The following is a 142688-nucleotide window of genomic DNA, read 5'->3' as shown; positions in this document are numbered from 1 at the left end:
CTTCCGTTTCCCGGCTTCTCAGACAAAGAGCCTTCAGCTTCCTGAACATCAGTCTCTTCTTCTGCAAAATGGGCACAAGACCCCTTTCCTGAGAAGTGGGTTAGTGAGGCCATTAAGGGCATGGGGACCTAGTTTGAATTCTGGCTCCACTGGGTTGACAGCTGTGTGACTCCAGGCCAGTGACTTCACTTCTCTGAGCTATAGCTTCTCATCTGTAAAATGGGGGAGATGAAACCCAGCTTCATGGAGGTAATCACGAGGATTAGGTGTGAGGGTGCCCATGAAACATGTAGCAGGGTCTCAGCTAAAACAAATGCCCTGTTGAGGGAAGGCAGGAAGGCTGTGACTCAACTGTCCAGCCTGGTCTGCCCCAGCCCCAGAGGAAGGCTGGGAGCTTTGCCTCTGTACCCAAAGGGCAGCCCAGGGGAGGGGCAGTGAGGGGAGAGGTGTTTGTTTGAACAGCCAGAGGCGCTGAGAGGCCCCTGGTGTCCATTAGCTGGTTCCTGCTGAGTTGGAGGGAGTTGGAGGCCAGGAAAGTGATGAGCCATCGCAGCTGTGTGATACTTTCTCAGCTGAAAAGCGGTTTACAACTCGTTATCTTAATATGTCCTCACAATAACCCTGGTAATTGTTAGCCTAGGGATCAGCCTCCTTGTTTCATATGGGGAGATGAGAGCCCAGAGAGGTTAAGTGGCCCAGCCGAGGTCACACAGCACAGCAGCAGCCAAAGAGAGGTAAGGTGGAAGGTGACTGGGATTGGAAAGAATGGTGGCAAGCTGAAGAGGCATGCTTCCTGACTTGCATCTAGCTTAACTCCTGCTTACTGCAGTCTCAGTCTATTGGTCCTGGTTGTTTTGTAGGGGTGGCAAAGAACTTGGACTCTGAAGCCAGATGCCTGGGTTCAAATCCCGGCTCTGCCGCTTCCCAAGTGTGTGCCTTAAGAAAGTCACTTAGCCCCTTTAAAATGAGTTATTCATCTGTCAGATGGGGATAATAATAGCACCTCCACATAGGGCTGTTTTGGGGAGAAGCTCAGTCCACATATGTGTAGCATGTGCCCAGCGCATGGTGAGTTTGCTGTCTTGTGTATAGCTTTGCTGCTGTTAGATGATGTGTACCCCCTAAAGTCACATCACCTGTCCCAGCCTCAGTTTTTTCATCTGCTAAATGGGGCTGCTGACTACTGAGCCATTATTTTAGGCCAGGCACCTGCCAGTCAGAATTTCATTTAATATTCCCAGCAACCAATGAGATTGGTCCTCATTTAGTCCCATTCTCCAGATAAGGAAATGAAGACACAGAGAAGTGAACTGACGTGTCTGTAATTACTTGGCCAGAGACCAGGATGCTCCAACTCCAGCTCAACCCTGAGAGCCCATGGCCTCCCCAGTGTGCCTGCCTGCAGGCCTCTCTCCAGGGAACTCTTTAGGGCTGATACGCTTGCCTGGGTCTTTGGAGTCTGGGGGCTGGTCCCTGCTTTGGATGCCAGAGCAGCAGAGAATCCATCCCCATCCCAAGATGGCGATCTCCCTCTGTGCCCTGCCCTGGCATGGAGTGCCAGTCCTACCTGGGCCTCCTCTTTCCCTGGGCCTGGGGGGAGGCTGAGAGGCCCTAGGCCATGAGAGAAGGCCATTAGCTGGCACTGGAGCCCGAGTGCTGGTAATAACCCTATTTTCATAGGGAGGCAGCTCATGTCTCCCTGTGTTCCAATCTGCTCCCGGAGCTCCCACTCCAGAAGGAAGCAGCAGTGGGTTATGAAAGCAGGAGCGGGTTACATAAGGATGCAGCAGGCTCCAGTGGGATTGGGGGAGCAGAGCAGCCCCCAGCCCCAGCAGAGCAGGGCTAGGCTCCTGCTCCCGCCTTGCCTAGCTGCCCTCCCTGGGACTGAGAACTGCAGGCAGGGCTGGGGCAGGAGTGAGCAGGGCGAGGTGGCAGGACGGAATGAGAGAGCCCTGGTCAGGGAGCTGGGAATCCTGGCTTGGGTCCTAGCTCTCTCATGACTTGAACAAATCCCTTTCCCTCTTTGGGCCTCAGTTTCCCTTTCTGGAAAAAGGAGGGGAAATCTTTAGGGGCCCTCCCAGTTTCGGGGGTGTTATATTTTTCTCACCTTGGAGAGGGTCGTACAAATTTCTAGCTTCTGACTCTTACCCGCTGCCAGCTTGCTTGAGCAGGGCACAGTCCCTCTCTGGGCCCCCGTATCCCTGTTTATCTAACAAACAGAAGGAACCCCATTGTCAGCTTCATGGGTGCCAGATGTGCCTGGACTTTGGGGGGTCTGGATGTGACAAGACAGTGGAACAAGGACATCCCATTTCCTACTCTCTCCTTTGCTCCTTGGTCGAGTTCTAGCAAAGACCAGCTATACCACATCATGATAATAGTAACAGCAAAGACAACTACCGCTGATCAAGTCCTTACTAGGGTTAGACCCTGTGTTAAGCCCCTTTGCAGGCATTGTCTCATCAAATTCTCATAAGAACCCTATGAAGTAGGTACTTTTATTATCTGTTTGACAGATAGGGGCTGAGGCTCAGAGAGGGCAAGTGACCTGCCCAAACTCACACAGCCGGTAAGTGGCCAACTCAGGATTCGATTCCAGGCTCGTTAGACTCCACTTCCTATGACACTGTGAGTCTGAACAGAATTGGTTATTTCCAGAGACCAAAGAAGTGGGTATGACCAGATGGTGTAAACAGCCCTGTTCTGTGGTCTAGGCTCTGAGGAATGTCCGTCCCCCTCACTAGCCACCCCCGGGCCTCTCTGGACTCACCACCCCCCCACCACATTCCCTTTGTGCCACCCACAGTGGCCATGGTGACATCTGGGAAGTGGGCAGCGCAGCCTGCAGGCTGTGTGGGCAGTTGGCACTGAGGGTACTTGAGCTCTCATATTTTTAAACCCAGCTCTGGCCACCTCTGCAGTTGGCTCAGACAGAGCTGAGGGGTTTTCCTTTGGGCCCCGCTGACTCTGAGTGGGAGGGCCCAGGCATCACTGTGTCAGAAGGCACTGTGCCCACGGCAGCCAGGGGGATGCTCACAGCTGGGGTGGGATCTGTGTCCCTCGGACCCTGGGAGCCCCAGGCAGCTCGAGCAAAGCTTATGGGAACCGTGGGTAGGTCTGAGGCTGTGGCTTGGAAGGAGAAAACCAGGAAGGGGAAGCTGAGGTCCTGAGAAGGAAAATATCCAGATTCCACTGCAAGTTAATGGCAGAGCTGGGATTTGAACCCAGAGCTCCTGATACCCAAGCAAGAGTAATTTGGGGGCTCACTGTTCATCCTGGTCCCCAGAAAGTCCTGTTTGTGGACACTCTGCCCCTGGGTAGGGGAATTTTATCTGCCCTGTAGGAAGGCAGGGGAGGAGGAGGAGGACAAGCCATTCATGCCCATGAATGACTCCCTGGGAAAGGAGCCAGAGGAGAGTTTCATAGCCAGGGGAGGTCGGATGATGGCAGGCGAGACATAGGAGTTTGAGGGTGCGGCTGGGGAGTGAAGAATAATTCACTAAACCCCTGTGGCTGCTGTTGCTTCTCCCTTCTGATACTCCACGTATCTGCCAACTTCCCTGCCCTGGCCCCTGGCTCCAGGAGGGTCCCTCATACATTGTGCAGAGCAGGGAAGTGAGGGGCCAGGAGGCCATTTACAGGAGAAACATGACGAAGGTGAAGGGCAAGGAGTGGCAGGAGCTGCCCTCCATGGCTTTGTCACAGCCCCTTTCTGGGGCCTTTGTTTCTTCATTTATCAAATGGGGATAATCATTAGCATTTGCCAAGTACCAATTTTATGCCAGCCCTGGGCTAATCCCTTTTATGTGTGATTTTATTCCATTTTGCGACGACTCATTGCTCAGGTGAGGAAACTGAGGCTCAGAGAGGGTCCGTGGCATGTCCAAGGTCACTCTGCTGGTAAGTGGCAGAACCTGGGTCAGTCTTCAGGGCCCAGGTGCTTAGCCAGTGTCTGCACCGTCCACTCCGGGGTGTCAGGTTGCTCCAGTGAAAGACAAGTAGTGGGAGAAAGGACATTGGAGAGGATGAGCGAGATAGACACCACTGGGGTGTCAGCCCCCTTCTCTGGCCTCCTCCCAGGGAAACGGGGTCCGGACCCATTCCTAGTGCCTCTCCAAATTCCTTTTTGTCCACCACTGCCTATTCCATTCCCTGCACCACTGCCACCAGTGCCAGCCTTCGAAAACACAAACCTGATTATCTCACTCCCCGATTCAGCCCCTTTCCATGGCTCTGCACTGCCCTTGGGAACATCCAAACTGCATAACTTGGCATTCAGCAGGTCCTTTTGTAATCCACCCCTTACCACCTCTCCATGGACCCTCTACTCTGCTTGATACCCAGGCAACAGCGATTTTGGACTCTCCCTCCACAGCACTCCCTGGCCAGATTTTCTTCCCTTTCCCCATGCCTGAGCTCAGACAGTTCCCTCCGCCATTTTCACCTTGTCCTCAAACTCCTATTCATCCCTTAAAACCCACCCAAAGTCGCTTCTTCTGTGAAGCCTTCTGAGCCTGCTCCTGGTGGATTGTCACTCCCTCTTGGTGTTCCCATTGCCTTAAGGGTGGTTCTCATTGCCTTGTTTTGTAGTTAATTGTTTTCGTGGCACTCTCTCCCTGCTCACCTGTGACTACCTGAGTGTCCCCAGAGGAAAGGAGCTATGTGAGCCACTCCGGTGTTCCCAGCTCCAAGGCCAGGCACAGTGGACATTTATTGCTGAATGAGTGAATCGAGAGAGGATCAGAAAGCTACAGAGGATGGTAGATCTGCAAACTTCTCCCTGGGTGAGGCCCAGGCTCAGATTCCAGACAGCTCCATGTATCTCCCACTCACTGAGATTGGATGTCCCGCAGTTGGACAGACCTGAAATTGAGCTATGTGATCCTGGGTAAGTCAGTTAACTTCTGGGTCTGGTACCTCATTTGCGAAATGGGTTAACAAGATGGCCATTAGGAGGATTCAGTAAGATATTGCATGAGAAACTTCTAGAACAGAGCCTTCAGTAAGGTAGGTATTTAGTAAAGCTTTCTTCTGTCATCTTGCTATCATCCCCATCATTATCACCTTCATCACCATCATCATCATCATCATCACCATTGCCATCCTCATTATCATTCCTGGGGTCTCTTTTTTTCTTTCCCAGATACCTGCCCCTCTGCTGGAGATTCTGCATGTCTGAGATACCAGCCATTGCCAGAGACTGGGCTGTGTTCTGTCCTTTCATCGTGCCATTTCATTCTCACCCCAAAATAAAAACACACACAAAAAATCACTTTCTTCCCAAAGAGAATCCTCTCATTCACCATATGGGTTGCTACAATGATCCCCATTTTACAGATAGATGAACTGAGGCCCTGAGCAGTGACGTAACTTGCTAAGATCATACCACAACTGGTAAACAGTGGAAGACAATTCAAACCCTGGTCAGCCCTTTTGGCAATGCTGAGCTGCTTAGGGCTCTGGAGCTCACGGACCTTTAGGGTTCTCCTGATACACCTCCTGCTGCAAACACTCCCCGCAAAGGGTCAGTGTGAGTTTTTAGCTCTTTCCTGAGTCCCCTGGGCCCAGCAGAAAAACACTGAAAGATTTACTGAGAATCTAGGGAGACAAAATGGGACAGGCACAAAGACACCAGGAAGCTGGATAAAGTCTGGTAGGCTCTGAAGCCAGGGTGTTGGCCCTCCCTGGCTTGCTCACTTGGGCACAAACCAGCTCACTCTGGACTCACAGGGCCTGGCCTGGGTCTCCTGCCTGAGGATTTGGTCCACAGGATCCACTTCAGAGAAACTCCACCCCTACTGCCATCCATTTCCAGTCCCCTTCTTCTCCTTGTCTTCCTTCCTTCTGGGAGGGGCATCACTGGCATCTCTGAAGCTGAAATAACAACTCCCATGTTGGCTTTTTTTTTTTTTTTTTTTTTAAATGGAGTCTCACTCTGTCACCTAGGCTGGAGTACAATGGCGTGATTTTGGCTCACTGCAACCTCTGCCTCCTGGGTTCAAGCGATTCTCCTGCCTTAGCCTCCCAAGTAGCTGGGATTCCAGGCACATACCGCCATGCCCGGCCGCCTGGCTAATTTTATTATTATTATATTTTTATATTTTTAGTAGAGACGGGGTTTCACCATGTTGGCCAGGCTGGTCTTGAACTCCTGGCCTCAAGTGATCCACTTGCCTCAGCCTCCCAAAATGCTGGGATTACAAGCATGAGCCACTGCACCTGACCCTGTGTTGGCTTTTTAAGGGGAGGTTTAGTGAGAGGCTCAAAGGAGAGAATTTTGGGTTCATTCATTCTTCAAATCTGTATTGAGTATCTACTGTGTGCTACAACTGTGCTGGGCAGGGGGACCTGGAGATAACCTGAACTCAGTCCCTCCCTGGAGAAGCCTCAGTCCCATGCCTCAGTCCCATTTTTATCTCTAAGAGTAGCCAAGACCCTTCCCACTTCTTTGGCATTAGTTCTGGGAGTGCCCAAGGGCAGGGGACCATCTTTATCCCACGGAGCTGGGCATAGAGGAGCTTTGAGAGAGCATTTGTAGTATCGACCTGAACTGAGCAAAATGAGAATAAAGCACTGCATACACTTCTCTGATTTCAGACATGGGCCTGGGGAACCTCAGCCCTGACCCTTTCCCATGGGTCCAACCCCTCTGTATGCATCCCTTTACTACAAAGCTTCTTATATTCTGTCATTGTCTATACCTTGCTTTCTACCCTGAGGTTGAGTCCCTACTATGTGCCAGGCACAGTGTTGACCAGACACTGCTGTATCCTTATAGAGATTGATGATCACACACACAGACACCTACCCATCCCCTGCAGCTTCCCCCCATCCCCCACCACACACCCTAAGACAGTATTAAAGGTTTATTACTCATACAATGAGGCTCTTAAGAAAGAGCAGAGAAGCTCCCAAGCAGGTAAAAATGGCTTGAGAGACTAGGAAAGGGAGACTGGCTTTCAGTTTTTATAGATGGATTGACTACAAGGATATTATGGAGTTTTAAAAATAGACCTCAAGAATTGGGATGAGTTTTTAATAGACCTCAATGGTTCCTGGCACGTGGGCTGGCCTTTGTGGTTTGAATTTACCGTTAGTGCCAAAAGAAGGGGCTCTCAGGTTTTATTATCTTGCCTAGATGTGGGACAGAAGGGGAAGGGGGAATGGTGGGTGTGGCTAGTGTCAGATATCAAACATCAAACATAGAGCCAGATGGATCACTTGAGGTCAGGGGTTCGAGACCAGCCTGACCAACATAGTGAAACCCCATCTCTTCTAAAAATACAATAATTAGCTGAGTGTGGTGGTGCATGCCTGTAATCCCAGCTACTCAGGAGGATGAGGCAGGAGAATTGCTTGAACCTGGGAGGTGGAGGTTGCAGTGAGCTGAGATGGCCCCATTGCACTCCAGCCTGGGTGACAGAGTGAGACTCTATCTCAAAGAAAAAAATATATAAAACAATACAGCTGACTCCTTATTACATAGTCACGCTCACCCCTGCCCCTCTTCCCTACTGTACCTAAACCTTGGCAACCATTAATCTGTTCCCTGGCTCAATGATTTTATCATTTTGAGAATATTATATAAGTGAATTAATACAGCGTGTGGCCTTTTGAGATGTTTCTCCCCTACTCAGCATGATGTCCTTGAGGTTCATCCAAGTTGTTATATGTACCAATAGTTAGTTACTTTTTATTGCTGAGTGATATTTGGTGTTATGAATGTACCACAGTTTGTTTAATCATTTGCCTATTGAAAGATATTGTGGTTGTTTCCAGTTTTTGGTTATTACAAATAAAGCTCCTATGCTTTTTCTGATGTTATTGTAACTATTCCTGCTTTCTTTTGATCATTGTTTGCATGATACATCATTTTCTAGTCTTTTCTCTCATCTTATCTGTATCATTATATTTGAAGTAAGTTTCTTATAAATAGTATACAGTTAGATCATGTTTTTTAAAATCCACTCTGTCAATCTGTCTTTTAATTGATGTATTTAGATCATTTACATTTAATGTAATCAATATGTTAGGGCTTAAGTCTGTCATTGTACTTTTTGCTGTTTGTTCCTTCTGTGTTTATTTCTGTTTTATTTTTCTTGCCTTCCTATGGTTTGTTTGAGCGTTTTAAAAATAATTCTATTTTGATTCATTTAGAGTATATTTGAGTAGATCTCTTTGTATATAGATCTTTTAAAGTGGTTTTAGTAGGTACTGCATTATACTTACATAACATCACAGTCTACTGATGTTAATAGTTTACCAGTTTGAGTGAAATATAGAAACCTTACCTCCTTTAAATTTCCCTTTCCTCCTCATTTAAAATATAATTGTCTTAATTATTTTCTTTACATACTTTGAGAACCACATCTGACAATTTATTATTTTTGCTTCAATGATCAAATATAACTTAGACCAACCTGGGCAGCATGGTGAAACTCCACCTCTACCAAACAAAAACAAAAGACACAAAAATTAGCTGAGCGTGTTGGCATGCACCTGCAGTCCTAGCTAGTTGGGAGGCTGAGGCAGGAGAATTGGGAGGTTGAGGCTGCAATGAGCCATGATAACGCCACTGTAGTCTACCCTGGGTGACAGAACGAGACCCTGTATATATAAATATAAATATATATAAAAATAAAAATAAAAATAAATATATATAAATATATATATATACACATTTATCTTAGAAAACTCTACAGGGGAAGGTAAATGTATTATATATATAATCTCTATTTTTCTGCTCTTTCTGTTATTCTTCCTTTCTGATGTTCCAAGATTCATTTCTTTACTATTAATATTTCAATAACTTCTTTTAGCCATTCTTTTAGGGTAGATCTGCTGGTGACAAAGTCTCTCATTTTTCCTTTGTCTGATATTGTCTCGACTTTTCCTTGATCCCTGAAGGATAGTCTCATCAGATACAGAATTAAGGGTTGACAGTTTTGTTTTTTTTAATACTTGAAAAGTTTTGTGCTGCTTTCTTCTGGCCACCATGATTTCTGATAAACCATTGTTGCCCAAGCTATTTCTTCCCCCCCTAGATAAGGTGTTTTTTCTCTCACTGCTCTCAATATTTTTTCTTTGGTTTTAGCTTATTGAAGTTTGGTTGTGATGTGTCTTAATGTGAGTTTATTTAGGTTTATCCTATTTGAGTTTTACTTGGCTTCTTTAGTCTGTAGGTTTATGTCTTTGGCAAAATTTGGGAAATTTTCAGTCATTTTTTTCTTTGAATACTTCTTCAGCTCCATCCTCTTTCTCCTTTTGTAGGATTCTGATTACTTGAATGTTGGATCTTTTGGTATAGTTCCATAGGTCCATGAGGCCCATTTGTTTTCAGTCTATCTTCTCTCTTGTTCAGATTGGGTAATTTCTATTGTTCTACCTTCAAATTTATTGCTTATTTCTTCTTTATTCTCCATTTTGCTGCTGAGCCCATTCGTTGTATTTTAAAAAAATTATTTATTATATTTTTCAATTCTAAAATTTTCCATTTGGCTCTTCTTTGTATCTTTTGTTTCCCGAGACTTTCTATTTTTTCACTTGTCTCAAATGTTTTGGAATTGCTTGTTCAATGGTTTTATTTTTTTTTAAATGATGTCTGCTTTAAAATTTGTTAGATAATTCCAACATCTGTGTCTTCTCAGTGTTGGCATCTGTTGATTGTTTTTTCTCATTCAAATTGAGATTTTTCTGGTTTTTGGTATGATGAATGATTTTTAGTTACATCTTGAACATTTTTGGTGTTATGAGATTCTAGATCTTGTTTAAATCTGACACTATGCCCATGGGGGAAGGGAAATGACTTCTCATTACTGCCAGGCAAATGAGAGCTCAGGTTTCCCACTCATCCTCATTTGACACCCCAAGGGGAGAGACATGGCTTGCTACTGTGGGGAAGAGATGGGATTTCAGGCTCTTCACTAGATCTCTATTGACACAGCCCTGGCTGGGAGGGGAGGGGTACCTCATGATTGCTCCCCACATAGTCTCCACTGATACTGGAGCTGGAGAAAGCTTCATGACTATGAGATGGTAGGAAAGGTTATGGTTTCCACTCAGTCTCCTCTAATATCACACCAGTAGGGAGGGTAGGGGGTGCCTCATTACCAATGAGCAGAGGTGGAAGTCCACAATTCTAATGTGGCCTCCACTGACATCAGAATTGGGGTGAGAGATGGGGGTACTACTACCTGGCAGGCATGAAAGCCCTGGCTCTCCATTGAGTCTTCTCTGATACCACTTTGATAGGGGTAGAGGCCTAGGCTCTCTACTTGGCCTTTGCTGAAGGGGTTTTAGATTGGGCCACATTTCTTCCCTTTGATGTTTGGCTAGGGTGGAGTGGTAATCATCTAGAAGTTTTCTATGTACTAGGTTCTTGCTCTTTCTGGTCCTTTGACTAGGGATAACAAAATTTCCTTGGGGCTTTTAAATCTGCTCTCAGTGGCATTTCTAGGTTGCTGGCTTCTCCAGCATTCAGGCTGAGAGCTATGAAATAATCAGAGAACTCAAGGAACTCACCACTGTGTCATCCCTTAGCTTCAAAGGTTCCTAGTCAGTCTTCCTTCTTCTCTCCATCTTTTAGAGTCTACTTATGCTTGTTTTAGACACAATGTCCAAGATTTTTAGCTGTACTTAGCATGAGGAGTCAGGAGACATGAATCTACTCCATCCTGGTTCAGAACCAGATGGTTCTGGAACGTCTCTTGGTTCAGAACCAAGAGAACTTGGTTCTCTATAGTGTTTAACAAAATAGGTAGAGCTAAGCCAAGAGAAACAAGGTTTGGTTAGAAAGTAAAAAGAGATAGATCAGTTGAATATAATTTGGCATCTGTAGGATGAAACAAGAAAGTAAATGTTTGATTGTTTGCAAGGTTTCGATCAGCGAAGCATACTATGGTTGGCATGCCCTTGGTATTAGGGTTATTACCATAAGAGCAAAGCAGCTCAGCACAGCACATCCACCACTGCACATGTGATAATAGTAATAAATAGGAGGCAATGAGTGCACAAGCTTAATTTAGACCTGGAAGAAGACTTCCCTGTGATACCACCTAGAGATAGTATAGACAACCCCAAGGAAGATACCATCCTTGGGGTTGGGTTGGGGGAAGGTCTAAGAGGGATGGGAGAAGGGGAAGGGGGTTTAGGCGTTTGATTGTATAAATCCAAACCTGTATATATGAGAATGTGGAGGAATGCAGGCCTTTTGTTTTTCCTGCAGATCCTGTTCAGGTTCCTGAAGCCACTAAGTAGTTGGTTTATCACTCCATGCCTAACAGAGTGCCTGGCGCATAGTAACTGCTCAATACATATTTGTTGAAAGAAAGAAAGAATGAATGAGTGAATGAATGTTTTTCTGTGTTACATCACTTATTTCAATAGCTGTTATGGACTAGAGATTCCGCAAGAATGAGGAAATGTTGGAGGCTTACCTTTCTGGGGCTCTGGATAAGTAACCTGTAGGGAACCCTCAAGACAGTGGTGCATAAGTTTTCATGCTCAAAGGGGTAGGCTCACCAAGGAGAAAGAAGAGATCTGGGAGTCAACAGTTCATCTACTGACCCATCAACCCATCTATCCATCCACTAACCCACCCATCCACCTACCCATCTGCCCATGCATCCAGGGGTAGGGGCAGATTGTGCAGGTTTTCATGCCCAGAGGGTGGACCCATTGAGAGGGGAGAGAGAGAGATAGAGTCAACAGTTCATTTGTCCATCCATCCACCTACCTATCCAGTCATTCATCCATCCACCCATCCATCCATGTGATGTTGGAGCCAGATTATAGTGGTCATTGAATGGCAACCTCAAGATGTTAGACTGAAAACTATCTTTTGTGACAGCTGCCAAGGAGAGGAGGTTAACTTATATGAACAGTCCAAGTACCTGCTGGAAGCTCACTGGAACTTGAGCAGGCCGAATAAGTGGGGCCTGAGCACTTCAAGAAGTCACCTCTCAGCGCCATCGTGCCAATTTTGGAGAGAGTTGGGGAACAGATGGGACGCAGCTACTCTCATGAGCAAAACACCTGGATTAGGTACTTATTAACCCAGTTTATGCTAACTCTAAGGTACAGGGAGCAGATGGAATGATCTGAATGGGCTGTTTTCAAAAGCCAAAAGTTCTCAAAGAAGAGAGTACCTAGTTAGGCTCTCTGGCATCCTTGTTGGGTTTAGGGCTGGGTAAAAAACCTTTTTGAATGACTACATAATGTGGGAGGCAGTGACTTTCAAATACCCCTTCCTTTGAGTAGAGATTCCAAGTAGCTCTTCAGGGTTACAGTCAAGCCTGGGGCAGTGAGGCGGCCAGGCCTCGTGGAGAAGTCTCCACCTTTCATCTCAGCCACGCGTCTGGCACTTCCCTTCCACCGCCATGCTTGATTTCTCTCTGTGCTCACAGCGTCTGGATCACAGGAGATGCTCCACAATGTTTATAGAATGTATGAATGGGTAAATGTATCCCTTAGTCAACAAATATTTATTGAGTGCCTACTATGTGCCAGGCATTGTTCTAGAAGCTAAGGTAAAATAGTAGATAGGACAAATGCTCTGTCCTCATGGATCTCAGTTTAGTGCTCAAAGTGTTTTAAAAACACAAAAGTGAGTCATACCTCTTATAGTTGATACACTACTGCTGTTGTTTCCTGAGGTCTATGCCAAGTGAAGCTTGCAGGTGCCAATGGGTGATGGTGTCTTAGGGCCAAGACTTGGTGATAGTTTCTGGGAAGGAGGGGTGAAGAGAGGGCAGTACCCACTGAAGAGCCAAGACTGGTGAGGATCCTAGCTGCTGTTTCCTGAGCTCTTGTATATGCCCGTGCATACACAGCGTATGTTTATCTCTCCGTTTTCCAATCACCCTATGAGACAGGCTTTTTTTTTTTTTTGGAGACACAGTCTCACTCTGATGCCAGGCTGGAGTGCAGTGGCACGATCTTGGCTCACTGCAATCTCCACCTCCCAGGTTCAAGCCATTCTCCTGCCTCAGCCTCCAGAGTAGCTGGGATTACAGGCGCGTGCCACCACACCTAGCTACTTTTTGTATTTTTAGTAGAGACAGGGTTTCACCACGTTGGCTACGATGGTCTCAATCTCCTGACCTCATGGTCCGCCCACCTCGACCTCCCAAAGTACTGGGATTACCGGTGTGAGCCACCGCACCCAACCGAGGCAGGCTCTTTTATCTGCTCTGCTTCCCCAAGGATGCACTGAGGACCCAGGAGCTGATGTGACTTACCCAAGGCCATGCGGGGAGGAAGTAGTAGAGCCAGGATTTGAATCCTGGTTTGTTTGGTTCCAAAGCCTGGGTTCTTAACTACTTGGCTCAAGTGCCGGGGAGGGTGGAAAGGGGTGGCAGGAGGGGTCTGCAGGAACTGGAGCCTGGCTTTAGGAGGGCTTTGGAGGGCTGTCCTGCATGCCACCTTGTTCCTAACACCTGCTTGTCCTTGAATGTGGAGCTGCCGTTGATGACTTCAGGCAGACCTACCAAGCCAGGTTCCCTGTTTCCTGCGCACAGAGAAGGCCATTTGGCAATGCAAATCATGTCTGCCCACACCCGCTATGGATCCTATAAGTTTACACAAATCACTGAGTAAAAATCACATATTGCTGTAATTTACAAACACCACCCCGTCATTCATAGCTGCAGAGGGAGATGGTGAGTGCTTGCAGAAAGCTGTCAACAGCTCTTGGACCCGCTGTGTGTGCTGCAGCTCTGGTACGGTGGCAGCCACTCAGTGCTGCTGTGGCCTCCACTGCTTCAGTGGTAGTTGGGGACCTAGTTCTGTGGTGGCTTTGAGGGTTGACCCAGTCCTGGCCAGTTTTCTAAACATGCATTGATTCCTGCCCACATCTGGATGCCACTCCAAAAACCAGAGATGATTGTCATAATAAAACAATAATCACAGCTAACTCTTGCTGAGCACTTTCTATAGCCCCATGGCACAAAGGAATTTACCCTATGAATTCTCACAACCACAAGGAGTGGGTACTTCATCATCCTCATTTTCTGAAGGTGGAAACAGGCTCAGAGAGGTTAAACGACTCACTGAAAATCAATCAGCTAGTAACTGGTGGAAACAATCCTAAACCTAACTGTCTGATTTAAACATCTGGTCTGGCTCTTAGTAAGGATGCTGCCCTGCTCCAGCCCTGCCTCCTCCTCCCGATATTCATCAAAGAGAGCTTATTCGGGGGAGCAGACAGTGGCAGTGGACTCAGAGGATCTGGGAGAACAAACTCAGGTCAGCTTACTGTGTGTTCAAAGGCTTTTGAGCGTGTAACCATTTGTGTGTTCACAGGTGGGTCCTTATATGTGTTTGAGATTTTGCACATGACCACATGCCCAAAGTTGTGTTGTGTGTGTCTTGCCTATGTTTGCATCCTCATGTGTGTGTTTGCAAGCGAGTGGCTGGGTGCCTTTGTGTTCTTGTATATGTGTGTGTTCATGCTAATGTACATTAAGTGCATATCCAATTTTTACTGGGTACTTACTGTGTTCCAGGGACTACTGTAAGTGCTTCACAAGTATCAACTAATTTCATCTTCACAACAATCCTATGAGGAAGTACTATTAATATCCTTATATCATAGATAAGGAAATCAAAGCACAGTGAGGGTGCCAAGTTGCTCAAGCATCCCTTCTGATTACAGAACATGTTTTCTTCCTTTACGTCCACCCTCCCTCATTTTTGGGCCATATGGCTTAGGTATTGATTCCCCACCTCCCCCATACCTGGCTGACCATGGGACCCAGGTGTGGCGAATCAGAGTCACTGTGATTGGCACAAGCAGCTGAACCAAGCAGCTGCTCATGAGAAGTGCCTGAGGGTAGTTCAGAGTCACTCAAAGCATGGTCTGCAGATAGCATCAAATACCTAGGTCCCACCGCTGAGCTCCAGAATCAGAAGCTCCAGAACTGGGACCCAGGAGTCTGTGCTGTCACAAGCCCTCCAGGTGACCCTTGTGTACTTGAGAGCCTGGATCATGAAGCCACACCATCTGGGTTGGGTTGGAATTCTAGCTTCACCACTCATTAGCTATGGACAAGTTATATAAGCTTTCTGTGCTTCAGTCTCCTCATCCATGAAATGTAAATAACAGTAGTCCTGACCTTTTTAAGGATTAAGTGGGTTAAGGCATACAAGTGCCTAGAGCAGTCCCTGGCATATGACTTGTTGCAGCAGGGCTCACTGTCACTGTCACTCTGCAGGGATGAGCATGAGATCCAACCCTGCCCAATGAGCAGTCCTGCGGCTTTTGCTGGTACCATTAGGAACAAAGTGGTTCCTTCTGCTCAGGTAGGGTATAAGCCTGGAGCTGCTGGTGACCGCGTGCCTCCTCAGGGGGAGAGCTCGCCTGAGAATAAAATGACCAAGAAGGAAGTCAAGGGGCAAGGGGTCCCTGAGGACATTTTTGGAGCTCCTGGATCCATGCCTGGAATCACTGGACTTGTCAATTTCATGAGCAAATTCTTTTCCCTTTGGCTTCAGCCACTCTGAGTTGGGCTCCTGACAGTTGCACGTGGACAGCTCCTGCCAGGTGCCTCATCTGACTTAAACAGAGGAGTGACTGCAGGTGAGTCCAAGGCCATCAATGAGTTGAAGCAGTGCTGGAATCCCTAATCCCCAGTCTGTCACCTCTTATTGGCTGTCTTTTCCAGACAAGGCAACCCCAAACAGCATCTCCCAGGCCTCAACAGTCGGTTCTCTGGGGCGGGCATCTGTAGGCTGACCCTGCACATTGAATGTGCCGTTGCGTTTCTTTGTCAGCGTCACCGTTTGCTTGGGAGGGGTGGTAGAGATTCCTCCTGGAGTCCAAGCTCTGCATTATTCAGTCTCATCATGATCAGAGGCACCTTAGGGGCTTTTTGATGAGGCTCCTTGGCCTTTAGAATGTCAAACAGTTCTCTGCCAGGCTCTATCATGGCGATGCCAAGGCACCAAGCCTAGAGATGGGCTGAGGTTGGAGGCTTCGTAGGCAGTGATTCTGTCCGCCTCCTTTCCTGATTTGTGTGTCGTGTGGGGCAGGGTCAGAGACCGTTTTCTACCTTAGTTTCCCCAGCTTGCAGGCCTCTAGTTTCCTGCTTCTGTCTCAGCCCGACCAGGCCGTCTCTGCCTTCTGCCCTCATCCCCCTTGGTCTTGGTCTGCCCTACCTCTTGCCCAGTTTCCCGTGGCTCTCTAGACCCCTCCCTCCACTCCCATGGTCCCCATATTGCCCCATTTCAAGTTCCCACCTTCTCCCCGTCTCCCAAGCTGCCAGCCTCCTTGAGCCTCCTCCATCTGACCTCTCTCCATCTCTCCCAGGCCCTGCAGCTCCCCCACTCATGTCAGTGTCCCTGTAACTCCTGTTCTTCTCTCCCCAGGGTTCTTTGAGTTTCTCTATCCTCTCTGCCTCTCCCTTCCTCCTCTCCCTCAGCCCTGCCTCAGGCAGCCACCCCACACCTGTCTGCCTCTCCTCCCCTCCTCCCCCCACCTCCTCCAGATGGCCCGCTGCCAGTCTGGTACCAGCCGGGTTGCCATGGGAACCACTGAGCGGCTTAGGAAGCTGCCATAGATCTAATCACAGGCTGTGAGGTTTCAAGGAACAGCTCTTTTCGGTGCTGACAGCCGATTAGGCTGATGCTGGGAGGTGGGGGGTAGGGGGAACAGGAGCCAGGGAAGATGTCAGCCCAGGCAGGGCTGGCCCTCGAGGCACCTGGGAGCAGGAGGCCAGATCTGTCCAGCCCATGCTGTCTGTGCCTCACTGGCACTCTCAGACCCTCTGGAATTTTCCTGAAGAGATCATTGATGCTACATGTATTCTCTCCTTGCTTCCCTTTTACTCACATTCATTCATTGGTTTGTTGATTCATTCATTCACTCACCAAACCCTTCCTATTGGTCGTGTGCCTTCGAGGCCTTTCCAGTGCAGTGGGAGAGACAAACCCCTACACAAACTCCTGCCCCCGGTGGGCCCAGTGTTCTGACTGCGGGTATCCAGGGCTGTGGGATCCCCAAGGAACGCAGGAGGCCCGTGCTACCTGGGGAGAGTGAGGGGGCCTGAGGATGCGCTTCACAGGGCAGTTAGATCTGCATCTCCACGAGGGAGGAACAGAAGTTCATTAGCCAAGAAGGGGAAGGCTCTCCCGGACCTGCAAGTTCCACCTCTGAAGGTGACCACAGAATCTGTTTTTGAGTTTCCCTCCCAGGCGATTCAGACACAGACCAAAGAGTGAGGCCATGTGGAGTCACTACGGATGGAGACATTTCTGTGGGGGCTGCAGAGTGCCCCCAGAGCAGACCCTTTCACAGCTGTGCTGAGGACGGCCTGGGGAGTAACCCCACTTCAGGAAACATAGCCCAAAGTTCACAGCAGCCAAGTCCCCTGGGGTTGATGGTTTGTGTTTCTGGAAGGCAGAAGGTGGGGGATTCTCTGGGGGAGTTGTTCCCACCTGCTTACACCTCCTGCACCCCATTTTAGTTGTGTAGCCAGCAGGGCTGTGCCAGAGTTTTGCAGGCCAGAAGGGCCTGCCAGCTTGGTCTAGTCTTAGATGGCTCCCCTGGTACCAGGCTTTTGGTTTTTCTCATCTAAACCAGAGACTGTGTTTGCACATAATTTGCATACATTTGCATATGGTGTCGGTGGGGCCCAGCATAACATGCAGAAAACACATTTTTCTCGCCAGGGTGCTTTGCAGCCTGGATTAGAGCCCAGGTGCGCAGAGACCAGGAGCTATAAAACTCTTCCCTCCTTTGGCCCTTGATGCTCCTCCAACGCACTCCTTCCCGCACTCCTCCCCACGGCGGAGCTTAGACCCCAAGTCAGCGGGTCTGGGAAAGCCATTCCAGTAAGGAAGCCTGGATTGCTGTGGGTCTGCTTCAATTATACTTGCTGTGTGACTTGGGAAGGTCACTTTTAGTGTCTCTGCCTGCCTTTGTGTGAGTCTAGGTTTTACTGAAGATCGGAGGAGGAGGGTACAGAAGCATCACTTCATTCCTTCCTTCCCTCCTTTATTCATTCATCTGATTCTGTTCATTGTGTGCTTATAATGTACCAGGCCCTTGGTTCTAGAAGGAGCCAAACTAGCCATGTTCTCTGCCCTCTGGGGGTTTCAGGGAGACTGGCTTTAGTCAAATGACCACACCAATAAATGTACAATCAGTCTTGATAAGTGCTACACAGAGACGTATGTGGTGCTACGTGGAAGCCCAGAATTGGTCTGGAAGGTCATGGATGACTTCCTAGAGAAAGCATCCTTTCACTGAGATGTTATATAGATAAATAGGGCCAAGAAGAGCTTTCCACTTAGAAGGAACAGCACGTGCAAAGGCCCTGGGGTGGGAAGGAGCAGGATGAGTGTGCAGAGGGAGAGGAAGGCAGTGTGACTGAGTGGAGAGGGGTGTGACGTGAGAATACGCAGGAAGGTGGGGCAGACTCCTCAGGACTTTTCTGGCCCATTAAGGAAGGTTGTCTTTGAGACAGTGGTGCCTTTATTCTGAGAGCAGTGGGAACCACAAGGCGAGGAAGTGACATTAACAGGTGTGGAGAAGGGGTGGAGTGGAAATGAGAACACCGGTCGGGAGGCTGTGGTGGTTGTCCAGGTGACACAAAGCAAGGGCTTGAGTTAGGGTCATGAGAGTGGAGATGGAGAGGAGGGGAAAAAGTCTTGAGATCATCAGGCAGTAACATAAGCAAGGCTTGGTGGGAGATGGAGGACAGGGGTGTGAGGAGGTGTTGACAACGACCTCTAGACTTCTGGACAGACTTCTGGACGAGAAGATGAGCCATTGACTGAAGTGGTGAACGTGGGGTTGGGAGAACCCAGGTTTGGGGGTGAGGAAAGGAACTGAATATGGTTAAGTTTGCATTTCTGTTCAAGCATCCTACTGGTAGCTGGGTAGAAGGGAAGAGGCAGATAGAGGTGCTGTGTCCTTCCACCCCCAGTCCCCCAGCCACAGGAAGGGGGGCTCCCTGCATCCTGCACCTTCCAGAAGCCTCATCTGTCTATAGATTAGTGTTTTAGACTTATTTCTAATCTAAGAGTAAGCAGAACATTGGGGAATGCAATGAGCACCTTCCTTTACTATGTGTACTGCATCCTCCCTATATGGGAGTTGTATTTTCTGAATTCCAAGACAGCACCCACAAAGGATTCTCAGGCTTGTTCCAGGAGTAATGTGCATTATGATTTGCATGCTGTATAGGAACTGGGAAAACCAGAAGGGAAAGGAGGAGAAAGGAAAAAGGGACTTATTTTTAATGAACATCTACTGGATGCCAGACCTTAGGTGAACCTTTTCTCTTTTACTAGCATTACACTGTTTAATTCTCACAAAAGTAAGGTATGTATTATTGAGCCCGTTTTACAGACGAGAACACTGAGGCTCAGAGAGGTTAGATACATTGTCCCAATTGCATAGGTAGTATGGGTCGTGGGTGGAATTTTAACCCGGGCCTGCCTATGTCTAAAGCTCATGTTCTTTTCACCACACTAGTCCTATCTGAAGGTGGAGTTCTCATCTGGGGCCCAGGAAGGATTTGGCTTTCTTCAGGGCCGGGGAGCTGGAGGGCAGAGTCTACTTGGTGTATACACTGCCTGTCTAGCAGGAGCCCAGAGCTGAGCTCTCTCAGTCCAGTTGTCTGCACCTGGCTCCCGCTCCTAATTTAGCAGCTTCAACTCCTCCTTCACCTTTCCGCTGCAGCCACTTTGGTCTTCTCGCTGTCCATGGGAGTGCCAAAGGCTTTCTCACCTCTGCCCCATTGCTTCTGCTGCTGCCCCTCTTAGAATGTCTTGTTCTGCCCAAGCCCTGCCCACCCTCCACATCCCAGCTTCCAGCACACCCCTTCTTGTCCTCTGTGACCAGCTCAGGGGTCTCCTCTGTGAACCCTCCCCGTGATTCTCTGGGCAGAGTTCAGCCCTCCCTCTCCTGGACCAGCAGGGTGCCTAAGAGTCTCCCAAGGCCAGGTTCAAATCCTGACTCTTCCACTTAGGAGCTCAGTGATCTGCGGCAAATTACTTAACCTCTCTGGGTCTCAGTTTGCTGCTCTGTAAAGTGGGGATTGTAATGGCACCGACTTTACAGGCTCATGGTGAGACTAACGTAATGAGATGAGTGAGACGACGCCTGGCAGACTGTGAGGCCTGAATGGGTGATGGACCCAGGTGGCATGCAGCCCACTGTTAGGTGCATATTTTTTTACTCATTTGTCGTCCCCTCCAGGCTGGGAGCTCCTTGAGGATGGAGCCTTTCTTTTATTTCAGTATTCCCAGTGCCTGCCACAAGGCTGATACAGACTAGGTATTTAGTGTGCATTTATTGAATGAATGGACAGGTGCCAGAGTTTTTATTCTATATATTTTGTCTTCTCTTCCCTGTGTTTAGCTTTTCAGAGGTTACAGCTGGGTTTCCTGCTTAGCCGTGCCCTTCACAGAAGCAGACCTACACACAGTAGGTTCCCAATAAAGGTTTGTGGTTTATTTCTGCAGGCGGTCCCTTCCTAAACAAACAGCATCCAGCCTCTGATCCACACGAGCATCCGCCGCCCTCCTGGGTGTAATGGATACATATTTATTATTGCCCACGTGCCTCTCCTCCCCTGCCGAGCACTGTATTAAATGGCTGTTCCTCAGCTCAAGTGCACAAATATTCCTTTCAAAATTATTACATTCACCTTTTGTTGTAGAACATGCCACCATAGAACATCCAACCTCTTGTGGTAGGTGTCTGCCTCTGCTTCCGCCTCAGCAGCAATTACTGAGGCCAGAGACACTATCCAGTGTTCCAAGTGCCTGCCACAGCCCAGCTATTGAAGCTGGACCCAAAGGGGGCCAGTGTGGGACCCTGATTCTGCAGTTCCAACCTGGGGCTGACCTAGTCAAGGCTATCATCGTGACATCATTGTCTTCATCACTGACACCATTGCCAGCATTACCACCATCATACGGCCATAATCACCATCACCACTACCACTATCATCACCTGCATCCACACCATCGCGGCTGCCACCTGCCATCATCCTGCTATAACCACCACCATCACTACAATCATTACCACCATCACTACCCCCACCACCACCACCATCCACCCACCATCACCTGATCATTTACCACCATCCACCGCCCCTTCCACCACCATCACCAGCCACTGCATCCACCACCATCCACCACAATCCATTACCACCACTGGCTACCACCCTCCACCATCATTTATCCCTACCATCACCACCATCCACCACCACCATCCACCACCATTGCCTACCAGCCAGTTACTGCCATCTGCACAGCCACCATCATTACCTCCATTATCAACATTGCCACATCATCATAACCGTCATTTTCACCATCACCACATTCATTCCTATTACAATTAATACTATTAATTACTAACATTTATTGAGAGCTTTATCTGTGATAGATGTAGAACTAAGCCCCTTATGTGTGTGACTTTACTAATCCTCCAAATGACCTTAGAGGCAGGTACATTTTAAATTCTTGTTTTACAGATGAGAAAACTGAAACTCAGAGAGGTTAAGAAACTTGCTCAATATCACACAGTCAGCAAGTTTTTTTTTTTTTTGTAGCTCAAGTCAGCAGACACTTAATGAGTGTTCATTGGCACGTAGGATACGGTACCTCCCATTACCAGGGACACAAAAATGAGTATTTCCTGACTACAGGGATCTTTACAGCTTTCTCAAGGAGATCAGACATATGATTAATACAACGCAGCCTACAGGTGTGTCTTCAAGAGATAAGATAAACTACCCTGAGGGTATGGGGGGAAGATCATTTTTGGTTAAGACCTAGACCTAGGGGCATTCCTATAACATGGACATTTTGAATCTGTCCTAAGCTTTTTGGTCATGTAAGAGCCTTCTTGGCCAGGCATGGTGGGTCATGCCTGTAATCCCAACACTTTGGGAGGGCGAGGCGGGTGGATCACCAGAGGTCAGGAGTTCGAGACCAGCCTGGCCAACATAGCGAAACCCCGTCTCCACTAAAAATACAAAAATTAGCCAGATGTGGTGGTGCACACCTGCAATCCTAGCTACTCGGGAGACTGAGGCAGGAGAATCACTTGAACCCAGGAGGCGAAGGTTGCAGTGAGCCAAGATCGTGCCACCACACTCCAGCCTGGGCGACAGAGTGAGATTCCATCTCAAAAAAAAAAAAAAAAAAAGCCTGCTTGTCTCTCTGAACAACTCAAAGGAAGACTTGGCTGTCTTGGCTGTCTCTCTAACTCCTCCTGCCTACGCCCTAGGCCAAGTGTTCTTGCTGTGCCACGTTTGCCGAGACTGCCATCTTGGTTTCCCGCTGGAAGTTAGTTTAGCAGCCCTTTTACAGATGGAGAAGACTGAGGCTCAGAGAAGGGAAGAAACTTATTGAACGGAGAGAGTAAACTCTTCTTTTTCAGTTCCCTGACAGTGCAGTCATTCTGTGAGGCCCGTTTGGATGCTGAGTTTATCAAGAATGAGAGGGGAAGTGCCCATATTGGGACCTTCTTTCCTCACCAGCTGGTTTATGTGGTATATGGTGGTGGGGGGCCTGGGGGTCTCTGGCCCCCTGTTGCTTCTCCTGTTTTGGTCTCTTCCAAGGGGACCTTAGGACAGCTGAGTGGGCCTGTGCGAGTGGGCTGAGAGCTCTTGTTCATCTTCAAGGGTTCATATTCTCCATGGCTGGCCAGGGAATCCTTTCCTCCCTGAGTGACCCCCCGGCATGGCCTCCAGAGCCTCATCTGAACACCGCATGGACACCACTTCAGTCTGCGTGTTCTCTTGGAGTAGCAGACTGGCCCTTTTCCCGAGAGGCTGGAGCAGGCAAGAGCGAGAGTGGAAGGATTTTGAGATGTTTCCTGAGCAATGAATGCAACCCCACCTTCTGGCATTCTCTCAAGAGACTGCGGAAAAGCCTTCACTGGTCTTTTGATGATCTCTGGGTATGAGACGAATGTTTCTGTGAATGTGACTCACGCTGAGGTTGACTTCAAGGAGGAGGTGAAATGGCCTGGCTCTAAGAGGGTTACATTTGATTCCTTCATTTATTTGCTCTTTCAACAAATAGTTTTTGGCCTCCCACGAAGTGTCAGGCATTGCGCTGGGAAGGGGGGTGGCAGGGGTGAGGACAGAGTAGATGTGGTTTCTGCCCTTATGGGGAAGAAGGGAAGACAGATGTGACTCCAGTAGTTACACGAATGGAAACAATTACACACAGTTTTAAGCTCTACCCCCAAAGAAGCAAGGGCTGCTGAGAGAATGTGGAACAGGACTGGCCAGTAGGCTTTGGGCATCACGATGATAATACTTAAGGAGTGCTAATGGCGCTGGGTGGGCTGGGCTGCAGCTGCAGCACTGGTTGTTAACTTGGTTAGCCGGCTGTAACCTGTGTTGTATCAGTTCTTCAATATTCTATCATCCGCAGGGCCATGTGCTGTTCCCAGCGCTTCACTCGTATATATTTACTCATTTCATCCTTACCCCTATGGGATAAGAACTCTTGTTATTTTACAGATTGGGAAACCGAGGCACCGAAAGATTGAGTACATTTTCCGATAATATACAGCTAATAAGTAGCAGGGTGAGGGTCTGAACGCAGGCTCTCTGGCTTCAGAATCCAGCCTTTCTCCATTCCACTCCTAATGCTTCTGGTGGATGAGTGAGTTTAACGAGGTAAACATGGGGCAGGTGTGGGGTTGGGGTGGGTTTCAAGCCCAGAGCTGTGTAAAATGCCTGGTGGTAGGAAGGGCACAGGACACTCAAGGAAGCAGGTGAGGCAGGTGCAGCTGGCATTAGGGGCCAAGGGGCTAGGGCATGGGGAAAGAGGGCAGGTGGCAAGGACAGGAAATGGACAGGGCAGGATTACGTGGAACCTGGGAGCATTACGGTTCCGGCCAGGATCCCAGCAGGGTGAGCTCCACAGGAGTGGGCACTGTGCCTCTTTTCTTCATTCATGTATACCCAGCTCTGAGCATACTGCCTGGCACATAGGAGATGCCCAATAGTGATCTAGTGAATGACAAAGGAGGGAGCCAACTCCCTTCTCTCCAGCCCTCACCCAGCTCTGGCTTCCCCAGTTCCGACTGTCTATTAAAATTCTAATTGCTGGGGCTCCAGCCCTGGAAAATGCAGTTTAGTAATGCTTGGAGGGCTTGGGGATCTGTATTTTCAGTAAACTCCCAAGATGATTCTGATTTTCCTGGTTGCCCCTGGACACTCCTGGAAGCTGGTGGTTCTGCTTGTAAGGGGCAGCATGGGGGTGGGATGCTGCCCTGCAGACAGTTGCTGGGGGACACACCTTGAGCTCACTGCCCCCCATCTCAATGTTTATCTACAGCACTGTGGAAAGAAACACTCTTGGTGAGCTTTCCAGTGCTGGTTTCCTGGCAGCCCGCTCCTCTTCTGGGATTGTGGTCGTTAGCTCCCGGCTGACCCTGGCCACCTGAAAACCTGGACTGGATCATGGTTGATATGGTGGCTATGGCTGTGTCCCCACTCAAATCTTATCTTGAATTATAACTCCCATAATTCTCACATGTTGTGGGAGGGACCTGGTGGGAGATAATTGAATTATGGGGGCAATTTCCTGTATACCGTTCTCGTGGTAGTGAATAAGTCTTAAGAGAGCTGATGGTCTTCTAAGGGGAAGCCCCTTTTGCTTGTCTCTCATTTCTCTCCTGCCTGCCACCATGTAAGACGTGCCTTTTGCCTTCCGCAGTGATTGTGAGGCCTCCCAAGTCACGTGGAACTGTGAGTCCATTAAACCTCTTTTTCTTTATAGATCACCCAGTCTTGGGTAGTCTTTATCAGCAGCGTGAAAACGGACTAATACAATAGTTGACCTTGAGTTTTAGGCATTCTGTAAACAACCTAGAAATCTGTTGGGAACCGAGAGAGAGAGAAATCAGTTATTCAGTCAATCATCCAACAAACTAATTAGTCAATCTAGAGAAGAGAAGGGGAAGAGGAGTGGGGTGGAGACAAGGGAAGAAAGTAAAATAGAAGAGATGGAGGAGAGAATGAGAATGGAGACGAGGAGTGAGAAGAGAAAGGGGGCGAGAACAGACAGTGAGAGACAGAGAGGGGAGAGACTGCTGAACGTGGGGATGAGGTGGTTCTCGGGGGACAGCCCTGAGCAACAGCATTGTAGGCATTTGACAGAAAGGGCCTAGCTGTCCCAGCTATTCTTGGAGAAGGCCTGAGGGGTCACACATGAGCACAGCTTACAGGTGGTACAAGTGTTGAGAGAGGTGGCCATTCCCCTGATAGCCATAATCTTACAGTTTGTTGTTGTTAAGTTGGGCTCTCAATATGTTGCCCAGGCTGGAGTGCTGTGGTGCCAACATAGCTCATTGCAGCCTTGAACACCCAGGCTCAAGTGATTCTCCCACCTCCACCTCCCAAGTAGCTGGGACTACAGGTGAACATCAACCACACTTGGCTAATTTTTGTATTGTTTTGTAGAGACAGGCTTCTGCTGTGTTGCCCAGGCGGGTCTCAAACTCCTGGCCTCAAGCGATCCTCCTGCCTCAGCCTCCTAAACTGTTGAGATGACAGGTGTGAGCCACTACACCCAGCCATCTTACAGTTTTAAAGCAGGTGAAACTGGCAGAGCTGGAGGTGGCTGGGAAAGGCGGCTGTGCCAGGCCTAGTGGAGCCTGGGGCTCCACTTATCTCATTCAGAACTGAAGACCTGAGCTGTGACGGCACAGGGGCCCTCAGCATCTGGGCCATTAGCAAAGGGACTGGCAGTTGCACAGGCCAGAAAGGAGCCCACCTGTAGGAAAAAGATAAGTCTGATGGGCCAACCTCAGTTTCTCCAACTAGAAAATGAGGGCATGGGACCAGAAGATCATACCCACAGCTACTAACATTAACCTCCTGCTATGTGTCACATTCCTTTCTTGGGCCTTCTGGGAACCCATCCTGAGCTGGCTGGACTCACCATTCCAACCTCAGCCCCTGCTACTCTCCCCACACCCTCCCGCCATCTTTCAACCTCACCAGGCTCAAGTACGCCAAGCCTGTTCCTGCCTCAGGGCCTTTGTACGTGCTGTTCCCTCTGCAGAATGTCTTCCTGTGGTCTTTGCCTAACTGGCTCCTTGCCATCCACCTCTTCAGAGAAGCCCTCCATCATCACCCTGCCTCAAGTAGCTTCCCAGTCACTTGCCTTTACATTACCCAGTTATGTTCTTTGCCACTCCATTCCCCTTCCAGCATGGGTGCTCCATTAAATCAGGAACCTTGTTCCTTCTGGTCTCTGTGGTGTCCCATCCCTACCCCCATGTGAGTGCCTGGCACATATAGACACTTGATACCTGCTTGCTGAATAAATGAATAAGCACAACTTGGTAAGTTGGTGCTTCATTTGTGTTATTTCAAGTAGGTGTCATAAATATTTGCTTTTGTTAGGTATTGAGGGAGATGTTATCATCAGGGTCCTACACAAGAGGAAACTGAGGTTCCCAGAGGTGAGGTCACACAGCTGGGACCTGGACTCAAGGCTCTGCCTCCAAAGCCCTCTCCCCCAGAGGGCCCCACCTTTTGTCAAGCAAAGAGGAGACACCAGCCACCAGGAGCTGGGGATAATCTTTGTGCTTTAGAGATGAGGAGGTGATGGCTGTGGGTGAAGTTGCTCAGCACTGCCACCCTCAGTCCTGTGGTGGTAATGCCTCTAGGCTCGTTCGTGGGGCACACTGCCTGCAACTGTGATTCTCAAGAGACCCAGGGCAGGGCTGGGAGCAAGTGGCGGCTGTGTGGTTCACGCACCACCTGAAGCAGCTGGCTCCTAGAGGTGCCCAGTCAGAACAACACACAGGGATTTCCGGAGAGAGTGCTGTCCTTCAAATCATTCAGGCTCATTTCCCAGACAGGCCCAGCACAATGCCACAGATTTCCCCAGTGGCATAGTGTGCTGCGAAGCCTCCTACCCACAGGACAGGTGCCCCTTGCCTCTGTGGGTAACAGAGAAGTGCCTCATGTGCCCGAAGACTGCAGAAGTCTGCTTCATTGGCCACCTGTCTGTCGGCAGTGGTCTACACCTCTTCAAACCCCTGAGCTGAGGTTTATTGTGGTCAAGGGGCAAGATCATGGCTATTAGAGCCACCTTGATCTGGATTGAAGTCCCAGCTATGCAACTTACTGGCTGAGTGATGCTGGACCTGTCACATAACTCTTCAAGCCTCAGTTTCCCTGTCTGTAAAAGGGAGATACTTATTAAAGTGCTTGGTCCAGAATTAAGTCAACAAGTGGCATATCTGCCATCTGGCATATCAGCCCCTTGCCATCTGGCCACAGTTTCACCTCTGGCCACTCCTGCCCAGTTCCTCTGCCATGCTTTGCACACGCTGTTCTCTGCCTAGATGCTCACCCTGCCTTGCCTGCTGGGCCAAGGTCTCTTCCTTCTACATGGCAGGCACCTCCTCCAGGAAGCCTTCCCAGATACCCTCAGAGCGTTGGTCTATCCTGGGTTCTCTGAGCCTCCATACTGTTAGAGTGATGAGGTCTGTAATGGTCAGTGTGTGTGGATCAGGGTTGTGTCGTTTTCGTCCCAATGTCCCCAGCACAGGACTCAGCAGGAGGTATATCAGTTGAATACATAGATGAAAGAAGCACTCGAAAATAGAAATGAATTAATGAGTAGAGAAAGGAATGAAGAAAGCATGGAGGAAGGAAAAAGACAAAATGAAGGAAAAGGAGAAGAAAGCAAGGGAGTGGGAGAAAACAGAAGGTAAAAAGAAAAGAAATGAGAGAGAAAAGGCAGAGAAGGAAGTGGGCCCTCCTAGGGTCCCTCCCGCCATGCTGATGTCTCAAGTCCCAGCTATGCAACTTACTTACCCCCCTGTCCTGCCTGCTTCTGTCTGCCTGTCACTCCACAGAGGTCCTCAGTTGCCTCCGGCTCCCACAAAATATTCATTGTTCTCTTGCCTGCTCCACTCCGCCTGTCCCTGCTTGTTAGGTGCCAAAATGGTGGAATGATCAGAGGTAAAGCACGTCTGTCACCAGGCATGGTGGGGCTGATTCATCGAAAGATGCTCCTCTCCCCCAGGCTCTGCTGCAGAGGCTGAGTCAGCCCTGGCTGCTTCTCTCCTAAGGTCACAGCTATGTCTTCCCCAGAGGGTCCAGGAAATGTAGCACAGGCTTCGAAAAGGGCACAGCCCCTGGAGCTAGAGAATTTCTTTTTGAGCAATTGGGATCAGAGAACCCTTGGCTTGAATGTGGTGGGGCAGACTCTAAGGATGCTGGAAGGGGCTGGGGGGTGGTTCAGCCTGTGCTGGAGCTAGGGGAGCCTCAGTTCCACTTGGCGTTCTGGAACAACCTCGTGGGCAATTCCTTGAGCATGATCCAGGAAGGCTGGTATCTGGGGATGGACTTGGGCTGGTAGGGGAGTGGGTAGCCTTTCCAGATGGGACTGGAGACAGGGTTGAGAGAGCATGGGGGAGTCAACACTCTGCAGGCCGAGAGGCAGAGGCCAAGATTCAGAAAGGCTGCCAGAGCCCACCCAGCTCCAGTCTGCGATGACAGCCACTGAGAGCCCAGCCAATAGCTACTTTATCTGTGCACCTACTATGTGCCAGATCTCCACCATGTACTCAGGGCTCCTGGGACCTTGTTTCATTCCATCCTCACAGCAGCCTTCTGGCATAGGTGTCATTGTCATCTCCATGTGAGGAAACCACAGCTTGGAGAGGTCAGAAATCCTTAAGCCCATGGCTGTCGAATGTCAGAGTCCCAATCTGAACCAAGAACAGCCAAGCCCTGTTGCCTTCCTGTCCAGCTACCCTTTAGAAACGGCTTACTAATGTTTCTAGAATATAATAATACACGCTAGCTGTAGAAATGTAGAGAAGTAGAGTTCAAAAAAGAAAATGGACTTTACCCCAAACCCAGCATTGTTTCCTCTATGCCCTTAAAAAAAAACCACAGCAGGCACCATGTGGCTTCTTGTTATTCCTACTTAACATTAGAGCAGAAGCATTGTCCTAGGAGAATACAATTTTTGGCAAGTATAATTTTTACTGGCTGTCATAGTATTCTGGTTGGGAATATGCGCCCTAATTTCCTTAGCCATTCCCCTATACCTGGACGTTTGGATGGACTCCAAAGTTTCACTGTTATAAACAAGACTGCTATGTGTTTCTTTGTGTTCAGGCTTTTTCTATGTTTCAGGCTTTTTCTATGTTCCAGATTACTGGAAGGGGAACGATTGGGTTAAAGGCAGGGTTGCTTTGGGGAGTGGGTGGATTGGAAGAGGACCAAGGAATCCTGGCAATCACCCCCAAGAAAGGTGCTTTTTTTTTTCTAAGAGAGACCAGCTCATTGAGGGAGGCTGCCTTCCTTTGGACTAATGGGCCTAAGTTAGACTAACATCAGAACTTTTGATGATACCTTTTTGACCTTCTGACTGTTTCTTTACCCTCTTATAAGCACTGTGGGTGTGTGTTGAGGGGCCCTTCATACATTCACCTTGCTACTGGGTTCCTGGAGGCAGCCGCGGATTCAGAGAACTTGGGGATAATCTTATTCAACCCTCCTCATATGCACACAGGTGTACCATTTGACAGGTGCAGTGACTGAGTCCCAGTAAGGACAGGTAAGTTGTTTAATCTGCCTGAGAGTAACTTTGCTGAGAGCAGATGGAGGCTCCCTGACTCCATGGCTCCCTCCACTGTGTTAGCTGCCTTGCATTTTTTTTTTTTTATTCCAGATCATATAATTCTATCCCCAAGCATAATGAAGAACAATTGCTGGTATCATGGTTGCCATGGCAACACTGGCTCCAAATTTCCTGCTAGAGGTGCCGGGAGTGAGGGCTTGGACTATGAGGGTCCTGAGGCTGGGATGGGGGTGCTGACTGGAATGGGGCTGGAGTCCACTAAGCTCATGCCAGTGCAGTGACATCACCCTGATGCCCTCAAGGAAGCCTCAGGGCTGAGCCCAGAGCATGGACTGTCACCAACAGTGCTCCAATTTGGTGCTGATGTTCCCTGTGCAAAGAGAAGCAGGATCCATGTTTCACCTTTTTTTTTTTTAAAAAGACTGGAAGATGAGAGGCACGGCTGAGTCCCGGAGCAGACTGAGCCACCTAAGAGGGGAGGAACCACTGCAGAGAAACCGTGTCAAGCCTTTTTGAAGTTCCAGGGGGAGAACAAGAGAGTGGAGGCTCCTGGTGGCTGGTGACAGGTGCTGATTTGTTCTGGGGAAACAGCACAGAAAAGTGACTGGAGAGGAGGCTGGGCCAGAATGGGATGCAGGCAATGGAAAGGACTCTCAAGACACAGTCCTGGGCTCGCAGGCAGGACTAACCCCAAACCTGTCCCCCCAGGAGCCTGCAGAGCCTCTGCCCTGACAGGGGATACCTCACCTCCTCTCCTTGCAGCTGCTCTTGGCTGGGAGAGCAGAGAACAGGGGACAGGAGAGAAGGCCCCGGAGTACTGAAGCTGAGGCTGGGATAGTCTTCATTTGCCTCTTTCCTCAGCCCTTTTCCTGTTCTCTTGTCTTTTCTCTCTTTCTCTACTTCCTTTCTCCCTAGCCCAGTCTCTCACCTTTCTTCATCCTCTGGGCCTTTTCTTCTTCCTCTCTTGCCATGATTCTTCCTTCTCTGTCCCTCTTGTCTTCTCTTTTACTTCCTCTCTTCTTCCCTCCTTCCTGCAGCTATGCCCTCTTCCCTCCTTTTTCCTGTCCCCAACCAGGGCATTAGAAATGCATCCCGGTCAGCCTGATCTGATCACTGCATATTGTATGCATGAATCAAAATATCACATGTACCCCAGAAATATGTAAATTACTGCATATCAATAAAAAGAAATCTAGCTTCTTTGCCTCACGTAGAGAAAAGCCAATCTCAAGTATAAATAAACAAGCAAATAAAACAAACCACACTGGCCCCCCCGCCTCCCTGCCATCATCTGGGCCTGCCACTATTTGCTCAGGGTATCTAAACATCAGCCAAAATCAAAGAAACAGTTTTAAAAATCTATTGTTGAAAATTTCCAAAATTAAGTAGACATGCCTGTACAATAGCATTTCCCAAACTGTGACTTAATAAACTCCAGGCCTTTAAGTTGGGAGAGGTGGTTCCGTGATACAGTTAAAAGCACAGACTGAAGCCCATCTGCCTGGGTTTAAATCCTTGCTCTGCAGCACGATAGTTATGTGACATCGGGCAAGGGCTTAAGTCCTTCTGTACCTCAGTTTCCCTCTCTGCAAATGGTAATAATAAAAATAATACCACATGCTTCATAAGTTGTTGTTAAGATTAAATGCCTTAAAATGGAAAGATCTTAGGACAGTGCCTGGCACTTAATAAGTGCTCTATAAGTGTTAGTGATTCCTAGAAGTATTGCACGAAAGGAAGTTTGAAAAACGCCCAATACTTCTTGGCTGCCATCTTGGAAATAACATGATAGCACATTAGAGGGTCGGGAAGTCCTACAGCAAAAAGACCTGTATGACTCTGTTTACCTTAGTAATCCTCAAACTTGTTTTTTACTATAGTACTCCCAATCTCTTCTTTTATGCACAAAATCTGAGACACTCTCACTTTTTGAGTGGATCACAGTTTGAGAACTGCTGATTTGGGATTATTCACTGGAGACCATGTTGAGTGAAGTAGAGCGAGAAAGCATTATCTGAGTCATCAGGAAGACACAGGGTCAAATGCCAGCTTTACCCTCCCCAGCCACAGGGCCCAGGAAGTGTGTGGGCAGGCCCCGAGAGGAGAAAAGGCTTGCCCAAGGCCACACAACCAGTTAGGGTGAGATTCAATATTATTACACTGGATTTCCAAGCCTAGACCTTTCCATCACCCTCCTCTTCCTCATTATCAAATAAAGGCAGGAGGTCTTTGTGTTGTTGCTGCTGGGGGACGGTCCCTCCTCATCTGCTCCCTCCCTGGTTGACTTTTCATGCCTTTCAGGACCTGGGCTGCAGTGCTCACCCCAAAGCACATGCTTTTCTCCCAATCAGAGAGAGGGAGGAGGCGAGATATCTTCAGTTTCCCACCCACCAAAAAAAAAAAAAAAAAAAAAAAAAAAGAGAGCTAAGGTATTTTTTAAAAAACAGCTCCCCACATAAGCAGAGTGACCGAGCGTAATACTTTTGAGAGATGACTTGTGTGCCCTGTCCCTGGTGCTGAAACCTGGATGGGCACCTGGGCAGTGGTCTCCAACCCCGGAACGGGCTAGAAGGGCTGCTACAGAATCTCCTGTGGGAGTGGAGGGGGGGTTCCACTTAATTCTGTGATTTCAAGGTCTTGCATCTCACCTGTTGGATCAGAATCCCCTGGAGTGGGCACCTGCCTTCCATATGTTTGAAAATCTCCTGGGGGGCAGTGCTTTGGGACCACACTACCTTGGGGAGCATTTATGTAACCCAACCCTGGTCCACCTCTCTCATGGATCATTGTTTGTCAGTGATATTATTTTCTGATTTTCTGAAAAAAATTGTAATTTTGATATTCTTGCAGGAAAGAAAACTCCATGATATATTTTCCCTATTAATGGAGCAGATTTTATGGCCTGTTGACAGTTCTATTATTTTTATGGCAGTAGCAGTTTTTTCCTACTCTGGGGACTTTAGGATGCATATTCCTAGTGAATCCATATTTTTGGTCCTCTGGAGTCCACAGGAGCTAAATGAGGCTATTCTCACTCCATTCCTTCTTTTGGCCTGCAGGCCTTGTGGTTTACAGGGCTAGAATGGTCTTAATTATGTTCGCGTGTTCTGTCTCCATGTTGCACTGCTCCAGGCAGAGATGAGAAGCTTCTGTTGTGGTATTTGTTCTTTCAGGCACTTCTCTTTCCCCCTGGGATCCTCAGGAAAATCCTCCTTGATGGAGAAAGAGTTACATTGAGCGTCCTGCCAAGAAAGATGCTGGCGAGATGGGGCCAGAGACCTTCATTAGCCTGTGATGAGGCCCCTGGGCTCTAATACTGGGGAGGAGGGTGGATTCTACCGTTGCATCCTGTCTCATCCTCTTATCTGATGTCCCAGATGCTAGAGCAGATAGCTCTGAGGCCACAAGGAAGTATACAGTCGTGGTTACAAGCACAAGATTTGGAACCGGACCTGGGTTCAAATCCTGGCTCTGCTTTTTGCTAGCCATCTGACTTTGGACAAGTTTTTCTTCTTTCCCAGTTACTGGGCCTCAGTTGCCTAATGTGTAAAATACAGACAGCACTACACATGCCTCAACAGGGTTGAGGTAGAGATCAAGTAAGAAAACAGATATAAAGTGTCATCCTATAAACCATCATAGCTTATTATAGTCATACAAATGGATCTCTACCCAAGTGATGATGGCAAACTTTAGAAAGCATTTACATCTTATTGTGATATTCTTGGAGCCCTGCAAACTTCCACTCCCCATATGGAGTAGAAATTGAGTTCTAAGAATGAAGATGAAGGCAGATGTCTGAGGTCATGAAAGGGCAGGGATGTATGTTCAGATCAGAGCATTGATCACTGCTCTTTCTCAGGCCTCTTCCCGAGGTAACTCTAAAGGGCAGTCCAGTGAGAAAGAAAGGAAACCATTCCAGGGTTGGAAAAGGTCACTGAGTTTCCCCCAGCCTCTAGCATAGAAGCCCTTGGCTAGCATGGACCTGGGGCTGCTTGGGTCTTAGGGTTGGCCTGAGGGAGCAAAGCTGGGGTGCCCCTGCCCCCTTTGCACAGACAAGAAGATGGAAGCCCAAAGGGGTCAAGCGACTTTGCCCAAGGCCATAAGGTTAGTTGGCAGCAGGATCAGGGCGCCCTTTTCATTGCACCACAAGACTTCCTTGGCAGCCTTGGTGCAATGTGTCCAGCCACTGGCTTCTGTCTAAAGGAAGAAAGATTCAAGGAGACATGGATTCATTTCTGGAAAAGTGGATTGGATTGGTTCTGTGGGGCCCCCAAGGAGTAGCAGTACAGCTAAAGAGTTAGGAACTCAGTGGCACTAACGAGAAGCACTACGTCGGTGTTGTGGTGAGTCGATAGGACTATCCGTGGTGATACCTAGGAGGATACACTTTACTTCTTTTATGAATGATACTTTAGGTCTGTGTTTATTCACATGCTAAGATGTTGAGTAAGAAAGTGAAGAGGCTACACTATTGTCAGGAATAGTAATAGCCTAAATTGTATGCAAAATTGTATACGCAGACTTCCAGTGATGCAAGGAGCTATCTGCGCAACAGTGAGCTCCTCATCACTGGAGGTGAGCAAGCCCCTGGTGGGGATGAGGCAGGGAGGACTCGGGCATCTGCCAGAGAAATGGCCCAGCACCCCGATGCCCATAATGCCCACTCTCCCCCTTCTCAATTATCTGGCTCCCGCTCACTGGGGGCCCCTGTTTTCCAAAGCAGCAAGCAGCCTGCGTGGTAATTACTTTTGGACTTATTAAGCCTAATTATCCCCTAATCGCATACAACCAGTAATTACTGTGGCTGTTACCAGGGGCCTACCCATGCAGTGCCGCCCTTAGCACTGGCGTCCAACACCCAGCTGGGGCCTGAGGTGGAGCTGGTGCTCCCTTCCGTGGGTTTGGGGGCGGAGGTGTTGGCTGGGGTGGGGCTGCTGCATCTGAGATCCCCAACCTGGAGCCCCTTCAGCCTGGGTACTGGCTGGTGAAGGAATCGCTCACAAATGCCAGCCCTGGGGCTACCCCAACCTCCAAGCAGGCAGGGTCCTTCCAAGTACTCCTTTCCCAGTGATGGTTGCCCAGGCTGCCCTGCCTGTGCCCAAGCCATTCCCTCCTTCCGGGCTCTCTTTCTCTCCTCCTTTCCCCCTTCCTTCCCTCCAGCCTCATATCCACTTTCTTTTCTTCCTTCAAATATTTACTGAATCTCTTTTATGTTCCTGGCACTATTTCTAGTACTGGGGATACAACAGTGAAGGGAAAAAATGGCAAAAATCCGTGCTTTCATGGAGCTTACTGTCTACTTGGGAGAGACAGAGAATGAACAAAATCAGTAAATGATGCAGGGTATTAGAAACGGTTGAGTTCTATGAAGGAATAGAAAGCGGAATGTCAAGGAGGAGGTTTTCTTGGGCTGGAGGAGAAATTCAGTTTTAATAGGATGGCCAAATGCAGAATGGGGCATTTGAACAAAGACTTGGAAGGAGATAGGCTAAACTAGGATGACAGCTGGGGAATGTTCCAGGAAAAGGGGCCAGCCAGTGCCAAAACCTGAAGGTGCAAGCAGGTCTGGCACATTTGAGGAGCAGGGAGGGTGTCCTGGTGGCTGGAGCAGAGAAGCCAGGGGGAGAGAGGTGGGTGAGGAGGTCGGAGCTGCCAGGAAGGGGTGGAGGGCAGATAGTAGAGCCTGCTGGGGGAGTTTAAAAACTTTGGCTTTTCCTCTGAAGCAAACTTCTGAGCAGAGAGGTGAGCACTTTCTTTCTTTTGTTCTTTGAATCGGAGTCTCACTCTGTCGCCCAGGCTGGAGCACAGTGGTGGGATCTCAGCTCACTGCAACCTCCGCCTCCCGGGTTCAAGCGATTCTCCTGCCTTGGCCGGATGCAGTGGCTCAGGCCTGTAATCCCAGGACTTTGGGAGGCTGAGGCGGTCAGATCACAAGGTCAGGAGATCGAGACCATCCTGGCTAACATGGTGAAACCTCGTCTCTACTAAAAATACAAAAAATTAGCCGGGTGTTGTGGCACGCGCCTGTAGTCGGAGGTACTCGGGTGACTTGTACTTTTATAGCCTCCACTCTGTCCACAGGGATAGTGGAGGTTAAGGGGGGCAGGAGCCCAGGGAGGAGGAGCTGTAGCCGCAGTCCCAGTGAGAGAGGGTGGGGCTTGGGCTAAGCGGCAACGCGGAGCAGATGGCAGTGGGAGGAATCTGGAAACACCTTCAAGGTGGACATGGCAGGACTCTCTGAGGGGCTACATAGGAGGTGTCAGAGAGAGGTGTCAAGAATGGCACGAAGGTTTTTCCTCCACAAGTGGAAAACTGGAGCCGTTTCCTGAGCTGGGGCACAGCATGGGTGAAACAGGTTCTAGAGGGGAGGGCAGGGGTTCAGTGTCCGGCCAGTTGAGGTCCCACGTCCAAGGAACCTGTCAGCCTGTGGGTCAGAGGAGACGGAGCTGGCTGAAGGTCTGCAGGTGGGAGCCCTTGACACGTGGATGACTGGGAAGCATCTAGGCGGGCTGTGCTCATCTAGTGAATGAATGAGGCTAGGAGCCACGAGATTCAAGGTCTGAGCCCGGCGCCTCCAGCGGTGAGGCTGGGGAGATGTAGGGGGAACCAGCAAAGGAGACTGGGAAGGGGCATTCAGAAAGGCAGAGGAGAAGGACAGCCCGGGCCAAGGAAAAGAAGCCTGGCCAGGAGAAGGGAGGAATCTCCCAGAGCCCTAGGGGACCAAATTTTGCTTCTTCCACTTCCCTGCTGCGTCCTCACACCCTCCATCTCTCTCTCTCTTCCCCAACTCCCTCCTTCTCTCTCTCCCCCATGCCCTCTCCCTATTTCCTTCTGTGGCCTTCTCTGTCTCCCTGGGGCTCCTTCCCCGGGCCTCTCCCTCCACCCCTGACTGCCCGGCCCCTGGCAGCGGGTCGCAGGCCGCCCGGGCGCGGGGATCTCGGGCCCCCGCTGCACGTGTCAATCCCCAGCGGCGGCGGTGTCTCGCCCCCAGCTCGCGGGCCCCGTGCCGCGCCTCCTGCCCTCGTAATGCGCTCTAATATTTATTTACATGACTTTCAGACTATTATTTATTAAGGTATCGCTGCCAAGTGTGCGCAGGCTAATTGCTCTTAATGTGCCCCCTCCCGGTTCCCACGGCGACGCCTTTGTGAAGGCAGAGCCAGCGACGCTCGGAGCGGGGAAACCGAGGACCAAGGGCGCGGAGGCTGCCGGGAGGGCGGGGGACCCAGCGGGGTCGCGGCGGGGCGTCCGCGGGGCGTGCGCGGTCGGGGCGCGTAGGGTGCTGGGAGCGCACGGGGGACGCTGGGACGCGGGGAACTCGGAGTGGGGGTCGCGGAGCTGCAGCGCGAGAGGCAGAGCCTGGGCTACATTTGCTGACTTGGCGTGGGGCGGGCGGCCCCGAGCACGAGGGGCAATGCTGGGAGCCCAGGCGGGGTCTTGGCGCCAAGTTGGGGACCGTGGGACCAAGGGAAGATGCGGGGCGCCCAGGCGGGATCTTCGCCCAAGTTGGGGACCTTGGGACCTAGGGCTGGTGCGGGAAGCGTGGGCAGGGTCTGGGCAGAAGGTGGGGGACCAGGAATGCGAGGCCCGGCGGGAGCGAGGACCGACGGGTGGCGCTTGGGTCTGGTGCGGGCTCGTGTGGCCGCCGGCGGACTGACCGACGGCCGCGGGGCCCGGGGAGGGGGGCGTCGCCTCTCCCAACCCCACCCGTGTAGGCGGCGGCCTCGCCTCGCCCGGATCTCCCGACGTCAGCAGCCGCAGCCAGAGCCGGAGGGAGCGGTTTAATTGGCAGGATTTTGGGTTAAAGACAGCTGTGGCTTTGCGGCGTTTGTAGGAGGAGGCTGGGGAGGGTGCTCGTTGGAGGAAGGAGGGGTGAGGGCAGACCCTCCCCGGAGGAGCGTGGAGAGGCCGGACAAAGCCAGGGGTGGGCGACCTATTGGGACAGAGAAGCAGATGAAGAGGGACATAAGATATAGTCCAGCAAAGCCAGAAGCCAGCTGGAGGCTGGAAAGACCCAGAAGGGAGCGGGAGCCTGCCACGCTGGCTTCCGCCTCCTGCCTGGTGGAGGCCCTCACCCCTCACCCCTGTTGCCGGGACCACCCACGCCCTATGCATTAGTACTGCCCCACTCTAGGCAGTCGTTGTGGTTAGGAAAGGGGCTAACTTGAGAACACTGATTCATTTAATTTTATTATTGGTACTGTGTGTAGTGTCTGCCAACTCCTAGGCCTTGCTGGTGTCACCCTGAAAGTTCTCTGGGCTGGGAATCACAGCTTAATAAAATCCAGGGAACTGTGCCCTGCCCCTCCCACCCCACTCAATAAAGATGGATTCAAAGCCAGCTGTGCAGGGGCCTCCTGGGCCCCTCTGCTGAGCCACACTGGGCCAAGCACATTTCTTGGTGTGAACATGAGTGAGGTAGGCATGGTGATTTTCCGGATGGGCAAACGAAGGCCCTGAGAGGTAAAGTCACTTGCCCAGCTAGTGAGAGGCAGATGCTGGCTGGCCAGAGAGGTCAGCCCAGAAGCTCATGCATGATTTGCTACCCAAGGCCAGACTTCTGATTGACGGTGGTTGTAATTTCTTCCTGTCCCAAAGCCTGGAGGGATGTTGTCCTGGTGGCTGTGGGACCTTCTGGCACTGAATCTGGGTGCTCTGCCTGGTTGGTGGTTACTGGAGGCTCAAGGTGGCTGTTTGGGTTCCTGGAGCTCGTTTCTCCATCCCTGGACCAGGTGCACCCATGCTGCACTCTGCCACCTGAAAGCTGGGCTTTATGGCCTGAGGAAGAGTCCGTGTCTCCAGGAAAGCAGACACAACCTCACAGCAAGCAAGGGCGGGGTGGAGGCATTCTCCTTCACCCTCTCATCCTTGAATGCTCTCAGGTCTGGAAGCAAGATATTTAACGTACAGCCTCGGAGCTGGAGGGAACCTTAGGAGTTATCCAGTTTACCTCCCTCTTTTAACAGACAGGGAAACTGAGGCCCAGAGAGGCGAAGGGACTTGCCTAGGGGCACATAATCTGTGCACCTGTAGCGAGCTGTGCCTTCGCTGAATGATTACTGGGAGCCGTGGACAGCCGGTCCCCCCATCTTATTGCAGTATCCAGGGATCTGGGTTTTACTACCAATTGGGAAGGGCAGCAGGGTTTGTCTTCTGCAGGCCCCACCTGTTCTTCCAGCCTGTTTCCAGATCTTGCTCCCCTTCCATCTAGGGTTCCCTGCTGCCCTGAGCCCTGCCTCCACCATCCTAAGTATCTAGCTTGTGTGCATGGCCCCTCTGCCGTCACTTATCTCTAGCCCTCACCTCTACGTGTAACACATACGTTTTCACGGTGGCTCTTTTGAAGACATTACCTGTATTAGTCCATTTTCTGTTGCGTATAACAGAATAACTGAAGCTAGGTAATTTATAAAGAAAAGGAATTTATTTCTTACAGTTATGGAGGCTGGGAAATCCAAAGTTAAGGGGGTATATCTGGGGAGAGCCTTCTTGCTGGTGGGGACTCTGGTGTCCTGAGGTGGTGCAGGGCATCACATGGTGAGGAGGCTGAGTGTGCAGATGGCAAATGTGCTAGCTCAGGTCTTGTCCTTTTTTTTTTTTCTTTTTCTTTTTCTTTTTTTTTTTTTTTTGAGATAGAGTTTTGCTCTTGTTGCCCAGGATGGACTATAGTGGCATGATCTCAGCTCACTGCAAACTCCGCCTCCTGGGTTTAAGTGATTCTCCTGCCTCAGCCTCGTAGCTGGGATTACAGGTGTCTGTCACCATGCCTGGATAATTTCTTGTGTTTTTAGTAGAGGTGGGGTTTCACCGTGTTGACTAGGCTGGTCTCAAACTCCTGACCTCAGGTGATCCACCTGCCTTGACCTCCCAAAGTATTGGGATAACAGGCATGAGCCACCACACCTGACCCTCTTCCTCTTCTTATAAAGTCACTAGTTCCCATCCCATGAAAACCTCTTAATGGATTAATCCATTCATGAAGGCAGAGCGCTCATGATCCAATCACCTCCTCAAGGACTCACCCCTCAATACTACCACATTGGGGATTAAATTGCAACATGTGTTTCAAAGGGGACAGATATTCAAACCATAATATTACCCTAGAGTAGCTCTAATGTGAGAGCTTTCGGCCCAGTGAAGGCAGGTGTTTGGGGACCTGAGTGATTCTGTCCCAGGGCCTATCCCTCCCAGGGCCTCGGTATCTCCATCCATAAAATGGGGGTGGGGGTGAGTGTTTGGAGGTTTCTAAGCACCCTTTTTAGGTCTGACATCTTGGGAATGCCAACAGTCGGAGCAGCTGGGACCTGGGTCCCCCAAGCCAGAGGCTGTCTGCTGCTTTTCCTGCTGGCCTGTGAGCAGGTGTGTGATGAGCTGGGGAAAGGCAGGAAGATGTGTCATTGATTTTCCTCCTGTGTCTTGAGTATCCTGATTCCCAGCTGCCTCCTCAGGGAGAGACAGGAAGAGTTGGGCTTCATTTGCCTTCTGGAGATGGTATGGGGAGAGGGACTTGGTGGGCAAGACGAGAGGGAACTTGCAGTCCCAGCAGTTGAGCAGGGAAAAGCAGTTCTTCCATTACCTTGGGAGAAAATGAAAAGCTCAGTAACAAATTCTCTCCTGTCTTCCCTTTACTTGGCTGTGTTAGCCTAGCCTGGTAATACCTGATACTCAGTAGATATGGAGTGAATTCACAGGTGGAATGAGTGAATGAACGCATGAATGCTTTTAAAAGACTTGACTCCAGAGAGGGTCAGACCTGGGTTTGAATCCTGCCCCATTGGTTTCTAGCTGGATGACCTTGGGTAAATTAGTTGATGTATCTGAACTTCAGCATCCTTAATTCATAACACCAACATGGTAATCTGTAGAGTTGTGAGGAGCAAATGAGAGGAATCAATGGAAAGACCTCGGAATCCTGTCTGACATTTAAGACTCCCCAGTTATAACTTTGGATGATTTTCACTAAAGATGGAATGATTGGGTCAGACTTTAACCTTGCACTTGAGCATACATATACTGAGCAGCTAGGATGTTCCAGACCTTGCAGAGGGCCTAGAGATGACTGAGGCCAGGTCTCTTCTCTCAAGTTGCTCATAGTTTGATGAGGGAGACACATGGCCCCACAGCCCTGAAATGCCATTGGGAAGTGCTTGTAGCAGGCATTACCTAGAGTATGCACAAAGGGTTGTGGGAGCAGAGGTTGGAGAGGTCCAGTCTGCCCTGGGGGTGCCAGTCAGGGAAGGCTTCCTGGAGGAGGTGAGCTCTGCATTGAACTTTGAAGGATGACAGGAGTAGAGTGTGCCCCTGGGAAATGTCCCTCATAGGCAAAGTGAACATGCAAGGACTTGGATGGCTTGTCTGGGGAAGCCTGAGAATCTGGTCTCTATCCTGTTTTGCTTTGTCAGGAGGTCTCTTCTAAGTGCCTTTCACCTAACAGCATCCTGCGCTGGAGGAGACTTCCAAGTATGATTGGAGCTCCCAGTCCGATGGGGGAGACAGGACACACATACGTGCAATAAGGTGTGCCCTGTGAGGCTGCTGCTGAGAGGAACTCTGGGAAGTGTTCGTGAGAGTGGCTTCCCGTGGAGTTCGGAGGAGGAGGGGGTACCAATAGGTGAAGAGGAGTAGGAGTGGGCCGAGCAGGGAAGGACCAAGAGGTCACCTTCTCCTTTCCAGCCCCAGGTGAGCTAGTGTCACATTTTTAGCAGAGAAGAAAGACTGTTGACAAGGGACAGGAATAGCTTCTGAAGCCTCCCTTCATCCCTGCCGCTCCTCTTTCCACAGATGTCTTTGGTAGGAGCTGGCCCGGGCCTGGAAGGCAGTGCACGCCCACAGCGCCCTCTGCTGAACGGTATCAGAACAGCAGGCTTGGAGGGCGAAGGCAATTCCTACAAAGGATCCCTGGTTTCCTACCCAGTGGGGAGCCCCGGATTCTGAAGCCAGGAATGAAGGGTAGATGGAGACTGGGTCAGCACCCGGGAGGGCCCGTATGTGCAACCTGGAGGATCTTGGAGCTTGGGAGTAGCGCAGGGGGTGGTTAGTTCAGTTCGGGATGGCTGAGGAAGACGTTTTAAACAACTTTCTCTGCGATCTTACTGAGGGCTCAGGAGCTGGGGACGGCCACCATCCTGGGTATCCAGCGCCCCTCCTTCCCCCAGGCTAGGAGAGGAACCCCTCTCAGCAGATGCATCCCAGACTACCCTTATCTCACTTATCATAGAGGACATGTGCCCCCTTCCTCCTCCCAGGCCCTGGATCTGGGGTTGCTGGACTTGGTGCATGGGTGGTCTGGAAGCTTCTAGGATGAATTCATAATTGGGAGATTCTCGGTGAGGCTCAGATGGAAATGAGGGCACCTGCTGCTTGATGACAGAGCAAAAGAGCTTGGCAGAGCTAGGCTGGACTCAACGTGGCATTTTCTCTCCGTTTCAGACCAGGATACAGATTAATTGAGCCCAGGGGAGCTCGGGTTTCCTGGGGCAGGGGGCAAGCAGTGCCTCGGAGGGAGTCGGGTACTGTGGGATGGAGGACCCAGGAGACCCAGAATCCTGAACTGTCAGGCTGACTTCATTGTCTACTACAGAGTTCTTGAGCCCAGAAGCCCCAAGAACCTGCTTTCCTCAATGTGTTCTACACCGGCGAGGGACCAGGAGACCCTAATTGCCATCCCAGCAGGACACACACACACACACACACACACACCCCTGGCCTTTACAGGATGCACAGTGGAGGAAAAGAACAAAGAAGCACGTGTCTTACAAAGGCAGAGGCAGTGCCAGGTTCATAGAAGTCAGTGAGGTACAAAGGGGACATCAGGTCCCCCCAGCAGCCTGAGCCATGGTGAGGGCCAAGGAGAGGGCTTGACTATCACAGTGACAGCCCATTATCCAGCTGAACATCACCTAGGAGGGCCATGCATGTGAACAGGGTCTCTGTTCACCATGTCAGCTTCAGCCTGGGGGCTCCTCCAATTTCTCCCGTTGGGAGCCCTTAGCACACCACTCAATGCTTCTGGCCTATTGGGAATTCCCATTATAGTCCCTTGTTCTCCCTCAAATCTAAAAAGGGATGATTGATTTTGAGGAAACAAGGCAAGTTGCTAAAGGATTTCTAAATGAGCCTTGTGTTTGATTTTGGGGTCAGTCTGTGTGGGTTCCAAGACAAGATGGTGGCTGGTAATGATTTTCAAATAAATATATTTTGTGATCACGAATTGCTTCTGGGAGAAATCTGAAATATGGCAAGCAGCTCAGGACAGACACTGCTGCAGGTGCCGTCAGTGCCTTGCTGCAGCCCCTTGGCATGTTTCAGGTCAGTGCACTTGGGCCTGAGTCCCATCTGCCAGCACCTGCATCTCTTTCTTTAAAAAAAAAACCAAAAAAATCAGTTTCATGGTTCATCTTCCTAATTTCAAACCAAATGTACTTAAAAAAATATGGGTTACCCTTTGTAATTTAGACCGTCTCTATTCCATAATGATATGTCCTGGTCATTTATTATTACAGAGGTCTTGGAATAGTAGATAGCATATCTGGAACTTTAACATCTGCAAAGATACTGTATGCATGTCTCAATCATTTGTGCAGGGGAGGTGCCAGGGCTGAAGGAAATGCATGGTAGACATTGCATCATGTTCTCCTTTTATTAGCGCCAGCGCCTACCTTTCTTTGCCTGGCGGCTTTCTCGCGGGCTGCAGGAGCCTTCTCAGCTGGTGCACCTGTGCTAGACCAGAAACACCAAGGAATGAATCCTCCAGAGTGGCCCTCCCCAAGGGCTGAGTGGAGCTGGTGTACATGCACCCCGTTCCTTCACTGTGAGCTTTGGGGTGTGCATCTACTCTGACTCCCAGAGTTACCAGTGGGGCGAGGGTCCACACTTGTAGCAGTAACCTGCTTGATAACCTTCCCTTTATTGGTGTTCTTTGCATTCCTATTTCACTTCCATATTTCCTGAAGGGTGCTTTCTGGAATCACCCAAATAAACTGTTTGCACTGAATCCTTGTCTCGGGCTCTGCTTTTGGAGGAACTGCTGTGACCAACTTGTTCCAGGTTGACCAGAACTATGCCACTTTTAAAACCAAAAGTCTCACATCCTGGCAACCTTCCTCAGTCCCCAGCACACTGTGACAATTGGTCACCTTATGGGGAACCTGAGCAAAGGCAGATGTGACACGTGAAGTGAGGCAAACAGATCACTGAACTGCCAGTTTGAAAACCAAGTATCCTTGGCTTTGAGAACAAAATATCAGACACAAGTATAACTTTGTCATATTATCAGGTTCAACAATTTTTATCAGCTCAAAGCCTAGAAGAGAACAGTAGCCACCATGTACAAAGAAGCCATTTCTTTTGAGAACAGACATATACACAGCCCCAGGGTAGGATTTGCTGAGTATCAGTAGACATTAGACGGCTGACATCCAGGACTTCCATGACATCTATGTAACTGGCTACCAGGCAAGCAGGTGATGCGTATCCCAAGAAGAAAGTGTCACAGGCACTGTGGGGACATTACAGGTGAGGAGGCGAGGGCACGGGTAGCGTGTTGTAGGCACTTGAGGCTCTGACGGGGACAAGCACCAGCCATGCCACTTGAGCCAAAGCCACCTGGGCAGATAGTGAAACTATACCACATGTGTCACCACAGTCAGCGGCATTGAGATGAGGCGCTTTGCATTGGGACGCGGCTGTAAGCTCAAGACGGCTGGCCCTGAGCCAAGGAGATTTGCAGCATGAACAGGAGAAAAATCCCACCTCGTTGGGCAACCCGGGGAGGCAGTGCTGTTGAGAGGCTAAAGTCAATGGGCTGGGAGCAGGGCTGGACACACAGGGCAGAGAGGTCCACAGTTGGGAGCTGTAGGCGTGGCCAGGAGCTGCTGCCAAGCCTCTGACCTTGGGCAGATCTCTGCGGATCAGATTACCCAGCTGCAAAATGCCACACACACCCCTGCCCCGGTTATTTTTACACTGGCATTGCAGAGCATGCTATGTTAGTGCTGAAGAATATGTCCATCTTTTTTCTGTTGACTTCTCTAGTCTCTGCTAGATTGGTGAGAAAAAAATCTTCCAAGTGCCAAGGCAATGAGCACGTGCCCCATTCCTGGGGTGGCAGTACCCTTCCCTCTCCTTTCCCAGGGCACTAAAAGTATGGAATGCATTTGAATCTAAGGACCACTTGGAGATGTTATAATGTGCAAATAGACATGCATTTGGGCATTTGGACCCCTGAATGACAGGTGCTGGGGTGTCACGCAGGATCCAGCCAGGCAGGTCAATGGGGCGGCCAATCGCAGGATGGGGGGCAGGCTGTACACAGACCGGGGAGACCCCTTTCCTCCTTCCCTTTCATGGGGAGTCCCTGCCAAGGAAAAGAGAAGGGGAGCAGTAGCATGGCCCTCAAATAAGGGTAGGGATTAACAGAGGGCAAGTCAGGATCTAGAGGAAACTTCCAGAAACCTTTTTTGACAGCTGTTCCTGGTGAACCAACTGGAAGGGAGAAGGAGGAATCCTTGCTTTCCATGTCTCTGAAGAGCAGGTGAAAGCCCACCAGGATCTAATCTTGGAAGCAGCTGGTCCGTTCATCAACCACAGCAAGTGGCAGTGAGTAGCAGCTAGGTCAGTGAAGGCCAGGGGAGGCCATTCATTTTGCTGAGAGAGAGAGGACTGGCTGGGGAAACGTGGGTGCCGGCTGGAAACCGGGGCTGCTTATGGGCAAGTCCAGTGTAAGTCTGCCAAAGGATGGGGCCCGATTTTCCTGGCATCTGGAGTTGGTGTCGAGCTGGAGGGCCTCAGAGACCGGGTTCTGCATCTGCGTGTGGCAGGAGGTTGGGCCCTCGGGGCACTCTGTTGCAGGGTCATCCCTGCTCCACCTGAACAAGGAGGCCCCCAGCACGAACTCCCCTCTGGCTGTGCAATACCATGAGCTATTGTGGTCATCTGTACCATACCACACCATAAAAGAGTGTCCGAAAGCTCAGGGGGCTGGCCATTAGCACAAGTGCCTAGGTAGTGCTAATGCGAGGCCACACCCACAGATGGCAGGACCATTCAAGGGCCAGTGAAGACAAACCCACTTACAGAACCAGGGAATGGGAAAATGATTCATGGAACAGAGATTCTTCAAATGTTCCTTGCCAAGCTCCAAAAAGGACAGGGACAGCACCTCGTATGTTCACCGTGGTACCCCAGTATGCCATGCCTGGCATATAGTAGGCTCCCAGTAAAGGCTTTCTGAATGCCAGTGCCCCAGGAGCCCTAAGGGAGATCTAGACCAGCATTTTCCAACCGAGTAGGCTGAGAAGAGCTGCTGCTGGGCCACCTGCTCGCAGCCTGACAACGCATAGTAACATATTAACGGGTCGGGTTGTCCTAACCTAAAGAAGTTTGTCTTCCTACTGCTTCCCCAACGTATTTGCCCATAGCACGGCTTCTAATAGGTGGCTTATTCGTGTCTTATCTGAGTGTTGGAAATGCTGATCTTGTGAACCCCCGTCATTCCAAAAAAGATGAAACAGGGGTTCAGAGAAAGCAAGTAATTTTCCAGAAGTCACATAGCACACTGGTGGTGGAGTTGGGACCAATGCTTGGATTCCTCAGCTCTCAGCTCAGTGTTTTTCCCACTGAGGGCAGCTTGGAGGCTGGGCTTTGTCATGCAGTGGCATTAGCCCTTTCTTCAGACAGTACAGGGCATAAATATTCCTTTGTATGACCTAGAAAGCAAGGGCTGGTTGAACAAGTTAAACCAGATTAACCCAAAGTAAATGAGACTGCAGGGGCAATGTGTTCCCTGCTTCAGAACCTTTAGAACTCTGTTAGCTTCAATGCATGCACTAATTACCAAAGGTTCTTATCTTTTCTTTAAAACGTGTCCCTTAGGTCCTCTGCCTAGCAATCCTGGTAGCACAGTTTTGAGGCTGCGTGTCATCTCAATACCCCTGAAGGTCTTTAAAAATGTCTCTTGTCCAGACCTGCCCCCACAGCTCTTGGGTTATTCACAACCAATGAAGATTTGTTCTTCTGCACCTTTGGGGCTGGGCATGGGAGCCAGGGTTGCAGACCTCAGCAGTTTTCTTGGGCCTCAAACATGTTGCAGAGCTCCAGTGGCTAGTGCCGGAGCAGAGTCTGAGGAACTTTCCTTGAGAAGTGGGTGGCGTGCCCGCCACCTTGCTGGATTTCTTGTGCTCCTGCTAGGCATCTTGTAGCACTAGTTCTATCCTGGCAGAGACCGATTCACTTCCAGCCCTGGCCACTGTCCATGCTGAAGCCTGGAGACCCAGAATCAGACTCATCTGGTGGGGCGGGGAGGTGCTGGACAGCCCACTTCTGCCTGGTTACATAGAGAAGGAAAGAGGCCCAGAACACACACGCCACTTGCTCAAGGTCACACAGAGAACTCAAGCAAATTCACAGTCATGAAGAAGGAAACATCTCAAAGGCAGAGAGTCTGGGACTGTCAGAGCAGGAGAAAGCCCCAGCTCCAGGGCACCTAGGAGGAGAAACCGCTTGCCCAAACTAGTACTAGGCTGAGACCTGAGTCTGGGCGTTCCGACTCAAAACCTGGCATTTTTTCCATTACTTGTGGTCCAGGAAGTAGATGCCACCCCCGGCCACCCTTACCCTGAAGCTGAGGCTGCTGCCTGCATAGCTAAATACTTTTTTTTGGCAAGGGATGGGGGGTGTGCAGGGAGATGACAAAGCTCTGCTCCCATCTCCTGGAAGCCTGGAGCAAGACAGCCCAAAGCCCTTACCCGCCTTGGTGGCACTGACTTTGAGCCAACACCCTGATTGGCGTCCTGCCCCACCTGGAGTCATGATGGCCACAGTGTCCAGGCTTGCCTGCCTGGATTCCTCCCCAGAGGGTAAGTCTGAAGCAGGGCCAGTTCACGAGGCAGCAATGGGATTTTATCTTAAGTATTCAAAAAGGCTGTGAGAATCCCTCCTGGGAGACTTGTGGCATAGCAGCAGGGTGAGGTGGAGGGGTGGGGAGTGGGGGGCAGGGCACTGTATCCTGTTGAGGCTGCCTTTTCTCCCCTTGTGCCCGGTGGGTGTTCTGCTGGAGCCTCCTCCCTGACTGCAGCCCCTGCTGGAGGCTGCACACCCCTCGAGTCTTCCTGAGGCTGGGGCTTGCGCCAGAGCCCACAGGACCCCATGGGTTGGTTTGATGAGCTAAGCTCTCAAGGCCTTCCCAGGAGGGAAGTCTGTGGAGCTTCACGCCAAGGTTGGGACAGGAATTTAATGAGGAGAGATTAAGGCCTTGAAGGAGGAGGCTTCCAGGGTGGATAGATTCAGCCTGAAGTCCCAAGCTAGTGGGGTTCCTTGGTGAGGTCTAGACCCACCTCCAGGGGAGTCAGTGGGGCAGAGGAGACTGGGCAGCTCAGTGCCAGCCATTAGGGTATCTGAGGCCACAGCACTCCAGTCCCCACACAGTGGGGCATCACACGGTGGGCTTGAGGGCAGGAAGCCCCTAGGGGATCCTGCCTAAAGTGTCAATTCATTCATTTCACCAAACAAATCAGGTCTCCCCTGGCCAGAGCGGCCATCCCCAAAGGCACTGCAGCCAAGCATGGCTCTCTGTTGCAAAAAGGTGCCTCTCTCCCACAGCGTGGCATGGCTCGAGAGGCCACCCTGATCCCATGGCGTGACCTACTTGGAGGTGCCTCCCTAGTGCCTCAGTACAAGTGATGCAGTTTGTTTTACCCAATTTCTAAAAGTATGCAAATTAAGGTGTTGTCTGGTGTCTTCATTGACTTCTGTGACCATGTCTGTTCTTTTAGGACTATTTTCGCACAGACTGCCACTTAAATCTAACACGTCAACTCACAAGGTGTCTCCCTGGTCCTGCCACCACGTCTTCTTAGTGAGGGAGCCGCTAATGATCTGTAAGTCAATACTAGCATGTACTAAGGAAGCTTCCTAGCCAAAACAAAAGGCCCCCGAGCGACTCTTTTGAAAAGCGTTGAGAAGGATGGTTCTCCAATTGGCTTTTAAGTGGGATTTAGGGGGTCCTAGGCTGTTACCTTGGAGACAAGAGCCTGTCCTACAAGCACCAGACTGGCTAGTCTATATGTGCCTCTGCAAGCCTGTAGGCCTGGTTACTTGCGGTCACTGGGTCCTCTCATCTGCCCTTTTATTCGAGTGGGCATTGCTGTGCCCACGTGGTCTACCTCCAGAGAGGTCTCAGGCTTCCACTGCGACTTCCTTCCCCAGCCCCAGCAGCAGTCGGCCTGGGACTGCCTGCATGGGCAGAAAGGAACCGCTGAACCATTTAAGATCCACTCCACTTCCCTCATCTCACCCTCTTATTTTATAGATGAGGAAACTGTGGCCCAGATAGAGGGCAGGGACTGGCTTAAAGTTGCATGGCTGGATGGTAGCAAAGTTGGGATTGAACTCAGGCCTCCTGGCTGCCAGTCCAGGGCTCTTTCTAGTAACTGATGTATTGGCTACAGCTCCAAAAGCTCCCCAAACCAGGCCGACATGACCCTACCCATCCCTCTCCTCCCCACCCTTCCCTCCACCCAGCCTCCCCCTCACCCAACTACACATAATTCGGGTTATAGCAGAGCATATTGAACTTGAGATTCTCATCCCAGTGCCGCAGAAGCACAAAAAGCTGGCGGGCAGCAGCCTTGAGTGTGCCCTGCGTGCGGCCCTCGGGTACTTCCTGCTGCTCCAGCCATGAGTTGGCCTTGGCGGCCACCAGCTCCCACTCAGTGAAGTAGGAGGCCGAGCTGTGCTCCAGCCATGCCAGCCCCACCACCGTGGCCCACAGCTTCCCAGTGTGCTCCATCACTGCCTTCGGCTCCAGGTCCAGCTTGCCCTTGGTCAGAGGCTCCAGGGAGAAGCTGTCACAGGACAGGTGCCGAGATGGGGAGCTGGTGCACAGCTGGGGACTCGGGGTCTTGGACTCAGACGGGCGGGCGGTGAGGGACACTCGGTGGCAGGTGAAAGGGGATGTCCACTTGAGCTTCTCCATGGGGATGTGTGTGGCCTCACAGAAGGCTTGGTTGAGCAGGAAGGCTCCGGAGGCCCGCTGCAGAGACACCTGTTGGAGCGGGGGAAGCCCTTCAGTGGGCCTCAAATATTTTAGCCCAGGGAGCCCCAGGCCATGCAAAAGCCTGGATCCATGTTGCCTGTCCCACCCTGCCTGCCTGGGGGATTTTCAGGATACCCAGGTCAATTGAGCATCTCTATCCTTTATCCTGCAGACACTTCAAACAGATCATTCTCCAAGCCCAAGTCAACATCTTCACTGCATATTTGCCTCTTGTCCTAGGTGGGTGGGCCCAGCTCGACCACCGGAAATGTCCCCTGCCATGCAGTGAACTCTAGCAGCTCTCTTTCCTCTTTCTCCCTGTGTAACCATCAGTTTCCGAGTCCCAACAGGTCTACTTTCTAAATCGCTCTGCAATCCATCACGTGCTTCCTTATGTTATTCCTGCCTCCTCTTTCCTCCCCTCTCCCTACCCCCAATCCATCTGTCCTACATACACAGGGATCTCTATGAGGCATAGATCACACACTTTTTGGAGGCTCAGTTCAATGACTTCAGTGTCTCATAGACTAAGTCCAAAATACGATCAATAAAGCTCTGTACCGCCTAACCCCGGTTTGACTCTTACCCGCTCCAACTCCATTCCCCAGCTCTCAAGCTGTGTCTCTCCTCTGGAGGCCTTTGGCCAAACTCTTCATCCTGCAAGTCTTGGCTTAGCCTTGACCTTCTCCAAGAAGTCATGCTTGGTTCTGCTCCCCCTACCTCAAGCCTGGGCTAGATGTCCACCTCCTATACTCCGCAACCAAACGAGATCTCTCCCATTGCCACTCCCAACGGTTAGAATTGCCTGGTTCCTTGTCTGAATCCTATTAGACACTTAGCGCCATGAGTGCAGAAACTACGTTTGTCTAGTTCAATGTTTTCTCTCCCGGGTCTAGCACTGGGCCTGACTCAATAAATACTTGTTGAGTGAAAACATGCCTAGTGCCCAGTCGCTCTGGATATTTGGAAATTCACAATATTATGCACTTGGGTATGCAGGGACAGAAGAGGTATGCTGTGATGCTCAAACTGTGCCCCTCCTTCTAGCATCCTCTGTTTCCCAAGTCCTGAGGGGCCCCAGATGTGGCACGGCCAGTCTCCTTTGCTCCTTAATTCAGAGAAGCCCACTCCAGACCTGGGCCTCTCACCCTGCTGCAGCATGCTGGGGTGTCTGCAGACCCAGTTGCTAAACACGGTCCATGTTCCTGGGATGTTAATTTTACTCACTTATGAGTCATTTCAAAGCTTATTTTTATGTATTGAAAAACAGATACACATAGATGCGTGGAGTAGAATGCAAAATTCCCACGAATTTTTAAGGCAAAGATAGCAGATTGCAAAGAATTTTCGTGATGCTGGTGCTGGCTTCTAGCAATATCCCTAGGCCTCTGGGCAGGGGAGATTCATGCAAACTCCTTCTGCCATGCTAACTACTTGGGTGGGAAGCTCTAGGAAGCTTCAAAACTCAGGGGGATCTGAGCTCTAAGACCAAAGCCTTCTTCTCTTTGAGGAAGTGGAGAGGTGGGCAGGGGGATCACAGGAAGGCCCTGCTGCTGAGTGGAGCCGAGGGAGACTGACACCTGGGGTCAGGGCACTCACCAGCGGTACGTAGTCGAAGCTCTGGTTCCCGGAGGTCGACTCCATAGCTTTGATCAGTGGCTTGCTCAGGAAGCCCTTGGCTGCTCGCGTCAGTAGCCTGGACTTGTTGAGATTTAGCCTGTGCAGGTGAAGTCAGGTGGCCCTGGGCATCTCAACCTCCAGTGCCCACCCAGAAGCCCCTGAAAGTCAGGGTCAGAAGGGATGCAACAGATGGCTCCCTCCAACCTCCTTATCTGACAGCTAAGGAAGCGGAAGCCTGGAAAGATGGGCTTGAAGCAACTGCTCCAAGTCACTCAATGAGTCAGCAGCACCTGCGACTAGGAAGAGGTTAATGTTCTCCTGAGGACCCTCTTTTTTTGTCCTGTTTTGCTTCTAAGACAGGATCTCACTCTGTCACCTAGGCTGGAGTGACACGATCGTAGCTCACTGCAGCCTCAACCTCCTGGGCTCAAGCAATCCTCTCAACCTCAGTCTCCTGGACTACGGGCGTGCACCCATGTCTGGCTCATTTTTTAATTTTTTGTTGTTGTTGAGATGGAGTCTTGCTCTGTTGCCCAGGCTGGAGTACAGTGGCATGATCTCATTTCACTGCAACTTCTGCCTCCCAGGTTCAAGCAATTCTCCTGCCTCAGCCTCCCGAGTAGTTGGGATTACAGGCATGCGCCGCCACACCTGGCTAATTTTTGCATTTTTAGTAGAGACAGGGTTTCACCATGTTGGTCAGGCTGGTCTCAAACTCCTGACCTTATGATCCGCCCATCTTGGCCTCCCAGAGTGTTGGGATTACAGGGGTGAGCACCGCGACTGGCCTATTTTTAAATTTTTTGTAGAGACAGGGTCACACTGTGTTGCCCAGGCTGGTCTCGAACTCCCGGCCTGAAGTGATCCTCCTGCCTGGGTCTCCCAAAATGCTGGGATTACAGTGGTGAGCTGCTACACCTGGATCATGACCCTCTTTTACTATCATATTCTTGTCTAGCCCAGTGGTCAGAAGAGTTTTCTGTCAGCCCTCCCATGTGTACTTGCATTTGGAAAGATATCTTGGAAGTGTGGGAGATAAAGTAAAGTGGGGGATTTGAGGTAGGGTGAGGCCTGGAGACAGTGATTGCTCTGGGCAGGAGTGCCTTTTTTATGACACCTGCCTAAATGTCAGGCTGAACCTGCCTTTGGCCTTCCAAGTCAGGGAAAACCCCAGGGACCACCCCAGGAAAATGGGTGGCAGGAGAGTGTACCTTTATTGGAAATCCCACCTACCTGGATCCAAAGAGATTCTCTGAGGCCTTCACGGAAGAAAGAGTATTTGTGGCCAGGCTGCGCAGGGGACCTGGAGAGCCATGGAATGACCGAGTTGAGACCTGAAGATGACCCTGTCCAACTGCTTACTGACCAACAGGGGGAATAGAGGCCCAGAGAGGGGCAGGGGCTTAGCTACGCTCCTAGGGACTGGAGCTAACCATTAGGCCGCGGAGCTCTTTCTGCTCCAGTTGGTGTGAGGTGGGATGAGATTACATCCGCATGTAAAAAGCTGGCCTCCAAGATTCCTTGGCCGGCAGCCCCTGGGATCTTCTGGAAAGTTACTTGTGGGGGCAGTGACAGCTTCACTCAGCTCTGCTCATTCCCAAATGGGGACACTGAGTTGACCTCCTTGGCACGTTGCTAGAGGACTCTAGGCAGAGCGGAGTGGCAAAATGGTCCCTCAGCAGGGAACTGGGAGGCCTGATCCAAGCCCAGCTCTGTCACCAGTGTGCTCTGTGACCTTGGGCAAGTCACTTCACCTCTTTGCACCTGTTCCTTATCTTTTAATTGGGGATAATCCTATTCCCAGTGCAGAGGGCTGCTTTGAGGACTCCATGAAGCCCTGAGGACTTTGTTGGTGCTAAGACACTCTCCTGACCCCAGGACCAATCCCTGTCACCATCTTGATGGAGAGGCAGGGCCACCTGCCCACTCACCTTCAGAAGCACCGTGCTTCTCGCGGCCAGGGAATGTGGTCTCGCTGAAGGGAGCAGTGGGACTTGCCTCCATGTCTAGGACAGAGGAACTAGTGAGGCTGGACTTCTCCCCTCCCTTCCTCGCCTCCCATCCCCCCAGGAGAGTGATGGTCTAATTCATGGTGTCTGTAGGTGGGTTGGAGAGTAAGTCTAGGGTTTCAAACCCTGCTCGGATGGGCCTTCATCTTTCACAGATATAACCGTTGCCCCACCATAAGGTTAGACAGGCCTAGGTTCAAATCCTGACCCCCACCACCACCACCACCACCACTGACCAGCTGTGGGGACTTGGTAAAATTACTTTATAAATTTTGATTGCAAATTCGGGATAATATTATCTATCTCACAGTGTGGTAAAGATTAAATGAGATAACACGCAGATAGTGCCTAGTCCATTGCTAAGTGCTTAGTAAAGCCCTGGACGACAGACTCTGCCTAAAAAAAAAAAAAGAAGAAAAAAAAAAGGAAAAAAAAGTCAGGAATGTGGGCATGAATCAAAGAACAATTTCAAGGAAGGGATTTGTAGCCAGGCATGGTGGCTTATGCCTGTGATCCCAGCATTTTGGGAGGCTGAGGTGGTGAACCATTTGAGGTCAGGAGTTTGCGACTAGCCTGGCCAACATGGTGAAACCCCAACTCTACTAAAAATATAAAATTAGCCAGGCATGCTGGTGGGTGCCTGTAGTCTCAGCTATTCCAGAGGCTGAGGCAGGAGGATCGCTTGAACCCAGGAGGTGGAGGTTGCAGTGAGCCGAGATCGCGCCACTGCACTCCAGCCTGGGGGACAGAGTGAGACTCCATAAATAAATAAATAAATAAATAAATAAATAAATAAAGGATTCGTGATTTTGACAGAAGCCATGGGCCACCCAAAAAAGCTAAGCTTCGGAGAAAGGAAGGTATAGACCAGCAATTTCCTGAAGCCTGGACGCTCAGCTTGGCTCAGGGGTGGAGCTGGTTCTCCTGGGTTTTGGAGGCCAACGGGACCAAGAAATTGAAAGAACATTTTGATTCTGAAGAGCTCCTCTGTGTTTCCACCCCGTCACACTGGGTTCTGCTTTTGTTTTTGTTTTAAAACCCATCAGTGTCTGTGAACACTTTCTAGGACCTGGAATAAAAAATCCTTATGGGCTGGGTGGCTGGACTAGTGGCCAGGCGGGACCTCTGATGTCTTCCTCCTGCACAGCAAAAGGCAGGAGATCCTCACTGTGCACGTGAGGGTACCTAGAAAGGGGTTAGGACGAGTGCAGCAGTTAGGCTGTCTTTAGAGAGACAGAAAGACACACATCCACGCAGGACACAGAGGGTTAAAACCATCCTGGGAACTAGTGCAAGGTCACCAAAAGGTCAAAACCTGGCTCTTCAAGGAGCCAAGCTTCAGGCACAAAGAAACCACGTGAAGGCTCAAAGGAGGCTGTTGGGAATCCTGAAAGAAACAGATGGTGGGACCCAAACAGATGGGACTGCCTCTTCGCTCTTTGCTTTTTCCCTTGTTTATTAGGTTTCCTGGCAGTTGGTGCCTGGGAGGACTCAGAGGCTGGAGGCAGGGAACAGCACCAGGGTCAGCAGAGCTCACAAGGGGAGAGGTGCCCGTAGGAGGTGGTGCCGCTCCCTGGCAAAGAGAGAGCTGTGTCAGTGGTGGTGTGCTCAGGCCATACCGAACCTCTCTGTCCCTCTTAGGCCTCAGAGAGCCTGGGATGCCTGACTTTGCCTTGGACCTGCCTAAGCCCACAGTGCAGACTCAGAGAGAGGTCCTAGGGCCTCGGACATGAGAACACAGTAACCTCAGGGGCCCAGGCTTCCGAAAGTGCCCAGGGTGGCTCTTCCTTAGGGCCTGAAATTTACCATCTCCTGCTGCCGAGTCTTCTCCAAGCATGGTCTGCGGCCGTCCGAAGCCAGAAGAGGTGCCCCTCCACTGTTGGGCCAGAGCTCGAGAACTGAGCATACGCAGGGCAGCTCCTTCACAGAAGACAAGGGGAAGCGGGTGGTTGGGTACAAATGTGCCAGTCCTTTGCCTCTCCCCCAGGGCTGGCAGGAATGATTCTGGCTTCAATCTTTCAATTATCCAAAGGCAGGAAGGCAAAGTACAAGGTAAGACCATATGCTTTAGAGTCAGAAAGACCCGGGTTTGAGGCCCAGCCCCATCGCTTTCCAGTTGGATGGGTGCAGACCCCACTGAGCCATGGTCTCCTCATCTGGAAAACGGGGATAATATCTAGCTTGCTGGGTAAATACTATTGCTGAGAGAATGTTCAAGAAGCCACAATGTTTTCCAGGAAGTTAAAAGGCCAGTTTTCTCAGGAACACTCTGTTCTTCTCTCTGTTTACTGTCTCAGAGATCCATGTCCCAAGTACTCCTCCCACAGCGCAGGCCCCTGAAATCCCAGGGCATTACTAAGAGGGGGTGGATGGAAAAGAGATGAAGTTACAGCACCCTGGGCTGGGCAGGGTGTTTCATGTCTGTAATGTTAGCACTTCAGGAGGCTGAGATGGGAGGATCACTTGAGCTCAGGGTTTGAGACCAGCCTGGGTAACATAGCGAGACCCTATCTCTATTAAAAAAAAAAAAAAAAAAAGTTAGCTGAATGTGGTAGTGCGTGCCTGTATTCCCAGCTACTTGGAAGGCTGAGGTGGGAGGATCGCTTGAGCCCAAAAGTTGGAGATTGCAGTGAGCTGTGATTGCGCCACTGCAGGCAAGAACAAGACAAAGAAGAAGGGAAGGAAGAAGGGAAGAAGGGAGAAGGAGAAGGAGAAGGAGAAGAAGAAGAAGAAGAAGAAGAAAGAAGAAGAAGAAGAAGAAGAAGAAGAAAGATGTTACAGCACCCTAAAGTATGCTTTAGGGAACCCGACTCTCAGAGAACACTAGTCTGTAAGTTTTTCCTTAAAAATTGGAGTTGTGTTGGGAAACAAGTTTTGAAGAAGTTGCATTCTGTAGCCCATCGCTGAGCCTCTTGATGTATATTAACATACTAAAGGCTCTGAGAAGTTCTGCAGTAAAGAAAGCATTTGAACTTTAGCTAATCCAGTGGTTCTTAAATGTATTTCCTAATCTGGTATTTTCTATTTTTATGCTGGATGGCTATTCATAGGACATAAAATTAGAGTTCTAGTTTCTTGAAACACACTTGGGGAAGTGCTGATCCAGATCTTAGGGGGCTTTGGGACTTTGGTTAAGATATGGGCCAGGTCCCTAACTTCCCAGGCTGTGGCTACAGATGCTAGCAGGCTGGTCAGAGATGGGTGGGAGGGATGGTCATCCTTGCAACAAGAATAAGGCAACAGCCTGATTAAATGGCCACTCCATTGCCTGAAATGACAGCAGTTGAGGAGGGTTGATCATTTTGATACCACAGAGAAGAAAAGGGGGACAGGTGGAATTAGGAAGGGCATATTCTATTTCCAAACACAATTTTTTATGGAGGTCTGCTAATACAAAGCAGGGGAGGGGTGACCATAAAGGACAGAAAAATGTAATTTGAAACAGAAAAAGCACCAATAGTTCATAAACATGAAAAGCATCTCACGATTAAAAAAATGACAAAAGAGAGATTCTCTTCTCACCTATCAGACTGGCAGAGTTTAGAAAGATAAACAATATTCAGTGTTGGAGAGGATGGACATTTGAATAACCTGTGGGACGGTAAGGGGGCAGTTTGGTAACATACATCACAGTTTTGAACGGGCATCCCCTTGACATTGCAGTCCTACTTCTACGAATTAATTAACACTGAGGTGATAACCAGACAGATGCACAAAGATGTTCTTTGCAGTATAATTTACAATAACCAAATGGGGAATAAACGAAAGGTCTAAATAGGTTTTAAAAGGCTGCAATAAATTTTCAGAGGCAGTAGAAAGGAGTAGAGGAAAATGCATAATCCAGAGCCAGGACAATAAATGTAAAGCCTGGCTCCAGCCCATTACGGCTGTGTGACCTCAGGAAAGTAACTTAGCTCCTTCTGCCTCTGTTTTCCATCTATAAAATGGGGATAATAATAGTGTCTACTTTGTGGAGCTGTTTTGAGGATTAAAGGATTGAAAATATATACAAAGTGCTTTGGAACACTAATTGGCTATTCTGAGGATGACATCTACCTGCAGGGGAATATGCTATTAAAATGATATAGATTCATTTCATGGAGTGACACTTTCCATGCCCATATTTTGTAAAATATATAGTACATATTAGGATAATCCAATTCATGTAAAATGATCTGTCTTTTGATTTCTCTACATGTTGATATCCACAGAGAGAAGTCTGGAAGGATGGTCACACCAAGCAGGTGACTAATATACATTCCTGGATGACTGTTGGTCTCAGTTATTTTTTACATTTTATATCTTTCTATAGTTTAGAATTTTCTATAATGAGCACATATTGTCCCATTTGAAGAAACACAATAAAATCATTTTCATTTGGTGGAAAAAAGGACTAGGGTGATTTCACAGCCTCTGCAGAGCAGTGGGATGAGGCCCCAGGGGCTCCCACCCGCTGGCAGCCAAATCATCCACTGGGGGCCTTTCTGCTTCTAGGCCCTGTCTCACACCCCTCCCTGCTGGTCTGTGGTCCTTTGTATCTCAGCCCCCTTCCCCAGTCCACAGGGGCTGCTTGGCCCCCAGGAGGGCCCCCGCCGCTCACCTGCCTTACCAGAGTTGGGGTACTCCACCATGGTGGGCAGGTACCGGCTCTTGCTCACGTCCACAGGCACGAAGGCTGTGTATTTGCTAATGACATTGCAGGCCTTGCTGGTGTGCAAGGCGCTCACCTGGTAGCGGCGGTTGGACCCTGTGGAGGGAGAAACTGGGGTCACTGTTCAGACTCAGAAAGTCTTCCCTCACACAGAAGCGCTGGAAGCGAAAGTGGGGGCTCTACCAGTGGTCCCCATCTTTAGGATTAAATAAGCCTTTAAAATCAAGGACTTGCCAACTTGCTAACTAAAGACATTTTTAAAAAAACCACCATCATTTCACGACATCATTTCATAAAATAAAGGATATTTTAATGTAAAAATGTAAGACATTGTCTCAGAATAAAAGACAGCTACTTCCTTTAAATAACTAGTTTTATTTTTAAAAACACCCAACCCACTATGTTGTCTGTATTTTGTACTTTAATTTTGCAGATGTCTAATGGGAACGTTGCCGTAAAACTTAACAGGTCCCCTGGCTGGTGGGTGGGGACCACTGATCTGACCCATTTAACTGCTGAGGACATTGCAAATCAGAGAAGAGTGGTGAGTTTAAGGTCACATAGCAAGTTAGGAATGGATCTGAGATCAGGATGGTCTGACCCCAAAGCCCAGTCGCTTTCCTTTGAAGAGGTGAGCAGTCTCCGGGACTTGCAGCCTCCGGAAGGCTGTGTGAGGAGCCAAAGAGAGGAAGGGTAGACAAGTGCTTCGTAAACTGTAAGGTGAGGAGCTCATGGGAAGAAAAAAAGTAACATGTACAATACAAAAATACAAGTAAAATATCAACAAAATAATATTATTATAGAAATAAAGCATAAACTCACAACAAAGAAATGATATAACCATTCTCTATTTATATTTCTATTCTCCAAGTATGTTCCATCAAGATCCCACCAGTCCCTTTCTCAGTAAAGTCTGCCCCAATTCCTGGACTAAATTAGTTCCCCCACCGTCCCTGTTATACAATCTCTTGGATCCCTGTCTTTTTTCTTAATAGCACTTAGGACAAATGCACTCAATTAATTATTTGTGTAATGATGTGATTAATGCTGGCTTCCCTGCTAGTTTGTCAAGCACTCATGGGTAAGGAAGGGGTGGAGATTGCTTTTTCACCGGGCTGTTCAACTGCGTTTACACGGCCCAGTGGGAGCCTGGCCCCCAGCCGATCCACAGTAAATAAAGGCATGATGAATGAGTGCGTGGAGCCCCTGGACTGGACTGGGGGACTTGGACGAAGGTGTGGGCTGTCGCCATTGTTCTGTCTCTGGAGCCCTACTGGGGCTGCTGCAGGGGAGCACTGAGAAATGGGGCGCCCATAGGAGAGAGGAATGAGGCGGGGAGAGAAGAGGACGGATCACTGGATGGGGTGGAAGAGCCCAAGGCTGGGGGAGAAGGCAACTTACTCGGAGGCAGGGGGAAGAGGGTGGATCTTGGAGGCAATGGAATGGAGCCCTGGGCTGTGCGTGTGTGGGTGGGTGGGCGGGAGGGGAAGGGCGATTGGCCTGACTGTGGAGGTGGAGGCACCTGGCTAGGCTGCGGTGTGAGGTGGAGTGGGGGAACAGTGAGCCGTGGCGGGGCTGTGGGCAGATGAAGGGGGTTGAAGCCAGAGATGAAGGGGTGATCCTGGAGCAGGAGTAGGGAATGAGCCCAGGCACTGAGCAGAATCGGGAGGCGGCGGAGCCTGGAGGCCGCAGAGGCGACTGGGCGGGGCAGTGGGCGGGGCTGTGAGGAGGGGGCGGGTCCTGGAGGCCGACGGGAGAGAGCAGGGCGGGTCCATGCGGGGCTGGGAGGATCACCGGGGCGGGTGGGGAAGAGGGTGTGGGTGTGGAGGGGGGCGGTCCTCCAGAGGCCGTCCGCTGGAGGGGCGCAGGTCCGCGGCGCTCACCCTGCTCGATCTCGCCCTCGCGCTCCGCCAGCTGCTCGAAGTCGCGGATGATGGCGCGGGCCGCCAGGTGGTGGAAGGTCTCGCTCCATAGGTCGGCATCCCGCTCGCCGCGCCGCTCCGGTCCGGGGGTCCCCAGCTCGAAGCTCACCTCCCACTGCAGGCGTTGGCTGTCGCGCAGGCCTTTCACCAGGGCCTTGCCCAGCACCGGGCCAGGGGTGGCGGGCCTGCTGGGACTGGCTCGCTCCTGGGACTCGGCTGGGGCCTCCCAGTCCGAGGATGTCTCTGTCTCGAAGGCAGAGGGGTGGTGGGACGGCTCTGCGCGCAGAGGGACAAGTGGGCCAAGCGCTGACGTGGGGGACAGACGGCTAACTCCCAGGGAGGCAACGTCCCTCCCCAGGGAGCAGACACTTCTAAGCCAAGTACAACTCCCTCCATCTCCCCAGGGAACAGACAACTCCAACTGCTTTCCTAGGACAGCTGCGGGGGCATGGGCTTGTCCCCAAGGGAGGACACATCCGCCTCCCAGGAAGCTAGTGCCTGAGGGGGCCAGATAGGATGGGGTGGGACAGGGGCACTGAGAATGGAACTGCACCCTCACAGGTCACTCAAGAACCAGGGTGACTGGGAAGCGTGGGATTGCTGAGGTCCTCAGAAAGGGGTGAGCCGCAGCAGACCCCAAGGGGACAGACCCAGGCATCTCCCCTCTGGGCCTGTCATCTGAAGTTGAACCACAGTCAAGGATTCCTCGCTGTCCCCAGTCAGGTCCTGGATCCTGTGGTCACTTACCTAGATCTCCGGGGCTTCGGCTGTCAGAAGTCCGCTCTCTCACGGGGCTCCAGGCCTGGGTCTCCTGGCCCCAGGGCAGGAAGGGCTGGCAGCCTTGGGGCAGCAGAGAGGGCCTTCGGGCCCCTGGGCCACGGAGTTTGGGGCCCTGGTCCAGGTCCTGACCACTGTTCAGCAAGGGCTAGGGAGGGAAGAGGAGAAAGAGAAAGAGGAGGAGGAGAAGGAAGAGGAGGAGGAGGAGACGGCGGAGGAGGAAGAGCTCCTGGTGGCTGGACTCTCCTTCCTCCGGCTCCCCACCCCCACCCCACCAGCTCTTTCCTGGGGCACAGCAGCTCCTCCTGGGCACTGCCCCTCCAGTACTCAGGGATGCATGACCCAGTCTCCATTATCCATGAGAAACATCAACAATGATAATCCGAAACCATGGAGAAACTCCAAACCGTGGAAAGCCACATAGAAAATAATACACCACGGATAATTCTAAACCCACTTTTTTTTTTTTTTTTTTTTTTGCCACGAAGTTTAAACTTTTTTGTGTGTATGGTTAAAATTATCAACCTTTTTTCCTTATGTCTTCCCATATGTCATACTTAAAAGGTCTTTCTCACTCAAAAAATATTCTAGAATTTTTGGGATTTCATTTTTGTTTGTTTGTGTGTTGAAATCTTTGATTTACATGAAATTTATTTTGGAGTAAGGAGAAAGGAATCAGATTTTTCTTGATTTTCTAAATGGTAAGAATCTCACAATTTATTGAATGCAGTTTTTCCATTTGAATCCCTGCAGCTTAATCAGTTTCCTACCTCTATCGCAACAAAGCTTTCATGCACATTTGGTTTTATTTATGGACTTTCTGTTCTGGTTTGTTGATTTAATCTATCTATTCTTGTGCTGGTACAAACAGACATGAAAAGGCAAGGGATAAATGGAGGAATACATTTGTAATAGTCTTGGCAAAGATCATTTTCAAGAAGCTTTTATAAATCACTGGGGGTAAAATACAAACTTAATAGAATAATGTGTTAAAGGCATTTGCAGGCCATTTATAGCAAAAGTTTATAATTTTTTTCCATCTTGCAGATTGGCAAATATTCAAATGTTTGATGGCACCCCTGTGGTCAATGGAAAGACAGGGTCTCTCATGGACTGTCAGTGCTGATGTAAATGGGTACACAGTTGTGGGAGAACAATCTAGCAATGTGCTATCCATTAAAATGCATAAGCCCCTTTGATCTGGCAATTCCTCTTTCAGGAATTCAATCTTCTGGAAATACACAAGAGTGCAAATATCGATGTGCAAGTACTGTATATTTGTTGCAGTATTGTTTGTAAATGTAAAAATCTGGAAACTACCGAAATCAGTCGAGGTTGGCATCAGTCGGCGTTGGCAAATAAGTTCTGGTATATTCCATGCAATGGAATGTCACACAACATTGAAAATAAAGAAGTAGTTTTCTTCATGCCAAAGTGAAAAGATGTCCAAGACGAAACTTATTTTTAAAAAAGTAAGTTGCGATTGTTCTGTATCCTCACTGTGGCGATGATTACGTGACCATATACGTTTGTCAAATCTCATAGAACTGTTCACCAAAAAGGGTAATTAAATTCACTTTTAAATAAATACAGTGCACTGTTATTTATTTAAAAAGTGAATTAAAGAGACATTAGAAAAGTAAGTTGGAGAGCAGTTTGCATATGTGATTATTAAAATACATACATGTACTGTGTATGTATGTGTTTGTGTGTGTAGTATTAATATTTCTAGAAGGAAACACTCAAAACCAAGTGGGTCTGGGAATAGGACAGGGGGCCTTTTATTTGTACTTTATACCTGACTGAATTGTTTGAGGGTTTTTATTGCAAACATTGAGTATGTATTACTTCTGTAATTGAGGGTTTTTATTGCAAACACTGTATTACTTTTGTAATTGAAGAATATGAAATTAATTAGAAATGAATTTCAAGCCTCTGGGACCAATATACATCCCCTGGTAGGGGGAGGGGATGAGGACGAAAAGGCACTTATCAGGTGTAACACTTTTTTAGGCTAACAGTTAGCCATGGGGGGTTTTCCATCCCTATCAAGTATTTATTAGGAGGGGGACTGTGTCTCCCCATTAAATGGGGGCTGCCTTTCTGTCTTTCTAAGCCAGAGGTCCTAGGAATGGTACAAGGATGCGGGAGAAGGAGGGGACTGGTAACTCCCTGGATGACCCCAGCCAGGGCTGCTAAGTCCCAGGGGATCCCTACCCTCCACTCCTTGCCCAATCAAACACTAGGATTTCCCCAGCCATCAACACCACACTGGGTCACAGAGAGCAACTGAAGCTGGTAAGGTTTCCATGGCAACAGATGAGTCTAAGATCCAGCCCTACATCCATCTAGAGGGCGCATGGAGTGTGTGTGTGTGTGTGTGTGTGCACATGTAAGTGTGTTGTATGTGCATGCATAAAGGAGAATTGGGTTGGGGAAGAAGCCAGGCAGGAGGGAGTGAGAGATGGGCAGAGATGGGTCTGAAGAGCTAGGGAGCGTGCAGGAAAGAAGTAAAGGGGAACCAGCCTGTTCAGAGCTCTCACCAAATAAAGCTGCCAGCAGAGGATGCCTGCTGTGTGCCAGGTGCTGGACCGGGCACTGCATCTTTTATCAGCCAATGCCTGGAAGAGTCCTCTACTTAGAGTTGGCTCTCAATAAATGTCTTTTGATGGATGGCAGCTCAGTCATGTGCCTAAGCTATTCTCCCCATTTTGTAGATGAGGCATCTGGGGCTCAGAGAGTTGAGTGACATGTTTGAGGAGCAGAGTCAGACAGACTGCAGGGCCAGTTGCCTTCTGATTGCATCAAGTGGTCCCTCAATAAACACAGAGAAGGGCCTTCAGGGATAAGATGGCCATGTCCCTACCCTTAGAGTGTGGGCTTATGTGTAAGTGGAGGTAGGGAGGGATGGGGATGGTGGTTGGAAGTGGGAGGGGGCATATAGGGAGAGTGAAAAGGCTGCTTTTATGGAACCACAGCCTTACAAGGACAAATCTACATAAAGCCCATTCTTTTGTTTGTTTGTTTTTTGTTTTGTTTGAGATGGGATCTCTCTCTGTCTCCCAGGCTGGAGTGCAATGGCATCATCCCAGCTCACTGCAACCTCTGCCTCCTGGGCTCAAGTGATCCTCCTCCCTCAGCCTCCCGAGTAGCTGGAATTACAGGCGTGTGCCACCATGCCTGGCTAATATTTGTATTTTTTGTAGAGATAGGACTTTGCCATGTTGCCCAGGCTGGTCTGAAACTCCTGGGCTTAAGCGATCTGCCTGCCTTGGCCTACTAAAATGCTGAGGTTACAGGCATGAGGCACTGCGCCCGGCCAAGCCCATTCTTAATAAATGGATTAAACCACAATTTGGTTTAGGACAGTGGTGCTCAACCAGGTAATTTAGCTCCCCAGGAAACTAAAGTGTCTGCAGACATTTTTGGATGTCATGATTGGGGATAGTGTTGTTCCTGGCCTCTAATGAGCAGAGGCCAAGGGATGCTGCCAAACATTCTACAGTGCACAGAATTGCCCCCAGAATTGCCACAGAATTGCCGCACCTGTAATCCCAGAACTTTGGGAGGCCGAGGCAGGTGGATCACCTGAAGCCAGGAGTTCGAGACCAGCCTGGCCAACATGGTGAAACCCCGTCTCTACTAAAAATACAAAAATTAGCTGGGCACAGCAGTATGTGCCTGTAATCTCAGTTACTCAGGAGGCTGAGGCAGGAGAATCGCTTGAACCCTGGAGGCAGGTGTTGCAGTGAGCCGAGATTGCGCCATTGCACTCCAGCCTGGGCAACAAGAGCGAAACTCCATTTCAAAAAAGAAAAAAAATTTGCCAGGTGTGGTGGCACATGCCTGTAATCCCAGCTACTTGGGAGGCTGAGGCATGAGAATTGCTTGAATCCAGGAGGTGGAGGTTGCAATGAGCAGAGATGGCACTACTGCACTCCAGCCTGGGCAACAGAGCGCGACTCTGTCTCAACAAACAAACAATCAAACAAATAAACAAAAAATCCTCTCTGCCCTGGGTAAATGTATATGCCCTGGAATTTGTAGGAGGTGCAGTCTAATAGAGGGGGAATAAAAGGCTTTGAAGGCAGAGGGTCCCTCAAAGGTCAGACAGGTTGTAATCCTCTGACTGACTGTGTGACCCTGGATAGGTGCCCTGCCTCTCTGGTTCTCTTTTTTTTTTTTTTTTGAGACGGAGTCTCGCTCTGTCACCCAGGCTGGAGTGCAGTGGCGGGATCTCAGCTCACTGCAAGCTCCGCCTCCTGGGTTTACGCCATTCTCCTGCCTCAGCCTCCCGAGTAGCTGGGACTACAGGCGCCCGCCACCTCGCCCGGCTAAGTTTTTGTATTTTTAGTAGAGACGGGGTTTCACTGTGTTAGCCAGGATGGTCTCGATCTCCTGACCTCGTGATCCGCCCATCTCGGCCTCCCAAAGTGCTGGGATTACAGGCTTGAGCCACCGCGCCCGGCCGCCTCTCTGGTTCTCAATATCCACATCTGTACTGAGCCAAGGTGGGCCCCTAAACTCTCTCTTTCCCTAGGGGTGCTATAAAATCAAGTGAAAGACAACATGCAAATGTTCCTTGCCAACTGGGCAGTGTGTGTTCAGGGAATGAGTGAGCTTATTCACTGGTGGGTGTCTTGATTTGGAGTGTGTACTCGGAGATAAGGCAGATGAAGGCCTAGGAAAGGAAAGAGGGAGGGACTCACTTGACAGTGTAAGTTATGGATGGCCCCGCCACATGGTTGAAGCAGGGGACACAGCTCTCCCCTGCCTGTCGCCTTCCCCAGCTCCTCCCTAACCTGTCCTGCTTGGGTACCTGCAAATCAATCTGCCACCACTGGACATCCAGGCTGGTCTGGTTGGTGAGGTCCTGCAGCCTGGCTTTCCGCAGTGGGTATCTCTTGGCAGCTGGCATGGGGTCACTCGCCGTGGTAGCCCTTGGGTAGGGCTTGTGATTGGTGATCTGGTTGGTGCTATATGCCCTCCGTCGCTGGGAGACGTTCGGATCTGGACAGGGATGGTGATGGGGAACCATCAGAGTGGGACAGCAGGGAAAGAGTGGGGCTTGAGTCCCCCTTTCCTATTTGGAAGCATCTCACGTTCTCCACCTCTTGCCTACTGAAATATGTGCAGGTGCCTCCCCTGGCATCCAGAGCCTCTCCGAATCTGGCCCTAGTCTAGCTTCCCAGCTGCTCTCCCTGCTGCTTCTTTTAAAAGAAAAGAAGTGGCTGGGTGTGGTGGCTCACACCTGTAATCCCAGCTCTGTGGGAAGCCGAGGTGGGCAGATCATCTGAGGTCAGGAGTTCCAGACCAGCCTGGGCAACATGGCAAAAGCCTGTCTCTACAAAAAATACAAAAATGAGCCAGGTGTGATGGTGTGCGCCTGTAGTCCCAGCTATTCGGGAGGCTGAGGCATGAGAACTGCTTGAATCCAGAAGGTGGAGGTTGTAGTGAACCGAGATCATGCCACTGCACTCCAGCCTGGGTGACGGAGTGAGACTCTGCCTCAGGAAAAAAAAAAAAAAAAAAAAAGGTACAAAGTGGGTCAACCACACTAGATCAGAAGCCACTTGTGTGTGTGCTTTCTAAGTGTCACAGTCTCCACATTGCTGCTCAGGCAGTTTCTGCCTGGAACGTCCTCTCCCTTCCCACCTCTAAGAAGCAGTCCACTTGTGAAGTCTTTGTTGATATCATCTAGCAGACGTACTCATTTCTCCTGGGATTCCTATAGCTTGTTAAATTTTCTAGGGGTCCCTGGCACCCTGTCACTCTGCTTTCTTTCAGAGATAGTGCCAGATGTATCTCTCACTACATGGAAAGCTCCAGAAGGGCAGGGGACATGTCTGAGTCGTCTTTGCTTCCCATGTTGCTCTCAGCCCCTAACCTTAGTAGGGAATCAATAAGTACCCTTTGAATGGAAACTAACACCATAACGAGGCTTTGGAGTCAGATAGATCCAGACTCTTTGTCTGTACTCTACCTATTGCTCTATGAGCTTAGCCAAGTTGCTCAAATTCTCCAAGTCTCAATTTCCTCATCTGTAAACTGGGTATAACAGTACCGACCTCTGCAGCTGCTAACTATTCAATGAGGTGGCTTTTACCAAGTACTTAGCACATAGTAAACGCTCAACGTAAGGTAGCAATCATTAGAACCGCAGACCGACCGTGCTTGGTGGTGGAGTTTCTGCTGACTAGCCGGGCATCTTTGGCCTGCCCTAGGAGGAAGGGTGCTCCCGAGTTCTTGGCACAGTCTCCACCTTCCTGTCCGGGTCCGTCGTCCTGAGAGTGGTAGAAGACGGAGCTGCTAGACTCCTGAGAGTGCAGCATGCTGTACCGACGCCTCTTGTCCTGGAGGGAGGAACAGAAAAGAGGGCTAGGAGTGAGGCTAGGTGTCAGGAAGGACTTCCGCAGGGAGCAAGGGCAGCGGTGGTGGGGTTTTCATTTCTGAAGAAACAGCTCAATAGGAAAGCTTTGTGTTTGTTTAGGGAATTGAGACAAACTTCTGTTCAAGAGATGGTGAATGGAATTATCTTTCAAAACACTTAGGTTGTTTATGTTTTTAATCATTGACTTCATTAAATTTTTTAAATGTAATTCTAAATGCCACTCCTGTCTCCAAATAGGTTACCAAAATTAACAAAATAAACCATCTGTTCCTTCCATTCCATTCTCCCTGATATAAACATACAGTTCACCCTTGATCAACACAAGTTTTAACTGCGTGGGTCCATTTATATGTGGATTTTTTTCAATAAAAGTTACACTGAGCATCGGCTTCTCTTGCCTCTCCTTCCACCTCCTCCACTTCTTCCCTTCTGTCACCTCTGAGACAGCAAGACCAACCCTCCACCTCCGCCACTCAACGTCAAGACGATGATGATGAAGCCCTTCATGACGATCTACTTCCGCTTAATGAATAGTAAATGTATTTTCTCTTCCTTTTGATATTCTCAAAGACATTTTATTTTCTCTAGCATACTTTTTTTGTAAGAACACAGAATATAATACATATAACCCACAAAATATGTGTTAATTGACTGTTTATGTTATCAGTAAAGCCTCCAGTCAACAGTAGGCTATTAGCAGTTAAGTTTTTAGAGAGTCAAATGTTATATGTGAAATTTTGACTGCATGGGGGGTCGGTATCCCTAACCTCCACATTGTTCAAGGGTCACCTCTATGTATAAATAACACATCAGCTTTTGGGGGTCATTTTTTGTATTATAAAAACTTTGCCATACTGCTCACACTTATCAGTATCTTGAATTTTGCACTTAAAACATTTTGGAAATTTTGCATTTCAACTATGATTTTGTTTGTTTGTTTAGAGATAGGGTCTCCACACCGCACGTAGGCTGGAGTACAGTGACACAGTCAGCTCACTGCAGCCTCCAACTCTTGGGCTCGAGCAATCCTCCCGCCTCAACTTCCAGAGTAGTTGGGACTACAAGCATATGTCACTACGTCTGGCTAATTTTTTAATTTTTATATTTTGTAGAGAAGTGGTCTCACGAGGTTGCCCAGGCTGGTCTTGAACTCCTGACCTCAAGCCAGACTCCTTCCTTGGTAATCCCAGCTCCCAAAGTGCTCGGATTACAGGTGTGAGCCATTGTGCCTGGCCTCAACCATTCTTTTTAGCATTTGACTGCACAATATTTTACCATGCCTTATTGTTAAGCATTCAGTTTGTGGCCATTTATTTTTGTCACCATAAAAAATATTACAATAAATCCTTGGAAATAAATCTATTACATCACTTTTATTTTTATGGGATAGACTCCTAGGAGTAGGATTTCTGTGTTGAAAGGTTTATATATCTCTAATTTTTTTTTTTCCTGGAGACAGTGTCTCGCCATATCCCCCAGGCTGGAGTGCAGTGGCGCAATCTTGGCTCACGGCAACCTCCGCCTCCTGGGTTCAAGTGATTCTCATGCCTCAGCCTCCCGAGTAGCTGGGGTTACAGGTGCCTGATGCCGCACCCGGCTAATTTTTGTATTTTTAGTAGAGACAGGGTTTCACCATATTGGCCAGGCTGGTTTCGAACTCCTGACCTCAGGTAATTCACCTGCCTTGGCTTCCCAAAGTGCTGGAATTACAGGCATGAGCCACCATGCCTGGCCTATCTCTAATTTTATTAGTTATTTCTAGGTTGCTTTCCAGGAGGGCTGTGGAGTTATATTTACACCAACAATATGTGAAGGTCCTCTTTATCCCTACCAGTAGCAGGGCAAACGTTGCCAATAGGAGAAAGGATTTGATGACTGCGTCCAGGCCCTTCTTGTGGGAGGGTCTGTTGATGAACTGGTGTCTTCTAGACCTCCCAGGAAGGTCTGGACTGTGCAAGGACTTGGTCAGCATTTTGTTTAGCATTTTCTCCCTGTGGCTGAACACTCCATTCTCCACAACACATTAACCATTACCCTGATCACAATTCTGAACACATTTCATAACATTTAAAAATCTGGAGCTTTTCACATAAAGTTCCAATTTCTCCTGAAAAATTAGACACACATTTAACATAGGACTCACATTTCTGCATGACGACACTTTGTTAGGGCTGCATAGGGGCTGCCCAGTTTAGACAGGGTGTGTGTCATCCACTTTGCCATATTCCTCACCACTCCTTATTGCCTTTCCAACTGTGAGTTCAGTGGTAGCTGCTATCCATCACAGCATTGGCCCCTTTTATTTTTACACCAAGTCCATTTCATTCATTCCATACCTGCCCAATTTCTCTAGGCATTGAGTTTGTGACTTCTTTTTTGAAAAACAAAACAAGATGAGAAATCCTTTGGAGAGAGTGGACAGACTCATGGAAGAGGAAAGATAGGTGAGGAAACAGCTTCTTTGGCAATCTCTCACATTTTAGCAAGAATTTCACCTCCCTTTCAGAAGTTCTTGGCTTTCCCACTTCTGCCACCACAGACAAGGGAATCATCCATGTAAAGAAATAAAACACAAACTTATCTAAGGAGATATGAGCTTACTAGAGTGTGTGGAGAACGAAATCTGAGTGCATTTGTTCTTGAACTGAAGTGTGCACCATATCACTTAGGGGAGATGATGTAAAATGCAATTTTCTGGGCTTTATCCTAGGGGATTCTTATTCAACAGACTTGGATGGAAGTTAGGGCGCTGCATTTTGTTTTGTTTTGTTTTAGGATGGAGTCTCGCTCTGTCGCCCAGGCTGGAGTGCAATGGCACGATCTTGGCTCACTGCAAACTCTGCCTCCTGAGTTCAAGTGATTCTCATGCCTTAGCCTCTTGAGTAGCTGGGATTACAGGTGCCTGCCACCATGCGTGGCTAATTTTGTTATATTTTTAGCAGAGAACGGGATTTCACCCTGTTGGCCAGGCTGGTCTCAAGTTCCTGACCTCAAGTGACCTTCCTGCCTCAGCCTCCCAAAGCTCTGCATTTTAAACAAGTTCTTTAAGTGGTTCTACTGCAGGGGCTTTTAAGAACCACATTTTTGAGATGGTGGCATCTACCTTAGCCATGCCACTGTGATTAATGCCTGTGGCCTGGCAACTGTAAACCCACAACTGGGAAAACTGTAAACCCACAACTGTAAACCCAATTCCAATTAGTTTCTAGCTGTCACAAATAGTCTTTCCAGCTAAGGATGATTTGTAGGCATGGGTTCTGGGCCCCCATGAACCCCTGGAGTTTCTAGGATACTTACAGATCTGGGATTGGAGATGTGCATGGAAGCATCACATACAATGCCATACCCCACCAGCCGTTCTCCAGGGAAGAGGGAGCTGGCGTTGATGGGTGAGACCAGGACCTCAGTGGTCTCAGGGAAGATCCACTCCACAGTCACATCACTCAGGACTGGGGCCATGGCCTTCTTCAAGGATTTGACCATCTGTAGGGCAGGGTCAGAATGCAGATTGGGGGATGTGTGAGAAGAGATGTGTACAGAAGATCATGTAAGTATGAGCTTAGTGGGGAGTGGGAGCAGGGAAGAGGGCACAGCAGGCCTTGGGGTGACTTGCCCAGCAGTGAGCACACCTCTGAGCATCTTAGATTCCTAGAATGTCAGAGTTGGAGAGCATCTTTGCTGTCATCTTTTCTAAGCTTAGCATTTTTATTTTATTTTATTTTATTTTATTTTATTTTATTTTATTTTATTTTGAAACAGAGTCTGACTCTGTCGCCCAGGCTGGAATGCAGTGGCATGATTTGGCTCACTGCAACCTCCACCTCTTGGGTTCAAGTGATTCTCCTGCCTCAGCCTCCTGAGTAGCTGGGATTACAGGCACCCGCCACCACGCCTGGCTAATTTTTGTATTTTTAGTAGAGATGGGGTTTCATCAAATTGGCCAGGCTGGTCTCAAACTCCTGGCCTCAAGTGATCCACTTGCCTATGCCTCCCAAAGTACTGGGATTACAGGTGTGAGCCACTGCACACCTGGCCAGTTTAGCATTTTATAAATGAGAAAATCTGAGGCTCAAAGTAGGGCTGTGAGTAGCCCAAGGGCACACAGGTTTGTGTCAAACCATGGACTGGATAATGATCTTGAGCAAGTTCATTTACCTCTCTGGCCCTCAGTTTTCCCTTCTGTTAAAGTAGGAGGGTGTAGTTGAAGGATTATTTGCAATATTGAATTTGAAGTGTCTGCCATGTGGTAGGTGTTCAGTAAATGACGGCTGTGGTCATCACCTAGACTGATTTCCTTGGATGTTCTGTACTGCAAACCTGGAGAAAATGACTTGGGGGTTGTGGCAAGTATAGAGGTGAGCTTTCAAATATCCCTTCAAGAAAGACCATGCCTTCTTGCTGGAAGAAGTGCAGTTAGGTGACAGCTTCCAGATACAGCACCCCAGCTTTTGAGCCAAGACCATATCTCTCCCTGGAAGCCCCAAGTCAATGATTTAATATGGCAGGGATAGTACAGCCTGGTCATTTCAGCACATCACAGACTTTGATGGGCAACCTTTGCTCCAGAGCTCCCTGCTGGACGGCTGAGACCTTGCCAGGGCATCACAGTCTGAGGCTTTCTTGCCCAGTTCTGCTTCCACTTTCCTTTCACAGCTGTTGGATCGGACTCTTGGACTGAAGAGTTTTTCTTCCAGTTTCCTTCTCTTCCACCTTTCATAGACACTATCCCCAATAAATGTCTTCACTCTTAATCTCAGCCCTGTCTTTGTTTACTGGACTGATAAGGGGATTTTCTAAGGGTTAGTTTATTTGTGTCAAATGTGCAGGACATGGAAAGAAGACTATAGCCTCCTTTATTTCTGGGTTCTTTAGATTCTTCTGAGCCACCATTTGTCATCATCAGGAATGTGTCCAGATATGGACCTCAAACACAGCTCTAACCCATATAGGTAGCTTTTTCAGGAGCCTCATCCTGTCCAGCAGTGGATGGAGTGTGTGTTCAGTGGCTGGAGACCAGAGGATCTAGCGTCCCGGCATTGCTTCAAGAGTTGCCTGCTCTGTGACTTGCAAGTCTCTGGTTCTCACTGGGGTGCAGTGTGGCCTAGTGAAGAGCTCAGCTTTGGGGTGACATTCCAGCTCCACCACTGAGTTGCCATGTGACTGGTCTGGGCCTCTGAGGTTCCAGCACCAGAAGGGACTGCGTGGGTTCTGCTGCCTACCTTGGGTTGCAGCCGCTCTCCCTCCATCAGGAACTCAGCACTGCCCTTGGACACAGATGCCAGCCCTTTCACCAGTCTGTGGCAGACGTTGGGTCCAATTCCAAAGCTATAGCACCTGGGGGAAGGGGAGAAGAGAGGCTGCTATGTCCTATCCTCTCTACATCTTTGCCTCCTGATGTGGAAAGGGACAGAGCATGGCCCAGCAGGATCTCGGAGCTGGCCCTATCTTCAGGCAGAGGGAGAGGGAGAAAGAAGAGGGGCCATCAGGAAGTACCCACATACACATCCATCAATTCACCCACAGACAGTCCATCAATTCCCACCCAGCACAGAGCAGGAGCAGCCTCTCCCTTGGCTGTGGGATCTCTCCCTAGGCTGCTTTTATGAGTTGTGTGCAGAGGCATGGGTAGCTCACCCATTCTGAACTTGAGAGGGAAAAGGATGAACTTTGAAATCAGCCCACACTATCTTGGAAGCAAAGCCCTGTGGGAATTGTGGGTCCTGTCCTCTCCCTGTGGCATTTTCCACATTGCCCTTCGGCTGTGGTGCCCCAGCCCCAGCAGCTTGGAGTCACCGAACCTAGACCCTCAGCCAAGGCCCACCTGGTGGAGAAGGCGTGATTTCGCAGCAGCTCCAGTACCTTCCCCGTGTTGTTGACAGCGCCATCTGTGATCAGGAAGAGGAGTCGCGGGTGGCCTCGGTGCACTGGCTGCCTGATGATCCACTTGAGAGGGGAAAGGATGTTGGTCCCACCCATGTCGGCCCTCATTCTCTGGATGTCATCACAGGCCATGGCCAAGCTCTCCTGCAGAGAAGCAGGCAGTCCCCAGGGTCACCGTATGGCACAGAGACTCTAGACCACCTAAGGAAGAGGCCTTTGTTTCCCTAGATCTTCTTTTAGGCTCACCAGAGTTGACCAATGCTCCCACTTTCATCCGTGCCCACACTCACAGGAAGAATGGGTGACCACTCATTTGGTGTCATTCTGCTCAACAGCACCCCCTACCAATACCTGAAACACCAACCAGTTGTCCTTTCTGGGTTCTCCTTTAAAAATAGAAGCACTCCTGGAAGAGGTAGCACATTAAACCCCTGATTCCTTGGCATACATGAGGTTTCTTTTTCTGATGAGGGAGGCGGGTTGTGTGATGGAAAGAACACTGGACTAGGAATCTTAAGATCTGAGTCCAGAGACTGACTCTGGCACCAGCCCCCATGACATTTTGAGAAAATCATTTCTCTAATCCAGGCTTCAAATTTCCTTGCTCTGGACCAACTGTGTGGGTCCCAACTGGCCAAGGATGGATGTTATTTGCAGCAAGAGTAGATTCCCACTGGATACAGTGACCTCCTCCTCCTGGCTCAGGGGAATGCTGTTTCAACATCCACTCTTGGACGGGCCTTAGAAGTAACAGCATGTTTGGGAAGCCAAGGCGGGTGGATCACTTGAGGTCAGGAATTCGAGACCAGCCTAGCCAAAATGGTGAAACCCCATCTCTATTAAAAATACAAAAATTAGCTAGGTGTGGGGGTGCATGCCTGTAATCCTAGCTACTTGGGAGGCTGAGGCAGGAGAATCGCTTGAACCTGAGAGGCAGAGGTTGCAGTGAGCCAAGATCAAGATCGTACCACTGCAATCCAGCCTGGGTGACAGAGTAAGAGAGATGAGAGACTCCATCTCAAAAAAAAAAAAAAAAAAAAGAGAGAGAGAAAAGAAAAAAGAAAAGCAGTAACGGCATGTATCAAAAGTCTTAAGATGTATGTGTAGCTTTTGAACCCGCAAGGCTAGGAATTAATTCTAAGGGAATAATTAAAGATGCATGCAAAATCTGTGATACAAAGATGACTAAATAAAATGGGAAGAACTTTAATATTTGACTGCAGGGGTTTTGTTAAATAAGTCCCAATCTATCTGTGTAGTGAAATACTAGGAAGCCATTACAGTTACATTACAGATTAATACTTACTGGCATGGAAATACATTCATGATAGACTGCTGCATTAGAAAAGTAGGTTACAGAACAGTATGGAAGGCCTAATCCTATCTTTATTGAAAATGTGTGTAAACGCATAGAACAAGGGCTGGAAGGATTTATACTAAGCTCTTAGCAGTGTCTTTTCTTCCTTTTTTCCTGACTGACATAATCACGGGAGATTTTTAAACACATTTTGTTTTTGATATCTACATTTAAAAATTGTGGAGTGATCAATACATATTATTCTTTTGTTGTTATCACTGTAGAAATGAGGTCTCACTCTGCTGCCCAGGCTGGACTCAAAGCTCCTACGTTCAAGCGACCTTCCCACCTCAACCTCCCGAGTAGCTGAGATCACAAGTGCATGCAACATATATTATTCTTGTATTTTTAAAACTCATAACATTATTTTTAGTTGAAAAGTGTCCCATTTGTCTGTCCTTCCTCCCTCCTTTCCTTCCTTCCTCCCTCCCTCTCTTCCTCTTCTTAGATCTGGGTAGGATGCTGCAATTTTGAACATGCTGCTGGGGCCACAGCCTTCTTGTTTCACACAGTATCTTGAGCCTTGTGAATTCCATTCTTAGCCCACTGCCACGCCCACTCATCCACCTATTCACTCCCCTACTCCTTATCATCTGCTTCCTTAGCTCAACCTTGCATGCATCCATCATCCTTGTGAAACGGAGGCTTCAGTGAGTGGCAGGCCTGGGCTATGTCCTCTCTCTACCCACTTTCTGTACCTCATCTCTGCACACACACACACTTTGCCCAAAATATTGTTTGATTCTAAAGAGGGGGGGATGTCAGAAGTCTGAGATGTCAGAAAAATGTCCAAACAGAGATAGCTTCTCTTTAGTTCTCTGCCCCCGGGTGTGATCTGAGTTCTCGGTGCGTGGGCAGCTTCTGAGGCCAGCACTAGGGTTTTAACGATTTTTTCCCCTTTCGCTCCTTTCCTCTGCTCCCCACCACGCACCACCCTCCTGGTCCCAGCCTTGCCCCCTCATTACCTCACTGTAGGTCTGGCTGGAAGGAAAAAGGCTCTTAAATGTAGATCCAAACCCAATGATATTGAAGAGGCAGGCTGGCATGAGGCTCTTAAGGGCCACCAACATGGCATCCTGGCAGGAGAGAAAGTGGTTTTCAGGATTCGGGAAGGAGTTCTTGTCATTCAACCACCACACTCCAATATTCTCTTTCCCAGCACAGGAGCGGCCTCCAAACAGGCATTTACCCTCCTCTGTCTGCACCCAGCAACTCCTTATCCCTCACATCAAGAAATTTGCTGACACTGACCAGAGGCTGGACCAAAGCCACCACCACCACCACCACCATCATCATCATCATTATCATCATCATCGTCAAACTTATCCATGTAGCAGGTCTGACTTCTTAAAGCCTTTCTATTATGACTTTCCAGTTCCATTTAACCTCTTGCTGATCCTGAGAGGTGGGGAGAGCAGGGAGCACCCTCTCCCTGCTGCCAAAGCAGAATTGATGTCTAAGGGAGGAAAGTGGCCTGGTCCAGGTCACACTGTTGATGGAATGGCTTCTGGCCCTCCTGTGGGACCTTCTGCATCAGACTCAACCTAACCATCACTAACTAAGGACACATCCTCAGGGGCAGTCTCTTCAGCTCATATTTGTCAGGTACACAGGAGGTACTTTACATGCATCACCTCACTGATCTTCACCATAACCTTTCGAGGCAGGTATGCTATTATCCCTATTTTATAGAAGAGAAGATTGAGGCACAGAGAGGTGAAGTAACATGTTGGTGAGCATCCAGTGGGTAAATAATGGAGTCAGGACTCAAAGCTATGTCACGTTGCCTCCAAAGTCTATGGACACTAAACATAACCCATGTAACTCTGCCCCACCAGGAGACCTTGATAAAGGTAGGTTGAGAAAAATAGTGACAATGAAGGAGGTGGAGGTGATGGTAGAAGCAAAATAAATGATGATGATGATGATGATGATGATGATGATGATGATGATGATAGTGATGATGGTTATGATACAATGCAATCACAAATATCAAGCAATTACTATGTGCTAAACATTCTATGTCACCCCCCTCAGCCTCAGCCTGGTGCATAGTAAACATTCAGTAAATGGTTATCATTATCAACCCAATGAGATCTATATTAATATTAATAACCCTATTTTACAGATGAGGAAACTGAGGCTCAGGAGAACTAAAGAATTACACTGGGTTGCAAAACCTAAGACTAATGACTGAGGCTTTAAAAACACAGCTCTGGCTGGGCACAGTGGCTGATGCCTGTAATCCCAGCACTTTGGGAGGTGGAGGCAGGCAGATCATGAGGTCAGGAGTTTGAGACCAGCCTGACCAATATGGTGAAACCCTGTCTCTACTAAAAACACAAAAATTAGCCAGGCGTGGTGGTACGCACCTGTAATCCCAGCTACTCAGGAGGTTAAAACAGGAGAATCGCTTGAACCTGGGAGGCGGAGGCTGCAGTGAGCCGAGATCATGCCACTGTGCTCCAGCCTGGGCAATAGAGCGAGACTCGTCTCAAAAAAAAAACCAAAAAAAAAAAAAAAACCAAAACAAAAAAAACACAGCTTTGAGATTTTTATTCATGTCAGCTCTGCCTTGGCAGAGGAATGAAGGTCTGTCTGCCCCTCACCTCCATGTCCCCCATCTTGTTTATTGATAGTACCCCAGGGATCTCAGCATGGCTTCAGGGAAGCCATCATCCTTCAGGATCTAGAAGAAAATTGGATTCTGGCAAATTTTACACCACGTAGATTTCCAGGCTCCACATACTCACACCCCAGTCCCATCCCCCACCCTGTAAACATTAACATTAAACATTAACATTAACATTCTCTCGATCTCTTTTCATTGCTTGCCTCAATACATTTGGTTTCTCTACAAAAGAAGTCAATGTCTGCTTATTTTTTCATTAGTCACTAATGCATATTCCTGCTAGGAGGAGATTCTGCTGATCCATACAGATTGTCTCTGCTCACACCTATTAGAATTTTTAAAGCCATGTTTTTGGCAGCAAGCGGCAGTTGAAGAATGAGACCAGCTGCAGGAAATTAAATTGGCTGGACTTTCCCCTTTGGCATAGGCTGTTTGGATTTCTATTTTCTCCCTCCCCCCGAGCCTAGATTTTCCTAAAACTTCAACCCGATGGGTCACAATTAAGGACCCAAGCAACCTTCCAGTGGCCTTATTGTCAGTGGGGAAAGGGGTGGGTAGCCTGAGTAATTTCTGTGCCTTTCTCTAAAAGGGTCATGTTTAACATGGATGGCACCAATGCAAAGCCATTTGTGAAGGCATGACCTTGAGCTCAGTGAGCTGAACTGGAGAAGGGCAGGAGAGATTCCAAGGAGAAAGAAGACTGAAAGGAGAGCCAGAGAAAGTTATTGTCAGAGAATTCCAAAATGCAAAGATTGGACAGGCTTTCAGTCCAGGAAGTGGATTTCCATTTACGAACTAATTCCATTTAACTGGTAGTAACTGCCTGGAACACTGGGATGACAAGGATATAGACTGAGTCCAGGATCAGCAGGAAAAAAATTGTCATGACCAATTATTGAATTGATGGGGAGAGGGGAGCCAAGGGACATGTGACATACATTCACTCTGCCTGAATTGATCCTTCTCACTCTACAGAAAGGACGAATGAAGCCCAGAGTTGAGAATCAACTTGTCCACAGCCAAGGAGCAAATCAGTGGCAGAATTGACCTTGGGACCCAGGTGTTGCTTTTGGCACAATGCCATGCAGCAGAGATGATATTATCAGAGAAGAGAATTTTTTAGTGGAAGAGTATGCATAATTCTCCATAAGCAATGTAAGGAAAATGAGCTCTGAAGCAAGACATAGAAGGCCCAGGCTCTCTCATTAACCCTGTGATGCTGGGAAAAGCACTTAGCCTCTTGACAACTCAGTTTCTTTACCTGGAAAGTGGAGGGAAAATGGATTAAATGCTCCCTAAGGCATGTTTTAGGTTTATGCTTCTGTAATGCTCTAGGGTAGCTGAGACATCTTATGAATTGATATAGATGCAGAAGGGGATACAGATGGCCACAAAGGCCTGGAGCGTGCTTCAGCACTCCAGCACCGAGGACAGCTTCTCATTCCAATGTTTGCCTTTGATGGTGGGCAGGTTGGGGAAGAAGGTGTCAATCAGCCCTACACCCAAGTTCCAAACAGGAACTTGGGTCCTGTGTATGACTCCTCTGTCATACTTCAAGACAACTGTAGCAAACCCGCGGGGATACCTGGCATCCCAGATCCTACCCAACCCTCCTCTCCTTGCTGAGCTTGCTGTCCTGGAAACAAGAGCTTGCTCTGGGAACAAACTAGGGGGAAAGATGAAATTTCAGATGATGGCAGAACCCCACTGTGTTCTTGCCCCCTCCTTCCTTGTTTTCCTGACCTCAGTTATCCTTTACCCGGATCAATAAAGAGATGGAAGGCTTTTCATGCATAAACACAGAGCTAGGCGCCATGGAAAAAGAGAGGTGAGAGGATAGATGACCCTTTTCCTAAATGAATTCATAACTCCAGAGAGACAGACATCTGCACAATCAAAAATACAAGGGAGTCTTGTAAAATGCCACAGTCTAGACCGGTAATCTCCTGGGGGTAGGGCAGGGACAGGTGAAATGCGTCTGGATTGTCGGGGGGAGGGTTCTATCACCATTGCTTCCACTCTCCTGAGGAGCTCTCCTTAGCAGGGAGACAAAGCTTCCATGTATTCTGATTGGCTAGCAGACCTGTGTCTCTCTCTTGACTGTCAGCTCCTTGAGGACAGCAAATGTGTTTACATTCTGCTGTTTTTCCAGACGGCCAAGGGCAAGGCTTGGCACCTATTAGGCACTTGAAAAAAAGAGAAACCAAGTCTTTTCTACCAAATTCTATACATTCCTTGATGGCAGGGGCCATGTCCACTGAAGCTCTGATGTCAGGTGGTGGGAACAGTCAGGTGGACGTGGGTTTAATTTTAGACCACACTGGCCATGAGACCTTGGGCAGGTGACTGAAACTCTCAAGATCAGCTTTCCTATATGGAAAATGGGAAAAATAGGATCAAACGCATAGGATTATTGTCTGGATTAGATACCAAGCTTCGCATTAAGTGGCTAGCACCGTATCCAACACATAGCAGACCCTCAGCAAATGTTACTTCCCTTCCTCTCTTCTCCGTACCCTGCTCCACTCAGTACCTGCCGGGGTGTTTTCGCTAAAGTTTGTAGAATGCAAAGGACAGCTATGGATGACTTCATCCCTTGTAAATGGATGCCAGCTCTGCCTCTGCTCACACTACTTCACGTTTTTTTGGAGATGCAAATGGAGTTTGGGTGTCTCCGTTTAAACTGATTTTTAAAAGTTGTTTCTTGGAACAGAAAGTGCTGAGGAAGCTGGGTTGGGGGCGCACAGCTGATTTTCCCTGGAGCCCTGGGCCCTGGGGAGGGGTCCTCTCAGCAGGTACCTTGACTCGGTGCATGCTGATCCCGCTCATGCTGCTGCTCCTGTCAATGAGGAAGATGAACTCCCCGTGAGCCTTTCTCAGGCACGGCTGGACTGACTGGAGGTCGGGACAGAAGTTGAGCGTGATGACGGAGTGGTGGGGAATGTCTTTGTGGAGGCGTTTGCGAATGATTTCTGTCTGGAGAAGAAAGGAACACTCTGATTGGGCAATCAGGGGGTCAAGAGGTACTCCTGGGGACTCATCCTGGTCCCCATCACTCACCGTGCACCCACATCCTGCTCAGGCTCTGCACGGAAGACTTCCGGGCTGACTGTGCTCAGCTTCTCTGTTTGCTAGACCTTCACGGGTTGCAACAGCAAGCATGGACTTTGCAGACAGAAAGACTTGGGTTTGAATCCCTGCTCTGTCACCATCCTACTGTGTGACATGGGGGCGAGCCCCTCCTCTGGGTCTATTTACCCATTTGTCAAATGGGGCGAATAATGTCCGCTTCTCAGGGTGGTTGTGAGGATGAACTGAGTCAGCACAGACGCGAGAAGCCCCTTGGTTGAGTGATGGTCTCTCGCTTTTATACTCAGTGTGTAAACTGCGCTCTGGTTCCTCTTGGTTGTGAACTGGGTTTCTCTAGTTTACCGATTCTCTCCCATTGTTAAATTCCTACTCACTCTTCAAATTCTACCCGTTTGGAAAGTCTTCCCCAATTTCCAGGTGGACTTAATTACTTAGTTTCCTCATCCATGAAATGAGGATAAGAAGACATACCTCACTGAGTTGTTGCATGGGTTCAGTGCATTTGGGAAGCTGGCTGCCTGGCAGAGAGCAATGGTCTCTAAACAGCAGCCATCATTGCCACTGCTGGTGCTGCTGTTGTTGGTCCTGGAGGCCCAGGCACTTCTCACTCATGTTGAATACAGTTTTTTGCTCCGATCTCTGCCTCCCGCCAACTTGTTTGCTATTATACTTGAAGGCAGGTCATCTCTTAGCTTCTTTTACATCTCCAGAATTTAACATAGGGCCTGGTCCAGAGATGGATCAGTAAAGATTAAGGGAAGGACAGTGCCTTGGTGTTTATCTTTTTATGTGGCCTCCTAGCTGGCCCTGAGGCCAGGACCCTTCCCCTTGCTTCTCCCCCTCCCCTTCCCACAGAATCTCATTTCCTTTGTTCTCACACTGCTTTCACTCTCCACCCCGACTTTCTCTCTCTGTCTCCTTCTCTGGCTGTCTCTGTGTGTACACGTGTCTCTGTTTCTGTTTCTCAGTTTCTGTCTATTTGGGTTCCTTCCCCATCTCAATAGATGACATCACCACCCACCCAGTTGTTCAAACCAAACGCCTAACAGTTGTCCTCGGTTCCCCTCTTTTCCTCACTCCACACATTCCATCCTGCAGCAAAGCATTGCCAGTCCTGCTGCTAAGATGCAGCCTGAATGCGTCCATGTCTCTCTGTCTCCACTGCTACTGCCCATGTTCAGGAGAGGACTGTCTCTGTCTCTGGACCTTTGCAATAGTCTCCTCCTGCTCTCTTTGTCCAACTTTTATCTCCCTGTGGTCCACTCTGCAGAGAGCAGCCAGAGTGACTGTTCTTGTCATTCTCTTGCTCAAACAGTGCCCTCCCCGAATACTCTAAACCATGGTTTAGGAAGCCCCCTGTGGCCTCACCCCTGCCTACCTGTCCACCTCCTCTCTACCCACTCTGCTCCCTACCTTTCAGCTGCACTGACCTTCTTCCTGTTTTCCAAACAGGTCACCATTGTTCTGCTTCCTGCTCTTTCATCCCTTGTGCCCTCTCTATCCATTCCTCCCACAGTGGGCTCTTGGTCATCTGCCAGGTCTCATCCTCAGACAGGCTTTTGCTGATACCCAGCTAAAGAACACCCAGCACCTATGACTTGTGGTCATATCACCCCTCTTGATTTGCTTTTTCATTTTTATTTTTTGAGACAGAGTCTCGCTCTGCCACCCGGCTGGAGTGCAGTGGCGCTATCTCGGCTCACTGCAACCTCCGACTCCCTGGTTCAAGCGATTCTCCTGCCTCAGCCTCCCGAGTAGCTGGGATGACAGGCATGCACCACCACGCCTAGTTAATTTTTGTAGAGACGGGGTTTCACCATGTTGGCCAGGATGGTCTTGATCTGCTGACCTCGTGGTCCGCCTGCCTCGGCCTCCCAGAATGCGGCGATTACAGGGGTGAGCCACCGCGCCTGGCTTGATTTGTTTTTTTTCCTCAGTCTTTCCATCCCAGAATACAAGCTCCATGAAGATAAAGACTGTGTCATTCTCAGTATTGCCCCCCTAAGATTTATTTGTTGAATGAATAAGTGAGGGAATTAATCTGTGTGGGCCTTTTTGCCTGCCACTGATCTGTGTGTGCATCTTTTCTTTTTTTTTTTTTCCTTCAGCCTCTGTTTCTCTTGGCATCTCTGTCTCTTGCGTGTGGTGTGTCCTTCTATGTGATTTGCCCTCTCCTTGCTAAACCAGGGTTTCTGACAGCTTGTCCCACCCACTCTTCCTGATTGATGTTCACCCTGTGGATACCCGCAACCCACTCTTCTCCCTGCCAAGGAAACTGGCTCGCTCTCTCCCACGTGAAGCCCCTCCACCAGAGGCCACAGCCCAGACTGGCTCTTTTGATGACAGAGCCCAAGGCAGCAGCTACCACATCTGTCAGTGAGAGAAGCCACCTCCAGAAACCTTATCTTCCTCTCAGAGGGACGGGGTGGGTACCCTGGCTCAGGATTCTCTAATGTCTCCTCAAGCTGCCATTATCCAATTACAATAAACTCATCATTTCTTAGCAGCTGTGGGTTGATCGCTGTCATCCCTGGAGTTTGTGAGAATACAGGCTATTTGCATAACCAACCCAAGGTGGCAAGTTAATTCTCATTTGCTTCCACCATCCCCGAGCTAATTGATTTAAGGCTTGGCAGGCAAGGCAGGCAGCCCCAGGCCTGGGAGACCCACTGGGACCCTCTGGCATACAGGCAGCAGTTCTCAGAGCTCTGGCATTGCCACCCCCTAGTCTGAGAACCTGGCCCTCTGGCAATGCCACCCCCTACTCTGAGAACCTGGCTCCAACTTCTTCTCCCAACTGACTCATCTGGCTGAGGGGCACCTCTGGGAGAGCAGGTGCTTCCAGTGGGGTCTCTGTCCACTTCCTCACCTTGCCACTGCCCTGTGCCAGCTAGGCGGGTAGAGCATGGGTGGTGTTGTGAAATCCAGCTCAACTGCCCCCACAGAATCCATTCTCATCCCTTAGCCTCCTGGTCACCAAATGTAACTTCTGAGATAACAGTCTTTCCCTTCCTCCAGCTCACTGGTGATCTTTAGGTGCTAGATCTCAGTTTTCTCATCTAAAAAAGGGGCTGATGGAAAGAGATGAGCCATCATTCTGAAACCTATCTTGGCATTCAGGACCTGGTTCAGTGTGCAGGACCGTGAGTGGGAGGCAGAGCACAGGGTGTGACCTGTGGTTGACGCTCAGCCTCCAACCTTCCCTTTCCCATCCTCATCCCCTGGCCAGGCCTCCTTGTCCTGCAGCTTCATGGGGTGGGGGACAGCTTTCCCCACTCTGCTTTTGTCCTTTATGTCATAGCAAGCAAGGGCCCCAGAGGGAGGAAGAGCAAGAGGCTACTCAGCTGGTGGGTAGGGGAGGTCCAGGAGGTAAGGAGCTGAAGGGTCCTGGGCACCCCTGGGGATGCAGAGGCCCGGAGGAGGCCAAGGCAATTTCTGCCACCATATGTGAATTTTCCTGGCTTACGTACCTGCGAGGTCCTGGAGGAAGGTGACCTAGCAGGAGGCGGGAACAGAGCCGGGATAATGGGGCATCTGAAAGTGCCCTGCAGTGCCCTGGGGCCCACAGAAGGAAACACTTCTTGCCTGGTGTCTGCCTCCAGCTTGCTGCATGACCTCGGGCAGGTTACCTCCCCACCTCACTGGTTCAGTGGAGACCAGGCCTCAGTGCCACCCCAACTCTGCCACCATCCGCTCCCCGCCTCAGTTGCCCTCACCTTCCGCTCTGCACTGCTGTTCTTCTTCATCCCTTTAATGAAATCTGTTCTTCCCTTCAAGTGCTGGTCAAACTCTCCCAGCGTCATGTCCCCTTTCTCTATCAGGACATGGGGCATATGGGGCTCTGCAGAGATGAGATCGACTCTCAGCACTTGGCCAGGTATCACAGGAGAAGGATGCTGGGGGCTTTGGTTTAGGTGCAAGATTCTCACAGGGGTGGGACTCCCAGTTGGAAGCAGGGTGGAAGCCCTGGCTGCCTGAAGCAGTGTAGGGCTTGGGAAGACTCCTTAGCTGGGAGGCAGGGGAGCCTAGTGGCCATGGGTGACTCACTGCCCCTCTCTGGGCCTCAGCTGAGCCATCTGTAAAATGGTAGTGGGATGGGGTTAAATGCCTCTCTGATGTTTTCAGGTCCTGACATTCTGTGAATTCTTGAACAGACAAGAATTTCTCCTTGAGGCTACAGAATTTCCAGGGTCTCACTGAACTTTGGTTTTCAAAGATCCCCTGCTCAGCTGGCCTGGGGTAAAGTGTCCTGATGGGTGGATGAGACCCTAGGCCTCTGGAGCTTGAATCAGGGCAGGAGACACTTGATTCCACCAGCTAGAACCAACTTTCCTGGGAGGAAAGTAGTGGGTCTCCTCTCCTTGGCCACACACCCCCGAGCCTTTCCCTGGTTAGCTAGCTGCTGGGCAGAGGGCCACATGTTCTGTCCCCACAGGCTCAGCACCTCCTCCCTCCCACAGGCAACCCAGGGGCCCGTTGTGGGGCACCGTACCACTGGGGTGGATGAGGATCTCCACAGGCCGGTCAAAGGTGTGCTTGTTGGCCAAGGTGATGATGATGCTCTTGGCCGAGCGGGCAGATGGGGCAGCATCGGCACGAATCTCGTGCGTGGGACTCTCCACCCCTGAGTGGCATAGAAAGGCAAGGGGGATATAGGCTCATGAGGTCAGGAGAGAGAGGAGTTCACTGGGGCACACCAAGACCCAGGCCAGAGATGAGTGACATGCCAGCCCCATTAGGGGCTCCTGACCTGCAGTATGACCATGGCCAGGCTGCCTCAATTTCTCCACCTGTAAAATGCAGGCTTAGATAGATGGTGTCTGATGGCTTTTCCTGCTCTCAACTCAGGATCTAGTGGGGGTTGGAGGAGTCGCATTCTTATAGGGCACGCACAGCCCCCAGCATGCTGCCAAGCAGATGGCTCTCAGCGCTCTGTCGAAGGGTGCTTTTTTGATGGGTGCTCCATAAACGCACCTCACACTGGAATGCAATGTTGCTCTAGGAGCGCATGCACTGACAAGAAACCATATCCTAGTGTCCTTTTAAGGCTCTGAGTGGTTGTGGGGAGAACCTTCAGAGCAATGGTTCTTAATCCTGGTTGCATGTTAGAATCTTCTGGGGAGCTTTTAAATGTTTCCATGCCCAGAACATACCCCAGAATCTCTGGGAGGTGGGATCTAGGCTGCAGGATGTTCGGGTGTCTCTGGGTGCTTCTGACAAGCAGACAAGGTGAGAACCAGGAAGCAGCTTTACAGCTGTGGCCTCTAGGAGAGGACCAAGGTCCACCATTCCCCATGGATGTTCTCCCGAGGAAGCCATTGGGGTGGAAGTCGGTGGCCTTGAAATCCGTCCTGGGAAGGGACTTATCTTTGGGCTGCTTGTTGGGGCCATGGGAAATGGGGGTCCACAGGCTTTGTGTACTTTTGTTGATCTCCCATCTGGGCCAGTTGGCTTCCCTGCCTTTGACTTTTGGCCTGAAGCCCTCCAATCCCGTCTGTATATCTCCCTCTCACCTGCGAGCAGACACGGCCCACGGATCTCCAGCTGGAAGTTGAACTCATACTCCATGGGGTTGGACACATCAGTGTTCAGGAGAGTCTCTAGACACAACTTATTCCAGGACCCCGAGGCCCAGGCACCGAAGCAGTGCCTGTCTTTGCTGGAAAAGTGCCGGGAGAAGGAAAGGAGACCAGCCAGGGTGGAAGCAGGGGACCAGCGTGAGAAGAGAAGGAGAGGACAATGAGTTCCAGGCAACCCAGCCCACCAAGGGGGCCCTCAGACCCGTACTCTCCCACTCAACCTGACCCCAGGGAAAGCCTGGATTCTGACGTAAGGCACAGCCACCTCCAAGGAGCACCCACGCTGGACCAGGCATCAGGCACGGTGCTCCCGAGGGGTAGCTCACATCGTTCTCACCACAGCTCTGGGAAGATGTCAGAGTCTCTGCAGGGAAACTGAAGCTCAGTGTGATGAGGTGACTGGCTCAACTTCCCACTATTAAGAACTGGCAGAGTCCTGGCCCAGATCTCCTAGCCTAGGTCTGTCTGGCTCCATGGTGAAATGGTTTGTACTGTGTCACACCATGTCTTGAATCTCTGTCTTTGTGAGCTGCAAGCCTTGCGAGTCATTTCTCCTCTAAGTGTTTGTTTTCCCATCCTTTAAATGGGTACAATACTTTGCAGTTGCTTTGAGGACTCCAGGAGCAACTACTTAGCCAAGTGTCTGTCACCTGCTGAATGCTCACGTTTCGGGCCCTCTTTCTTTGCGATCTCCACCCCATCTCCCATCCTATGCTGTCTCCACAGGCACACCCCCTAAGGCTTTTAATCTATGTCCTTCCATATGCACACATCCTTGTAAAATACGGGGCAGCATTTGGGTGTGATTGTGCTTTAAGCTGACAAGATCGCCTTATATTATGAATCTCATTCGATCTCTTACTTTTTTTTTTTGGCACAATGTTATGTCTTAAAACTCTGCCCAGGAGGCTGCAAACCCAAGTCCTCGCTGCTAACTTGATATCACTTGGGGGCATCCGTTACATTGTACTTGTTGTTCCCAGCTCGGCCTCCCCACATCCACAAATAACGCCACCATGAATATCCCTGTCTGTGTTCCCTTTGGACTTGTGAAATAATTTCTTCATGATCCCCGGGGGAAAGGGCACACTGAGGATTGCCAGATTGCTTTCCTGGGTGGCTGTCCCCATTCCTAATTCCATTAGCAGTGAACAAGCCTTCCCCTTCTCCTCACTAACACTTGGTGTCATCTGGTTTTTGGATTTTGTCTTGTGTCACTCTATCTGAGCTCCTTTGAGATTCACAGGGGTTTGAGGCAGTCTTTTTCCAAGAGTGTCACTCTTAGCTCTGTCTGCTAGAACGGGCAGAAATAAGCGTATTAGTACCCGCTCAGTGGCATCAGGGCCTCCTGGCCTCTTGTTCCCTGATCCACTGAGGTCCCGAATATCCCAGCTAGGCCCTGCCTCTCAAATGCACAAGGCTCATCGTCACCGGCAACACTTACAAAGACAACACACAGGCTGGTGCTCTTTGGTCTAAGACTGGCTTATGCCACCAGCTTCTCTGTTGTGCCAAGTGTCGTCCTTCAAGACCATGCACGATCCCACTCATCACCACCGATCTGACCTCTCTCCTTTCCTGTCTCATTCTGCGATAGCCACACTAGCATTTCTGCTGCTGCCGTGACACATGGCACCTGCTGCTGCCTCTGGGCCTCTGCACTTGTGACTCTCCCTGCGCAAAATATTCCCTCTAGTATATGTTCATGGCTTGTCCCCTTCATTTAGGTCAGGCCACAAATGATGCCTAGTTCTTGTTTGTTGGAGCTAAAATGGCACTTGTCCCACTCTGTCCCCTTCCGTCCCCTACAGCACTTATTTTCATAGAAAATGATCTCAGCTGTAAGTGCCTTAGACTATGACCCACCTCATTTTCCCTCCATACCACGAGGGGAGGACAGAGAAACTGTCCAGGTACGGGCTTGTCATGTTCCTCTCCCCATCCTGTTGAAAACCCTCTTAATGGCTCCTTGTTGCTTTTGGAGAAACAATCTTAGCCAGGGCCAAAGGGTGTCCGATGCCTCTGCAGCCTCATCATGAACCACCTGTGCTTCTGTTCCTCTCCAGTGCCCTGTCCTTGCTACCCCAGGGCCTTTGTCCCTGCTGCTGTCACCTACGGGAACGCTCCTCTCTGCACCTACATCCTCCTCATCGTTCAGTTCTTAGCTGAAACATCACTCCTCAGAGAAGCCTGGCCCGGCCCCTGACCCCCCAGGTTGGGTCCCTCTTTTATACTCTTAGCCCAATGAACTTCTCCTTCCTTGTACTTTTCAGTCAATAATGCCTTCCAGTATACAATGAGTCACATAATTAGTTGTGTTATTTGTTGGATAATGGTCTTCCACTAAGTTCCAAAATGTCAGGAAACATACTGGTTTTTCTCCTTCTCTATCCCTAACAACCAGCCCAGTGTCTGGCACATCATAGGTGATCAGAAAGTACCTCTTGAGTAAAGTTATGAAATTTGGACAGCTTGGAAATGCTGATTCCAAGCTGTCCAAATTTCATAACTTCTGGCCAGTACCATTACAGGGCATTTCAGGGATGCTTTTAAGTGCTCTAAAAGTGAGCAGGGGAGAAGCAAATGGCTCAGAGGGTGGCAACCGTACAGCAGAGCCTCCCCATCTCCTTCCTGTCTCCCCCACCCCATCCCCTACTAATGTCACCTGATGCACTCTCTGTTGCCCACCTGGGACTCTGATTGGTCTGGGCAGGGCTTCCTTACCCCTGGGCCTGTTGGTTGGAGGTGCCAGTGCTCTTGGTGCAGAACTGGGGCACAGTTGGGGCACAGACAGCAGGCAGAAGGACCCTCACAGCCCCGCTGGGCAGCGTCGGGAGCTCCGAGGAGGTGCTGATGAAGATGGCGACGTTCTCCATGGGGGCAATGGTCCCCAGGTTGGCCACAAACAGGATCCGCTCCAAATCCTCATCCAAGGTCACCTTCCCCGGTGTGCAGGAATGAGGGGCGATGGAAACCCCTTCTTGCAGAATGTTCCCTAAGTGCCAGGCTGGCGTCAGGGGCTGTACATAGATTATCTCTGATCCCCTCTAAGATTGCTCTTGTGGTAAGTGAGTGGCCCCATTTTGCTGATGGGAAAATCAAGGCTCAGCTTGAGGGTGTGTGTTGTGAATAAGTAACCCGTTAAACCAGGATCTGAACCCCCATGTGTCTGACTCTAGGCCTGTGAACTTTCCACTCGACCTTGCTGGGGGTGGAAAACTTGGACTCACAAAACCCCAACAGAGGGTCACATCTTCATCCCCCAAATTCTACTTCCCAACCCAAGAACCAAATAAAAGCATCCCCCACCCTTGGGGATCCATACTTTTGCTCATGCTCTTTCCTTTTATCAAAACACCCATTTCTTCGTCCCTGCTTACCCAGTCTACCCACCCACCCAACCCCTCCATGAACACCTCCCTGGTCCCTGATCTAGGCTGGTCTTTTCCTCTAACATCATCACAACCTCTTTTGACACAGTCACTTTCCACCCCCTGCTCCCATCATGGTTACTCCTAGACAGATCCTAACTAACCTTTTGGACTGTGATAAATCATAACAACTCAGGGACAACTTTGCACCTTATACAGGATGAGTGTTCATTGAACATTTTAATAACCACTTGAACAAACTTCACCTTGATCGTAGATCCAACAGTAAGAATCTCTTACATTGTATTATACCTGGTCTACGTTCTTGCCCTGGCTCTTCCACCAGCATGCTGTGTGATGTGCTGCCTAAAAGGCACTAACAGCTGCCTTTCACTGACCTTGAGCCAGTTGCTCTTCCTCTCTGAGCCTCAGTTTCCTCAGTAGCAGGCATTAGTAGCCACGCTTTGAGTATTTACTGTGATGTGAGTCCTCTGCCTGCATTATCCTGGTTGAGCATCAGGTGAGGACAGCTATTTATTCCATTTTACAGAGGGGGTTAACTTTTTCTCTAAGCTCACACCATTTGTAAGCAACAGAAAAGGGAGTCAAATCCTGGCGTGACTTGTCCCACAGCCTCTGAAATTAAAAGATGTTATTCTGTTTCTCTAGAGAGACCTTTAAAATCCTTTTGTTACCTCCCTTCCTTTGATCCTCACACACTTTCGAGTGACAACAGAAAGTCAATTACCTCTGTCTTACAGACAGTGAAGCTGAGGTTCAGAGAAGTTAATTATTGGCCCAAAGTGGCACAGGATTCCATCCAGGATTCCTGACTAGTTCAGTGCTCTTTCTCTCTCATGTTCCGCTGCTATCCTTGCAGTCAGCCTGAGGCTCCAGCCCAGGCAGCCTCTGGCTGGCCCAACCCAGGTCCCGCTGCAGCCCTTCTGGTCTCCTTACCTGTGACTGTTGGGGATCGAACATGGGAGGCATCAAAGTGGCCGCTCTCCAGCTTGGCTTTGTCCTTGATCTGTACCGTCACGACACGGTCGGCAATGACTGCCTCAAAGCCGATCACCGTGGTGCACTCATCCAGGGGGTACACGAAGAGGCCTGTCAGAGCAGGGCCCAGCATCGCGAGATGCCCCAGGCCCACCCTGCACACCCCTTGCCTGGAAGGAACCTGAATCCTTGGCCTGCTGGTTGGGTGGTGTCCACTGCCACTCAGCGGATGCCCAGAGGCCTCGGCAGCGAGCCAGCTCTGGGACCAGGTGGGTAAGTGCAGCGCCAGGGCCAGCTCTTATTTTGCAGGTGTGTGAGCCTGGTGTGGCCAGAACTTCTGATTTTCTAAGAGAGTGAAAACATGGGTTTTTATGGGACTTGTTGTGTGCGCCTCATAAAGCACATCTGTGTGGTCAGTTTTTTCCATGGACCACAAGTTTGCCACCTGTGGCATGGAAGATTGGGGCTTTGGAGGAAGACTAGGGTTCTAATCCAGGCCCCGTCATGTTTCCTAGCCAGGTGACCTTGGATAAGACACTTAGCTTCTCTAGGCCTCCTAGCACCACCTGTAAGATGGGGATAATGAAGCCTATTCCCAGGGTCGTAGTGAGAACTGAAAAAAACAGGCATCATTTATGAAGCCACGTGCCACACATTATTATATCTTAGTGCTTCTCAAACTTTAGAAGCTCACGAGTGACCTGGGGTCTTGTTAAAATCTAGATTTGGATCCAGTAGCTCTGGGGTGGGGCCAGAAATCCTGCCATTCTGAAGCAGCTTGTGAGTAATGCTGGCGGCTGGGGATCACGTTGACAGTGTTAAGGTCTTGTTTTATCTACCCTCTTAATATCGGGACAGCACAATGCTGGGTCCAGGGTGAGCCCCCCACAAACCCCGACCTCCGCTCCCTCTGGGGCTCAGTTTCCTCATCTGTAAAGTAGGGGGACTTGTGCCTTCTGCATGTGGAAAGCCAAAGGGCTGTTGGAAGTAGTTTGGGTATTTAGCTCCCTGAGTCGCAGGTGGATCCTAATTTAAGTCGCCCTCTCTAGGTTTCCTTGAACACAGGAACAGGGCCATTTGCCCTGCCCGGGAAATTTCTAAGGGGAAGAAAGTTTCCCTGCGGCTCCCTTTGGTAGAGTTGGTCCCCAGGGCAGCCCTGCAGGGTTTCAGAATCTCAGGTGGGGCTGAGGTTTTGTCACCAAAGGTTGGTGACCACAGACACGAAGTTTGGTGGCTAGGAGGCCCCATCACTGCGGATAGGAAGGGAATCCTGGCCGGTGCCCTCCTGGCCTTCCCACAACTCCCCTCCTGAAGTGGAAGGAGAGGAGTTTGATTTACAAATGACTCTGGCAGGCCAGTGTGCCTCCATACCCCTGACTGTGGTTCATATTCACAGATGGTTTCTCAGTCCACAAAGTCCTGCCTACTGTGTTACCTCATCGGCTCCGCCACGACCCAGGGCATCTGGACAGTGGGGAGGAACATCCTGATTTTGAGGTGGTGGCAGCTTCCCCAGGGTCATAGGAGCAAGAACCATGGCTAGGAGTGGAGGCTCCTGGCTTTGACTGAGTCTTGATGCCTCTCCTCTTGTGAGGCCCCCTGGAGAAAGTGTGGGACTGACCAGTGGACAGTGTGCCTTGTGGGCTGTAAAGTGCAGGGACAGTCTGGCACTGTGGCTCAAGCCTGTAATCCCAGCACTTTGGGAGGCTGAGGCGGGTGGATTGCTTGAACTCAGAAGTTCGAGAGCAGAGTGGGCAACATGGCAAAACCCAGTCTCTACAAAAAATACAAAAATTAGTTGAGTGAGGTGGCACATGCCTGTAGTCTCAGCTACTTGGGAGGCTGAGGTGGGAGGATTTCCTGAGCCCGGGAGGTGGAGGCTGCAGTGAGCCGTGATCGCACCACTACGTTCAAACCTGGGCAACAGAATGAGACCCTGTCTCAAAGAAAAAGAAAAGTGTGGGGATAGTTGGCTGGGGCTGAACCCAAACTTCTTCAGCTCAAATCCTGACCCTCCTTGCTATTAGCTTTGGGGCCTGCAAAGCAGAAATAGTCTCACCATTTTACAGATGAGGAAACAGACTCGGAGGGGTGGCGTGACTCGCCTAAGGTCAGTCAGCAAGTAAATGTCAAGACAGGGATTCAATATGGAGGAGGCAGTGGTCCCGGGGAGCCGGGGAGGCCCCAGCAGGTGTCCTTACCCTGGAAGGGCTGGGCTTCCAAGTTGCCATAGGTGAGGGAGGCAGTTAGGCCCAGGGCATAACCACTGACGCAGGAGGTAACGTCAGACGCCGTGAGGGGCAGGGCTGCCCCCGTGATCCAATTCAGCAAGCCAGGCATCCCGCTGGCTACTCAGCCTTCAGAACCTGCAAGACAAGGAAGGGCAGGAAGTGGGGAAAGGCTCCCCCAAGTCCCTCCAACCTAGATTTCCCATTTCAGACAACCCCAACCAATCAAAGCAGCATTGTTTTCATTTTCCCCAAGAACTTCCTAGTTCCTGGGAAGGAAGTGACCGCAGGATAACCACCATTCTTCCCTGAGAAGAGGAGAAGTGGCCATTCTCTTCCTTTCATTTCACAGGTAGAGAAACTGAGGCTTGAAAGCATGTGACCTGTTGGGATTCGCTCAAATGGTTGGAGCACAGTCAGGGCTAGAGTCCAGGTAGCCTCACGTTCAGCCTGGAATTCTCCCAACAGACCATGTGGGGAAGGCAGTCGAGGGGCTCAGGCTCTGACCCCATCCTCTGTGTGTCCTGTAATCCCTAAGCCTCAGATGTTGCCTCTGCAGAATGAGGACATTGGAATAGCTCACCACGTCCTTCCTTCTCTGACTTCAGTGAGCCTGCTCACTGCAGTGAACACTTGGTATGTGAGGGCCACCCCCAATAGTCACCAAAGTAAGGGGAGCCACATTCTTCCAGGTGTAGAGGCCAAAACCTGGGAGTCATTCCTGCACCTCCTTCCCACCTCCCCACCCCAACACACACACACAGACAATCCATCGCCAAGACCCATGTGTCATCTCTGGAAAAACCCTTGTATCCATCCACATCCTCCCTTCACGGCCACCAGCACCTTGTCCCAGGCCACCACCACCTCCACGTGGACTGCAGCTCCTGATCTGCCTTTTGAATCTACTCTTGCCCAAGAATCCATTTTGCACCCACTCACCAGAACAAACATTTTGGACACATAAACAGGACAGGTCTCTGCTACCCCACTTCCCTCTTGTACTCACCAATGAGTTCCCTTGCTCCTTGGACAGAGAACCAAAGTTTAAGGTGGCCTGGGACTCTATGGGGTTGGGCCCCTGCTGGCCTCCCCAGCCCAGCATCCCCACGGTCCCCAAACACACCCTGTGGGTCTCAGCAGTTTCCACTCCGGACATGTGTCCTGCTCCTTCCATCCCTGTGCTTGCTGCTCCTCCCAGAAGGCCCACCCCACCCCCATTTTTAAACTAGTAACCCCCTACTCATCTTTCATGGTCAACTCGGGTCCCCTCCGCAGGGAGGCCAGACCAGTGTGCCCAACATCCTCTGTCATCCCCGCACAGAGCTGAGTTTCTCTCCCCAAGAGTATCTCTAACCATTTGTTGTGCTGCGTTCTGTTTCTGAGTGACATCTGTTACTCTCTGTTTCTCGTTTGAGCGTAGGCGCTATATACATGGGCATGGGCCACATCGACTTTGGCTTCACTACCCGCTTTATGTTGATTGAATGAAGAAGAGAATGCATGGCTTTCATCCTTGCAGCATGAAGGCCTCCACAGCATTTCTCAGGACCGTGTCTCAATGATCTAGGGCCTCCCAAGATCCCCGCCCAAGTAATCACATGCCTTGAAGAAGTAGGGTGGGAATGGAAAGCAAAGTCAAATGAAGGGTGTGGAGTAGAAGTTTGAGGTCAGATTCCCTCTGGGTTTTCCTGTCTGTGGGGTCGGTGCCAGGCAAAGCTTCCCTGGGCTGGTAGCCTGCTGCCCTTTATTTGCAAGGCTAGTCAATGAGTGCTGAGTACCCTGCTCTTTCTCAAAGAAGGGACTGTTTCTCCTGGGTCCTCTCCATGTCCCCAGTTGAGATCCTCAGGTGCTCCCCCACACCCCGGCACCCCGCCAGGCCAGCAGTGGCTTTTTAATTATGTTCTCCCTCTGGGCTCAGGCCCAGACAGCTCTGGGCTTATCTCCTGTCGGGCTGACTGACAGCAGCAGGCAGATAAAGAGCCGGGAGGGAGCTGCTGTCTCCCCAAGTGGCCTTCTCTTAGGAGATCTCTCTCCTGGTGGCCAGATCAAAGCCTGGCAAAGCCTGGCAACTTCAAGGGGGTGGGGAGGCAGGGGGCAAGGGGGTGGAGAGGCAGCCTTCATTTCCTGACAGAGCCACGTCTCCCCCTCCCAACGTTCTCTCTCCGCCACCACCCCTGCCCGCATCCTGGTTCGCTCCTGTCTGGAATACTGATTGGGGAACGCAGCCTTAGGGCGCCAGCACCCAGACATGCATTGAACCCAGACCTCAGCTCCAGTCCACCTTGGGATGAGGTTCTGCCAAAGGCATCTTATCCAACCCAGTCTACCCACCCTGTCCCTGGCCCAGGGAGCGGGGCTTAGATGAGGGACATCTGATAACAGACGACAGACTCCCTCAGCGTTGACCCTTTAGGAATGTCATGCAGCCATAAAAAAGAACAAAACCATGTCCTTTGCAGCAACACCGGTGCAGCTGGAGGCCATTAGCCTAAGCGAATAATGCAGGAACAGAAAACCAAAAACCCCATGTTCTCACTTGAAAGTGGGAGCTTAACATTGTACACTGGTGGACATAAAGATGACAGTAATAGACACTCAAGATTACTGGTGGGGGAGGGAAGGAGTGGGGAAAAGGGTTGAAAAACTAACTGTTGGGTACTGTGCTAACTACCTGGGTGACGGGATCAGTCATACCCCAAAACTCACCATCATGCAATATATCCATGTAACAAACCTGTATATGTAGCCCCTCAATCTAAAATAAAAGTTGAAATTATTTTAAAAAACCATACACACACACACACACACACACACACACACACACACACGCAAATAAAAAACCAAAATCTATATTATGGAAAAAAAGAATGTCAGAACCCCTTGGAAAGAATAAACTTTAAATCCTGTGGGGGCCTGGTAAATGCATATTTTTAATCAATTCATCCAGCATTGATAAACACCTACTGTATTCCAGGCTCTGAATTAGCCACTGTCTATATAAGGATGAGACCCAACCCAAATGGCAAGGAGTTTATAATGTGGTAACAGAGGAAATGTGGGAGTGGGGGAAGGTCATAGCGATGACAGCTGGAATTTATTAAACATTGAAAATGTGCCAGGCACATATATTATCTCACTTAATCCTCATAAAACCTTCTAAGGTATTATTCTTCTGCAGATGAGGATGGTGAGGCCTCAAGGGAGTGTGCTGGCTTTGGATGTGGGTTTGGGGTACCTCAAGGGCACACAAGTAAATGGGTACACGTGTAGGACTTTCTCCTGGGAGGGGCCCAGGGCCATCCCCATGAGAGATGGGGACCATAAGGACCAGAATAGATTATGCTGAGTGTCTTCCCTTCCAGCTCTGTCCCAACCTGGGCCTCAGATGGGCGTGGGCCACAGGAATCACCCAGGGACAGGGACAAGGCCATGGCATCTGCGGTTCAGAGTGTGGGAAGCCAGGGTTCAGTCTTAGGAATGTTGTCTGGTGTGAGTGGGGCTTGTCAAGTGTGTGAGGGTCAACACTGTGTTTACCTTCCCCACCTCCTTCCTCAGTGTGCCACACAACATGTCTTTGCCCAGTTCCTTCACTTTTGGGATGCTGCGTCTGGAAAAGAGCTGGTGAGGTGAGAGAAACCAGAAAGGGATTGAGTGGAGCTGGCAGAAAGGGCCAGGGTAGAAGAGGGAGGGAGGACTTAAAGAACAAGGGAGGGAGGACAGGGGAGGGCAGGAAAAAAGGATTTTTAAGAATGAGTGCCCAGAGTTATAAATTGGATCCCCTCTCATATTCTCTAAGAGGCACATAGAAAGATTGGAATGATTTGAGGCTCCGGACAGTGTTTTCCTGATGAAACGCTGGGCCAAACCTGGACACTAAGAGTTCTATATGGCTTAGAGGAGGTTCTTGGTGTGCCTGTTAAATGCCAACACTTTTGTGATGGCCTAGAGATGATAAATCCCAAATAGTTGCTGTCCTTCTGGGCAGGACATTATTCATATTTATGCCTGGCACATAATAGGTGCTCAATAAATATTTCTAAAGTGGAATGAATGAGTTCCAGCAGCCTCCCAAGGACTCTGAAGGACACTAGGTGCTGGGGATACAGTGGGAACAGGCAGGCGTGAGTGGAGATACTAATGGAAGAGACAGACAGTAAATAAAGCTGGAAGTTCACAATCCAGCCTGTTCTTGTCATCCCCACTGCAGCAGCCACATTGTCCCCTTACTGTGTTTTCCCAGTGGAGCAGTCAGAGTCGTCCTTTGAAGACAAAGTTGTGTGACTCCATGACTCAGACTTTCTGATGGCTCCCATGTCCCTCAAGCCCCCATCAATCTAAGCCCCTGCTGTTTTCCCTTCTGACCACCCGCTTAATGGATTCACTCCAGCCTCTAGACATGCACGTGCTTGTGGCTCGCTTCCTCACCCCTTCACGTCTGCTCAGATGGCACCTTCTTAGGAAGGGCCCTGAAAACCTGCTTTAAACTTGCACCCCTCCCCTGCTTTCCTTCAGATCCCTCATCCTGCTCTGTTTGGATATTTTCCATAGCATGTCTCTCCAACATATTACATAGAAAACTTTTATTGCATTTATTGCTTTTCATCTGCTTCCTTCCACAAGGGTGGTGATTGGAGCCTGTTTTTCTCATTGATGCATCCTAAGTACCTTGAGCTCTGTTTGCCCTCATAGAAAGGGATGAAAAATATTTGTTCAATGAATGCATGGATCCATATGTTATCACAATGTCAGGCTGGTCGTTTCTGGGTTTTGCATGGGTTCAGCTCAGGGAGAGATATCCTCTGGCCACCAGGTCAGGGGCAGCTCCACAGAGAAGCTACGGACGTTTAATCTGTTAGGCTCTCATTCCAGTCTTTATGTACCATGGTCCAAACCCACCCTCCCTGCCCACCATAGGTGCCACCCATCTTGTAACAGACCATCAACCCACTGAGGAAGCTCTGTAATTCTGTGCCCCTGAGCCAGCTCCTCGCCACTGCCCACCGCCCACCTCTCCAAACCTTCCCTTGTGTCCTCTGCAGCTGTCCCTGCATGGCCTGCAAAATACCCCAGATCCTGTGCCTCTCCTGAGACTCTCTGTGTCCTGGGTCCCTGTTGCTGCCTGCGCCAAGACTGTCACTCTTCTGTCCTCCAGTCAAAACCCTTCTCCTTGGGGAACTGCTGCCTTTTGGCTATCCCATCCTTGTGGCTTGCCTTCTCTAAGGTCTCAATCATACTCCTTTAGTCAACACTTGGTGCTTGGCTCATGACTTCCTCTGTTTCCCAAGCCCTGCCATCATCTCAGGTGACTCGAGCATCCTTGGGAACAGTGCATCAACACCGTGGGCATTTACCCCTTGACCCTGCATGTCAGCAACCTTTGTTTCCTTCCCAGCTCAGCCTGCATTTCCATTCCCGTGCCATGAACTTCACACACCATCTGTGATGGCTCCATCTTCAAGACCATTCCCAAAATTGCAACCTCCCAATACTTTCCAGGTTCCTTTCTTTGTTTTTTTCCTTAGCACTTATCACCATCTGACATAATGTATATCTTGCTTATTTATCTTGTTTAATGTGTATCCTAACCCTCCAAGGTGTAATCCCTGTGAGGGCCAGAATTTTGTTTCAGTTTGCTCACTGCTGTATCTGCTGCCCATAGAGTAGTGCTGGGCACCTAGTAGATGCTCAATAAGTATTTGCTGAATGGATGAAATACCACTCTGAGTGCTTTACACATATGATTTTCAGCATCTCTCGGAGGTAGGTACTCTTAGTATCCCTATTTAATAAATGAAAATACCAAGGCTCAAAGAGGTGAGGCAACTTACTCATGGCCACACAGCCAGTAAACAATGAGGTTAAGAGTAAACCCAAGCAGAAGGACCATGTGCTTAAACATGAGGCTACTTTATCTCCTGCGTTGAGTTTCTCCCAAGCCTTGTCACCTCTTCCTGAGCGAGTCTTACAATTCTCTCTTCTCTCTTCCTGTTGCTGCTGCTTCATTGATCTCCCCTAGACTGTCTCTATCATCTCCTACCTGGTCCTTCAACCTCCAGGCTGTTTCCCTTCTGGTCCCCTCACACATGCACACACACACACACACACACACACACACCCCTCTATTTTTCCTGATGGCTTCCCATTGATTTTGTCCAAAAGAGTAAGTCAAATGTCCAGTGTGGCATTCAAGGCTCTCCCCAGTGGGTCACCGTCTCTCTCCAGTGCCACCGCCCGCCATGTTCTACATGCTCGCCTTCCTCCAAACACACTGACCCTCTCACCATGCCCTGAACATGTCAGGTTCTTTGCCACCCTTTGCCTCCTCTGCCTTCAAAGTCTTGGTCATCATTCAAGGCTTAGATGCACCTCCTCCAGGAAGCCTTCCCTTTCTCTGACACTCCAGTCCAACAGACACGCTCTTCTTGGGGCTTCCATAGCCTTTGAGCCCTTGTCTATAACACCCCACATCCTGCGGCACTACAGCCACTCATCTGCAATGGCTTTATCTTTCCGTGGGGCTGTGAGTTCTGAAACAGCAGTGGCTGCACCTCCTCCTTTGCCTTGTTTCAGCTCCCTGGACTGTGCTTGGTTTGGACGAGGAACTCTGAATGGGGGCACCTACCAGGTTCTAGTACTTCACAGGCATCACTAATACTCACACCCACTCCCAATTTCCAGGTTCAGAGGGAGGTCCAAAAGCCATCACACAGCCAGAGAGTGGCCAAGCTGAACGGAAACCAGCCTGGACTCCAAAGCCTGCTCTTTCCCCTGCTCAGGCTGCTTCCCAGTTCATGCTGAGCACAGAGGGGAAGAGAGTGCTGGGGCTCTGCTGGCTTCAGCCATCACAAGGGAGGTGGAGGTGGGAGGGGGCTGTATCAAGGCTCCTAGGGTCAAGGAGAAGGCCCTCATGCCCACCTTGCTGGGGGATATTTGCTTTTCAGAAAGAGATTGGGAAGGCAGAAACTTGCCCGTGAGGTAGTGGTTAGGGGTGCCTAGGTCCCAGTCTCTGGGGTACTGCCTGAGGTTAGAGTCCCTGTGATGGCCACTTCCAGAGTAATTGGCCCAGTCACACTGCTGGGCTCTGCCACTCACATTTTGCATGGTTTTGAGCAAGTGACTTAACCTCCTTGTGCCTTAGCTTCCTCCAGGTCTAAGCTGGGAAGGTCCCATGGGCCTCTGCCTAGCATCTGCCTTAGTAACCCCTGACCCTGACTCTGTTCTTATTGCTGAAATCTACCCTTTCCCCTGCATCCACAGCACATTATTGTCCCAGAAACAACATGTTCCTCCCACCTGCAAAGCCATTCTGGAAGCATCTCACCCTCACTCTGGTCTGATCCCTCCCAGATCCTGCCCCACAAAGTTGGGGTCCTCCACCTGTGTGGGCTCAGCCAGGCCTGGGCTGGACGAAGACTGTGAGCCCACAAGCAATTCTGGGCTTGCCACCTGCCCTTTTACCTGAGGTTAGAGGCCTTTGCTCCTTTTCTCATCTCCAGCCCCTCTAGGAAGTCCTGCTTTCATGGCCCCTTTAGAAGCCTGTGCTCCAAAGCCACCCAATCACAGACAGCACCAACACTCCTATCAAAGTGGGGCCAAGTCTGTAGGTTCTCTGGATCTGGTCTGATTGTTCTAACCTTCTAGAATTCTGGGCTTCTCGTATTCTGGTCTCCTTCCTCTAAACCTCCCCACGTAGGCCTATATCCAGCCAACGTGGGTAACAAATCCATGATTGTGAGGCCCACCCTCACCCCGTTTACCCCGTGCTCCAGCCAGTCAAGAACTCTTACTATGCCTCCAAACAAGGCTGACTTCTGCTACCGCTATCTCTTCTGGCACTGAGGGCTTTGCTGGGAATGCTGTCTCCACCTCTCCATCCTTAGCCATCCTTCAAGGCCAGCTTCAATGTTATCACTGCCATGGAGCCTTCTTGGGGTCCTGCATTGCCTAAGATTGCCCCCTGCCACCAGCACAGTCAGCACCACTCACGTTATCTGTCTCATCATCCATGTGCCATGTGTCCATTTAACAGACCTATATGGAGGACCTACTCTATGCCAGACACTGTGCTAGGCTGGGCTACTGCAATGACCAAGAAGTACAGGGCCCCTGCCCTCAGGCTTTGTGTCCTGTCCCCCACCCACCCCAACCAGGAGCAGTTAGCCCCCAGAACTTGAGGCAGGATACTCTGTCTCTCCCCAGTGTCTGGCCAGTAGTTGGTGCTCAACAATGAATGGATGGCATGTACTCTATTGGTTGAATGAATGAGTGAGTGGCCAAATAAATAGAATGAAATGTGTCATGGGGTGGATATAGACCTTGGCTATACAACGGAAGAAATTTATTTCAGCCCAGAGCCCATGAGATTCTATCCTGGAGATAGCTGTAGTCTCCTTTGGTGGGGGCTGGAGATTGGGGGAGTAGTAACGGCACAGAATGCTCAGGCTTCTCAGTGCTTTGTGTCCTCACACTGCCTGAGAGACCTGGAGTCCAGCCAGTTGAGACGTCCTGGACAGTCAGTCTGGACAGGAGGCTGGGGCCAAGCCACCCACGATGTCTGGGGCTTCCAGCTAGGAGACTGTGTTTGGGCCGGCTGAAGAAGGGAGAAATAAGTGCATCCACATTTGAAAAGATAAATGAGGGCCATCTATCTGGGCTAAGCATCTGAAAAGATGCTTGTCGGATTGGATCAAGGAGGAAGTCGTTTACATATACGGAAATTGTGCCATGCCTGTCCCCTGGGGGCCCAGTAAGACTCCTGCATTGGAGCCTCTGCTCTCTGAGGGTCACTCAGAAATGCACCCACACATCTCTGGGAAAATTGGGCTTTATTACACAAATTCAGTTTACACCCACCTTTCCAGGGGCATGTTTGCAAGGTGAGCTCACCCAGCCCAGCTGCCAGCATTGAAAAGCACTAAGTAAATTCTCTGTGTGGCTTGGAGCCTTGCTCCTGTCTCCAGCACACTGCTCTCCGTGTGCGGAGGGGCTCGCCGGCTGGTGGCACAGAGGGAGAGCTGATTTTGAATCCAGCCACTGCCCCTCTAGAGCTACTCGGTTGCAGTGGGGCTCCTAGGGAGTTGAAGACTAAATCCTTGTACTGTGCCTTCCCGCACAACCTCGAAGTGGTAAAATGACAGGCTAGGAAGTGAATTCCTGCCCTGGAATCTGTCTTTCCTCTTCCTTCTCCAGTGCTCTCTCATTGGATGCTTCTTTCAAATTCAGTTTCACCCTCTGTATAGTGGGCAGGTAAAAATGTCGTCTCTTTCTTAGGGTTATTGAGAGGCTTGCAAGGGACACACTGCCCTATAAAATGCTTGTCCCAGTTTCTGGTCCGCAGTGAATGTTGGCTATTGCTTTAATTCCCTTTTCGTTTTGGGTTGTCCTCGTGGTTTCACTCTCCCACCCACTATGACTGCATCTGGGCACCTGAGCTTTTGGCATTTCCCCTGGTGGCTCTGGCCCCCTACAGCTCTCAGACCTGCCACCCAGCCATCCCAGGGCCCCCTGCCTAGGTGTTGGCTAAAGAATACATTCATTGCCTTCCCTTCTCTCTGAGGTCCCAGAGCAGTTTGGGCCAATCTATAAGACTGCTTCCCCGCACACACTGCCCCCCGCACACAGAGATGCTTTGTGGGGTGGCAGAGGGTGCTGGACCGGGAGTCAAAGTGCCTCCCCCTGGCCTGACGACCAGTTCTGCCACCAACTGCATGTGAACCCTAGACTGGGACCCTGCCGTCACACATATGGCCTGGCCACACCTCGTGGGCCTGCACGGAGCACAGCTGGTGGGACATAAAGATTGGTGGGATCATTAGACCCTGGGGTAGGGGTCAAAGCTATACTTCTTCCTTGTTATGGTTCTTAGCACATGGAAGAGTGCCTAAAACAGTTTTTGAAAAATCCCAGCTAACACATATTGAGCAATGAGTAGATGCCAGGTGGCGTTCTAAGTGCTTTTCATGAATTCTTTCTGGTAACCCTTGGGACAATCCTATCAAGAAGGCGCGGCTATTATTCCCATTTTGCGGAAGAGGAAGCCGAGGCCCAGTGTGGTTACATTTCTTGGTCAAGGTAATACACTCGTAAGTAGTGGAGCTGGGATTTGGACTCCACCTTCAGAGATCAAACTCCTAACCACAAAGCTTCATCACCCCTCAATACTTATTTGCTGAATGAATACATGAATGACCTGGAGAAGGTCCTTCCCACGGGGTCCCTCTGGGCTCTGGGTCCTGGCCTCTTTATCTAACAACAAGAGGATGCGCACCTGGAGAATTCATCCCACCCATCTCTTCAGATTGACAGTCCAGGGTCTCAGTTGCTTTGAGAGACAACCCACATCGGAACTGAGGATGTATACCCGTTCCTCCTGTGCCCCGCCCTGTTGAAGGGATCTAGGTGTCTGACTACTTAGTCTCTTCTCAGAGGTGGCGCTGTTTCCTGAGTGCCAGGGGGATTTTCACACTGAAACCCCAGAAAGACCCTATGAGGCAGCTCATCCTCACTTTGCAGCAGAGGAAATCAAGACCTAGAGAGGTGAAGAAAATCTCAGGGTTACACAGTGAGTGGGTGGTAGAGCCAGGAGTTGAATCCAAGCATCTGGCCCCAGATCCTGGGTTGTTAATGGTGCCTTCCTTGCTGCCTGCTCCTTTCCAGCCAGGTCCAGGTGCCCAGGCTGAGTTAGTGCACCTGCCAGCAAGCTGCTCTTACACAGGGCCTTTGACCCCTCCACACCGACTGCCGTAAACCCCCAGGGCTCCACCTCTCACTGGCTCCTGCCCTTCTGCTGTGCTTTCTAGGAGTGGGGAGGTGGCGGTAGGAGTGGGGAAAGGAGACAGCATCCTCCCCACGTTTTGAGTGGGGATAGTGGATCAGTACCCTGGCTCTCTCTCCTACCAAGTCAGCACACTAGAGACGACTCCCACTTCGAAGTCATTTCAACAAGATGCCACTGGAGGCCGAGCGCAGTGGCTCATGCCTGTAATCCCAGCACTTTGGGAGGCTGAGGTACGTGGATCGCTTAAGGTCAGGAGTTTGAGACCAGCCTGACCTGCATGGTGAAACCCCGTCTTTACTAAAAATGCAAAAATTAGCCAGGTGGGGCGTTGGGTGCCCGTAGTCCCAGCTACTCGGGAAAATGAGGCATGAGAATCACTTGAACCTGAGAGGTGGAGCTTGCAGTGAGCTGAGATTGCACTACTGCACTCCAGGCTGGGCAACAGAGTGAAACCCTGACTCAAAAACAAAAACAAAACAAAACAAAAACAAAACTGGAACACAAGGGACACACAAACAGCCTCAAAATGGATGTCATGGCACATCTTACTGCAGGAAAACCTCGGGCAAGGTTGGTATTGACCTTCTTCTTGGGCTTCAGCTGGTGCAGAACCAGCCGAAGGTTAAGAGAGAAGGGGGAGACAGTTGGAGAGGTTGCATTTAGAATACCAAGTTCCCCACTGCAACCAGGTTTAAGAAGGCAGGGTTTTAGGGTTTAGAGATTCCCCACACTTTGCACAAACTCCTCCATTGGGTCGTAGGCACTGTGCTAAGAAAGTTATGTGGATGATCACACGGATCCCTCATAACCCTCTAAGTGCAATTTTTCTTTCTTTTTACAGGTGATCTGAGTGAGTATAAGAGAGGTTAGTAAACCTGCCCATGGTCATAAAGCTAAGAAGGGTTGACTCTGGGAACTGAACCCTGGCTGCTTCCATTCCAATGCCTCTGCATTTACCACTATGCCATAGCAAAATCCATGGTAACAGTATCCCACATCCACAGAAGCAAGAGAAAAGCCCTCTCTTTGAGAGTCCGAGGGACAACATGGGGTTGTCAGCAACATAGACTAAACCAACCGGGGACAAGGAAGCAGAGAGAGGAGGCCAGCTGCAGAATTGCCCTCATCAGCCAGCCTGGGCATCAGGAGCAAATCAGGCTCCAGGAATTAGACTCAAAGTCAGGCTTGGACTCGTAGCCCTGGGTGACACAGGCAAGCTACTTCACCTCCCTGACCTCAGTTTTCTGATCTATAAAAGGGCACAGAAGTAAAGCTCGCCCCACTGCCTCGTGACGATGAGAAAGAAGACTGTGCGTAAAGCGCCAGACACAGTGCCTGGCTGACTGCGAAGGTGAGCTGGCGGCTTTGCCCTGTGTAGGGGAAGGTAGGATGTGGGGGTGAAGCTACTCAAGGCCAGACTTCCTGACAGGCTTGTAAGGAATCTTTTAGAAATGGGGTATCTTAGAAAAGTCTTCAAGAATTCAAAGGAAAGGATTAAAAATGATGGTATTGTAAGCAGTGAAGAGGATGTAGCCCCTGACCAGCTTACCCTTTCAAATTCACCACTGAGACCGGGCAGGGTGGCTTATGCCTGTAATCCTACAACTTTGGGAAGCTGAAGTGGAAGGATTGTTTGAGGCCAGGAGTTTGAGACCAGCCTGGGCAACATAGGGGGACCATCTCTACACACATACACAAAAGTTAGCTAGGTGTGGTGGCACACCTGTAATCCCAACTTCTTGGGAGGCTGAGGTGGAAGAATTGCCTGAGCCCAGGACTTCCAAGCTGCAGTGAGATATGATCATACCACTGTGCTCCAGCCTGGGTGACAGAGCAGGACCCTGTTCTGTCCCCTGGGCCCCCAAAAAAATCCACCATGGAGTCTTGAAAGTAATCATAATGAGCCTCCATGCCTCATAGAAAGCGATTTATGATTAAAGCACTTTCACATCATGAATTAATTAGGGCTTTATGAATAGGGGCAAAATAAGGGTTATTATCCCATTTTAAGGATCAGGAGACTGAGGCTCAGAGGGAAAATAACACAGGAGGATTGGAGCTCCCAGGGCAGAGCTTCCTCCGTGAATAGGGGACCTGCTGCTTTGCTGTGCTGAGGCTTGAGAGTGGCAGAGGCCAATCCTGCTGGCCACCAGGCATTCAGATCTGCTGGTCAACCCGGAGTGCCAGTGGTCAGAGAAGGGGGCTAAGATCCTTGAAGGGACTCAACCCAAGATGACCTGTCCTTTCTCCCCTATTTCCTGTAAGTATTCTGATCAAGGCTACAATGCCCTGCTCTTGAATAAGGCTGTGTGTGATCTTCATGCCGTTGTACAGATCTTCTGCCTTCTCTTCCTCTGGGTGCATGGTAAGCTGCAGCTCCCAGCTTCCTTGCAGGCCTAGATGTGCCTCTGGCTTCAGCCAATGAAATATGTGGAAGTGACATGTGTCACTACCGGGTGGAAGCTTTCAAAGCCAGTGTGTGCTTGCCCATGCCATGTTCTCTGCCACAGCGATCATGGAGGAATGTGCCCCAAGGAGCCTCTGTTAAAGGCATGGCCTACTTTGGACATGCAGCAGGAGCAGGAATTAAAACATTGCTGTTTTTTCACTGCAGCGTAGCCTAATCTAACTTGGCTAGTATAGCCATGAATGTTTGGGTCTTTGAGCAAAGGTGATGGTCCCAGGAATAGAATCTATGGTATCTGAAGGGAGCAAGAGGTGGAAGAAGGTGAGATTGGCCAGTGGGTCCACTAGAATATAAGCTCTAGGAAGGCAGAGGTCTTTGTATATTTTGTCAACAATTGTATTCCCAGTGCCTTAGAAGAGAACCTGACAATCAGCAGGTGCTCATTAAATGCTGAATAAACGAATGAATGACCTGAGGTGAGGCAGGCAATGCAGAGGCAAGAGGCCTGAAAGGCAAAAGTGAATGGTTCTGGAAAGGACTCCATAGTCATTCATTTATAAACTCTACAAGCATTAAACACTCATCATGAGAGATCCCCATGTTAACCCAATAATTTGACCAGAAAAAGCCCACTGTAAGTGAATCTACTTAAAACAGGGACCAACATGTCATACAAAAGGGTGAATGAAAAAAAGATTTTAGTTGGGATTTCATTTTGAAAAATGAGACTAAAAATATGAAAATAGAATCTTATATTGGACCAAGATAAGATTATAGTTACAACCATGTGCCGAAACTTTCAGTCCTCAAAGGACAAATCAAATATTGATTGGTTTAGCAGGGCATGATTTTCCTGAACAAAATTATATGCTAGTATGATACGACATTTTTAAAAAGGTCATATTTCACTGTCACAGCATAATGATCAAAGTTTCTTATCATGAACTCATTGTTGTCCATATTCTCTTCTGTCATTCTCTGGCCTAACTGCCAGATTCTCAGAGTCCTCCAGTGTCTTCTTTGATTGGCCTTACTAACTCCCACAACTTTCATGTGATGTCAGTTTCACCATGCAATCCTTCGGCTTTGTATGATCAGCGGCTTACCCCACATGACGGAGAAACTGATGGACACGGATATTGTGTGAAGGGCAGGGATCAATGCTGGTTCTGAGCAAGAACAGACATTTATTCAGGGACTACTTTTGTAAGTGGACAGTCTATTCATGTTCTCTATTAGGATGACATTTTGAAAAACCCACAACCTTGGCCGGGCAAGGTGGTTCACGCCTGTAATCCTAGCACTTTGGGAGGCTGAGGTGGGTGGATCACCTGAGGTCAGGAGTTCGAGACCAGTCTGGCTAACATGGGGAAACTCTGTTTCTACTAAAAATACAAAAAATTAGCCAGGCTTGGTGGCGTGCACCTATAATCCCAGCTACTCAGGAAGCTGAGGTAGGAGAATCACTTGAACCCAGGAGGCAGAGGTTGCCGTGAGCCTAGATCGCACCATTGCACTCCAACTTGGGCAACCAGAGAGAAACTGCATCAAACAAACAAACAAACCAACCTACAACCTCACATCTATGGGGTTGCAGATAATGATTAAGCAGACCCCTTCATGGGGCCTGAATAAAGAAGTGGGGATACTACGGTGAACCAGGTAGACCCATCTCCTGCCCTCCAGCCACTCCCCCAGTGGCCACATTCTAGGCTGGGTTGGGACCATCACTCCAGCTTCCTGCCCTAGCCCTGGGTCCTGCCTCTGTCTCCACAGTGGCACCCATGGAAGGAACCTCTTGGCAGAGAGTCCCGTGCCCAGCAGTTTGATCCTCAGTGTGGTCATGGGAATAGGGAGAAGAATTTTGTGCTGAGACACCCTGGGACCCTTGCCTTAGGAAGATACACAATGTATGATCTAGCAAATGGTTTTCAGATTGGGGACTAGGATCCCTCCAGACCCCAGTGAGGATTCAAGAGGTGAGATTTCAATTTCTCAGGTTTGTTAATTTGTCTGCCTTTGTTAATGTCTCTTCCTGAGATCTTGATCTGACCACGGTGCTTCCCTGCTCTGTGACTGTTCATTGTGTTAACTAAGCCTGACTTGTTTGTGTCAAATTCAGCTTCTCCTCACAATTCCCCTTTGCAGCCTGATTCCATATTTCTCTTGCACTCTGACTCTGTGTTCCAAACTAGAATATGTGCTATTCCCCAGACATCTGTAAGCCTCAACTTTGCACCCTTGTTTATGTTCCTCCCTCAACCCAGAGCCCTGTGATCCCATCTCTGGGTTTTGAAATCTACTCATCCTGCTGGGTCCTTTCAAACCCACCTCCTCCATGTAGCCTTTCCCTACCCCTTTGTCTAGGAGTGATTGCTCCTTCCTCTGGGACCCTAGGATCCAGCTTTGCTCAGCTAAATCCTGCTGTAACAATCTCCATGCATGGAATGGTCTTAAGTTCTCTTCTAGAGGGTGGCACTGCCGTTTGCTATTGCTAGCTCTTTGAGCTCTCCAAGACTTAGTTTTATCATCTGTAAAGTAGAGATTAGTAAAACCTCATGGGAGGCTGGGCATGGTGGCTCACGCCTGTAATCCCAGCACTTTGGGAGGCTGAGGCGGGTGGATCATCTGAGGCCAGGAGTTGGAGACCGACCTGACCAACATGGAGAAACCCCATCTTTACTAAAAATACAAAATTAGCCAGGCGTGGTGGCACATGCCTGTAATCCCAGCTGCTTGGGAGGCTGAGGCAGGTTAATCGCTTGAACCCGGGAGGCAGAGGTTGCAGTAAGCCGAGATTGCACCATTGCACTCCAAGCCTGGGTAACAAGAGTGAAACTCCGTCTCAAAAATAAATAAATACATAAAAAATAAATAAAACTGCATGAGGAAGGCACCAGGTAAGGGAATGACACAAGACAAGGAAGAAACTAGGTACTACTCTTTGTCCCTCTTTCCCCCACCCCCATGTCTAACTGTTCCTTCTCTGCTATTTTTGCAGGCTCATCCTTGGGGCCAGGACTACAGGGAGGCAAGTGACCAGATGCTGAAGACAAAAATTCCTCCAGGTTCAAGCTTGCCCTGCCCTGCTTCAATGCATAAGCAGTTGACTCAACAAAGATATGCCTCTGACTCAGCCCTTGCCTCTGTGTCTCAAATCCAGGAGCTCTTCTCCTGAGTGCTATTTTGCATAAGCTTGGGTAATTGATGACCATTGGTTTCCCCACTTGAGACTGCAAGCCTCTTGAGAACAGAGACCCAACATGCCGCCCAGAGCCCGGCATGAAGTGGGCACCCAGTGATCCAATGGTTTTCATTCCTTTCCCTATTTCCACCCTTTCTTGTCTGTTGATTCAAACTGACACTGATCGACCAAGACCTCCTGCCCCTCCCAGCCCTGCCTGTACTCACGCTCTGGTCATGTGGGAAACACTTCCTTGCTCCTCTATGTCCACCCACATAGCCACATCCATCCATGGCTTCCTCCAAATCCGCACTCTAGCATCACCTCCTTGAGGAAGCCTGCCTAGCCCCACACAGAACACTCCTGATCCCAATCCCCTCTCCCTAAGGAATCCAGGAACCCAGAGGGTTTCATAGGATGGAGGACTTGTGCACCCCTGGTGACCTGGAGTCATACTCAGTCCAGTGACCCCACTGGGCTGTTCGCCAGTTCCCCCAGGGATGTCTGTCAGTTTCCTGTTTAGGTGACCCTCTTCTTGGCCTTGCTCAAGCCCCTTCCCAGGATGCCTGTGAGACTACGAGAACCCTATGTCTGCATTGCCTGGTCATTGGTCACTCGAGGTTGTGTTGTACAGGGAACCACCAGGGGTATTGAGAGAAACCCAGGTAGGTATTCAGCAGAGAGGACCCGAAAAGGAACCCAGGCCAGCGGCCTGGAGGAGTGCTGCCCCTGAGCCTCTGGGTGCCTCTTCCACTGCTTTTCCTTCTTCAGGGCTGTCCCTTGCCCTCATGGACCTGGCCTCTCACAGAGCCATAACCAGCATTTGCATCATTGTCTGGTAATGAGAGGCCAGCCAGTCAGTGAAGGTGCTGGCTCAGAGCAGAGTCTGGAGCAAAGTCGCAATGAGTGAGACAGAGCAAGCACAAAGGTGCTTCTTCCCTCTGGGCCCAGGGGCTGTCAGGTGAGTGGGGACCGCGGGGATGGGTGAGTGGGGGCCGCTGGGATGTCTGAGTGGGTGTCCTAGCCCCTTGGAACAGAACACCGATGTCATCACCCGGTGATGGGGCTCCCTGTCTTCTACCTCCTCCCTCCAGCCAGGACAACTTTACTAACAGCCTAATGGCCAATGTCTAGAGCACCTTCTGAGAGCTGTGTCTGGCCCAGATCTGGGGGTGTCTTTAGCTCCTTTTCTGTGAGGTCACATATAAGAGTTTCCTAATCCTGAAGCTAGGGCCAAGGAGGCTGCTCAGAGCCTGAGCCATTTCCAGGTCAGGAGCCTTGGCTCATCTCAGACCAGCAAGGCAGTGGGGTCTACAGGCCACCTACCCAGGCACGGTGACCACCAGCCCTGCACCATCACCTGGATGGGGCTGGATTGGAGACAACCGAAGCACTATTCCTGGAGACAGATGCCAGCCAAGGCTGGGTGAGGGGATGAGGGCCCCGCAGCCACACATCAGACCTTGGGGACCCTGCCCAGCAACCTTTGGATCAAGTTCAAGTCACAATCCTCTGCATGTGCACACGTGGGCACACATACACATGCATGTCCCTGCACTCTTAAATCCCTGCACAGCAGCAAACACACATGCACCCACAAACATGTAAACACATTTATATACACACACCACAGACCTGCTTACCAACTCATGTAGTTCACGTGATACACGTCACTACCCTCCAGAAAATCCCCTTACACACACATGCCCTAATATACCTTTTCTTTTTTTTTTTTTTTTTTGAGACGGAGTTCTCGCTCTGTCACCCAGGCTGAAGTGCAGTGGCCGGATCTCAGCTCACCGTGCAGCCCCGGGGCCCTGGGTTTACTTATATTCTCCTGCCTCAGCCTCCCGAGTAGCCTTGACTACATTAGCTGGGACTACAGGTGCCCTCACACCCCAGCTGTTTTTTTAGTAGAGACGGGTTTCACTCACAGGGCCAGCTGCATTTGCCCTTGATCTCCTGACCTCGTGATCCACCCATCTCGGCCTCCCAAAGTGCTGGGATTACAGGCTTGAGCCACCGCGCCCAGCCCCTAATATACCTTTCAAGAGCATATGCCTGCGTGCATTACACGCACACACATGGACATGTACTCAGCCCCACCGGCCAACCCAGCTGACCACAGAGTCTCATGGCCTTATGGCCTCTTCGCAGGAGCAGAAAGACCAGAGCTCATCTAGACCCTTTTGAGCCTTGTCCAGTCCCCATAAGCTGGCACAAGCTGGGCCACAGGTGAGCTTCAGGGAAGGGCTGCTGCTCTCAGGAGAGAAGACTTACTTCCTAAGTCTTAAAAAAAAAAAGGAGGGAGGAGGTAAGGAAGGACAGGAGGGAGGGAGGAAAGACAGAGAGAGAGAGAGAAAGAGAGGGTAATAAAAGAGAAAGAGAGAGAGGGAAAGAAAAAGAAAAAGATAAAAAAGAAAAAAAAAGAAAGAGAGAAAAAGAAAGAAAAGGCAAAAGAAGGAACGGGGTTAGGGGGAGAGGCAGGATGGTGTGTGATGCCTGTTGCTCTTCAGAAGAGAGGAGGGAATGGTTCTGGCCCCCGCCCCTCAGGCCTCCTGGTGCTGCTGCTGTGCGGGCGGGCAGGAGCACGGGGTGGAACTGTTGGGGCTGCCGCAGATGTTATGGTGGAACTTCCAGCGGAGGCTTGATGTGTTAGCAGACGCCACACTGCACCCGCTGCTGAGTTCCTCTCCCCTAGCCGCTTCCCTCTGCCCGGGGACCTTTTCTCCTTCCCCTCTTACCTTGCAGAAGCCCAGGGACGCGGGGCTCAGAAAAGGGTGTGCGTTTGGCCGGTGGCTCTGGGGACGGTCACAAGCTGCCGGGCATCCGAAGGGCAGCAGGCATGAGCCCGGCTGCCGGGGTGGGCACCCTGCAGGGCTCCTGACTGCCCCAGAGCTCTGGAGTACAGACGAGGGATGATGGGGGATTGACCAGGAGCTGGTGGAAACAGGTGGCAGGGATGGAAGGTTGAGAGAGGGAGGAAGGAGGCAGAGACAGAGGAGAGAGACAGAGACACAGAGAGGAGATGCAGAGACTCACACACAGAAAAAAGAGAAACAGACACAGAAAGCAAACAAGAAAGAGAAGAGGGAGCAGGAGAAGGGGTGGCGAGGGAGAGAAAGAGAGGAGACAGACAGAAAGAGAGAGAGAGAGAGCAAGAGAGAGAGAGAGCGAGCCGGACCTGAGTAGCAACATGTGGCCATGCTCCCTCACTTCTTACGTTGAAGCATCCTGGCATCCTGGGCTCCTCCCCATGGTGCCTGCATGGTGTACCCACCCTGACACACATGCACATAGACACACAAACTTACCACAGACACACACGCACACACTCATGCATGCCCTTGCCCACCCAGAGCAGCCCCCTTGTCTAGCCTCTCCTCCTCACACAAGTGGGGCCAGCTCTTACCTTACCCCAGAAGCACACGTGTCTAGGTACACACTCCCTCTCTCCACGGCCACAGTGGTTGCCTTCTGCACCCAGTGCTGCTGGAGGTGCGGCCCGGGGCTGGGCTCCAGTGCCCAAGCCCTGCACCCGCTGCCCTGGCAGCTGGCTTGATCAATGCCCACATTGCGATAGCTGTTTAGGTGGCCTGCAGGAAGCCGAGCCATTTGTTTTGTCAGAGCGTAACCATGACAATCACCCCATACGCACACACCGCTGGTGCTGTTTCCCCACCCCTCGCCCTTCCCTCCCCCTTCTCCAGAGCACAGGAGAAAGCTGGAGGCCACTTAGCAGCCTCATCTTATTCCTGCTGGGGCTGAAGGAAAGGGCCTGGCCAGTGATAACAGTCCTGCGGGCAGCTCCTTCCTGGGGAGTGGGGCTGCCTCCAGGGTATTTCAGCACTGTGCAGAGCCTGCATGGGCCAGGGATACCTTCTGCCTGTGCAGGAGCTGGCCCCTCTCTGTCTCCCTGCCCCCTCAGCAAGTTTAGTTTTTAGCCAAGTGTTACAGGCTGCCAATCCATTTTCCCCCATAAGGCCACAGTACAGCGAACAGACAGCATTGGTGACCGTGGTCGTGGGCAGGTCCTCTGCCGGGGCCTTTGGCCATGCCTGTTCACCTTAGAGTCCCAAGCCATCCCTTGCTGCCCCTGGCCATGCCAAAGCCACACGGGAAATTGCTAGGATTCTAGGTGCAGCTCCTGGAGGCATCAGACTGGAGGTCTGAACTCTGGAGATACAAAGTTGGGTAGCCCAGAGAGCCAGGGGCTTGTCATAACCAAGGAAGCCAAGTGGCCGGCTGGGTTAGGACTGCAAAATCTAAATTCAGAGCCTAGAGTTACAGAGTTCAAAGTTGAGAGATGCTTCAGAGGTACAGGATGGAGCAAATGATCACACGACTCATTTAAGCCTTATAAAAATCCTCAAGAAGAGGGCCTTTCTTTCAGGTTTATAGGGAAATTGTGATTCGGAGGGGCAGAGTGACTTGCTGAAAGTACACAGCCAGGAAATGACAGAGCAGGGATTCAAATTCACCGTGATCCCAACACTGGAAACTCCACTGCATTTTACTGGCCTTTTACAGCTGTCACTGTGTGCTGGGCACCGCACACACGGCCTGGAAGAAGTGCATCTCACTCGTTCTGGTCCAAACCCTGGGAGGTGGATGATATGCTATGTTCATTTCAAATATGAGCTCAGAGAGGTGACATGACTTTCCTAAGACCACACAGGACGTGGAAGAGCCAAAGTTGGAACCCAGGTCTGTCTGATGCCACCTCTCCACCCTACCTCCTTCTCCACACAGGAGGCTTCATCTGGGACTGACGGTCAGCCCCCTCTTCTGGACTCTCTGCCTAAGGAGAGTGGAGCCTGAGGATGGGATAGGGGTAGTCCGTGGACGCAATGGGAAAAGGGAGCACAGATGTCATGTGGGGTGCAAGAACTCCCTGCTGGGGTAACAGATGAAGTGTGATCTTAGCCAGAAGTCCACAAACCACTGATTCCCCATTATGGAGTGACAACTTAGGGTTCCAAAAGAGTTTCGAGTCCCCCCCAGAACTTCACGAAACATACTACCTGAAGTCCCAGGACTTCCCCATCTATGAAGATGCTGGACAGCTGAAAAGGAAGCCCCAGCAAAAGAACCTTAGAGAACATTCTGGAGGAGGAATTTGAGGGGACTGCTGGGCAGAGGGAGTGAAGGGGGTGAGAGGAAGGTGAACTAGACAAGGGCAAATGAACTTCTCAGGCTTGGCTGTTTTGCCTGGATTACCTCCGAACCCCTGCTGAGGTGTTGGATCAGCCTCTAGAGAGAAGCAAAATCGCTGTCACGGGCTGAGGAGAAAATGACTGGTTGGGTAATGGAAAGGTGCCTTTGTCATATAAGGACTAACCAAGGATGAGACAAAGTTTACCTTCAGTTCGATACTTACACTTGTTCACCTTGAGGCGGGCCTTGGAGAGTGCTTGGGGAAAGTGATGAGTAAGACACAGATTTCCAGGAACCTGGCACACAGTTTCCCAACCAGATTTTGTCCCACTCAACAGTTCCCTGAAGCCTTTCTGCGTGCATTATTTTATTTAACCCTCGTCATCACCCAGTGCAGTAGTTATCATCAGCCCTGCTCCGTATGGGGTGGGGACTGAACCTGAGAGCTGAAGTGACTGGCCTGTAGTTATAGCCAAGAAATGGCAGAGCTGGGATTCAAACTCAGTTCTCCATGACTTCCAAGTCTAGCACCCTTGCAACAATGCTACACGACCTCATGCCTCTTAGAGTGGCTATGAGTCACTTTTCGGCTCAGAGAGTCCTGGTTCCTTGGAGACAGGGGACCGGGGCTTGGGGACATAGCCACTTAGAATTCTAACCCCCACCACCCCCAAATACCCCCAGGCTCCCAAAGTCCAATTCTCAGTCCCCCATGAGTTCAAGATCCCTGTCTCCCAATGAACATGGGACCAGAAGTCTGTATCCACTGGTTATCCTTTTGACTCATCCGTCCCAAGCCTGGAGTTTACATTTTAGGACCAAAACTCTCTGGGAGAACAACGTCAGCCTGGTTGAGTGGATACGAGGCGTGAAGAGGACATGAGAGGTGGCAGGAGACAGGGGACCTGAGATGTGAATGGTGTGAGTGGAGAAGGCTTCGAGCTGCCTCTTCTTGAAGGGTTCAAGATTTTCTTACCCCATTGTATTAGTTTCCTGGGGCTCCCAGAACAAATGACCACAAACTGGATGGATCAAAACAACAGGCATTTATTCTCTCATATTTCTGGGGGCTAGAAGTTTGGAATCAAGGTGCCAGTGGGGCCGTACCCCCTCTGAAGTCTTCACAGAAGAACTGTTCCTTGCTTCCTCATAGTTTCTGGCAGTTGCTGGCAATCCTTGTCATCCTGTGGCTTGTAGCTGCGTCCCTCCAACTTCTGCCTACATTTTCACGTGCCTGTCTTCCCTGTGTGTGTCTCCATGTCTGTCTCCAAATCTCCCTTTCCTTTCTCACATAAAGACATTCGATTAGGGCCCACCCTAACCCAGTATGACTGCATCTCAGCTTGATCACATCTGCAAAGACTCTACTTTCAAGTAAGGTCACATTCACAGGTACCGGGAGTTAAGACTTGAACATATCTTACACCGTGGAATACTACGCAGCCATAAAAAGGAATGAGATCATGTCCTTTGCAGGGACATGGATGAAGCTGGAAGCCATCATCCTCAGCAAACTAACACAGGAACAGAAAACCAAACACCGCATGTTCTCACTCATAATTGGGAGCTGAATAATGAGAACGCATGGACACAGGGAGGGAAACAACACACACCAGGGCCTGCGGGTGGGGACGAGGGGAGGGAGAGCATCAGGACAAACAGTTAATGCATGCAGGGCTTAAAACCTAGATGAGGGGTTGATAGGTATGGCAAACCACCATGGCATGTGTATAACTATGAAACAAACCTGCATGATCTGCACAGGTATCACAGAACTTAGAGAAAAAAAAATACTTGAACATATCTTCTAGGGAGACACAATTTAATCCACAATACCCATTCAGAGGAAATAAAGGACACAGGACAGGCATAATTCCAAGAGGCCAGGCTGCTGAACTTCTAGAAATTCGGAGACGCCAGGAAAGGAAGTAGCAGCATAATACGGTAATTAAATGTGGACTCTGGTACCAAATAGCTTGGGTTCAAACCCTGGCTTGATCATTTCCCAGCTGTGTGCACTTGGGAAAATTACTTAACCTCTCTGTGCTTCAGTCTCCTCTCTGTAAAATGACGGTACCTTGAAGTGTTGTTATGATTATTAAGTGAGTTAATATTTGCAAAGGGCTTAGTAAGCACCATACAAGCGTCTGTTAAAATAACATGCAATGTTAATAAACATGCAATGTTCCCTAGATGAATATTACTATGTTATAGGGGTGAAACTGAGATCCATAAAGGGGAGATGACTTCCCCCAGGTCACCTGGTCAGGCTAGCCAGGGTACAGGCCATTTCTGCCTCCTTCCTTCAGGATTGCCCTCTGGAGAGGCTAAATCTCCTTCCTATTTGTTCTGCAGTTGGAGAATGCAAGGTGGATGGTCTGGAACGGAGCAAGAGAAGAGAGGTGGGTGAAGAGGTGAAGAGGGAATTCAGAGGACAGAAGCAGTAGATTCCTCCTGCCTGCAGACACGCACCTCTTTTCCCACCCAGCCCTCTGTTTACAGGATTGAAAGTAATTGTGCGGCTGTTTCTGCCCACATGGAGGGAAACAAATCTCTGGAATGTGTAATCAACACAGTCTGGATAAGAAAGGAAAGCTGGTCCTTCAGTGATGCAGGCTGGGGGTGCAGAGCAGGGCTGTCAGAGAGACTAGGGAGAGTCTAGATGGGGGACAGGGGCCTAGGGGTGGCCCTTTCCCTAGAACAGCCTAAGTAGGGTAGCCAGGCTTCATAGGCATTGCATCTGAGAGGACCCCTGCCTCAGTCTTAATTCCTGAAGGGGCTGGACCCAGCCAAGTATGGATCTGGGGTATGAAAGGGACCAAACGCAAGTTTTGGAGACAGTTGGGCTGATATCACATTCTTGGCAAACAAACAAACCCTCGTGAACTCCCTTTCTCTCAACTTGCCTGTTCTAATCTCTTACCTGGTCCAGGAAATTGCATGAATTGCCCTTGTTCTTTATCCCTCCCTGTGTCCATGTCCTTTGCTATGTGATTTGGCAGTTCTTCCTCTAAAAAGGTGGAATGTTGCTCTCATCCCTTCACCTTGGGTTCAGCCTCATGACGTAGCCAATTTAATATTGGTGGGAATTACGTAATTAAAGGCTGATAAAGGGCTTGCCTGATTGGGTTTGTTCTCTTGGGACTCTGCCCCTGTTGCCATAAGAAAAATGTGCCAAAATTGGCCCACTGGTTCCAGGAGGAGAATAAGACATACACAGAGCAGGACTAAACCACCCCAATCAAGCCCAACTGAAATCAGCCAACTGTAGATTCATAAGCAAGTCCTGCACAGCTCAGCACAGCTATCCAGCAGAGCCCAGCCAAGATCAACCAATTCTTAGCTAATCTAGAGATATGTAACCATCAATTATTTCTTCTTTAAGTCACTGAGTTTGGAGTGGCTTGGTATGCAGCATTTTCTGGCTATAACTAGGGGGTATTAGTCTGCTTTCATGCTGTTGATAAAGACATACCCAAGACTGGGAAATTTACAAAAGAAAGAGGTTTAATTGGACTTACACTTCCATGTGGCTGGGGAAGCCTCATGATCATGAAGGAAGGCAAGGAGGAGCAGGTCATGTCTTACATGGATGGCAGCAAGCATAAAAGAGCATGTGCAGGAAAACTCCCCCTTATAGGAACCATCAGATCTCATGAGACTTACTATCCATGAGAACAACATGGGAAAGACCTGGCCCCATGATTCAATTACCTCCTACTGGGTCCCTCCCACAACATGTGGGAATTTGAAATGAAATTTTGGTGGGTACACAGCCAAACCATATCAACTACCTCTTGTAGATTTCACCTTCCTCATGTCATTTGGGTAGGTCCTCCTCTCCATTCCCCTGGCATCAAGCCTCCTAACAGCTTCTTACCTGATCTCCCTGTCTCTAGTCTCATAGATTTCAGTCCATTCCCCACACTGTAGCCAGATCTTTGTAATATCTGTTAATCTCTTTTCTCAACCCCCCCGAAGCCCTTCATCAACTCTCCCATGGCCTTCCATAAAAAGTTCTACTTTTTAGCATAACATTCAAGGCCCTTTTTGATCTGTCGTGATGTCTGGCCCTGCTCCTATGGACTCTTCACTCCAGCCAGATAGAACTATTTGTGGTTCCCTGGACTTGGAGTCTCATACCTCTGCGATTTTACCCATGTCAATCCCTCCATCTAGAAGACACCCTGCCCCTTCCCCATCTGGCTCTCTTCTACCTGTCCTGCAAAGGAGAGCTGAAGCATCTCCTCTAGGAAGCAGGGCCATCCTGTTAGATTACCTGACTTAGGGGGCCACAGAGTCCCATGCCCAGCACAGGTCCCCGCCCACAAAAAGTGCTCAATTAATATACTATTGGATGAAGAAGTGAATGAGACCTCAGAGGCAGCATCATGTCTCATGTACACTTGTATTCACGATATCTATTGCTGGTCTTGACACATAGAGGGGCTTCATAATTATTTGTTGAATCAGCAAATGAAAGAACATATGACCCTATTACCTCAGTACCCCCAAAGAGTCACGGCAAGCTACTCCTCTCCTCCCCAGAGAAGGTGGCAGTGTCAGGGGGTGGGGAAACCTTGGCACCTGACATAGGTGGGAAGAAGGTGGGAGCGAGAGCATGGCATGCCAGGGGGCTGGTTGGAGGGAGTCATCTGCTCTGAGTCCAGGCAATAAGACTTGCATTTTCTGTAGGGAATTTAAAAATAATTCAACTAAAAGTCAGTTTTCATTTTATTATCGCCTCGTGGTGTTATGTTAAAACAAAGCACTGAGAAAATAATCCTCCTCACTGACCATGCCAGTGCCTATGCCTTAATGCCCCAGTACAGGGAGGATACACCCCCTTCTAGCCCTGATGTTGAGTCTGTCCCACCAGAGGACAGCCTTGGAGAGACAGGACAGCTGAGAATCCATCAAAGGGGTCCTAACAACCTCAGTGTATCCAGCCTAGGTTACAAAGGCTTATGCCCTTGGTGTAATGCTATATAGCTTGGGTTGGATGCCAGGCAGCCACAGGCAAGCTCACAGGGCACAGAGCCAGAAGGTGGCAGAGGCAGGGTTTGTGCCCAGGTTTCTGTGCTACCAAAGCTCACACAATGCACCTTCCAGGTCCTGTCTGTAGCTGGTCCTGGAGCTTGGTCTCCTTCTGGCCACTGCCGGCCCCTTTGGGCTTTGGCTGAAGGCTCAGCATTTGTTGAGAAGGGAGGAGTCAGGCTGGAGCCTGCCCTCATCACCTTTGGTGGCAAGAGCCTTAGGAAAGAGGTCCTCCCCGGCTTCAGGGACCAGTCTTTACTCAGAGCCACCTGGCACTCACCTAAATAATGATACTCACCCCTGGATCCCTGGGGGTCAAACATGAGTCCTTGTTCCATCACTGGCTATTTGTGGGAACCATTTGTCCTTTCTGAGGCTTGATTCTCTTCTCTTTAGGATGGGGTTGGGAGTTCCTGTCTCCCCTGGTGAAGGACAGCCCTGGCCACTGGGATGCTTTCTCCAGCTCTGCCCTCATTTCTCTCTGGGACAACTGCAACAGCCTCTCGTGTCCTGCTTCCCCTCAGACACCCCACAAATGCTCTCGATGCAGCAGCCAGAATGGACCTTGCAAAGCATCAAATTCAATCTTAAGACACCCCGATTAAAGTGGTCAATGTCTTCCCATTGCTCTTGGATGAAGACACAATTCCTCTTCACCTCTGCCGACAAGAACCTGCAGGTCTGGTCCCTGCAGATGGCTCCCATTTCATTTCCATCCACTCCGCACCCTCCAGAAACACTGGATCCCTTTCAGGCCTTCATCGGCTCTGGGCTATCTGGGTTTTGTTTAAGCGATTCCTTTCACCCAGAACATTCTTCCCTCCTCCCTTCAATTAAAGCCGTAGTTCTTCAGGGGTCAGCTCAAGCATCACTTCCCCAGGAGATCTTCAAGGTCAAATCCCCCAATCTCCAGTTCTCATGCCCTGAGTACCAGTCCCTCTGTAGATTGTGTAGCACTTATCACAACCGCAATTTAGCATTTTTGTTACGGAACAACTTGGTGAATGTCTTTCTCCTCTACTACAATGCAAGCTCAATGAAGGCCAATACTTTAGCTCTTTTGGTTACTTCCTCTGCTATGCCTCGCTTGGTGCCTGCACCAGGTAGGCACTCAGAAAATATTTGTAGGTAAGCGAGAATATTTGAAAATATTTAAAGTAAGCGAAACGAAATGAAATCACTGATGAAAAAGACCTTTATCAAGAATAAAAGGTACCCATTTGGAATTATTATTATATCGACTTAATAGGTGAGAATACTGAAGATCCGAAAAGTTAAGGAAATTACCTGTCTCCTGGCTTAGTGGCAAAGCCAGGGCTGGAACCCAGACATAGTTCCTGGCACACAGAGGGGCTTGATCCTTGCTTACTGAGCTAACGTGGGTCCTGCCTCCAACTTCAGCAACCTGTACCCTGCACCCTGCTGTCTCTCCTGGAGGCAGGCTGCCTGGAGTGTACACATGGCTGCTGGCAGGGGTCGGTGCTGGCTGGAGATGACTGCTCTGTCATCAGGTGCCTGTTTCTTATTCATGATCTGTTGCCATTCATAGTGCCTTGGTACAAACAAACAAGCAGCGACAGCTCCTGGCTTCAAAGCTGTCCTGGGGGCAAGAACACAGCCTGGCCTGGCCAGGGGCCCCAGGCAGCTCACTGATGGCAGGGAGAGCCAGGGGCCAGACAGATGCAGGCGTCTCAGAACAGGTGGCTGATCAAGGCAAGGGAGGGCTGCTAGGGGGACAAAAAAGGGCTGAATCTCTGAAGCTATCAATCTTGTACCATGCTCTTCCAGCTCTTTAAAAATAGACACATGGCAAAAACAAATTTTAAAAAAGGAGGAAAACAAAGGTGAATAGATTCTTTCAAGTGTGGTGAGGAGCACTTCCATATGTTTCCTGCCTTCTGGTCTCTCATGTTCCCCCCACCTCCCCAAGGAGAAAAGGATAGTGCATTTCTAGTGCCTGAAATCTGCAGGCCCCCTGGGACATTGTGTCAGTACATTGAGGACCTACCAGGTACCTGGGACTGTGTTTTTACACATGCTGATTCATGCCATCCTCAAAACAGCCCTGAGAAACAGGTTTGAGTGTTGTTTGTTTTGTTTTAATTCAACCAGTATTTGAGCATCTCCTCTGTGTAGACATTGGCCATGATTGGTCAACCTGATAGACATTGTCTTCACCATCTGGATCCTACACTCCACAGCAATGAGGCCATTAAAGTCTTGATAAGTGCTGCAAAGGGAATAACTTGAGTCATTTGCTACAGAGTCACTAGGGTGGGGGACTGGGATTACTATGCTGTATTGGGAAGTCGGGGGTGCTTCTCTGAAGAGTGGCCAGCCAAGCTGAAAAATGCAAGATGAGGAGGAACCCAGCTCCCAGCTGTTCAAAGGGTGGGGCAGGGGAGGAGCATTCAGAGACAGTGGGAGCAGTAATTGCAAAGGGTAGGAACGGGCTCCGTAAACCCAAGGAAGAGAAAGGGGATGAAACGGGTCAGAGCAAAGTGAGAGTGACCCCCACCAAGGAGAGGGGCAAGTAAGAGGTCGGAGGGACAGATGGGTCACTGTAAGAGGTGAAATATTACTCCGAGAGCCACTGACAGTCACTCGGGGTATATATAAAGAGGGCAAATGTGCTTTTGTTGCGTTTTATGAGCTCATCCTGGCCACTGGGTGGAGAATGTGTTGGAGTAGGGGAAGCTGGGAGAAGATTCATGGAGATGCTACTGTGGTAATAGATAAAAGATGGTGGTGGTGGCAAGGGTGGGGTAGAGGACAGAGAGCAGTGGATGGATTGGGTGTGGGTGAAAGGGAAGAGAAAGAATCAAGGGTGCCTCCCCAGTTATGGGTTTGTGTAATGACATGGGTGGTGGTGCCATTTGTAGAAATAGGCAAGGCAGGAGGAGGACCAGTTGGATGGTGGCATTGGTGGGAATCTAGAAATTTGTTTAGGATGCAATGAGTTTATAGCAAATCATGTATCCAGGTACAGACTGTAGTTGAATGTATTAGTTTGGAGTTCAGATGACACTGAGCTGGAGATGAAATTCAGGAGTCATAAAGCTATAGATGGAAATTAATACCCAGCAACAGGATCCTCTGTGAGCGTCAAATGCAGGTTCCATGATAGCAGGCACCATGCCTGTCTTGTTCATTGCTCTCTGCCTGGCACCTACAATCTAGCACATGGCAGGCACTTGAGTCATTATCGAAGTCAGAAGGCAGAACATAAAAGGAAGCCACAGACATGATCTCTTCCTCCAAGGAAGTTATACTAGGTGAGGCCACCCAGAAACAAACACAGCCTCAAATACATAAAACAGTCACATGACTATCAGGGACCACCATTTGTATGCAACATGGTTGACATTTTCCTTAGCCTCACAGAACCTGCTCTGGTGGGTGGTCCAAATTAATAGGTTAAGTGCACTTGTGAGGAAAATGTTTATAAAGCGCTTGAGAACAACTCTTTTCAAGCCATTAGAAGTACCTACTACAGGCTCTATATCAGAAACGTTTGATGGGCTTATGCACAATTAATTTGTTTTCCTATAGCTTATTAAACATGACTTTGTCACAGCACTTGTCTGGTTGTATTGTAGCCCTTTGGTTTGGAGGCATCCTTACTCCTCTTCTCCCCACCCACCCTGTACCCACTCATCCACCAAACTTGGAGCTTTGCAAGGGTAGGAGGCCTTATCTGATTTATCTTTATAACTCCAGATGTTGGCTGGGTGCCAGATATCTAGCAGCTAACAGATAACTCATGCCCATAATAGATAATAGAAACTTGATGGGTTTATTGCCTAAGTGAATTCCTAGCTATTGAAACAGATTCTCCAAGAATATCTCTTAGGTAATGCTTCTTGGAATTACTATATAGGATCCGGTGAAAAAAATCTATATTTGTGGTTTTAAAACTCACTACATGGTAGCTGTGGAATGTGGAGTAAGTCTCTTGACCTCTCTGGGCCTTGATTTCTTCTAGGCATAGCCTAGAAATGTCTGCAACGCTTGGTTTCCTGCTGTCTATAGCATGTACCCATTTGTACATGCTCATTTGTCGGGGGCGTGGTGCTCCTGAAGCCAGTACAGGCCACAGAGGTAGTCACAGCCTCTGCCTGGGGAAGGAAGACTGTGTAGAGGAAGCTTTGGGCGCCAATGCCCAGGGCCAGAGAGAGAGAAATCTGTGGAGTGCCTTGTCCTGACATAGACACATGGGCCAGGTCTGGGCTCTACTGAAAGGCATTGATATGATGAGCACATATTATTCTTATAATTAAAAAAAAAAAGTTATCCATGGATAGTCCATAAGCAAGCATGGTTGATTCTCCCTACAGAATATCTCTTGGGTCCGAACACCCCTCATCATCCACCCTGCCTCCCTGCAGGACCGAGCCCTAGCCCCTTTCCTGGCCCCCATGGTGGTTCCTCCCTGCTCTCAGCAGCCCTTCATGCCTCACCCCACTGTGCACTCGTTGCTTGGTAGCTATAAATTAAATGACATCCCTGCTCTGCTTAAAATACTTTGGGGATGACATCACACTCGAAATAAAACTGACTCCTCACCACGGTCTTGAATGACAGGGCCCAGACTCCCCGACAAACTTTACTTTCTACTTCCCTGTCCCTAACCTGTGTTCCAGCCACTCAACCTCTTCTCAGTGCCTCAAGCCCAACCCTCAGGTCCTCCCCTTACTCTGTGCTTTCTGACAGGGATGTTATGCCCATTACTTTGTGCATAAATGACTAAATGTCACCTCCTCAGAGAGGTCCTCCCTGACCACTTTATCCCAATGCCTGGTACATAGTGAATGCTCAAAAAATAGTCGTTGCATGAACAAATTCTTCCCAACCTGCATGGGCCCCAGTATGGCTCCCACATGGGGAGGATAGAATGGGAAGAGAGGCCACTTTGACATCTTGAGGCTTCATCTTGGAGAACGCTAAACTATAGCATCCCATCCTAGACAGCAGTTTGAGCATCCACAAGAACTAGACCCAGCCCCGCACAGACAACCACAACGGCATGGAGCTGTCCAGCTAGCATGGACTTGTTTGAGGGTATGTGCAGGACAACCCCTTCCCCACTCTCTGACCTCCAGAAATACTCAAAGGAAGGGATTTTATAGGCATCTGAGGTCCTACCCAGCTGGCGGCAGCCCCAGGCCTGTGGGTTTTGTGCATTCATGTTACTGACACTTGCTAATGGTTGCTCAGCTTCTGCTGTGGTTTGGGTATTTGTCCCCTTCAAATCTCATGTTGAAATTTGATCCCCAGTGTTGGAGGGGGTGCCTAATGGGAGGTGTTTGGGTCATGGGGGTGGATCCCTCAGGAATAGATTAACGCCTTCCCTCGGGGGTGAGTGAGTTCTTGTCCTATAAGTTCCCAAGAGAGCTGGTTGTTGAAAAGAGCCTGACGCCTCCCCCATCTCTCTCATGCTTCCTCTTTTGAGACGTGATCTCTGCACACGCCAGCTCTCCTTCACTTTCTGCCATGAATGGAAGCAGCCCGAGGACCCCCAACAGAGGCAGATGCCCAATCGTGAAGTTTCCAACCATCGGAATCATGAGCCAAATAAACCTTTTTTTATTCCTTTATAGCAATGCAATATGGACTAAGACACCTTCATTATGGCCCTTTGCTCTCAGTAGTAAATCAAAGTCGAGTTTCGATTTAGTAAGTGCATCTGTGTTCCTGCCAGTCTTGCATCCTCACACGGGAAGTCAGGATCAGCACACGCTTCTAAAGTTGGCTCTGATAGAGACAGAAGGCCTTACTGCAACAATATGACTTAGTTCTGGAGAAAACGCATGAGGCAGAGAATTGCTTGAACCTGGGAGGTGGAGGTTGCAGCGAGCTGAGATCACGTCACTGCACTCCAGCCTGGGTGACAGAGTGAAACTCCGTCTCAAAAAAAAAAAAAAAAAAGAAAAAAGAAAAAAAGAAAAAAAGAAAAAGAAAAGAAGCAAATAAAACACATGAACAGAATCATCTCTCACAAGGGGTTCTGGAGAGAACATGTGAAAAAACTCATCTCTCCTAACTGCTTCTTTGCTCGTTCCCTTTGCAGACATTCCATGGCCTGTGTAACATGGGCAAAAAGCATAAATGAAAGTGGCTTCTGGCCTATGCCGAGTCTTTTTCAAAGAGAAAAAGGAGGGGATAGTGCTTAGGAGCTGAGGGATGTCCGTTCACCTATTTAACTCACAGACATACGCCAGGGGAGCACCTGTCTGCTCTGGGTCCTTAGTCCCGGCTATGGAATTGGAGGAAACCAGTACATGCTGGCAGAAGAGCCCAGGGTCCAGCCAGGACCATCATCCAAGCAAATGCAATCATGCAATCCTCCTCCTTATCAAAAAGCATTTGTATTTAGGGTGGGGAAGAGTCCAGGGAGAGACTGAGACTGGTGGCTTCCTGGCCAAAGATGGCCCATGGTGATTTTCATGGCATGTGGGCTAGCGGCTACCCCTGTGTCTTCTCAGTTGTATTTATGAGAATATATGAACTCATTACCTAAGGGACAATGGGCAAGTTACTGGAACTCGATATCCTCCTCTATAAAGTAGGGATGGTGATACCTGCCTCGTGGGGTTGTCATGAAGACAGAAGAGATCAGGTAGGTCAACGGCTCAGCACAGGGCCTGGCACAGGCCAAACTGCCTCTTCCCTCACCCCACGCAGAGTTGACATAGAAATCTTCCTCTATCTGCATTGCACGAGACTTAAGAAATTTAGTTCATTTCAGATAAACCATCCTCTCTCAGGCCAGGACAGCCATACTTTTCAACATCCAAATAGGTAACCCTTGGTCTCAGCCCTACCAAAAGAAGCAGGACATTGGCATGTCACTTTCCAAAGATGGCTAATCCAATTTAAGCATCTACACAGAAGAACTAGCAACACCTCTCTACAGGGCCCTGTTTGTGGATTCTCAATAGTGATGCCAATGAAGGCAGCTGTGATTTGTTGTACACTCTCGGGGCCCCAGGAAATTTACACTTATTAGCAGATCTGGTCCTTACAAGAGCCTCAGAAGATAAGTCTTTATGATGATCCTCATTTTGTAAATGAGGACACTGGATGCAGAGAGGTGAAAGGAAGTAGGAGGCAGAGCTAAGATTCGAGCCCGGGATGCCTGCCTCTCTCCTCAGTACCATGATACTGCCTCTTGCTGCATGGAGCTTTCCACTACCCGCTCTAAGATGTGACTTCTCTCTCTCCACCGAGGAGCCTCAGGTCCCCATGGTGACAGTCACTATGGACATGTGGACAGACTTATGGGCTGGGCTAATTGATCTGTGGTTCCCCTGGGCTCTCAGAGGAAATTGATTGCAATGATGTATTCCCAGTAAGCTTGAAGGTGATTTTTCTCCATCAGATGTTTGTCGCTGTGAACTTGGATGCTGGGTGCAGTCCCCAGAGAATGGAGAAGTCTGATTTGATATCCCTAGGAGCAAGCCAGGGCCTCTGAGGAGCTAGGTCGTTGCCATGGCATCCGCCTTAGCCCTTCCAAGGCTGGGCCCAGCCAGCATGGTCCAGATAAGCATCAAATCATGCCTGACTGGTGGCAACGTTGCCAAGGGGATGCTGGCCCTAGAGATGCTCTGGCCCTGTGAACACTGGAGAGGAGCCAGTGGGAAATGGGAACAGGGGGTCAGAAGGACAGCTCTCTCCTAGGGGCTGGTCCTCTGCTCCTGAACGAGTCCCTGCCTGTAAATGCCTCCCACCATGCCTAGCACAGTGCCTGGCATGCAGTGCGTGCTCATGCTTTCACGCAAGCATTCAACCCATGTTTATTGAGCACATCTATATGCCAAGCCCTGGGGATACAATGAGATAAGAAACACACAGTGCTGACCCTCATGGAGCTTACATTTTAGTGAAGGAGGGAGCCATCGGTTAGTACAACAACAACAACAACTGGGATGACAAATGCCATCAAGAGAGCTACAGGGTGCTTGCCTGCCCTAGGAGAATTTGAGCTAATCAGGGAGGTCAGGACATCTACTTGAATTGAGATCTCAATGAGTGAGTGTTAACGAGAGGAGGAGGAGGAGAAGGAAGAGCCTCCCAGGAGAGGGAACAGCATGTGCAAAGGGGAGCACATGGGCTGGAGCAGCAAGAACAAGGAGCAGCATGAGACAGGCTGATGACCAGACCCCATGGGGCCTTCAGACCATGCTAAAGAATGTGGACTTTTATCTCAAAGGAATTCAGAAGCCTTCAGAGAGCTGGTAAGCAGGGGAGATGTGATGAGATCTGCTTTGAAATGATCACTTGGCTGCAGAGTGAAGCTTTGGAGGGAGGGATTGGAGTGGATATGGAGTCGTCAGAGGTGGGGGGAAAGTGCTCAACGGATATTTTCAAATCCAGTTTTAAAAGTCCATTCCCCAGTCTGCCTTCCTCACTGCCACTGCCTTGGCTCAGGCCCCCTCATCTCCTCCACACTGGATGCATGGCCTCTGTTATTTTCCATCTGTTAGCCACCTCGCACGTGGCCAGCAGTTTCCCATTCAAAACTCCAGCTCTGATCATGTCCTCCACGATTACAAGCTGTTCTGTGTCTTCCTTCCCTCCGCCTGAAAGGCAGAGCTCTGTCATTGAGGTTGCAACTTCCCCGCCTGCCTCTCCTTCCCTCTACCCCTCTTCCCCTCCTCCCCGCAGCTTCTGGAACATTGAGTTTATTTCCAGGTGCTGCTCTCTGCCCGGAATGCTCTGCCTCATCCTTTCAGAGCTGACTGGGAGCAGAGTTTTTCCTGATGGCTCTGCCCCTGGTTGACCATCTCTCTTCTGTACTTGGACCAAATCCCGATTTATATCCACCCCGCCTCTATAGAGGAGGGAGAGAATTGATGGGAATATCTACCCAGACCAAATTTTTTTTTTGAGATTGAGTCTCACTCTGTTGTCCAGGTTGGAGTGCAGTGGCGCGATCTCTGCTCACTGCAACCTCCGCCTCCCAGGTTCACGCCATTCTCCTGCCTCAGCCTCCCAAGTAGCTGGGACTACAGGCACCCGCCACCACACCCGGGTAATTTTTTTGTATTTTTAGTAGAGATGGTGTTTCACCATGTTAGCCAGGATGGTCTTGATCTCCTGACCTTGTGATCCGCCCGCCTTGGCCTCCCAAAGTGCTGGGATTACAGGCGTGAGCCACTGCGCCTGGCCCAGGTTCTTAAAAATACATAAATTCATCTCATCCTAGTAACAATTATCACGTAAAGAAGATATTGTTATTTACAATTTTGTAATGAGGAAACTGAGGCTCAGAGAAGGGAAATAACTCATGCAGCAAAGTATGTGGCAGATGTGGGGTCTATCCATCCTAAAAACCCATGTTCTTTAAACCATGGCAGCTGCCTCTTCCTGAGCTAAGGCAGGGGGTATCACTGGGCCTCCTACAGGGTTTGTTGTACCCGGGGAGGGAAAATATCAGAAAACAATGTAACTAAATAAAGGCAAACTTCTCCCTCTCTCTGTAGCTGCCCACTCTAGAGATTCCTCTACCTTGGACAATGATATTAATAGTTTATAAGTTATAAATGTTTGTATGTTATAAATAACATGAATATATTCTGACTATATCATGAGTATGCATAAATGTCAGACTCTGTGAACCGCTTAGCTAGCATTATCTCAATAAAAACTTTACAAGAACCTCACAAGGGAGTTGTGATAATCATGCCTCTGCCATGGAGAAGAAATGGAGGCTCAAGCCCTCATCTACAATGCAAAAGGCTGCACTGGGACCCAAGCCCACCATCCCCACCTTTATGAAATATGTCTTGTATGGGTACAAGAAATGACTTGTCCTGGGTCTCCAGGCCAATAGGGGCCCAACCACTTTTGTGGTCCTCACAGCTTTTCCCAGAGTTCCAGCACCTGCTCCCTCAGCCCACTGTCTTCCCATGCTTTTGGATTTCCCTATGGAAAGGAGGCAATTTTTACCTCAGTCATTGTATTTCACTCATCTACCCATCCATCCATCCGTCTATCCATCCATCCATCCACCCACCCACCCATGCACCCATCCACCTATCCATCCAATCCACCCATCCATCCATCCATTGGCCCACCCATCCATCCATCCATCCATTCATCAGCCCACCCATCCATCCATCCATCTATCCATCCAATCCATCCATCCATCCATCCATCCATCCATCCATCCATCCATCCACACACCCATCCACCAAGGCTTTCACCCACCCACACACCCATTTGCCAATCCATTCACTCACCCACCCACTCATTCATCTATCTATTTATCCGTCCATCCATCCACCCACCCATTCATCTATCCATTTATTGATCCATCCACCCACACATCCATACACCCACCCACCCATTGATCTATCCATCCATCCATCCTTCCATCCACCTACCTACCTATTCATCTACCTATTTATTCATCCATCTTATCTTATCTATTATGAGCATTATTCTACTGTTTTTCCTTTCCCCATTGTGTGCTGGGGCTACACAGAATAAAAAGGCAGAGCCCTCAAGGAGCCCACAGTCTCCCCAAAGAGACAGCGCTCACACTCCAAAGCAACTGGGGCTAATGCAGGGACCAGTTAGAAAATCTGATTTCTGGAAGGGCCCAGTAAGTCACTGAAGATTGGTGGCCTAAAGGTGTGCTCGGAAAGTTCTTATTTTTCTCTACTGTCAGTAAGGGCTGGGGCAGATGTTGCAAATTGATAGGAAGGGAATGAGCTCAGCTGTTGCTTGTCCCTCGTGAACACCAACAATTAGAAAGCATCTTGCAGAGTCTGGGCAAAGTCGTCATGGTTGGATTTCCCCTGTGCCAGGCAGCTTGCTGAGATTGTTCTAGAGGCAGATTGTCACAGCTCCTCTGTAGGCATCAGCTCAGGAGGCATTGCTCACTTCTCACTCTTCCTGTTGACACGTTTGCCAGTGGGGTGGCTGCTAGGCAGGCTCTGCCTTCCTTCAGAAGCTGCTGTAACAGCTGGCATTTACTCCATGCCTTCTGTGGGCCAGTTTTTTATATGCGATGTCCTTACTCTTTGCAGTGATCCTGAGATGTGGATGCATTATCCCCACTTTACAGGTGAAAAACTGAGGCTCTTTGAGGGAGATCAGGTGGCCAGGCAGTGCAGCGCAGGGTGGAAGTCTACGTCCGTCCGACACAAGCCTGTCTCGACTCTGTTACGTACCATGTTTTTTCACTACCAGGCAGCCCTGCCTGCAGGGTCAGTAGTAGATAAAACTGTGACATCTTCTAAGTTTCTGGTCCCTTTGGTTATGGGGATGAAGGAAGTCTGAGTGGCCCTGAGAGGTACAGAGAGAGGAAATGGGAGACCACTAGATACAGCTCTCAGTGCACATAAGATAGTGTCAAAAGTTTAGAATCAGAATCCTTTCACCTAAGTAAGATGCTGGTTGGATTTCCAGACTGATCCATAAAATCTTATTTGACCCCTAAATACTTGCAGGGTTACTAGTTGTATTTTAACTATGACCAACCCTTGTTTATAATTCTGTTGCTGTAAGAAATGTGTTCTGAGGTTTTACTCATCATACCAGCAACATATCTTTCCTCTTCAATGCCCCTCACCCACAAGCCGCAACCTAAGACCTCCTCCCAAAAGGCAAGGGTGGGGCTTTACTCCTTTTTCCATAAGAGAAGGACCCATCCTAGACACTGGTTAATACTCCATGTCTGTCCAAGACAAGGTCTGACACACATCAGGTTTGTGATTACTGTTGACAAAAACAGAGAGAAGATGGTGGTGAGGCAGGGTAAGAGAAATAGAGGACAGAAAGACAGCAGGAGGGAAAGTAAGAAATCAGGAAGGGAAAGAGAGAGATAGTCAGACAGGAAAACAATAGCTTTGTCTACTGCTAAAGTATTTTGAGGGCCAAAGGGAGGATTACACAGATAAGCCAGCCAGAGTTGCCTATGTTATACTTGGCCCCCACTGGTGTAATTTTGCTTTTGGCTGCAGCCAGCCTGTCTTAGAGATAAAGAGTTCTTCCATGGCAAGGAAGGATGTTGAGGCTGCCACCCCACAGGGGCACCCACCCCTGGTATACCAACACCAGCTCCATCAGCCCCTGGCTGCAGGGCAGAGAAGGCTGATGCTTGTGCCTCTCAAATGGCTCCTTTCCATCCTGGGTGTCCACCTGCCCTTTGCTGACGGGAGAGACTTTGTCTGGCAGACAGGCATCGTGGGGTGTTGCCATGGTGATGGCTGTGATGTCACTCGGGAGTAAATCAAATTGCAAATCTCATAGTTGAACAGCTTTGCTTTGCAAGGGTTGCAAGGAATGAGGAAAGGGTGGATGCCTCAAGGGAAGTTGCAGGGTGGATCCATACCAAGTCCATCTCCAGCCTCTCCCATTGCTTTGTCAACTAAGATGAACCTCATTTGTTCATTCATTCATTCAAGTAATTTTTTGAGCACCTACTATGTGCCAAGCACCATGCTAGGTAAATCAGATGAGGTCTCTGTATGGTTGCACCACCTAGTGGGAGAGACAGGCACGTAAAAGAAATTGCATGATAAACATGTGATTACCTTTGTGATTCATGCAGTGAAGAAGTGTATCAGCAGTATAAAAGTTTACTTGCGCTGCCATAATGGAATACCACAGATGGGGTGGCTGAAACAAAATAAATTTATTTTCTCACAATCCTGGGGGCTGGAAGTCCAAGATCAAGGTGTCAGCAGGATTGGTTTCTTCTGAGACCTTTCTCCTTGGCTTGTAAATGGCTCCCTCCTCCTTTTGTCTTCACACGGTCTTCCCTCTGTGTGTGTATGTGTCCCAATCTCCTCTTCTTTTAGAGACACCAGCCATATTGGATTAGGGCCTAATGACCTTGTTTTAATTTAATCATCTTTTTAAGAACCCTCTCTCCAAATACAGTCACACTCTGAGGTACTGAGGGTTAGGATTTCAACATATGAATTTGGGGGGACACAATTCAGCCCCAACAGGAAGTAAGGAGAATGTATAAGAGGAAGATACAAGGTATCAGGTTGGGAGAGGGATAGGCAAGTCCTCCCTGAAGAAATGACAACTCAGTAGAAACTTGAAGCACTAGAAGTTTTCCAGGAAGGGAGAGTATATTAGTTCATTCTCACACTGCTATAAGGACATACCTAAGACTGGGTAATTTATAAAGAAAAACAGGTTTAATGCAAGAGACAGAGTGTGCAGGGGAGCTGCCCTTTATGAAACCACGAGATCTTGTGAGACTTATTCACTATCACGGGAACAGCCCAGGAAAAACCTGCCCCCATGATTCAATTACTTCCCACTGGGTCCTCCTCCCACAACACATGGGGATTACGGGAGCTACAATTAGGGTGGGGACACAGCCAAAACATATCTGAGAGGAAAGATGGAGATGGACTTCTAGGGAGAGGAACTTTCCTAAGATAGGTGAGTTCAAGGAATTAAAAGAGGACCAGTGTGACTGGGGTAGAGTGAGTAGGGGGTGAAAGGTGTCAGCAGAAGGCAGGGGCCAGGCCTTGCAGAACCTTGCAGGCAGTAGTAAGAATCTGGAATTTTTTCCATGAGCGATGGATAGCCACCAAGAGGTTTTAATCAAATTTTTCTCTTAAAGGATGGCTCTTCTGGTGGTCTGGGGAGGGATGCCCATAATGGAGGTTATTACAGCAGCTCAGGTGTGGTATTATTTGTCTTTGTTTCTTCCTCCTTTCCTGCCCCTTGTCATGGCTTCCTTTCCATGGGAGGAATATACCTTTCTGCCCCCTAGTCTTTAGGTTTAGCCATGTGACTTGCTTTAACATTAGTTAAATGTTAGAATGTTAGTAGATGGAATGCAAAAGAGGCTTTAAAAGCATTTGCATAGTATGGCTCACTCTTTTATGCATCTGCCACCTGCCATGAGAACGACATGGCTTGGGTAGCTGCTGGTTCACAGAAAATGAGGAGACCTACAGAGAAGATTAGAATCTGAACTGTAGCCCAGAGAACTTTCCCAAATGACCCACAAATCTATCGGCAAGAATAATACATGTTTGTTGTGGCAGGTCAATGGGATTTGTGTGTTGTAGGGGGAGGTATTTGTTATGCAGCATTATCATAGCATTAGCTGACTGATACACGAGGCAAGAGAAAAAGTTGGCTTGAATTAAAGTCATGGCAACAGGGCTGGAGAGAAGTGGCCACATTTAAGCTATATTTTACAGTTGCCAACATATAAGTGGCATTTAAGTTCTGGGGTGGATATACCAGTTATTAAGTTGTGGGGTGGATATACTAAAGTGTGGGATGAGGAAAGGGGCCAGGATTAATCCTTGAGGGATTCCATCCATTAAAAATTGGAGGTGTGTTAGCTTGCTTGGGCTACCATAACAGGATATCACAATCTGGGTGGCTTAAAACACAAATTTATTTTCTCACCACTCACAGGACTGGAAGTCCAAGATCCAGGTGCTGGCAGAGTTTGTTTCTGATGAAGCCTCTCTTTCTAGCTTTCAGATGGCCACCTTCTCACTGTCCTCACATGGCCCTTCTACTGCGAACACATACTCCTGGTGTCTCTTCCTCTCTTTGTAAAGAGTCCTTTTGGATTAGGGCCCTACCCTTATGACCTCATTTAACCTTGACTGTTGTCCCCCACCCCCAGGGATAAGCTGTGCTGTGGTTACAGGGGGCAGAAGAGGGCAGCCTCCATCTGCATTCTATCTCCAAATAATGTCACATTGGGAATTAGGTCTTCAACATATGAATTTTGGGGGGTGGCAGGGGGTGGGAAGGCAGTAATAATTCAGTCCATAACAGGTAGATTTCCTAAGTGCAAGGTACCAAATGCAAAACCAAAAGCTAAAAGACCACTTAAGACTTAAATGGGTAAGTCACACAGCATCACATCCACTATATTTTATTTGTCAAAGTAACTCTTAGAGCTGGTCCAGATTCAAGAAGGTGGGGAGAATAGATTTCATCTCTTGGTAGGAGGAGTAGCAAAGCCACATTTGCAAAAGGGCATGTGGGATGGGAAAGATTGTGTGCCCATCTTTGGAAGCAGGCATCACAGAGCCTTCGAGAATGAGTGAGTAGGAACCTGCCAAATTCTCCCTAGACCTCTGGTCACCACCAAGGGACTTGACAGTTATCTGGAGGCAGAACCACTTGTAGGCCAAGACATCCTCAGGAGAACTTCTTCTCACCCTCCTTTAGTCTAGCTGGTTATCTGAGAATATCCGCACTGAAACCCACGTCATTTCACAGCTCTGATAAGGACCTAGAATTGCCTTGACTGTGAAAATAATGGACCCCTTGGCATCTTCTAAAGGTGACGTGGCGGTTACCTTGGATGTCAGTACCCATCCCTCCTCATTATGATCAGACAGCCCTGATGCTCCTGGTATGAGCACTCCCTTCTCTGCCATGAACGGGATTGGTGGGGCTGTCAATCAAGGTATCCTTTCCAATGCCCACCAAAGAGGTGGACTCAGAACCCGAGATTGCTCTGGAGTTTAAATAAAGGGAGTCACACAGAGATAGTGACTGTGTGAACAAAATTCACCCACAGGGCCCTGGCAGATGCCCTTTCGCTCCTGCTACCTGGATTTTTGGTTTCTTCTTCTTTCTGAGATCTGGCTTGTGTGTTTGTTTCAGTTTTCCTTTAATCTGAAAGCTTTCCCTCATCTTCCCAATGAATTTCTTATTTGTGGCTTTCTGTCTATGCAATCAACGATCTGTAACATTGATCTTGGCTGCAGAAATCTCGCATGTCTTTGCTGGCCTTCGTAGCATGAAGAAGCTTAGACTCAGGGAAGACCTCTCTTCAAGCTGTCCTTTGGGGAGGGGGAGTTAGAATGTCCCCCTTTTAGACAACTTGGAGGCATTGCATAGCTTCCTCCCTTGCAGAATCTTGATTGTCCCTTCCCGGTTGCCTCAAAGGCTGCAGGGGGAGGGTTCACAGACTGAATATGACAGTGCCAAAGGTTGCAAGAAAACAGGAACTTCAAGCAAAGGGAAGGCTACTGGATAGCTCTTTGGATGGCAGCCTTGGCAGAGTGGCCCAGAAGCCACTGCCAGAGACTCAGGGAAGAGCTGGTGAGGGAGAAGCAGAGGTAACTGTATTTTTCAGATCAGTAGGGAGAGTGGGGCACCAGTAATCAGGGAACCTGGGTTCCCCGACTCACTGGCTATGTGACCTTGGGTGGCAAGTCATCATGATGTTCAATTTCCTTTTTGTCAAATTGAGGGTAAGGATAACACTGCCATGCAAAAGTCGTTTTGGAGATTAGTTCAGTTTCTATAGGCCAGAGTTTTCTGGAATTTGGTACTCTTATTTCTGGTGCAACTTCAGATACTTTTACTTGGTACAAGAATAAACAAATTTTATTCTAACAGTTGCATGTTATTTCTATGGATTTCAGCATGAATGATGAGCATACTACGGCTGCAATTTTTTGGCTATTTTTCAGGAAGAGGTCAGATTATAAGAGTTAGTCACTTTAACAAAAAATATTAAGTAAATAAAAATATAGGAGGAAAAAGGATGTGGCAATCAAAGGAATGCATTTATAAATAGGGCGCTTATAGAGGTGAGAATCAGGGAGACAAACGTGGCTGGAGAGAGCGGACAGGAACAGTGGAAAGCAAGGTCTGGCTGAATCAGAGGTCTCTGGGGTCAGAGTTGAACATGTCTGGAATATTCCACCTCTGGCAATGGTGAGTAGCTGTCAGAGGCTCCCGCCGAGCAGAGACCTCTAGACTGGACTTCTGTCCACCTCCTAATATCGTAGGGTTGTGCCTGCTGTGCTTTGGGAAAAGGAACTGTGGTTCCCCACCCCCTAGGACAAGTGGTTACAGGGGGCAGAAGAGGGCAGCCTCCATCTGGGTTCTTTCTCTGAGATTCCTTCTCTTAAGTGGGGCAGTGGCAGGAACCTCAGGCTTCAGGATCAGGCAGGGCTGGGTTATGATCCTGGCCCTGCTGTTCACGGGCTCTGAGGCCCTGGGAAAGTCACCTCACCGCTCTGAGTCTCGTTTCTTCATCTGTAAAATGGGAGTGATAAGAGTTTTTGAAACATGTGTTCCCCACCTAATTCCCAAAAAGATTTGGAATGGCAGCTGATAGGGATTGTCATGGGCTTGTGAGCTCATGCAGCCTCCAAAGGAAGGGATAAGACAGCACCTAGTGCAGGACTCAGTAAATGTGCATTTTCTTACATTGCTAATACAAGGCCCACTGAAACCCCCAGGCCTCCGTTTGTCTGTCTGTGGGAGCAGTGGCCACGGGAAGGCTGAATGGGATGCTCACCAAGATTCTTCCCAGCTTGAAGACACATGCGGTGGCTCATGACTGTAACCCCAGCACTTTGGGAGGCTGAGGTGGGCGGATCACCTGAGGTCAGGAGTTCGAGACACAGTCTGGCCAACATGGTGAAACCCCATCTCTACTAAAAAATACAAAAATTAGTGGGGCACAGTGGTGCATACCTGTAGTCCCAGCTATTTGGGAGGCTGAGGCAGGAGAATTGCTTGAACTTGGGAGGTGGAACTTGCAACGAGCCGAGATTACACCACTGCACTCCAGTCTATGTGACAAAGCAAGACTCCATCTCAAAAAAAAAAAAAAAAAAAAAAAAAAGAGATTCCTCCCAGCTCAAACACATCTTCCTTCTAGATTGCTCCAGAAGGCTCCTCTGTGGTCCTCACCTGTGTGGCAGCCCTCTTCTCCATGCTAGTCTTTATTCTGCTCTGAACAGAACTGGGCAGTAGGGGTTTTGAAGGTCTTCCCATTTCCCCTTTCTTCCTATCTGTCTCAGGGTAGCGGGCTTAGGATCAGAGAGACATAGATTGGAATCCCAACTCTGTCACTGACCAGCCTGGTGAGCTCACATAAGCTCTTCAATCTCTATGTGCCTCAGTTTCCTCATCTACAAAATGAGAAGACAAATAATGGCTTCTTAGGGACTTTGTAGTGAGGAGAAAATGAGACAAGGAACTTGCAAAGGTCCAAGAGGATCCCAGCACAGAGTGGGTGGCCCTGACATGCCGGTCCCTTCCCTTCCCGGCAGAAATTCAGTGTCTCATGTTCCAAAATCACATCCCACAACCTCTCTACACCCTCAGTGACAATTCCAGCATGTTCTCTCTCTCTCTTTCTGCTGTGGGCACTGTGGGAGGTGAATGAAGACAGGAAACTCCTGTGTATGCGTGTCCAGGGCTCTTGGCTGGGAGTGGAACTGGGGCAAGGGGCAGCTGCCTGGGAGGAGGGCCTTGGCATTGGCCAGAGAATGCAGTTAGCACTGATGAGGCCCAGGGCTCCCTCTCCATCTGAGCCTGTTAACTCAGCCACTGCCTTCCTCTCAATAAACACTTTAGCAAGGCACCGGCCGGAGGTGGGGTGGGTAGGAAAAGCAGGAGTTAGTCATTAAGATGAACAACAGCTCTCCCCTGTTGAGGGCTTAGCAAGGTTATTCTGAAAGCTTTATTTGTATTCCTTTGTTTAATTTTGATCTTTGCTCTTTAAGAATGTATATTAATACTAATAATAACTGCCATTATTTAGTAGTTACTTACACTGCTGCAGGTGCTGTGTTAAGTACTGTACACACATTTTCTCAATTACTCCTCTAACAGTTCTATGAGGCAGGTACTATCACTATCCCCACTTTACAGGTCAGAAGACTGAGGCTCAAATAAGTAACTTGTGCTAGACCAGTGCCTCTCACATTGGAGTGTGCCTATGAAATACCTGAAGACCTTGATAAACTCTAGATTGTTCAGCTTCAGTGGGGCTGTGGTGGGGCCTGCGATTCTGCATTTCTAATCAGGCGGTGTGGACGCTACTGGCCATGAGCCACACTTGAGTAAGGAGGTCCCAGACCACACAGCTGCAAGGTGGCTGATCTGGGCTCTGCCCCTGGACACACCATCGCACAACTGAACGAAGTGTGGGGCTGACTTCAGAACAGCACCATAATGAGGGCACAAAGAGAATGTCAGAGAAGACGAAGAAGGGAGAGACTGTTTCTGAGCAGATGGATGAAGGAAGACTGCATGGAGGAGGCGGTGTTTGAGTAGGCCTTGAAGGATGGGTGGAATGTTGACAGAGATGGAAGGGAAAGGACATCTCGGGTCAAGGGAACCCATGAGCAAGAACAGAGAGAGGGAAGAGGGGGTGTGTTTGAGAGATACTATGACTAAGCATGGGGTATGTAATGGGTTGGAATGTGTCCCCAAATTCCTATGTCCAAGTCCTCACCCTCGGCACTGCAGAATATGACCTTGTTTGGAAATAGGATCACTGCAGATGTATTTAGTTAAAATGAGGTCATGCTGGAGTAGGGTGGGCCCCTAATCCAATATGGCGGGTGTCCTTATGAAAAGGAGAAATTGAGACACAAGGATGCACGCTCAGGAAGAATGCCATGTGCACATTGGCGTGATGCTGCCATGTGCTAAGGAGCTACCACGTGTTCCAGGGGGAGCGGCGTGGAACGGATCCTTCCCCGGTGCCTAGGGAGGGAGCATGGCCCTGCCAACACCCTGATCTTGGACTTCCGCCTCCAGAACTGTGAGACAACAAATGCCTGTTGTTTAAACCACTCAGTTTGTGGTATTTTGTTACAGCAGCCCTAGAGGACTCTTACAGGGTGTCTGTTGGGTGCCTGTTGTGTTTGTATTGGCAGATGACCTCAAGGGAGAAAAGCTGTTTTGTGTCTTAGGAGCTGCACTTTTAGCCCCAAGAATACCTCTTGTCTCAAAGGGAAGTAGGTCAGGGAGTGGCTAATGGGAGAAGCTCATTCCCTACTGCCTGGGACCTGGTTGAAAGCACAGGTACATGAGGGTGGCTTCCCACTTACAAAGAGCAACACAGACACACAGCTAAGGCATAAATCAAAACATTTCTAAGCACTAAAGTGGACAATTTAAGTTTTTCTTCTTCACTGAGAAGGTCATAGGAGGGGAAATGGGGCATGAACTACCGGATACTGAGTCCTGCTATGTGTCAAGGACTATGCTAGACACTCTTGATGATTTAATTTCATCTCTACCGCACTCTTGGCAGGAAGATCTTGTTATTTTCATGTCACAGAGGTTGGAATTGAGGGTCAGAGCATTTGATCACTCGGCCAAGGACCCACAGATAGAAGTAGCACAGCAGACGTTGGGCCCCGGTGGTGCGTCTTCTCCTGTCCCCTTTCTCCCATTACAGTGGGCACAGTGATGGGAAAGTTGACCCAGAGCTGGGCCAGGAGTTGAGGAAGGAAATGAGTCCAAGATCAGGAGGTGGGTGGAGAGATCTGCCCACAGAATTTTTACCATGTGAGAGAACGGGCCCCTTATTGTCCAAGCTACTTTTAGTTGGACCGTCTGTTATGTGCCACCAAAAGCATCCCAACAGAATCAGTGGCTTAAAATGAGCCGGGTCTTTAGGTATGTGATAGATCGTAAGTGCTGATAAACAATAACCCTCTTTCCCCACCCACATTCTGAACCAACTGAGAAATAAGCACCAGAGAAAGGCAGATGGAGCCCCAAACATCACCTTCACTAAAGATAAAGCTGCTCTGGGAGAGATGGTGCTCTGTGGGGAAGTGGGTTGCCTTATGTTGTACTCAGAATAGGCAGACTCGCCCACCTGGGTGTAGGCAGCATTGGGCCGTGGCAGGGACTGGAAGAGCCAAGCAGAACCTAGCTCCCCGTGGGCAGCTCATACCCAAGAGACAGTGGGGAGGAAGGGGCTGGGCTACTGCGACTCAGTTCCTTAGCCCAGACTCACCAATGAGATAGGTCACTCAGAGGGGAGGGCATGTGGGGGGTGAAACAGTCAGCAGAGCCGTGATAGCTCTGCTCCTGGAGGACTCGTCAAGAGTGGGGAAGAGGCTGGGCATGGTGGTTCACGCCTGTAATCCTAGCACTTTGGAAGCCTGAGGCGGGCGGATCACTTGACGCCAGGAGTTCGAGACCAGCCTGGCCAACATGGTGAAACCTCGTCTATACAAAAAATACAAAAATTAGCCAGGCATGGTGGTGTGGATCTGTAGTCTCAGCTACTCAGGAGGCTGAGGCAGGAGAATTGCTTGAACCGAGGAGGCAGAGGCTGCAGTGAGCCGAGATCGCACCACTACACTCCAGCCTGGGCAACGGAGTGAGACTCCAGCTCAAAAAAAAAAAAAAAAAAAAAAAGAATGGGGAAGAATTTTTCTTCCAGAAGGGTAAAACAGAAAGGAAGGAAGGAAGGAAGGAAAGGAAGAAATAAGGAGGGAAGGAAATAAGGAAGAAAGGGATAGAGAAATTATATAGCATAAACTTATTTTTGTTTTAAAAAAAGGGAAAAGCTGCATGTGTGTATGTGTTTGTGTGAATACAGATAGGCATGGAAGTGGCTACAGCAAGATTGCCCCAGGGGGAGGGTGGAGAAGGGAAGGAAAGATGACAGGTGGTCTCTAATGGGGTGGAGGGCAATGCTCTGCAGGGCTCTTGACCACTAGGAGCTGCCAGTCCTGTGGGAAAGCTCAGACAAGCTTTAGGACCCTGCGTGGAAGGTGAGATAGGATTATGGGCTCGGGCTGGAAGTGGATGGTGCAGATGTTTGGCAGGAGACTGAAGAAGTCTGAGGAGGGTTCACAGAGGAGATGAACACTGACTGGGAGGCTGAGAGTATAGACCAGGAGTTCTCAAAGTGTGGTCCCCAGACCAGCTCCATCCATGTCACCTGGAGACCTGTTAGAAATACAGACACTTGGGACTCCAGATCTGCTGAATAAGAAACATGGATGATGTTTTACCAAGCCCCCCAGGTGACTCTGATGCCTGCTAGAATTTGAGAAACAGCCATATAGACGATGCAGCTTTGGAATCAGACCCACATGGGTTTAAATCGTAGCTCTGGTTCTAATAACTCTGTGACCTTGAGCAACGCAAACAACTTCCATGAGCCTCAGATTCCTCACTGGGAAAATAGGAATGATTGTCCTATGTTGTACAACAATTATTACTAGGTATGTGTCAAGCACTGTCCTTCATACTGAGGTCCAGAGTTGAAAAGTCATGAACTCTGACCTCAAGGAACCGTCAGTGAGGTGTAATGAGAGCCAACATTTATGGAGCACCTGCTTATGTGCCAGACATTATGCTGAGTGCTTTACACACATGGTCTCATGGAGTTTTCACAACGCCCCTGTGAGGTTAGGACAATTATTATCCCCATTTTCAGATGAGGCTGGGTGACTTACCAAAATGCACAGAGCCTCTGAGTGCGGACAGCTGAGAGCCAGATATAGGTTGTCCAACTCCAGAGACCAAGGGAAAGAAACCTCTACGTTGCTGAGCAAGTGGGAAGTATGCCCAGCACAGAGGCTCCCTTCTTGGAGAGGAGAGATTAGAGTTGTGAGAGGAGTTCCAGGTAGTGAGGGTGTGAACCTGCCTTGCTATCAGGGCGCTCTCCTTGGCTGCTTAGATGTGGGTGAACCTTTTCCCACAGTTTCATGCCTATTTCCTAGGGTCGACTTTTACAAAGCTTTAAAGCGTTTGGCCCAAGGCCACAGCCAGAATTCTAGAACAAGGAACAGGTATACTATATTCTCCAGAAAAATTTTAAATGTTTAAGAAAGAACTGGCCGGGCACGGTGGCTCACGCCTGTAATCCCAGCACTTTGGGAGGCCGAGACGGGCGGATCACAAGGTCAGGAGATCGAGACCATCCTGACTAACACGGTGAAACCCCATCTCTACTAAAAATACAAAAATTAGCCGGGAGCGGTGGTGAGTGCCTGTAGTCCCAGCTACTTGGGAGGCTGAGGCAGGAGAATGGCGTGAACCCAGGAGGCGGAGCTTGCAGTGAGTGGAGATCGCGCCACTGCACTCCAGCCTGGGTGACAGAGCGAGACTCCATCTCAAAAAAAAAAAAAAAGAAAGAACTGAGTGTGGAGGACGTGTAAGAATGCAACTACAACATTCCAGGGCCAATGGCATGAAAGCATCGTCACACCAAAGCATCGCCGCCATGTTGAATTATTGGTTGTGCTTAACTTTGGTTAAGCACTGTTTGCCCCTCCCTACCTTTGCTGCCCCATGCTAGATTCATCATCTGCTGTTCTCTGATTTGCTCTGGGTCCCCAGAGGCCGGCCACAGCAAACCCTATCTATCATCTGTGCTTGGCTTTGGCTTCCAGTAGGAGGTACCAAGAGGAGATCGGAAGGAAGGAAGAAAGAGAGATTGGGGCCTTTATCCTTCCCACTCCTACTTGCCTGGCTACGGTGGGTCTTGCAGTGGCCACAGCCCCTGTGGAGTTCCCTCTTCTGTGGCTCCAACTCTCACCAGAAACTAGTCCTTCCCCTTGTGCCTTAAGGTCTTGTCCTTTAATGGCGACAGTTTTTTGCTATTATCAGAAAGCTATTCACTATCCCTTATGTCTTCCATTAACCCTGCCCACACCTCAAAAATAGTCTCTTCATTATGCTGTCTTACCAGTAAACCTTTTGGGCACTCCATCTGTTTCTGAGTGGGATCCTTGCTGATGCAGACACCAAAGCATGCAGTTAACAACAACAAAGGCTAGCATTTATGGGGTGCTCACCACATGCGTGGCCTTGTTCTAAGTGCTGTACATGTTTTAACTCATTTAACCCTCCTTCTGGAGTAGATGCCTTCGGGCATTATTCCCGAATGGATGTTAGTTACCCTTGGCCAATGAACTTCAGGCATGGTTCCAGAGGAAGGAAACGGGATGATAAATCAAACGGAAGCTCCTATAATATCTGGCTTTTATTACTGTGCCGAGGAAAGTGATGTTGCAGAGGCCAGATGCCTTTCTCAGTGATATCCTCTAGTCTGGTTTACTTTGGCATGGCCCCCCAAACAAGCCCTTTGAGTGCTGGAAGCATTTCCCATGCGGCTGGGTTCCTCCCAGGACCCCAGGCAGGGCTGTGGAGCCAGCAGCAGAAGCTCCAGGAGCTCCTGTGGACTGGTCGTTTGGCTGATATGTGTGGCTGAATGAAGAGATGCTTTTAGAGCAGCTGCTGCC

The 142688-nt window shown here is 49.5% G+C and overlaps 1 protein-coding gene and 1 long non-coding RNA gene across 6 annotated transcripts; one reads left to right on the top strand and one right to left on the bottom strand.

Moving 5' to 3' along the window:
• Nucleotides 1–43863: 43863 nt before the first annotated feature.
• Nucleotides 43864–112151, bottom strand: VWA5B1 (von Willebrand factor A domain containing 5B1). Of its 5 annotated transcripts, none has more exons than XM_003891255.5 (22): nucleotides 111917–112151; nucleotides 92107–92271; nucleotides 89864–90016; nucleotides 88260–88530; nucleotides 85470–85615; nucleotides 84449–84580; nucleotides 83673–83797; nucleotides 79666–79842; nucleotides 75200–75310; nucleotides 72819–73021; nucleotides 72217–72331; nucleotides 70295–70480; nucleotides 66776–66959; nucleotides 65426–65616; nucleotides 60577–60754; nucleotides 59791–60105; nucleotides 57866–58003; nucleotides 55063–55176; nucleotides 53179–53253; nucleotides 52481–52550; nucleotides 51227–51344; nucleotides 43864–49636 (listed from the first exon to the last, which is right to left on the bottom strand). In XM_003891255.5, exons 2-22 carry the CDS (start codon nucleotides 92243–92245, stop codon nucleotides 49130–49132), a joined length of 3648 nt encoding a protein of 1215 aa, XP_003891304.1. In that variant the 5' UTR covers nucleotides 92246–92271; nucleotides 111917–112151; the 3' UTR covers nucleotides 43864–49129. The 5 variants fall into 5 exon arrangements, with proteins under 5 accessions (XP_003891304.1, XP_021792566.1, XP_009199185.1 ...); XM_021936874.2 differs by having other exon boundaries at nucleotides 57857–58003; nucleotides 111917–112150; XM_009200921.4 differs by lacking the exon at nucleotides 111917–112151 and adding an exon at nucleotides 99595–99961 and having other exon boundaries at nucleotides 57857–58003.
• LOC108585430 lies at nucleotides 100573–108739 on the top strand. The gene is made up of 4 exons (XR_002521377.2): nucleotides 100573–100882; nucleotides 103755–104264; nucleotides 106315–106526; nucleotides 108322–108739. It is a non-coding gene; the product is annotated as an uncharacterized LOC108585430 (long non-coding RNA).
• Nucleotides 112152–142688: the final 30537 nt, after the last annotated feature.

This window comes from Papio anubis, chromosome 1 (assembly GCF_008728515.1).
Source record: "Papio anubis isolate 15944 chromosome 1, Panubis1.0, whole genome shotgun sequence".
NCBI classification, from domain to species: domain Eukaryota; kingdom Metazoa; phylum Chordata; class Mammalia; order Primates; family Cercopithecidae; genus Papio; species Papio anubis.
The sequence above is the reverse complement of the archived record's forward strand: the minus strand, read 5'-3'. Positions and strand labels throughout refer to the sequence as shown.

Coding starts and splice junctions, on each gene's coding strand:
- VWA5B1 (XM_021936874.2), bottom strand. CDS start 92,245: ATGCCTGGCTTGCTGAATTGGATCACGGGGGCAGCCCTGCCCCTCACG. Junction 73,022..75,199: donor CCAGCCAGACCTACAGTGAG/GTAATGAGGGGG, acceptor GCTTCTCTGCAG/GAGAGCTTGGCCATGGCCTG. Junction 65,617..66,775: donor AAACTCCACCACCAAGCACG/GTCGGTCTGCGG, acceptor ATCCCTGTCCAG/ATCCGAACGTCTCCCAGCGA.